We start from the raw sequence: 117622 nt of genomic DNA, 5'->3' as shown, positions 1-117622 counted from the left end.
GTACTAATGAAACTTAAGCCTAGCTTAGTTGGTACCCAATAAAAATTTAAGTCCAATTTCGTTGGCACCCAATAAAGTTTTAAGCTCTGTCTAGTTGGCACCTAGTAAAATTTGAGTCCAGTTTAGCTAGCACTCAATGAAAATTTAAATTCAGTCTAATTGGCACCCAATGAAATTTAAACCCAATTTAGTTGGCACCAATGAAGTTTTAAGTTAGTTTAGTTGGCACTTAATGAAAATTTAAACCCAGTTTAGCTGGCACCAAGGAAAAATTAAGCCAAATTTAGCGGCGTGTAAACCCTAATTAACAGTCACCTCATTTGACTTGCGATTCAAGTCTGGTCACCTCATTCGACCTGCGATTCAAGCCTAATCACCTCTTTTGACCTGCAGTTCAATCCTGATCATACTTATCTTTTGAATTACGATTTAATTCTGGTCATCTTAAAAAAAAAAAAGAAAAAAAGATAAAATAACAAAAACAAAAAGTGAAAACAAAAAAAATAAAAACAAAAACAAAAAAACAAACACAAAAAATAAAAACAAAAACAACAAAAAATTCACATTATGAAATAATATCTGAATAAATTTAATGTTTATGTCTTTGTATTATTCTTAATCCTTAGAAATATGCAAAGAATAATAGTTATAGATACCTAATTTTATATAAAATATTTTATTACTTTAATCTGAACTCAATTTTGCAATTAGGCCTGACCTTTATTTTTCAAGTCTAATATGCGACTCACTTTTAAATATTTCATACAAGACTCAATATGAGTCCCATAATGAGGCCCATTGCATTATCTTGAATAAATGTCCAAAATGACCTAATAAAGGCCCGTTCTTAAAGCTCATTTATGATCCATTGTTGTCCATTAAATAAATAATAAATAATAAAATAATAAAGCTTGAAAAGCCCAAATGAAATTATAAACTAGGCAAATAAAAGAGGCCCATATAAAATTCAAGAGAAAAACACATTGGGCTCTTGTTGAAGACCCATGACATGGCCTCAAATGGAAAGGCCCGTGTGGCCTTATTGGATGTTTTTGCATGAAACCAAGCCATGCATGCAGCACGTGAGAAAGAGAAGAAACTGTTGAAAACAAAACTGAAGAGTATGGCACGGAAGTGGGACACTACGGCAAACTGCAGAGGTAATGGAGGCCAATGTGGAAAGCAAAGGAAAAAAGATGAAAAAGAAAAAATGGGGAACATGAAAGGGAGGAAAGAGGCGAGTAGAAAAAGGGGCAAGGGAAAAAAATAAAGGAAGAGAAAGGAGCCAGGCGGAAGAACGTGGAATGGCATGAACTGGCAGCAAAGGAGGGGGGCAAGGGAAAAAAATAAAGGAAGAGAAAGGAGCCAGGCGGAAGAACGTGGAATGGCATGAACTGGCAGCAAAGGAGGGGGGCTGCGGCAAAAAAATAAAAAATAAAAAACTGCAGCAGAAGGTGGCAACAGTAGTAAGCAGGGAACTAGCCTTGGAGAAGCCAGTAGACACAAAACAGAGGCAGGAGAACATGAAACCAAAAAAAAAAACTGAAACCCCAGCAAAAAAAAAACAAAAAAACAAAAAAAAAGAAAAAGGCGTGAAGGAAGAAGGAAGAGAAGAGCAGCAGAAAAAAAAACTACAAAAGAAGGAAGAGGCGCGCAAGGAAGAGGCAACCAATAGTTGGAACCAAAATCAAAAAAGCAGAGAGGCAGCACACCCAAAAAAACCAAAACAAAAAAAAAAAAACAGAAAGGAAACGTGAAAAAGCAGTAGCACAGGAAGCAGACAGATTAAAGCAGGAAATGGAGGGGGCGTGAAAGGAAAAGGAAAGAGCAGGAAAGAACCTGGTAGCATGGAAGTGAAAGGAAAACTGAAAGCTTGATACGAAAGAGAAAAAAACACGAAAAGGTATGTGTGAAAGTTTGGAAAACATGTAGTTTTTTAAGCTCTCTTATGTTTACAACTTTGCTTGGAGTCGTCTGCTCATTTTTTTTCCTGCTTTTATTGCACGGAGAGCTATGGGTTCCATTTCATTTGATTAAATGATAACTAGGGTTGCGCATAGGGGTGTAGTCAATTGAGTTCGAACTGATATAATATTAAGCTTGAGCTTAAGCTCGATTCAAAATTTGAGCCTCAAAAAATTCGATCGAGTTTTATTTTTTTAGTTTGAGCTCGACTTGAGATAAAAATTAAACTATTTGAGCTCGCTCGATTAACATGTAAAATAAGTTCAATTCTTATATTCAATAAAAGCTCGATTATTTGTGTTCGAGTTCGAAATATTTTATTAATTAAAATAATAAAAATATATTTAAATATAAAAATTCGATTAAACTCGTGAGCTACTCAAGTAAGGTATAAGAATGCTCGAATTTGGCTTGATCAATGAGTTGAGCTAGTCGAGCTCGAGTTAAATAATAATAGAGCTAAATTCGAATTTTATTTGAATCGAATCCAAGTAATTTGTAAGTACTAATGTATCATTTACATTCCTAATTACACATATAGGGAACCAAAAGCATTTTAGAAATGAAAACAAGTAATTGCTTTAATGGATCTAGAGTAAAAAAAAAGTTCCAGTTTTTTTTTTTTTTTTTCATTTGATTTCATTGTAGTTTTTCATTCTTTTCACGTTTCTAGATTGGCATAAGAAGAGAGGGACTTTTTTTTTTTTTTTCATAAGAAAGCAAATAGCTTTGCTAAGATTAAGTAAGGGGAAACAAAAGCGTAAGGTTTTATGCCTGTTTGCCGTTCTTGCGCATTATTTGTTTGTAAGAGCCAAAAGCTCTATCATTTTGGGATTTTTGAATCTTTGTATGAAAACACACCCATGACTTTTCCTTTGCATGATGTTTGTATATGGGGTTGGGGAAGCTATGCATGGTTTTTCTTACATGTTGGCCGACTATGGAAATAAGTTCAAGGCTTTTCCCTCTCGTTTTAGATTATGGGTTGATAAACGTGACTTATGGATGGTTCACCAAACTCTTTCTTTTTTTTTTTTTGTGCCCATGTATATTTCTTTTGTAAAATTAATTATAGTTAAAATTTTGGGTATTTTAATTTCTTTGTGGTTTAAATTTTTATGTGATTCAATTTTTTTTCATAATTTATTTTTAAAAAACGTGTTCTAAAAAAAAATAATAGTTCTGCCTAGATGTACGGAGAATTATTAAATAATAAAAATAAAATAATAAAAGATTAATAAATGTAGTAATAAAATTTTGAATGAAAAGGCAAATAAGTAAAAAATGTAAAAATTCAATTTTTTAAAGAAATTATAAAAATAAACTTGTTCTAAAAATATGCCTAGATGTTGGAGAATTTTTTTAGAAAGGTTTTTAAATTCTTAAAATCCTAAATTCTAAGTAAAAAATGAAACCTAAAACAAAACTTAAGATTCTAGGTGAAACCCTAACCTGAAACCTAAAGTGAGACTCTAAAATGAAACCTTAAATTAAAATCTAAAAACAAAACCCTAAATGAAACCTACATCATAGGTGAAACTCGAAACCCCAAATGAAACCCTAAACCTTAAGTGAAACCCGAAACCCCAAATAAAGTCCAAAACCCTAATCCGCTCAAAACCTTAAGACCACTCCAAAATTGAAAGATTTATGTGAAAATCTTTTGTGAAATAATTGGTTACCAATGCTGCCTAGATAATGTGGTATTTAAAAAAATTTATTTCATTAAGAATTTTCATATATTTTTGTAACTTAAAATAATAAAAATAATAAAATAAGATTTTAAATATAAATAGTCAGATCCAAACTTTACCTAGAGGTTGGAGAGTCCATATGATCTCTTTATATTTAAAAATTTGATTCTTAAAATTTTATCATCATTGTTATATATCTTATTTTTAGGTTAATGTTTTCACTCATTATGTATATATATATATATATATGTTTGTTTTAATTATTGATATTTAATATTAATTATATCATTCTTTGTTTTTACTACATAAAAAGTTCTTCAAAATTTTCATTTCAAAAATAAATAAATAAATTAAATTTAAAATAATATTTCAAGAAAAATAATTATTGGTACTCTACCTAAATATTAGCAAGTCACCAATAATTATTATTTTTAAAGAATATTATTTTTATTTTCAAGGAAATGTTGTGGTAAATCTTAGATAAAAAGGAGTATTTTTGAATTCTACCATTATGTCAGAGAATTTTAAGGTTCTTTTTTAATTTATAGATTTTTATAGCATTTCTAAATAAAGATTTTTAATTGATTTTATTTCTTAAAAAGAAAGGGAATTATTATTAAATCTTAAAATAAAACCATTTTTATCCAAAACCAATGATAGTATATGATTAATTGGTACTAATTTTATAGGAGCTGTGAGGTGCTAATTATTTTTCATGCGTAATTGACTTTCGAATCCAATATTATTTTCGTAGACCAAAATTTTCTTTTTAACAAATTTTAAACTTGTTTTATTGTTTTATTAAAAAAGTAAAATTTTTTGGGTGATCAATCACACTTTAAAAAGATTGGTGGTGACTTCCTATGTTTTTAAGATTTTAATTTTTTATGTCTAGTGATCGAATCTCTGGATTGATACGCTAAGACAGTTACAAGAGTGAGATCCTTTGAAATTGGGTAATCATGGACCTAAATTACAACAACGGCATCTAGATGGTGCATGTTGGATTCACTTATTAACTACACCTATCATTTGATAAATAATATGATAGTGTCGACTTTTATTGAAATGTGGTAGATTGAGACTAACACCTTTCATCTACCATTTGGAAATATGACTATCTCATTGAATGATTGTAGACATCAATTTGTTCAGAAGTAATAAATACATGGTATAAATATAAATACGAAATACAAAAAAAAGATACAAAATAAAAAAAAATATGAAATACAAAAAAAAACAAAAAAATAGAACAGAACAAAAAAATCAAGGATGGCAGTGGTGCCATCCCCGGTACCATTGCCACCACCCGTGCCACCAGACCCACCAAACCCTACACTGCCACCACCCGTGATCGCCATACCCTACCCTCTACCCCTCTAATTAATCTTTTTGTTGACAAAACTGTCAGATATAGCCAAAATTAATAAAAGACGCATGGGGCTCATGTTTACACCCGTGTCAAGCCCCATGCCCTTTCCCTCAAACACACATGGGTGGAGCTCTATAAATAGAGCTCCTAGCGAAGCGAGAAAAAGAAGGAAAGGAAACGGAGGAGAAAAGGGAGAGACGCTGTAAAAAAAATTAAAAAAAAACATAAAAAAAATACACAGTCCTCCCCATAAGGAGCAACCCAGTGCCTAGAGCTTTCTGCACGAAGAAGAAAAAAAAGGGGTTAGTTTAAAAAAAATGGGTCAGGAAATAAAAAAAATAGTCTCATCGAAACTTCACCAGCACATCTGGGGATTTTGGGACTCTTTTTAGTGAAAAGGACCTCAGATATGAACTCAGGAGGCCGAAAGGAACATTTTCGTGTTTTAAGGATTTTTTCGACCACCGGTGACGGCGGACTGTGACCAGCGACAGGCGGTGGTGACGACAGAGGACCGACCGGCCGGCCTTCTATGTTTGGCCGAAAAGAAAAAAAAAAAAAAGAGAAAAGAAAGGGGCTTTTGTTTGAAAAACGGAAGAAATGAGTGGAAATTTGTTTTTTGACTTTTATATAAGTTGTTAATAGCCAAAACGATGTCGTTTCAATTAAACGCCTAAAATGACGTCGTTTTAACGCGTCAACCCACGAGCCGACTCGGGGTCTGCGCACCTGACCCGACGACCCGCTTCTCAATCAACCTCTGATCGATCTGACTGGACCAGAACTGAACCGGTACTGAACCACCCAGGTCGAGCCGAACAACGCATTAACCGGATCATTGACCAATCTGGTTCAGGTAAAAATTTTTTTTTTATTTTTTATATATTATTTTATTAATATTTATACATATTAAAATATTTATATTTGTTAGATTAAGTGATAAAATATGTGGTTGAATTTTTTGTAATTATGTTAATTTTTAAAATAAACTTTAAAAACAATAATATAAAAATAAACTTAATAATAATACTAAAGTAATAAAAAATGTAGGAAAAGAAAATTTTTATCCGACGATGAGATTCAAAGGTATTCCGAGTAGTGATGCCTACAAAATCTCTAGGTGAGAAGATTTTTTTAAAATACTACCAGTGTATTGGAGTATTTATAAAAAATTTTCAAAACAGTAAAGATTTTCTTTTTTTTAATAATAAATAAAATTTGATTAACATATTAAAAAAATAAGTAATAAAAATGAGAAGAAAAAAAATTTAATCCAATGATAAGATTCTAAAAGTATTCTGAGTAGAGATGCTTTAAAAAATCTCTAGGTAAGAAGATTTTTTGTAAAATATTACCAGCTTATTGGAATATTTATAGAAAATCTTCAATATAATTAAATTCTTTTTTCTTCAAAATTATTATTAATAAAATATTAATAAAATTTCTAACAAAAGAGAGTAAAATGTGTGCATCAACATGGTAACATTTTGCATTGCATGCATGACATTTTTTACGAAAAGTAAATTTGAGCCTTCGAGGATGAGATTCTAAGGTATTTCGAAAAGCGATGCCTAAGAAATCTCTAGGTGAGAAAAAGTTTTTCTAATGTTACCAACGTACTGGAACATTTTAAGAATTATTTCAATAAAAAGGTTTTAATTTATTTTTCTCGAGGATAAATTTTCTTTTTTCTAATAAATAAAAAATCAAGGAAATTATTTTTTTTGAACACCGAAAATTGGACTATTTTTATCAAAATCAAAGGATAACACGTTGTTAATTGGTACCGTTCTTTAAGGGCATTGTGGGGGTGCTAATCATTCCCCACACGTAATCGACTCTTGAACACAGACTGTTTCGCAGACCGTAAAATTATCTTTTTAATAAATTTTAATTAATTTTAAAACTTTATTAAAAGGATATGTTTTAATAGGTGGCCAATCGCACATAGCCAACAAAGATTGGTGGTGACTTCGTTTTTTTAATTTCATTTTCAAATTCGTCGGGCGGACACAAAACTGTTACGATAGCTTGGCGACTCAATTAGGAACGCCTTTTATTTTCGAGAGTTAGGCCAAAATTAACTACTTGTTATCCTCAATTTTTTATTTAAACAGTCTTAATCAATTTCTTAAATTCTTATTTTTCATTTTTAGTAAAAAAGGTAAAAACAAAAAAAACAAAACAAAACAAATCAAAAATAAAAAGTAAAAAAATTCACACATTTCTTTTACTATGCTTCTTATGTTTTATTTCTCTGTATATATTGCTCTCAATAAATTAGGATATATTTGCACAAAATGGCACGATGTATCTCATCATGAGCTCTATACTCGGGCTCCATCCTTTATAGGAGGAAGTAAAGTACCTATGTTCTCGTGAGGTGATAACCTCCGCAATGGCAAGCGAAATACTTTCACTCGAATTGAACCCTTTTTCGTTTGTAACCTGTAATGGGTGAGGATCGGGGTACCTTACTAGTCCAACATGGACGACAGTGAGGAATAATTTGGGAACCTTTAAACCCTGTCAATCCAAACCCAACATATAATAAGCCTAGGAAACCAGCCTTATGTAGAGCCCCATCCACCTTTTTGTAAAAAATATCTAAGAATAAAAGTTGTGTATAATACTTAACAAAATAAAAAAAAATCTCAAAACAAAAAAAAACTAAAAAAACAAAAAAAATGTTTTTTCTTAAACCACATCCTCACACTAACTCAATTGTGTTTCGTTTTCTTTTTTTTACATTAATCATATCATACAATTTTGCATCGAGATATTTGTTCTAGGACATTTCTCTCAAGAAGTTTTCATGGATCCCATAAAACTATAGATTTGCTCATCCTCAGTCAGTGTGCCATGTAAATCGTATAATGAAGCACATGTTTGATCAAAAGAAGCTCAACAAAAGAACGAAGATTGTTTGCCTAACAGTTATGTGACTGAGTTACCCGAGAAAGTGCATTTAGATCTCACACAGAATGATTTAAAAGAGTTAGCTGCTGTCTGGGGTCAGTTAAGTGAGGAAAGAAAAAAAAGCTTTTACAAAAAGTATGGGCAGATTGCATTTCTCATTTCAGTAGTGATCAATGAACAGCTGGTCAAAGTAGCTATACAGTTTTGGGATCCATCCTATAGATGTTTCACTTTTAATCAGGAAGATTTGGTGTCAACTATTGAGGAGTATTTGATTTTACTCGGGATAGAACTACAATGTCCAGATAAAGTATTTACCCGAAAGCCAAAATCAGGTTATCGTAAAAAGTTAGCCAAGCTTATGAGGGTTAAAGTAGAAACCATTAATTCTTTCGTGAAGTCTAAAGGTGAACATTTCGGCATTCGTTGGGACTTTCTCTGAAACTTCATTCAGGAGCATTTGGATAATGATCAAGGTATGGATGTGTTTGCTCTAGCATTGTATGGCATGGTAATCTTTTCGAAGACTTTGGGTTACATTGAGATAACTGTGGTAGACTTTTTCAAGCAAATTAAAACTCAAGCAATTAATCTCACTCTAGCAGTCCTATCCGAAACCATCAAGTCATTGAATTTTTATTGACAAAATGGGAAAAGACGATTCATAGGATGTGCATTTCTATTATACGTATGGGTCAAAAGTCATTTCAAATGTGAAAAGAGTGTATTTTCAAAACCATATCTTCGAAATAAGGCACCACTCGAAGAGTTTTGTAAAAGCCAATGGTCGACATTAAAAACTAAGGAAGAATGGGTCCTTTTCTTGCGAAGGCTTACTAAGGATGAAATCAAATGGATGGCGCCTTGGAAGCCTCATGTGCCTTTGTTGTATCGTGGAAGAAATGAGCCATGAATTCCGTTATTAGGGCTATGGGGCGTTGTAAGTTATGCTCCATTGATGGTACTTAGGTAATTTGGTGCAAAACAGTTTGTTCCTACTATTCATGGCCTGGTCCAAGTAGAATTCATTTATGGGGATTTGAATCCATCAAGAACCTCGGAGCAGTTGATCCAAGCATGGAAGAGAACACAAAGAATGAGGTTAAGGCCTCTCATGGATAAAGTCACTTCTGATTACCAGATTTGGAAAACAAGACGGCCTAAAGACATAGTACTCCCTTCTGATGATAGTTCATATCAATTGGTTAATCTTTCTGAAGAAGTGCAATTATCAAAAGTTAAGCTTGTCAAGAAAGAATTAGAAGCTGAAAAAAAAAATAAGAATAAAAAATTTAAGACTTCGCGAGAAAGTAAGGTAATTGAAATATGAAGCAGAGATACAAGGGAGCAGATTAGAAAAAGTCATAAAAGAGCGGGATACGGCTAATAGTGATTTGAAATATCTACATCAAGAAAATAAAAGGTTACAAGTTCAATTCAAAACTGGAAAAGTTACTAAGTCTTACCTTAGTCGACAACATGAAATGGATGAGCTCCGATAGGGAATAAACCAATGAAAGGGCAAAGCTCAAGAAAAGCAAGAGGAGACCATCAAAATTTTTCAAAAATGTTAGAATTGGAAGGGATTATACTCTACAACCTCAACAAGATTAGTGGAATGCCAAAACGAAAAGGAAAGGTTGAAAGTCATGCTCAAAAAGAGAGAAAAAAACACTTCGAAATACTGAATGAAAAAAAATCACTTCACCAGGTGATCCAAGGGTTAGAGATACAACTACAAGACCACAAGAGCCATATTTTAGTAATGATAGATGAGTGGCATAGAAAGGAAAAAGATTGGATCTTCACTTATGATTCAAAAAGGGATGCCTACATAAGATGGAAGACAGAAAGCTTAGGGATGCAATAGTACATAGAGCACTTGACTAATCAAGTTTACAAGGTAGTGAAAAAAGCATGGGAGATGGTTGAAAAGGTAGAAGCATTAAAAAGAGAAGTCAATCCCATAAGAGAATATAGACAGCGCCTAGTAAACTTTCTAGATGAGGTGAAAGACCATTATGAGCAAGTCAAATGCTTCTATGGATATAACTCTAGGATGGTAAATCCTATGTAATAAAAGTTGCATGGGATCAATAAAAATTTTTAATGTTGAAATTCGTCCAAGAACAAATATCTCTCACTTGCATTCATGCATCATATACATCATTTTTCATAAAATAAGTAAAAAATAAAATTCTAATTTTTTTTCTTTCTTCTTCAAAATAAAAACTTTTTGGTAATAAAGGTTCAAGAATAGCTCACCCGTCAAAAATTTTGACCCAATCTACTCGTCATTCATACAATACCAGAACATAGACAAGAATCATGAAACAAGAACAGGCTAGCCGATTTGAACGAATTGAGAGAGCTCAAGAAGAACTAAGAGGGGATCTCAGTACAATAATGGATATGCTCAAAAAACTTGACAAGAGAAAAACAGTGGAAGAAAATCTTAGCTTTCAAAAGCAATCACCAGATATGGTAGATCCTGTCTATCCTCCAAGATTTAAGCCACGATTGAATCAACTTTCACAAGAAACTAGAGTACCAATTTCTACTTCTGATGGATATCCTAATCCTTATCCAAGAATGACATCCACACTTGCTCCAAGATAATTTCAAAATTTTGTTAATCTCATTATGATGGAAAAATCACCTGAGCCAATCTTAGTTTTTGATTTGGATGATCCCAAGGAAAGAGAAAAGCTAGGGATGCAGACACCTAAAAAAGTAGAAGATACCAGTGCCTGAAAGAAGATAAAGTTATTGGAAGGGCTTAGGGCTATAGAGAGAATGAATTTTTATGGCTCCACAGATGCGGTTGACCTTTGTTTAGTTTCAGATGTAGTAATTCGCCTAAATTTAATGTCCTTGAATTTGAAAATTATGATGGCATAAAATGTCCAATGACTTACATCACCATATATTATCGAAAGATGGCAGCATATGCTCGAGATGAAAAGTTGTTAATGCATATATTTTAAGATAGTCTTACAGGTTCTGTAGCTAGATGGTATGTTCAATTAGATAGGACTCGTATTCGTTCTTGACAAGAGCTTACAAAGGCATTCCTTACATAATATCGATATGTCACGGATATGGTTCCAAATCGTCTATCTCTTCAAAGTATAGAAAAGAAAGCAATTGAAAACTTCAAAGAGTATGCACAAAGATGGAGAGACGTGGCTGCACAAGTTCAACCACCTCTCATTGAGAAAGAAACAACTGTTTTATTTATGAACACCTCAAAAGCACCGTATTATGAGAGATTGATAGGCAATGCAACCAAAAACTTTACAGATATGGTGATATCAGGTGAGATCATTGAAAATGTCATAAAAAATGGTAAGCTCAATGCAGGAGAGACAAGTGGAGCAAGAAAAGGTGGAGCTCTCAAAAAGAAAGAGAATAAAGCCCAAACAGTAAACTATGTAGGGCAACAGTTCAGAGGTTTCACACCCTACTCTGTACCAGTCTACCAAATCCATTACCCTTCTGTAAACCATGTTACATCCATCCCTCATTCATATCAACCATACCAACCACTACAACAACCAGCTTATCCACCCCGTTTTCAGCCATCCTTTCAGACATCCATCTACAATCGTCATGTTGCACTTATTAGACCAAGATGGAGACCTAATCCTAATAGTGGTTTGAGAGCCCCGAAAAATACCCAAGAAAAAATCACTTTTCATCCCATTCCTATGACATACATAGATTTGTATCCTCGACTTGTTGATAAACATCTGCTTGCTCCTGTTATCGTTGAACCTTTGAAACCTCTGTTTTCCAAATGGTATGACTTCAATGCACATTATGATTATCATTATGGGAATCCAGGTCATTCTACTGAAAATTGTACTGCTTTGAAGCATAAAATGTAAGGGTTAATCAATGAAGGAGTATTAAATTTTAATACCAGCCAACAAGAGACTCCAAATGTCAATAGGAATCCTCTACCAAATCATACCAGATCATCAATAATACCTTAATTGATAGGTAAAAAAGCCACGTGAGGGAGAAAATAAATGAAGTTAAGACTCCGATGGCTAAGGTGTTTGAAGTATTGGTCAAAGCTGACATGTTGAAACCAATAGAACCTCAAAATTGCTCTAAAGCAATTAGCTCAACTGAAAGCTGTAATTATCACGGAGGTGTTCTTGGGCATTCTATCGAATATTGTCACAATTTCATCAAAAGGTGCAAAAATTGATGGATGAGGGTCGAATAGAGTTTTACCAAGAAAGAAAAGAGTTGGTGAAAACTGAAGTGTCTACTATTGATTCCAAGAATAATTTTATACGTAGACCGATAACTATCTATTATGATGAAAAGCCAACATCAAAGCTAGAAAAGCCTATCTCTCGACTTGTGGTGACAATTAAAGTTCTTGGCCCTTTTTCATATCAAAATGATAAAGCAGTACCTTAGAAGTATGATTATGATGTCGTAGTCGACCCAGATACTGCCAACATAATGGGTGTAGGAGGCATAACTCGAAGTGATAGGTGCTATACCTTAGAGGCTTTAAAAAAAGTTAAAAAGGAGAAAGCCAAGGTAAGAGAAGAAAATGAAAGTCAGAGTGATCTTGACACAACTTCAGAAAAAAAATGTCAGAAACTAGTATCTGAGAGTGAAGCAGGTAAATTTTTGAAGTTAATAAAACATAACGAGTATAACGTGATAGAATAGCTTAACAAGATGCCAGCTAGAATTTTGCTATTGTCATTATTGCTCAGTTCAGAGTCACACCGTAATGCTTTGCTAAAGGTGCTAAATCAAGCATATATGTCTCACAATGCTTCTGTTGAATATGTGGAACACCTTGTTGGTAATCTGACGATTTCAAACTATATCTCCTTCAATGATGAAGAGATTCTTTCTGGAGGTAGAGAAAGTACTAAGGCTCTTCACATTACTGTGAAATGTAAAAGTCATATAATGGCTAAGGTTTTGATTGATAATGGCTTATCCATCAATGTTATGCCTAAGACTACTTTGGCAAAACTCTCTGTTGATGGATCTTATATAAAACATAGTCATATAATAGTGAGAGCTTTTGATAAAACCAGAAGAAATGTGCTAATAGATATAGAAGTGCCATTACAGATTGGCCCATGCACTTTTAATGTGAAATTTAAAGTTATGAACATCTCTCCTTCATACAGTTGTTTATTGGGTAGATCGTGGATCCATATGACAGGTGCTGTCCCATCCTCATTACATCAGAAAGTTAAATTCATTGTTGAAGGAAAGCTAAAATGTGTGGCAGGAGAAAAAAATTTATTGGTAGCTTAACAGATAAATACTTCTTATATGGAATCGATAGATGAAGCTCTAGAATGCTCTTATAGATCTTTCAAGATTGCCAATGTAACATATATAGCTTGAGGATCTAAATTGTATTCACCACACTTGTCTACGACGACTAAAATGGTAGTCAAACAGCTTACCAAGATGGGATGGTGACTTGAAGTCAGACTTGAGAAGAACCTACAAGGAATCACGAAGCCATCAGCCATATATGAAAAGAAAGACAGATTTGGCTTGGGATATAAGCCAATGAGAGGGGACAGAACAAGAATGGCAAATGAGAAAAGAGATAAGAGGATAGCTAATCTCAAGAGATATGAACCAGAGTCAGAGCCCATAGTCATTCCATACCTCTATGATTCTTTTCACTCAAGAGGATACATTTATCCAGATTTACCGAGAGCCTCAAATGCAAGATTTGTGAAAAAATTTTCAGAGCTGGCCATTCAAATGGTGGATGATGGAGAAAAAAAGGGTCAAAGTGAAGAGCTGTTTGTGTACCCTTGTCTTTCATATTTTGAGCTGGATAATTGGAAAGTTACAAAGCTACCTGTTATTTTTAAAACTTTAAAAAAGTAATGTACGCTGAACTTTAAATCCCTAATTACTTTCTACGAGTATTAAGAGATCTTTTATGGTGTGTTTATGTTTGTCGTTCTAATAAAAGACTTAGAAGATGCATCCACATTTCTTTTATTATTTTTATCTTCATTTTACCTTTCATTCTTTTTTTTCTTACATTTTCTTGCCATTCCATTTTTGTGTGCCAATATTCTCTTCATCTTACCCTTTGCAGGGTCTCAAACAATGAACATGAAGATAATCATGATAATAATCTCAGATTTGATTTTGAAAACTTAATTCATGTTGATAAACTTGATAATAAGGAAGATTCAGATAACTATACACTACCTCTTGATTTGTTAAAATTAATGGAACATGAAGATAAGCCAATTAAACCCCACCAAAAAATTACTGAATCAGTAAATTTGAGAGATGGTGAGAATAAAAAAGAGGTTAAAATTGGTACATCTCTTTTACCAGCTGAAAGACAGAAACTAAAAGAACTACTCCGAGAATATGTAGATGTGTTCACGTGGACTTATCAGGATATGCCAGGACTCAGCATTAATATTGTAGAGCATAAGTTACCTTTAAAACCATGATGTAAGTCGATGCAGCAAAAACTAAGGCACATGAAACCAGAGATGCTGTTAAAAATTAAAAAGAAAGTGAAGAAACAATTTGATACTAGATTTTTAGAAGTGACAAAATATCTTGAATGGGTAGCTAACATAGTGCCAGTTCCTAAGAAGGATGGAAAAGTGAGAATGTGTGTCGATGATCGAGATTTGAATAGAGCAAGCCCCAAGGATAACTTTTCTTTACCTCACATCAATACTCTAGTGGATAATATTGCTAGGCATTTCACATTCTCCTTTATGGATAGTTTCTCAAGCTATAATCAGATTAAGATGGCTCGATATGATATGGAGAAAACTACATTTGTGATCATGTGGGGAATATTCTATTACAAAGTCATGTTTTTTAGGTTAAAAAATGCTGGTGCCATTTATCAAAGAGTAATGATGACTCTCTTTCATGATATGATACATAAAGAAATAGAGGTATATGTGGATGATATGATTGTAAAATCTCATGAAAGAGAAAATCATATAGTAAATCTCAAAAAGCTGTTTAACAGGTTGAGAAGATTTCAGCTGAAGTTAAATCTTGCTAAATGTACATTTGGTGTCAAGTCAGGAAAACTATTGGGCTTTGTGATCAGTGAAAGAGGAATCAAAGTAGACCCGGATAAGATACAAGCCATCCAAAACTTATCTCCTCCTCGTACCCCAAAAAAAATACGAGGTTTCCTAGGGAGACTGAACTATATTGCTCATTTCATCTCTCAACTCACCTATAAGTGTGATCTTGTTTTCAAGCTTCTCAGAAAATATGATCCAGGAGAATGGAATGATGAATGCCAAAAAGCTTTTGATAAGATCAAAGAATACTTGTCAAATCCATCTGTGTTGGTGCCTCCAATCCTAAAAAAACCTTTGATCTTGTACTTAACAGTGCATGAAAATTCCATGAGATGTGTGCTGGGATAAAAAGATGAAACTGACAGGAAAGAACGAGTAATATACTACTTGAGCAAAAAATTCACTGATTATGAGTCCAAGTATTCACCATTGGAGAAGATATGTTGTGTATTAGCCTGAACAACTCGAAGGCTTAGACAATATATGCTTTATCACACTACTTGGCTCATAGCAAAGCTGAATCCTATTAAGTATATCTTTGAAAAGCCCTCATTGACAGGAAGAATAGCACAGTGGCAAGTTATGCTTTCAGAATATGATATCATTTATGTGACTAAAAAAGCTATAAAAGGAAGTGTCGTAGCCGAGTTTCTTACTGATCGTGCTATCAAAAATTATGAACCAATGAACTTGGAGTTCCCTGATGAAGATGTGATGGCCATTGAAGAAAATGAACCTGTTGAAGAGTCTTTGAGGATGTATTTTGATGGAGCTACTAATACTTTGGGTCATGGTATTGGGACAATTTTAATATCTTCTGATGGGCACTATTATCCCATTACAGCCAGGTTAAATTTTAATTGCACAAATAATGTGACTGAATATGAGGCTTGTGTTATGGGTCTACAACCAGCAATTGAAAAGAAAATCAAAGTATTAGATGTGTTTAGAGATTTAGCTCTAGTCATCTATCAGTTACGAGGAGAATGAAAAACCAGAGATTCTAAGTTGATACAGTACCATAAGTACATTTCTCAGTTGGTTAAACAATTCGAAAAAGTTCAATTCGAGCATTTGCCTAAAGAGGAAAACCAAATTGCTGATGCACTGGTTACTCTAGCTGTGATGATTAAAATAGATGTAAATACTGAAATTCAACCCATCAAGCTGGATGTGAAAGATAAACCAGCACATTGTTCAGGTGTTGAAAAAAAAGTTGATGGAAAACCATGGTATCATGATATCATGCAATACATTAAAAGCCAGTAATACCCAGAACATGTAACAGAAAATGATAAGAGAACTATCAGAAGGTTGGCTATGAGTTTTTTTCTTGATGGAGACATCCTCTATAAAAGGGGTCGAGATCAAGTACTCTTAAGGTGTGTAAATGCAACTGAAGCGAAGAAGATTATTGAAGAAATGCATGATGGAGTTTGTGGGGCACATGTAAATGGTCATATGATGGCCAGACAAATTATGAGGGCTGGATACTATTGGTTGACAATGAAGAGTGACTGTATTGATTATACCAAAAAATGCCATAAATGTTAGATCTATGCTGACAAGATCTACACTTCTCTAATAACGTTGCATGTTTTGGCTCCTCCATGGTCATTCTCTATGTGAGGTATGGATGTCATTGGTCCCATCACTCTAAAAACTTTAAATGGACATAGATTCATCTTTATGATGATTGATTACTTCACAAAATGGGTAAAAGTCGTATCATACACTAGTGTGACCCGATCTGTGGTATGCAAATTTATAAAAAAAGAGATAATATACAGATATGGGCTTCCAGAGATAATTATTTCTGATAATACCAAAAATTTAAACAGTAAGATGATGAATGAAGTTTGTACTCAGTTCAAGGTTCGTCACCGTAATTCGACACCATATCATCCAAAGATGAATGGGGTAGTAAAAGCTGTAAATAAGAATATCAAAAGAATCCTGGAAAAAATGACTGATACTTATAAAGATTGGCATGAGAAGTTACCCTTGACTTTGTATGCTTATAAAACATCAGTCCGAACATCTATCGGGGCCACTCTATTTTTTTTGGTATATAAAATGGAAGCTGTGCTACCGATCGAAGTGAAAATTTTCTCGCTGAGAGTCTTGATGGAGGTAGAATTAGAGGAAGTAGAATGGGTTCAAAATCGCTATGAGCAGTTAAACCTCATTGAGGATAAAAGACTTACAGCATTTTGTCATGGTCAATTATATCAAAAAAAGATGATGAGAGCACATGACAAGAAAATTCATCCCCGTTGCTTTAGAAAAGGAGATTTAGTGCTGAAAAAGATCCTTCCAAATCAACATGATAATCGAAAAAAAAGAACACCAAATTGGGAAGGCCTGTATATGGTGAAAAAGGCCTTTTTTGGTGGGGTATTAATTTTGGCAGAAATGGACGGAAGTGATTTACCTGCTCCGATAAATTCAGATGCTGTGAAAAAATATTTTGCTTTAAAAAAAAGTAAAAAAATAAAAAAATGATGACTCATCCGAAGTTGAAAACCTGAAAAAGACGGCTTGGATGCGAAGAAGAAGCATCATTCCACAATACAGGGGCAAGTGTAGTTTGATGAACTCTGAAAGATCAATGAAGTTATCTAATTTAGTTTTAAAAAAAGAATCTGAAAATATTCTATTCATGATTATCTTATGATCATCATTTGGGCACTTTTGTTTCAACTCAAATACTTTACCATGTACTTGTTACCAGTCTAGTAAAATATGATTTTTTTCTTTTGAAAATAACACCTATCCATTCTTTTATTCTCATTTTTGTCCACCATATGAATAGAAGAAATGTGTGATTGCATTTTATTGGTCTTAGACTTAAAATGATGAAAAGAAAAACAAACATGAAAGATCTTAGCATTACTTTTTAAAAGTTGACAAAGGTAAATGAAAAAAGATGAGAAAAGTATGATAGGACATTGATGTTACAGACTTCTGAAGAAGGAAAATATTATGGTCAGATGTTAAGAACAGATTGGTCGTACAAAAATTCTGACAAAAGAAGCCAAAAGTGAGAGATTTTGAAAACCTTTTTACTACAATGAATAATTTTGATTGTATTACATGCATTACATTTAAAGCACTCAGTACATGCATCCATAAACAGTTTTAATAAGGACAGAGACTTTCCATTTCCTGATCAAATAAAAGATTTCAAAAGAGAAGAATTTACTTGTTAAAAGAAAAGAACTTAGTTTTAAAAGAAGATGAGATTTTAAAGTTGTTGAGCCTCTGCTGAGAAAAGCCTTTTCTAAGATGAGATTTTTAAAGTTGTTGAGCTTTTACTGAGAGAAGCTTTTTCAAATGAGATTTTAAAGTTGTTAAACCTCTGCTGAGATGAGCCTTTTTCAAGATGAAAATTTTAAAGTTGTTGAGCTTCTGCTGAGAGGAGCTTTTTCCAAGATGAGATTTTTAAAGTTGTTGAGCCTCCGCTGAAAGGAGCTTTTTCAAATGAGATTTTAAAGTTGTTGAGCCTCTGCTGAAATGAGCTTTTTTAAATCAGATTTTAAAGTTATTGAGCCTCTGCTGAGATGAGCCTTTTTCAAGATGAAATTTTAAAGTTGTTGAGCCTCTATTGAGAGGAGCCTTTTTCAAAATGAGATTTTAAAGTTGTTGAGCCTCTGCTGAGAGGAGCCTTTTTCCAAATGAGATTTTAAAGTTGTTAAGCATCTGCTGAGAGGAGCTTTTTTCAAATGAGATTTTAAAGTTGTTGAGCCTCTACTGAGAGGAGCCTTTTCTAAATGAGATTTTTAAAGTTGTTGAGCCTCTGCTGAGAGGAGCTTTTTTCAAATGAGATTTCAAAGTTGTTAAGCCTCTGCTGAGAGGAGCCCTTTTTCAAATGAAATTTTAAAGTTGTTGAGCCTCTGCTAAGAGGAGCTTTTTCAAATCAGATTTTAAAGTTATTGAGCCTCTGCTGAGATGAGCCTTTTTCAAAATGAAATTTTAAAGTTGTTGAGCCTCTGTTGAGAGGAGCCCTTTTCCAAATGAGATTTTAAAGTTGTTGAGCCTCTGCTGAGATGAGCTTTTTCAAATGAGATTTTAAAGTTATTGAGCCTCTACTGAGATGAGCTTTTTCAAATGAGATTTTAAAGTTATTGAGCCTTTGCTAAGATGAGCCCTTTTTCAAATGAGATTTTAAAGTTGTTGAGCCTTTACTTAGAGGAGCGCTTTTTCAAGATAAGATCTTAAAGTTATTAAGCCTCTGCTGAGAGGAGCTTTTTTAGATTTTAAATTTTTAAAAGTTATCGAGCCTCAAGGGAGAGGAGCATTTTTGAAAAAAAAATCATTTGGATTCCGAACAAAATTATTGTCTTTGTCTTTGCCCTATTACTGATTACCAGCAATATGTAAAGAGAGACAGCTGTAGACATCAATTTATCCAAAAGTAATAAATACATGGTATAAGTATAAATACGAAATACAATAAAAAGATACAAAATATAAAAAAATATGAAATATAAAAAAATACAAAAAAAATAAAACAGAACAAAAAAATCAAGGACGGCAGTGGTGCCATCCCCGGCACCACTGCCACCACCTGTGCCACCAGACCCTACCCTCTACCCCTCTAATTAATCTTTCCGTTGACAAAACTGCCAGATATGGCCAAGATTAATAAAAGACGCATGGGGCTTGTGTTTACACCCGTACCGAGCCCCATGCCCTTCCCCTCAAACACACATGGCTGAAGCTTTATAAATAGAGCTCCTAGCGAAGCGAAAAAAAGAGAAAAAGGAAACGAAAGAGAAAAAGGAGAGACGCTGTAAAAAAATTGAAAAAAACACAAAAAAATATACACAGTCCTCCCCGTAGGGAGGAACCCAGCGCCTAGAGCTTCTTGCACGAAAAAGAAAAAAAAAAGGGTTAGTTTAAAAAAAAGGGTCAGAATATAAAAAAAAATAGTCTCATCAAAACTTCACCAGCAGATCTGGAGATTTTGGGACTCTTTTTGGTGAAAAAGACCTCGGATCTGAACTTAGGAGGCCGAAAGGAACATTTTGGTGTTTTAAAAATTTTTTCGACCACCGACGACGGCGGCCTGTGACCGGCGACAAGCGACGGCGACGACGGAGGACCGATCGATCGACCTTCTGTGTTTGGTCGAAAAAAAAAGAGAGAAAAGAAAGGGGTTTTTATTTGGAAAACAGAAGAAATGAGTGAAAAAAATTTTTTTTGACTTTTATATAAGCTGTTAATAGCCAAAATGACGTCGTTTCAATTAAACGCCCAAAACGACGTCGTTTTAAGCCCAGGATCTGCGCGTCAACCCATACCCGACCCGGGGTCCGCGCACCTGACCCGATGACCCACTTCTCAATCAATCTCTGATCGATCTGACTGGATTGAAACCGAACCGATACTGAATCGCCCAGGCCGAGCCAAACCGCCAGATCGAACCGTCGACCCCAACCGCACGTTGACCGGACCGTTGACCAGTCCGGTTCAGGTAAAAAAAAATTTTTTTTATATATTATTTTATTAATATTTATGCATATTAAAATATTTATATTTGTTAGATTACGTGATGAAATATATGGTTGAATTTTTTGTAATTATGTTAATTTTTAAAATAAACTTTAAAAACAATAATATAAAAATAAACTTAATAATAATACTAAAGTAATAAAAAATGTAGGAAAAGAAAATTTTTATCCGACAATGAGATTCAAAGGTATTCCGAGTAGTGATGCCTACGAAATCTCTAGGTGAGAAGATTTTTTTAAAATACTACCAGTGTATTAGAGTATTTATAAAAAATTTTCAATATAGTAAAGATTTTCTTTTTTTTAATAATAAATAAAAATTGATTAACATATTAAAAAAATAAGTAATAAAAATGAGAAGAAAAGAAATTTAATCAAATGATGGGATTCTAAAAGTATTCCGAGTAGAGATGCTTTAAGAAATCTCTAGGTAAGAAGATTTTTTGTAAAATATTACCAGCGTATTGAAATATTTATAGAAAATCTTCAATATAATTAAATTTCTTTTTCTTCAAAATTATTATTAACAAAATATTAATAAAATTTCTAACAAAGGTGAGTAAAATGTGTGCATCAATATGGTAACATTTTGCATTGCATGCATGACATTTTTTACGAAAAGTAAATTTGAGCCTCCGAAGATGAGATTCTAAGGTATTCCAAGAAGCAATGCCTAAGAAATCACTAGGTGAGAAAAAGTTCTTCTAATGTTACCAACGTACTGAAACATTTTAAGAATTATTTCAATAAAAAAGTTTTAATTTATTTTTCTCGATGATAAATTTTTTTTTCTAATAAATAAAAAATCAAGGAAATTATTTTTTTTCGAACACCGAAAATTGGACTATTTTTATCAAAACCAAAGGATAACACGTTGTTAATTGGTACCGTTTTTTAATGGGCGTTGTAGGGGTGCTAATCCTTCTCCACACGTAATCGACTCCCGAACCTAGATTGTTTCGCAGATCGTAAAATTATCTTTTTAATAAATTTTAATTAATTTTAAAACTTTATTAAAAGGATATGTTTTAATAGGTGGCCAATCGCACCTAGCTAAAAAAGATTGGTGGCGACTCCGTTTTTTTAATTTCGTTTCCAAATTCGTCGGACGGATACAAAACCGTTACGACAATGATGTGTTTGAGATTTTACATATATCGATCACATTAAATGATGTGTTCACAATTATCCAAGTCAATGTAGTCGAGTCAAGGTTGGATTCAGTTATTGACTAGACCTATCTTTTAATAAATAATACAATAGTGTCATTTTTTGTTAAAAGGTAGCAGCTTGAGACTAACACCTTTCATCTACCATTTGGAGGGATGACTATCACATTGAATAAAATGTTTGTGATTTTACACATATCAATCACCGGAACCATGACTTTAGTTAATTATATGATGATAAATGATCATATTACTTGGAGTTTTTATGATTGAGGCTACAATATAGACTAATAAGGTTCACAGACCCGTTGTTCAACTGTAGTGGTTATAGGATACTTTTAAAAATGTAATAGATACATCAGATGACGAGGTGATAAAGTATGCATCCTGGGCTTTTTTACTTCATCTGTTAGGGTGTATGTTATTCATTGACAAGAGTGCAACAAAAGTGTTGGTAATGTATTTAACCTTATTGAGCAACTTTAATGCCGCTAGTAGATATGCTTAAGAGATAACTTGCTTAACATATTTATATAAGCAGCTTGGCTTTACGAGTAAGGAAAATATGGGTCAGATCACTAGTTATACAACACTTATATAGGTATGTATTTATGATTAATCAAAATATATTATAGTTATTTGATTTATTTATTATTACTCATGTATTTCATATATGAGTAGATTTACAAGCACTTTCTATCATTGAGTCCAGTAGGTATATTGACATACATAGATGATCAATTATGTGCTCAATGATGGAAAGCTCGTATTGGATGTGCTGATACATTATAAGCCTTACATAAGTGATTGGATGTGCTGATGGCATCTAATATGTGCTAAGAACTGTATGTCGATTGATGAAAAGAACATCTATTGCATGATGTTGTATTTTTTACAGTATGTATCAAGTACAATGCCATCATAAAGCTATATCACTCGGATAGAGTTCGACGATAGTTTGAATTTGTACAGATCATTCCTCTGACCCCTTTGGCTTGTCTTGAGCTGAGCGAGATTCATCATCCAACACATACGATGTTGTATATAGCTTTTTAAACTAGTATTAGGAGAGATGGGATATGTATGTTGTGCTGACTTAATGTTTAGGCTAAAGATGTTAGAGATTGAGTACGTGTTTATTAGATTATGATGCTTGGTTTGCATCAATTTCATATTGTCAAATTCAAAATCTAGAATGTAAGTCCGAATTTCAATCTCAGGAGATCGATAGTGCACCTATTAGTGATACTATAAGTCATAAACTATATGATTTATGGTTATTGATTGCTTGGTTAATTTTAATTATATGTTATCAATAGTGATTACCTTATTAATATTTTATAGTGGAGCTCAATCGCTTTGTCTGTTCTTAAGCATGTTTTATCCGATGAATTATAGTAGTGTCAATGTTTGGAGAGACGTAATTATCAAAGCACATGTTATATTGTCTAAGTCATCAACTGTACTAAGCAATAATAATTAGTCAAGATCGACAGTATTGCATTAGACATCAACTCTTATACCATCATTTTAGGCATTCAAATCACCTTTGCCCATTTAATCTAAACCATCAGATTGATACATGTACTGTCCAAGTCACTCATGCCCATTTCATCCCTAATCCCATCATTGACACCTTCGATACCTACACTACCCAGGCCATTCGTGCCTTTTTGTCCCCACTCTCAATAGTGAAGACTACATCTGCTTTGCCCACAAACTTTCCCCTATTATGTCGATAATAATACCAACCTTGCTAGAGAGTTCCACATTGACTGCATCAACAATAATAGAGCCCGCTCGTCCATGATGTGTCTATTTTTTGTTCAAAAAGCTAAAGAAAAGGGAGTAGGGGATTTATACTATAGAGTAGGGTAGTGATTTTGTAGTTTTATTATTTTTATTTAGTAAAGTATGATTATAAAATAGCCATTATATTATGTTGTATTTATAAAACATCCTTTAGATTACCTATTCAATATAACACATCCATTAGATAACATGTTCAATATATGTACAATATTAATAAAAACTGTTAACATATACATTAATATGCTAAATAAGTGTTATAAATAATCAATTAATGTGTATTATTTCTTGAGTGACCATATCAAAATTTATACTAAACAATAACTTTAAATCCTTTATGCGAGATATATATGAAATCTTTTACCTTCGAGCATAATTATAATAAATATAATATCATTTTCAATAATATAAACAATAAATATCAACATTAATTAGCAATACCTACATAAAATGACAATTATTAACAAATCCAATTATAATGACTTTATACTCCAATAGTGTAGGTGGTATAGATTTAACAAGAAGATATGTTACGTACTATTTAAAATTGATGTTGATTAGCACGATATTATATCATGAGGCAATCAAATGACTTATACCAAGTAAGGTCATCCATTTATCGTATAAGATAAAAGTGTCAAAACACAATAAAGTTTTTAACAATTTCTTAACACACTCTATAGATTCATACAAGTCACATATTTGCCTCAAAATCGATTAAGCTTTTCAATTAAATCTTGTTGCACTTGTACTTAACCATCTAATCTCACTTTAAGCAACATAGCATAGAACAAAAACCACAATATCTGTCTACCCTAACATCAATGGTCTTTTGTATATATGGATGTAACTCAACTGGTAAACTATTCAAATATTGCATTTTTCGTAAACTATAGGGATGCTGAATATGAAGTTTAGCAATTTATGTCATCGTTTGCACTGAATTTGTAGTAATTAGTGGTGATGTACTATTTTAAGCAAATAACATAATCTTATAATGTGATGGGTTCGCCGTGTAAAGGTATCTGCTTTTATACCTCTCTGACCATTTGTCTTAGCCATCTCTAATGGTGGAATCAAGACAGTTGTTGATAGATCATCAAGTTCTCGTAACTTTTTTTTTTCATGACTAATTTATCCCATTCATTCATTTGTTGATGCATTTTATGCTTCAATCAACCTCTCATACAATGGTCAACTCTTTAGAGATATCATTAACTTGACTCTTCATTAAATCCAACATTTTTCAACGAAGATGCATTTTAAATAAAGAAATTGAATTTATCATCGTTATATGTTATGCAATTTCATGAGTACAAGGCAATCTATGCATGCTTCTAACCACGCAACTAAAAGCATTTTTGTCAATCTTAACATGATTAGCTTACTTAGCCTTTATCAATATCATATTGAGTGTGCTCTTGATACCAAATTTTGTAACTCTTTAAATAATGACGTCTTGTAATTATACTTGACAACTGTAAGATTTTTCTTAAATGAAACCTTGATCTTTGTCAGTTTAAGCTCAATAAATGAGTTAATTATCTTCCATGATGATTTAAAATCCTGTTGAGATGATCCAAGGTGTTTTTTTAATTTTACATGTGCATTCTCAACCTTAAATAAATTAATAAAGGTATATTAATATTTTGTTATGAAACCTTAAACCATAAATAATCTTTAAAATGCAACATAAATCATACATATTTGTTATGATATTACTAAAGTGCATTATTCTATTTGTCTAAAGAACAATAAATATGTCATTATATTTTGTTAACCACTACTCTTTTACATACTTGATTGCACCCAAATAAGTTTCGTAATCAATTTTCTATGAACTTAAATGCCTTTTGTACTCAGCATCAGTAAAAAAAAAAAAACCCAAGCACACTATAACCTAACACGAATGCCTCACATTTATCCTTTTACTTAAAAACTTCTTACAATTTGCAAGTACATTTCTTGATATATGCAATTTGCACAGAAGATTTACCATGCTGAGAAACACAATCTCTTTTGCATTCATCAATGCCAAATCTTAATAAGCAACAATGCAATAGAAAATATAATAATAGGCATTAAATTTTATTTATTTATCCAGTGCCCAACTATAGTTCTCAAAACACTCAGCCTCTATGCACACAAATGTAACGAAAAGGTCATCTCAGTGGAAGTCACACCAACAATTTCAAGAAATGACAGACAATATCTATTTCTTTTTATAGGTGGAATCCATGATCAGGATATTTAGAAAGGCCTGCAATAAATCTACACCAGTATGATGAATGCAGAATAAGTCTTTCACACAATCATTCGACTCATTAGTCTCATGTCATTCTAGATATTTACAATCAATCAACTTCTTTTAGAGTTGTTGCATTTGTGATCTACCAGTTTTTTTAACATATCTATATCTTTAACATTCCTTATACATTGTCTTCATAGTGCTGACATTCTTCTCATTATGTTATTTTATTGTCAACAGTATGTTTTTGGGTCTAATTATACTGTTTGACGTATCAGCAACTATTCTTTTTTCTTTTTCAGATAATCGACCTATAAATGAATATCCCTCTAATTGTTTTGTTAGTAGATGATTGTGAAATTTACAAACTACTTTCATACCCCACTAATAATCTATTGCCAAGTTAATCACATATAACTAAAATGGGCAACCATACTTTTTTATACATTCCTTTTACATTGCCCTTATTCTTTTACTACCTAAACTTTCCACTTCATTCGCATGCCAATCTTATTCTAGGTTTTCCCGGGACTCCCAATTCAGAGTTTTTAATCACAATCATAAAACTATTATCTTTTTTAACTTACCTAACCCATGAAATCAAAGCTTTTTTATTACTAAATACTTGCACAACATATTTAGCTTATTACGTCTATATAAACTAACATTTTATGCATTCCATAACAAATTACCTCAAAAACATAATTTTAACTCTTTCATAGTAAATGAATTCATGCAATCATATTTGACATCTAAATTTTCTAGTGATTGATTCCATTATATCAATACAATTCCTAAATTGATCTACATATTACAAGATGTTAAAAAATTATAATAATACCATTAGGAAGCAAAAATAATAATGCCATTACTTAGCAATTTTAATGTTTATGAAAATAGATATTTGGTAATGCAAAATGATTTTCAAATGTGTACTTCCGATAACAGTGTTGCATTGCCAAAAATGGATTTATTTCAATTTTGTTTCTCATTTGGCTATCTATTTTTACAGAATTTAATAAATGTTACAAAATTTTATGGTTTGTTTCTAAGATTTAAAGTTTTTTTTTTTTTTTATCTCGGGAAGAAGGAATAAAGAAGAAGAAAAGAAAGGAAATGTAAATAGGTGTATAACGTTAAAATTGTAATTTACTAAAAGATATATAAGATATTTTATATATGAGTATTTTTGACAGAAAAATATTGAAGTGTGAAGAGAATTTTAAAAGGTGTAAACAGAATATCCTTAAACTTAGTTACGTGCTTAGGTGTCAACTAGTTGGGACATACCAGGCTTTAAAATTTTCTTGTCGCTTCCGCAACATTTATTTAGGGCATTCTTCTCGTGCTATTAGTAAACAAGCGTGGGATAAGATTCTTCAAATTTATGATATTTCTAAAGTCAATGGAGGTTGGTTTACAAGGTAGCAGTTAAGGTGTGATACATTATTTTTTATCATTTTCATAATTTGTCGGGGTGCTTATATTTAAATGATTTGGATGAAAAGAAATGGCAGATTGAATGAAAAAGAAAAAAAATATATATATATATATATAATAGTAAATTTTCACTCTCAAAAAATACCACGCACTAGAGCTGTAGGTAGTATAAAAATATATGGAGAATATCGGCGAAACAAAAACTCTTGTTTGGATATCCATCATTTATGCGAATATCCGCTTTAATGGTATATACAATATGGAAGCCAAATACATCTTAATTATTTTTTTAGATAAATGAAAATATTACTCAAAACCCAATAAATCTTACGGACAAGAGAAACGTTGGAGATAATATGCAGGAAGGAATAAGGATTGGGTTGTAACTGATTCAAAGAGAGGAGCAAAATAAATGAGAGTTCTCTTTCCCTATCTCAATCTCATGGCGGATAAAACGGGAGCCCACTTTCATTTCTTGAACCTTCTCACTTGAACATTCTTCTTTGGTTTTGCTGCTTCTTTTGTTCATCCCCTACTCTCTTCTCTTCCTTTTCCCTTATTTTCCATAACTATAGCAGCTAGATAGCTAGCTCTATTCTTTTATTCTAATGGCTGTGGCTGTGGCTATGGCTTCTGCTGCTAATTGTGTAGTATACTTTAGCAGCAAAACTAACAACATTCCTGTCTTTGAACTCAAAAACCATTCTTGGCCTGCTGCCTTTGTCAACAAACCACCTAACATTTTTGAGAAAAGAAGGTACCTTTCTGTAATCTAATTCACTGTTAAATTTTGTTTTTTCTTTATTGGGTGCTGAAATTGTTGATTTGGAAACTCTTTAGGATGATCTTTTATGCTGCTTGAAGCAAAAAATTTAATGCAATTGTAAATCCATTGGATAATCTCATTCAATCATGTAGTTAATTTCAACTGAATTGAATAAATAAATTTACAAACATATATGATTAGCTCCTTATTCTAGATTTTGTGCATCTTAACGGTGTCTGTCTCCAAGTTGAACAAATGAGTGATTTTGTTAGGAGTTGAATCAGATATGGCAATTTAAGGCACGCCAGACTCTTTAATTAGCTGAGACTAGTTTAAATTGGCTTGTCTATTTCATCTGTGCCAACTGATTAAAGCACACTGCAGTTTGTCTAGCTTTGGCTGCAATTTTATTGTAAAAATCACTCTATCTAAAGGTTTCTTCAATTTACTACTGTTACTCTTCAACTGGATTTGCACTTGCTAACATTGTTTAATGGTTTTATAGTATCTTGATGCCTAATCTCTTACTAAACTACGTCTTCACTCTTAATCATAACAGTGTCAGAATGTCATCTTCAATGACGAGATTCATTCAACGAGCAACACCATCAGGCACAGCTGTGGAGGTGTGGAAGAGCAATAATATATTTGGTTGATTTTTTTAATGAAAATTAATTTTTAATTATGTTTAACTGGCTAAAGTACCATTTCTTATGGTTATATGTTTGAAGAATGATGGAAGTTTCCACGACACTGATACGGTTCCAACCCCCAAAGTTATAATTGACCAAGACTCTGATCCAGACGCCACTGTAGTGGAAATAACCTTTGGCAATCGCCTTGGAGCTCTTCTGGATACCGTATAAATCCATTTACTTACTGCTTTAGAACATCTATATTTTGCTTTCTATATGAAATTTTGAATTGTCACCTTTGTATGATAAGACTTTTTTTGTATCATATAACTATTCGTGAACAAGTTGCAGATGAATGCACTTAAAAATCTTGGGTTGAATGTTACAAAGGCAAATGTCTACCTGGATTCATCTGGGAAGCATAATAAGTTTGCCATCACTAAGGCGTAAGTTGTATGCCTTTCTAGCAGTTGATATTTTCTGTAACATTTAGCTATCTGTGCAGTTAATGAGTGTAATTTTTTTTCTTGTTTGTGGTTAATACTCGTCTAATCCAGCATAAGTCCGTTGTCAAGTAATTTTTTTTTTTTTTTTACAAAAATGATAATTAGTTATAATTGTTGGCTAGGATTATTTTTAAGTGACATTGAAAATACCTGATATACCTCTAGAAACATCAGAAGTGATTAAAGCTGTAATTGTACATACTGTAAATAACTCAAATGTGACAATGGTATGATAAGCATAACAGATTACATCTTTCAAGGAGAGCAAGCAGGTGTAATTATGCCTTTTAATAGGTTTTGAATCTTCAAAAGTTTAGATCACCATTTTGCTAGAATTATTGGGCAGAAGTATAGAACTTCGTTTCCCTTGAACTAAAATCTTGTTATTGTGGCAAACCAATTATAATCTCTTTATCTGATTCATGAAGTACATACACTCAGATGGGGTAAGTCCAAGTTTGGATTTTTTTCTTTTGGCCCGTCAAAAAAACTTTGGAAATTCAATGCAGTTAATAAAACACACTCAGATGAAAATTGAATGTTATGTATCAGTTGTTGTAAGTTGTAACAGCTATTTTAAATGCAATTTTACTTACATAGTGGTGGTGCTTTCCTGTAGTAATACTGGAAGGAAAGTTGAAGACCCGGAACTGCTTGAGGCAATACGATTGACGATTATAAACAACTTGCTTGAGTATCATCCAGTAATCGCCTCTTCTCTTCCCTATTCTTGATGAGGAATCTCTTTGTAAAAGCCTATTGACATGTTAATTTGGGGTCCAGGAATCAAGTTCCAAGTTAGCAATGGGTGCAACCTTCGGTGTTGAGCCACCAAAAGAAAAGGTATTCCTCTTGCAAAGTTTATCTTTTCTTCTCACCAGGTGAGTTCAGGCATTTTCCCATGTTGAATGTTTGTTGAAACAAGCTTTCTGCAGTGACAAGAACACTGTATATTGACATTTGTTGCAATTTCAGTTGGATACTTTTCATGCTTGCTACTGAGACTGTTGCAACTAGTCATAAATGTTACAAATTGTTTATCAATTATTGAGCTGAGCATGATATCTTACATCAGTCTTGACTCAAATTTTGCTTTGCTGGAATTCTCAAGGTTGATGTGGATATTGCAACCCACATACGAGTTGATGATGATGGTCCAGACCGTAGGTAATGGATGCTGTGGTCTCTCTCTAAATGCCGGGGCTTATAGTGTTATACAATACAATTCCTGCCCCCATGTAATTTTGATAGTTTAAGACTAAAGTCTTGGCCCGGTGTTGAAAATTTTGCTAGTTGCCTCCCATGCGTGATGATTTTGGTTTGTTGAATGTAAATGAAAGGGATGATATGTTTTGGCTTTTAGTTGTTTTAATTTTCCATATAATTTATTTTATAAATAAATTTGGTTCAGCTTGCTATATGTGGAGACAGCTGATCGCCCAGGGTTGTTGGTGGATCTTGTAAAAATTATTACCGACATCAGCATTGCTGTTGAGTCTGGGGAGTTTGACACTGAGGTAATCGTTTATTCCTTTTGTTTTTTGTTTTTTAGTTTTTTGTCATCTAGGACATGGTGATTATATTCACATTTCTTTTTCGTTTTTTTTTTTTTTGAAGAATTGCCAATAGCCCAATGGTATTAATTTTCTCTCTACTTTTTACCTTTGCAACCTAGGGATTGTTGGCAAAGGCAAAGTTTCATGTCAGCTACAAGGGTAAAGCGATTATCAAGCCTCTGCAGCAGGTAAAGAGCAATAGAAAAAAAAATTTAGCCCCTGTGAAACGAGTTCCAGTCTGACCTAAAACTTCAATGAGTCATAGTCCACATGCTAACCCAAATTCCACATGCTAGACAGAAATGTCGGTTTTCTGAAGAACATCAAAGTAGAGTTTGTATAGTATTAATCATTTAGGTGGTGCATTTATCCTAATTGCTTTCTTTGGGCATCTTTTTTAAAGACATGATAAGCTGTTGCCAACTTTGTGATCATGAAGTTTTGCTATATGAAATCTGGCAGGTTCTTGCTAATAGTTTACGGTATTTCTTGAGGCGTCCAACTACTGAGGAGGCGAGTTTTTGAGCCACAATGTAAGCCTAGCCAAGTTTAGAGCATATACATCAATGGATTTTAGAACTATCCCCAATTGACCAAGGGGGTGAATTTTAGAATGTTCTTCGCAATTATCTCTTGCAGGAATTCTATAAACTGTAATGATGTTGTACAACTAATTTATTTATGTGGTCATGACTTCATAAATCATACAAAATAAAAAGGCAACTTTATAATGGTGGATATTTAGTACCCACTGTGCCCCGCATGCTTGTACAAATTGAAAGCTCCCCTAGTTGTACCCTTGATTCAGGCACAGTTGTCTTTGGAACTGTCAACTTAAATTAAAAAAATTAATCCCACCGTTGTAGATGCAGAAGATTTGACAGCAGTAAAAAAACAGCACCATTGCTGCACCGCTAATAACAACCGAGACATGGTTGACTGATGTTCGTCCCTATTTTTCCTAGCAATCCCATACTTTGTTTGTATCCTTCCTTGCGGTACTTTTATCATACTATTTTGTTTTAGAACTTCCATGCTTTAAAAAATAGGCCTTACCAAGAGCATAATCCGCGAATGAGTGATTGTCGTAGGAAATAGGACAGGGTTTACCTTTGAATATGTAAATCACAGTCGCATCGGATTACGTCACAGCAGAAAAACATATAGCTTCCAGGTAATTGGAGTATTATTAGGAAGACAGATGGGGAGGCGAAAAACGGGAAATCAAAGTCTTCAACTTCTCAACATTTGAGTATAACCACGACTAGACAAAATAAAGAAAATATGTTTGAAATGCGAAAAAAAATATCATTTGATTTTCTTTTTCCCTTTCAATCCCCACATTGAGTTCATTTACATTAGCTAATCCATAGAGTCTCTTCTTCAGCCACCATAAGATAGCCATGAACAAGTAAAACAAATGTTATTCAAATAATCATTTTAACGGCATCAAGAAATGAGCACATGGAGAAGAAGAAATATCAGGAACTTCAGTGGAAATTTCAAGCTGGAGAACCAGATAACGGACTAGAGCAGACGATTATATTTTCTGAAGCGTCAGGATGAACAACACCCACCCTTTTTTGCCTCCATATCAGATTCTTGGTTGTCATCCCCTTGTAAAACCACAGTCTTCCCATTCAATGAAGCATCCTGCTTCTTGAGCTCATGAGATATCATAACTTTCCGGCTCAATATGTTGTAGATCTCTTTAACGACTGTCTGAAAAGCAGCTGCTACATTCGAGGAATCAAGGGCAGAAGTCTCCATGAAAAACAAACCCTGTGCCTCTGCCAAGGCCTTTCCTTCAGCAGTGGATACTTCCCTGGCATCCCTGAGATCTGACTTGTTGCCTACTAAAATGGTGACTACATTCATGTCAGAGTGAGCTGTTCAAAATGACAAAGCACAAAGTCAATCTTTAGCCATCAAGGGTCAAAAAATCCATAATATTTGCAAGAAAGGCTTGGAAAGGAAGCACCAATCTAGTTACTAAAATTTGCCATAATATGGCTAACAGTCACTTTGGAAACAAGATAAAATTAACCTATCTTGGACTCGTGAAGTTGGATAAATCATACAAAAGAGATTCTCATCGAGAAAGTTTCCACATGAATCATCAGTGTAATAAAGAAAAGACAAGTTCATCATCGTTTCATCAGTGTAATAAAGAAAAGACAAGATCATCTTCATTCTTACTGTGAAGTTCATTTAGCCATCTGCCAATGCTATCAAAAGTCTGTCGTCTGCTGATATCATACACAAGGAGAGCTCCAACTGCACCTCGGTAATATGCAGATGTAACAGCCCTGAAGCGCTCCTGACCAGCAGTATCCCAAATCTGTGCCTTAATCTCCTTCCCATTTATATCCATCTTCTGGGTTTGAAACTCTACTCCTATGGTGGACTTTGAATTAGGGTAGAACTCATCCCTAGCAAATCTTGCAAGTAAATTTGATTTCCCAACAGCTGAATCACCAATCAGTACAATCTTGAAAAGGTAATCCTCAGTTTTCTCTTCTTCTGAAACATAAGCCATTTTCCAACCTTCCAAGGATAGTCACTCTATAAAACCATATCAACAATGAATAAAAATCAGCATTCAGTTTCTTTTCTAAGACTAGAATTATCACCTAAGAAACACCAACCTTATCCTATTCAAGAACAGAAACAGGTTTAGAGAAGAAAAGAACAAAGGCAGCTGGAAAAGGAAACTTGAAAGGCAGGGAAGGCATAAAAAGTACAAAGGTGCCACTTCACAATTGCTTATATGCAGAATCTGAGAAAATACCTATCTTGTGAAGCAAATATTGGGTCAATTGAATAAAAAAGGAACAACTTCTACTCCATTCTCTGCATCCTGCAACGTAGGCGAATCTACCCTGAGTGCTTTATGACCCCTTCCAAATGAATATGTTAAGTTCCCTGCAGTGACAACACAAAATAGAGAGATAAACCACTAGCATATGCTGCAACTGGGTCCAACAACTAGTAAGAAGAGAAGGATCCTCAAGTATAATCAATCAGCATAAATAAAAATAAAAATTGCCATGGTTTAGAGTAAAATAACAGTGTACAGCTAAAATATTCATGATAAGTAAATTTTTTATCTGAATTTAAAGTGTAAAATAGTTAACTGATTAAGTGCAACATGTGATAATATATTAATATAATCCTTAGAAGGCAAGGAACAGTACCTTGATCCCTCCTTAGAACTTCCTGCCACCTTGCCTGGATCATGAATATCTCACTTAAGTTCCATCTACCACTTAGATCTTTGAAGCTCAAAACAAGAACATATGATAAAAGTCAGATCATTAGTGCAAAATACATTTTCATGACAAGTTACTTTAGAAGATACAGAAAACCTCATAAATGCCAAATTAGCAGTCTCAAACAAGACCGAATAAAATATGCAAATAATGGATTGGAACTAAAAACACATCTCACACAACAAGCCAACGAATTTATTCCAAATAATAATGCACTTAAGATTCCTATGTTCCATTTTGCCTCTTAACCAGTAAAACATCATATTGACTTTTGTATGAACTTTAAAAATTGCAGATATAAGCAACATTAAATAAAAAAAAAAAAAAAGAAAAAGATAGAGGCCAGAATTGGAAGGTTAAGAACTGATAAAATTCTTTGAACAAAATTTCTATAGCTAAGAAGACCTTCAAGAAATCAATGATGTAACAGATCATCTCCAACTACAAATATAAGATGCTTGATAGTATCGCAATATGCATGAACTATGCACTAGACTTTACAAGATAACAGATAATCGTTCAATAGGATTGCTTTTGAACATTACCTCTGGACCACCATGCAGAAAAAATATAGAACTTCACATATAAACAAAGCCTCGTACTTTCAGTTTTAACTGTGGCGTGCTGTTAATAAGGTTTTTTTGTCTTTTTCTTTGTCTTAATTATGAAAGATGCTGAAAACTCAGTCTTTAAAAGGGTTTCTTTCTTTTTCTCTTTCTATTTATTTCTTTATAGGTGAGTCTTTTAAAGAGTTAAAATTACAGATTCAAAAATTTTACCCCACATACTTCACTGAAATTGGAAAAACTAGTAAACCCTGACCACGAGATAAACTATAAATCCAGGTAAATCAATTCCAACAATCAAAGAGTAAGAAATTAAGATATGCTCTTCACCACAAAGTACAGTATCTGCATCGTGAAAAAGAGAGATCAAATTATGACATGCAAGGTTCAGTTTCCCATCAAAGAGATGCCATTAGAAACTTAAATCAACAAGCGAACTACCATCAAATTTTATATAATTCGAAGTTGACACAAATACCACCAGAACAAGTGACTCAACCAAGTTCACATATTGAACCGCTTTTTAACTATGGACATTAAAAAAAAAACCCAAAGCCCAAAACCATTCTAATCAAGATATACAGATATAAAATTCGATTTCCATATTATCGAACTTGTAAATGTCAGTTAAAAACACTACTTCAAGCATTATTGGGCGAAATGATAATATAATTAATCACGTATAGAATCACTAGCATCTAAGTTATTAACGAAATAAATATTAGCAATATCATACAAAATAAATTGTTTATATATATTATATAAAACAAAAAACAAAAATGTGATTGAGAAATCGGCATTGACGAATTATCCAGAAACAAGTAAAATAGAAACCCAATTCGTAAATCAAATTCATAAACACATCAAATAAACAAAATTAAGGGTCTAAAAATTCAAAGAAAGAAATCGTGTTTCATTGCACTCACCAGCTATAAGAAGAAGAATTCAGAGGGTCCCTGCACCCTTCGTTCTCTCTCAGAATTACAATCAAATTAAAGGGTTAAGAATGGATCTGATACAAAAAGAATGCAATGATTTGCTAATGTTAATGCCTTAGAGAACAAAAATCAAAGGATTAAACGGTTGTTCTTTGTGTGAGAAATAATGAGGCTTAGGCTTTTCCAAGTAGACGACGGAGCGCAGAGACAATCCCAGATTCGCATTTACTCTTCCTACCAGACCAGTTTAGCCTCCCATTAAGTTCCTGGGCTCATTTTTGGGCTTATTTTTCCTTCCTTGGACTATGGACCCAGACTTTTCCAAACCATATAAAAATTTAGTACTGCTTTATTTCTATTTTCGCTTTCTTAATGGAAAAAGATGCTTCAAAAACAGAGAGGATAGAAGTGAAAGATACTAATCCATGTGGCAAGTTACATCTTGTCATAAAAATTGTGTCTGGTAACAATTGTACCCAAATTATTGTACGAATTGAAATCGTACATGTCAACTTAATAAAAAAATAAATCAAGTAGTTTGATTTGTTTAATAGAATATGAACCATTTAAATTCTGACAACTCAAAGAGATAAGAAATGTCAAGGACATTGAGAGGAATATCTACTAGTCCGGCGCTTTGAATGATTTTGCATAAAAAATTGCTTTCCAATGTTCTAGTTGTGGGAGAACCATATGCAAAAACTATAGTTGAAATGAAACAAGGGATGTTTGAGTCCACGGCCTAAGCTAAGGGATATCCATCAAGTCCAAGTGATAATGGAGGAATATATGTTCTTTTTTATTTGAACTTTTCACATAAAACAGATTATGTTACGGCCTATATTGCTGACATGTTTTTAAATGATACGGGCCACAGAAGGCTAGAGTAAAGCTATATTCAGCCAACATTTATCATCTTGCAGTGCCTTGTCTACACCAAAACTAAGCTTGTGGGTTGTGGCATGATGCAGTCGCCAACCTTCTTGAAATTAATCGAATGCAGCGGATGGATTCGGCGGCCTTGCAGTTAGGTGCTGCAGCCACAGAGAAGCAGGACCCACACCCCATACTGTGTCGCTGCCATTGCCACTTTTATTTGCCTAGATGCACGAACTTCAGCTGCTGCTTCTGCTGAAGCAGCTAGCTAATTGGCCACTTCCACGTGGTTAAATGCAATCTTTAGCTCTCCAAAAATAGCAGGACCACCATTCGTAGTTTTGACGTTTTGAACACGAAAATCAGTACGAAAGATTTCTTTTATCTGTTGCATTCATTGTAGTTAAACCATCAAGAACAGAGATAGGATCTATATATGTGATTATATAAATTTTAAACTTTGTGCTGACAACATTAGACTGTTTGATACGGAGAAAATGTCAGAGTAAATAATTGAAAAGGAAGGGGCATGATCAAAAGTTCAGGGCGTGCATGGTAATCAACTTAGTAAAATAGGTTGCCGACGGTTTGATGAGATATTGGAATACCAATAGTTTAGGTGTCGGGAGCTACACCATTCTGTCAATCATGGTGCTGCATTTGGGATTTTCTTATTGTAGGATGTGTTTGAATTGGGCCTTGTCTAATGAAAAATGAAAAATCTGTATTTCTCCAGCTCCAGGCAAACTCTGAAATCAATAATTCTGCCTACTGCTACTGGCCTTTTGATCTCGTAATTCTACGTGGCATTTAGGCCTTCCATTTTACTCTGCTGCTCGCTTCTGTTATGTTGGCAGATGAGCAGGATCTGTTCCTACTATTCCAAAACATAAAATCTTGCTAGATTATTGGTTAGTTATTGGGTGAATTTATATGATGAACACTGAGGGATATTGGTAGTCATGAAATCAGGAATGACTTTGTTCTTTACTATTCTAAAGTACAATCAAACAACAAAAATGATAACTTTTTGTTGTATGCATAATTTAACAAAAAAAAAAACTAACAAACAATTTTTTTAATCGTAAGTTACAGTTTCTACAAATTCGATTGCTCAATATATGCATTTTCTTTTTGTGTTTAAAAATAGATCATGCAATATGCAATATTTAAAAGCCTTTTACTTATTATCAGATTCGCTGCTATACTGTTCAGTGAATACAGAACTTCACAGCTTAACAGATTCTTTTTGGTGAAAGTAGGGAATAATTATTATTAAACCAAGACAATTAATAGACGCAGAAGTAGTTTGTTTTAGGAGTTTATCAGATTTTCCGATCAAAGTATGTAACTTAATTTGTTAGAAATGCTGATTCGCATCAAAATCTTTGAGAAGAGCTCAAAAAAGCAATGACTTTAGCATATGTGATCTCAAAAAAAAAAAAAAAAAACCACTTTACAAAGACTGCTATATTTATCATAACTTAAACTGGATGACCAATGGAGAAAAACGTGTTGAACCTCAAAAGAACTACTCTTACTACTCTAAATATAGTAATAAAGAGTTAAATTGAGACAATGGAACAGTAGAAAAAGATGGTGGGGATCGCTTTCCACATCGGTTTATCTTCCAAATCGTTCCAGCAGTCTGTCAATATCTGCTACATAAAGAAAGAAAACAATTTGGAGTCATTTAGTAGAGAATTAAGAAACCTCAAACTCAAAGACTAAGGAGATTAATCTTTCTGCAAGTACAAATCTTCATTGAATTATCAGCTTCTGTAGAGTCAGATCTGTGACACATTCATTTGGTAACCTTCTACCTATACTTTTATGGACTGTGTTACTTGTATATCCAAACACTTTTAGATGGCAATGTATGGCATTAACACACATTCATACATGAAAATAGTATAATCTGTTTGCTGGTTTCCATTTTCTACAATCAATATGATTAGAAATGAAAGTTGATATTTGGTACAATATTGAGGATTAAGGAGTAACTATTTTAAAGGTTGTCCTAGTGGACTCTTAATAAATGAATACGTTTCCTAAAAAACAAAAGTATTAGAACTCGGAAACGTTCAAGCTTTAAGTAACTAAATAGCGTTCATCTATCTATACAGATGTAAAATTCATTAAAAGCTCATGAACATGAAGTTTTCTATTAAAATTAAATTTTAAAAATTAATAATTCGAACATATCTCATGTATTTTACTATTATTTCCTTTATCCAAAAACATGCAAATCTTCAAAAAATTTTCCCTCAAAGCTATCTTATCGTGCCCAAACATTTCGGAGCAATGGATTAATATTGTAAATCGCGGCCCAACGTGCCACTTAACATAAAATCCTACTGAAGAGTCCGAAGAATCAGTTTCCTTATACGGCTTGGTCAAAGAAGAAGGTCGCGACACCCATATTTGAACTAATTGCGGATTAATCCTGATTAGCTGTTTGGTTTATCCCATTTCTTTGGATAATGCCACATAATAGTTTTATTTTTGAATAATTGAATTTTATCATCATCCAAACGATTACGATTTGCATGAATAAGAATGGTTAACCTGACGATTTGTTGTGGCTTATCTTTTGAGTATCTTAACTTTCGCTGCTTCAAAGTTTTTGTTATGGAAATAGCAACACGTTCAAAGCTTAATTAATTACATGGTACTAAGTTAATTTTATTAAAACTTGATCTGGAAATAAGAAAGATAGTCAATTTCAATGTTGTTGCTTCTCTTTTTTATATAATTTTGATGCCATCTCTGAATTCAATTCACAGGAAAAATGTCGCTGGAATATCCATATGTATAGTTCTAAATGGGATTTGGCAATCAATCAGAAAGGATTTCTATTCCAACTCTGAACTCTTTCTGTCCCTATTTCTCTGTGGTTTGTTTGAATTTGAATGCTTCTTTGGATAGATAATTCATAACTTTCAACAAAAGAAATTTCAGTTTGCCTGTAATGACAAAATGGTGGAAGGTGGCATCTCGAAAACAGATAAGACACAGTTTGCTGAATGCTGGAAGACAACATGGAAGACTCCTTACATTATGAGGCTTGCACTGTCAGCGGGGATTGGAGGGTTCCTATTTGGTTATGACACAGGTACCAGTATGTGTGTTAATCTACAACATAAATGATGTTAGTCACTCAAGGAAACATGTCTTATTTTACTAATATATGATCATTGTTGAAGTACAGGAGTAATTTCTGGTGCCCTACTTTATATTCGTGAGGACTTTCCAGAAGTTGACAGGAAAACATGGCTACAGGTTAGATAGTCGTTACCATCTCCTTTCATGTTTACGGAAATGAAATCAGGAGGGACAAAGAAAAGAATGTTCATATTTCGGATTTCCTTATCGTTCCAATGTTTTAACATGTTGATTTGCAGGAAACCATTGTGAGTATGGCTGTAGCAGGTGCTATTATTGGAGCTGCATTTGGAGGATGGATAAATGACAGATTCGGAAGAAAACTATCAATTTTGGTTGCTGATGTTCTTTTCTTTGTGGGTGCCATAGTTATGGCTCTCTCTCCAGCTCCGTGGATGATTATTGTTGGAAGAATTTTTGTTGGTTTTGGAGTCGGAATGGCTTCAATGACAGCACCTCTTTATATTTCAGAAGCTTCCCCTGCTAGAATCCGAGGTGCACTTGTTAGCACCAATGGTTTGCTAATTACAGGAGGGCAGTTTCTGTCTTATCTAATCAATCTGGCCTTCACTCATGTAAGAGATAATAATGGCTACAATTGAAAATTTATCTTCTCTTATTCTCTTAAGTTTAAGTGTAAATATAGGAATGTTTGATGGGACTCCTCCGTATCTCTCCAATGACAAACAAAAATTTTCACAATCAATATTATTATTGTGTTTCAGGCCCCTGGAACCTGGCGTTGGATGCTTGGAGTGGCTGGACTCCCTGCCGTGGTTCAATTTTTCTTGATGCTGTCACTTCCTGAGTCTCCTAGATGGCTTTACAGACAGGTTAAATCTTGACCCTATTGATGCAATCAGAAAATTTTTGTTGAAGGAATTCTTGCTAGATTTTTGCAATAATAATATTAAGCATGTATTGTTGTTGATGTTTAGAATAAGGTAGAAGAGTCCAGGTCCATCCTACAAAAAATTTATCCTGCTGACCAAGTATAATAACAATAAACCATATATTGTTGTTGACCTTTAGAATAAGCTAGAAAGTCTAAGTCCATCCTAGAAAAAAATTATGCTGCTGACCAAGTATAATAATAATAACCATATATTGTTGTTGATGTTTAGAATAAGGTAGAAGAGTCCAGGTCCATCCTAGAGAAAATTTATCCTGCTGACGAAGTTGAAGATGAGTTGACTGCCTTGAGAATCTCTGTGGAAACTGAAAAGGCTGATGAGCATGCAATTGGGGATAATCTGATACAAAAGGTGAAGGGTGCTTTGAGCAATGTTGTAGTTCGAAGGGGACTCTATGCTGGTGTGACTGTTCAGGTGGCTCAGCAATTTTCAGGCATCAATACTGTAATGTATTATAGCCCAACCATAGTTCAGTTCGCTGGATTTGCATCAAACAAGACAGCAATGGCCCTTTCTCTAATAACTTCTGGTCTTAATGCTATTGGCTCTATTGCCAGCATGACTTTTGTTGACAGATATGGCAGGAGAAGGATGATGATTATTTCTATGATAGGAATCATCACTTGCCTTGCAGCGTTATCGATCGTGTTCTCTCAGGCTGCCAGCCATTCTCCAAAAGTTGACCAGTTCGAATCCATGCACTTTGCTTCAAATGCTACATGTCCTAGTTTTGTCTCAGCTGTTAATCCAGCATCATGGAACTGTTTGTCTTGCTTGAAAGCTGAGTGTGGTTTCTGTGCTAATGGGGTAAATGAAGTAAGTATATTTTCCTTTTTCACTCATTAATCAATCCAATATTGTCTCACTTCCAACCTCACTATTGGTTGCAGGTATAAAAAGAATCCTAAATTACTATTAGCAGACATTTGATAACTCCATAATTACGTTAAGTAATAAATAAATCCATAGCAGCAATGACCTTTGAGTTTGATTGTTGTTAAACTTTAAACCAATTAAATTTGATTGATTTATATATTCTTTTCTTTGTTCAGTATTCTCCCGGAGCATGCTTGGCATTGACCACAGATCTAAAGAATTCGTGTCGTGGACAACATCGTACTTGGTTCAAGGATGGTTGCCCAAGCAGAATCGGATTTCTGGCAGTCGTTCTCCTAGGATTGTATATCATTTCGTACTCCCCTGGAATGGGAACTGTCCCATGGATTGTGAACTCTGAGATTTACCCACTTAGGTACAGAGGTATTGGCGGAGGAATGGCTGCAGTTTCTAACTGGGTCTCCAATCTCATTGTCAGCGAGACATTTTTAACCTTGACAAAAGCTCTGGGTTCCTCTGGCACATTCCTCCTGTTTGCTGCAGTTTGCGTGATTGGACTTATTTGCATCTACTGGTTTGTACCTGAAACCAAAGGACTGCAGTTCGAAGAGGTTGAGCGGATGCTGAAAACTGGTTTCAAGCCGAAAGCATTCAGGAAAATGTCAAAGGGTGAGTCCGAACCTGCCTAGGCGGAAGTATATTTTTGTTGAAGGCCCTCCCTGTGGCTGTTTGTTTTACTTTCATTGATAACCTTGCAATTCAGTTGCAATCGTATTAATGATGAAATAAATACGGCAGCGACAATTTCTATAGCATTTACGTCTACAGAGATTTCTTGGTTTATTATATACGCGCGTTATATTTTATTGTGTGGTTTATGATGTGCATAGTAGTAAATAGGTAACGAGGAATTAAAACGAAAACCTATTCTTCACAATTTAGAGGAGCCTTCCGAACAGGGATACTTATTTTTGTGCCATAAATATTTAACTAGTTACCATTGGAAATACGAAGGCAACATGCTGCAATTGCGGATTATTACCGGTCAGTACATTTCGTTAATATCGGTCATTAAATTTTATTTAAAATTAGATAAATTTCTTAGGTATATCTTATAAAACTAAAATAAAAGTGCCCCTAATGTTTAAACGTAAAATTTAGATATTTTATGATTTATTTTATTTTTTTTTATCCAAAACTATTTTTTTTTCATTTTTTATTTTTTTCATATGAATTCATTCTCTCTCTTAAAATCCATTCCCTCCCTCAAATCAAATCAATTATCTTTTAAACCTAAACCAACTGATTAACAACATCCTTCAAACCACTAAAAAACTCTTACAACATCGAAAATTCTTCACATTCCCTCTCTTTACTTCCGAACCTTAAACAAAAAAAAATTAACCACCCAGAAATTGGATTCCTTCTCTTTAAACTTTCAAACTTTGAATACAAAAAATTAACAATCCAAAAATTGGAGTTGATCTACGGCTCACCTCCTGCTGTCCACCCACCGTGCGCTATTCAGTAGTTTTCGAAAGCCTCAAACAAATCCTCTTCTTCTCTTTTCTTCTTCTTCTTTTAGAATTTTCCAAGTCTCCAGCACAAACCTAGGTCAAAACACTAAATAAAAATTGCTACCACTTTTTAAATTTCTCAACTACTTTCAAACTCTTAAGAACTACACCAAATCAGAACCAAAAAACCCAAAAATTGCTAACATCCCATTACCTCAGCCAGTGTCTGTTACCTTGCCAAGACCACTGAGGACTTCTTCTTCTTCTACTCCTTTTATACCAGTAATGCTTCTTCCCTCTGTTTATAAGAATAAATCTTAAGAGATCGAACCCTAAATCTCATAACTTTGTTGTAATTTTCTGTTTTATTGCTTGGGTGGTAATTTTTTGTTTCTGTGACTGAATTTCTGATAGTGGATTTTTCTTTAAGATTGTTTGCTAGAATTCTGATTTGTTTCTGAGTTGTTCTGGTGAGGTTTTGTTTGTGAATTTTTTACTGCTTGCTTTGTGAATTTTGGCTTTCTAGATTGAGTCGATTCCTGACAGCTTCCTGTTTGTTGGCAATAAAATAAATATTTTTTTATGGCTTGAAAATTACTGTTTGTGAATTGATATGGGTTTAAAAGGAGAATTAATTTGATTTTAGAAAGAGGAAAAAGTAGTTTTTAGAGAGAATATAAATTTTTAAGAAGAGAGTATGAATTCAGATAAAAAAATAAAAACAGTAACGATTTTAGATAAAAACAATAAAAAATATTAAATAGTTAAGTATTATATTTTAAATCTTAAAAAATATTTTATTTTGATTGTAATCATAAAATGTATTTTTGAAATTTATCCTTCAAAATTTTATTTAAATATTAATTTATCCTAATACAATAACTAAACTTTATTAATTATATTAAATGTTATCATCATTTCATCCAAAATTAATAAAAAAAATCTTATCATTCTAATAAATTTCATTTAAAAATAAAAAATTTATAGAACAATGTTACTGCAAAATAAGTAATCACTCAATGCGGCAAAAAATTGTGGTGGCTATAATTGTTTTGATGATATTAAAGTAAAAACTAAGATATATTAAAGTAAAAACAATGATAAGCAAAAGATCTTTTAGTGAAATTTCTTTTAATTTTTTGTCTAAAATTGCTAATGTGAAAAGCATAAAAAAAAAATATTGATGTGATAGTTAATGTGAGAACTAAAATAGTCAACTTGTATTTTTTTCATTAATTTTTTTTTGACTAAAATCTATTAAAATAATTAAATTTGATACAATTTACAAAGTTCAATGACTTTATTAAAACAAATTAAAATTTAATTAACCTAAATGAAAATTTGATGAAAATTTAGTGATCAATGATAAAATTTACTCATGAAAGGCTTTACAGACTTTAATACTTCTTGCCTCCAGTATTACTCCTCTTCTTCAGTTCCTCTTCTCTCTTTAAAGCAGCTCCTTTTTGCTGGGAATGGAGTTTGTCCTTTCCCAGTTCCCACCATACCCAAGAACAACCTGTATGGTGGCGTTAGCACTTGAAGCTCAGCATGTCAATAAAATGATGTATATGGAGGGCCGCAGCCCATCTCTGTTCCATGAAGAAATATATCATGTCATGGAATTTTTGCCATTGGACTCGGTAGAAACTGACAACGCTTGAGCAATCCAAGACAAACATCTTAACCAACGGATGCCGACACTTGGTCTCATAATTACTTGAATTCATAAATTTGACTACGGAATGACAATCCTTCACACAGTGGGACAAAACACACCTGCTCTGCCAGCTAATGCATGTTTAATAACGACAAAGAATGAAAAAGAAAGTTTTGCTCTCATACAAATTTCAATATATGTATCTGTGGTGGGGTTGAACCGGTTGGTGGCCATTGCTAGATGTATGCAAGTAGGACAGACAAATGGTGATGGTAGCACCCAGCAGATTAACTACTTTACACCAAATAGGAGCAGATCAAGGGCCCTACCATGCCACAACATGCATCCACCTAAAGCTATATTCAATCCCTCGACAATAATCATAATTCCCATTGGCAGCTGGGAAATTTGTGGGAAAGGAAAGAAATCCAGATACTGAACCATACCTCCTGCATTATGTATGAAGCAGATGTTGCATAAACATGCTATGGGCATTTACCGAACAACAAAGAACTTAAGGAAAAATATCTATTAGACAGAGCAGTTTACTTCTGCATCTGCAGCAGCAAAGAGATGATCAAGAAAAGTACACGAACAAAAAGGTTTATGATATGTGACATTTAGATAACTTTTTGCAAATCTAACACAATTGTTTCCTTTACATAAAGCTCAAGCTACAAAGATGCGATGAGAAAAATTTTAAAAGAAAAAAAAACATGCTCAGAGGCAGAGCATATCAACATACTCTTCGTCTTCACCATGCAGAAAACAGGTAATCAGTACTCAGTAGACCTATGCAATAGAATTTGGGTTACCTAAACAAAACATAAGGAAAATAACCCAAATCTAATCAGCCCAAAACCCACAAGCCAAACAATTATTCCCCCCATCAAAATATAAGTCAATAAGAGGGAAAATATAACATAGCCAAAATCATACATCTAAATGTCAGTCTCTTGCAAACTAGCCTCCCCTAATTTTTCATTTTTACTTGCACAATCATTCTGCCAAATTTCTCGACCACACTGTACAAACCATCTAGACACTCCCTATATACAAAAATAATAATAACCTAGTATAATTACCTCTATGAGTAATTAAACTTCTCTTCTCTAAGGACTGGATGATGAAGCCTCTTGTCTTGGTTCTCTCAGATACCCGAGAAGCGTTTCAGCCTGCAAAATTAACATTAAAAAAACCTCAATTCTCAATATGAAGAAAAAATTACTTAATGTTGAATATATAAATGCATGGATACAACTGATGCAAACTCAGCATTCTACGTGAGATATATGTTAAAATTTATGGCGAAGATAACAACAACTCAGCAACTCTGGACAACGCTCAGTTCTGTTAATCCATGTGCAACGTCTTAATAATTAAGGATGTTTAATCAATCAATTAATTCAATCAACTATCTACTTAATAACCGTGTAGGGATTAGAAACACGCTATCTACCATGTAGTGATTATCAAGCATTCAACTTTATCCTCCGGCAAACAATCGAAGAAATAAGGTACATCCAGAAACGTATTTCAATATCTTCATTCAAACACAAGACAATCAACATCAACTAAAATTACCTTATGCTTAGCCCTAACACTCCCGATCTGAGAAAGCGCCACAAGAGGAGGGATCCCACCTTCCCTTACAAGCAAACCACGATTCCTAATGCTATCAGCACACAACTGCAACAGTGTCAGCACTGCGAACTCCTTCCCCTTGACAGATCCATCCTCAATCGCCTCCACCAATGCCGCAATCCCACCTTCCTCCACAATAGCTTCCCTTCCTTCCTTAATTCCTGCCAAGCTACTAAGAACAACCATCGCTTTCTCTGACATCCCGGTCCCTTGCTCTCCCACCATCCCCACTAAAGGCCTAACTGCACTGGCACTGACCGCCCTTTCTTTGTTCTGCCTGGCCGAACACAGCTTATAAAGGGTTGTCAGTGCATCTTTCTTCCCTCTGTTGGATCCATTCATCAGAAGAGATACCAGTGGCGGGATTGCCCCGCATGCTCCAATGGAAGTCTTGTTTTCTTCAATCAAAGCTAAGCTCAGAAGTGCACAAGCCGCGTTTTGCTTGGAGGTTTCGGTTCCTGTCTTGAGAACATACACTAATGACTTTATAGCTCCAGCATTTATAATTAGGACTTTGTTCGGTTCGAAAAGTGACAAATTTAGTAACGCAGTCACTGCATGCTCTTGAGTCCAAGGATCGCTGTTTCGTAGGAGTGGAATCAGAGCAGGGATCGCACCGGATTCTCCGATTAACGCACGGTTATCCACGCGGTTCTTCGCTAGCAGCCTGAGCTTTGCCGCAGCCGATCGTTTCACCGCAACGGACGGTGATTGGAGACCGTCGATGCAGATCTTCACTGTGGGTTGAAGATCCTCTGGCGAAATACTCTCAATAATTTCTGTCGAGAAATCCTCTCTCTGTAGAAAGCCGTGACACGGCTCTGGCTCCGGCTCAGACTCGGCTCGATTGCTGCTCTCATTTATCAACGCGTTTTCAGTTGAGGGCAAGCTCGCTAGGCGCTGCAACTCACCAGAGATATCGCTGCTACAAGCGGAGAAATCACTGAAGGCTTGAGAAATGTCCAAAAAGTCCTCGTTTTCTGACTCGGACTTAATCGATTTGGTGTTGCTTTTGGAAGCTAGTTCCCCGAGACGCATGTCGATAACGGATTCGGTGAGATTTTCGGAGACAAATCCAGACCTTTCAGGAACGGAGCTGGTGAAGGAGCAGCTGCTGTTATCGTTTTGGTAGAGATTGGAGCGTATCGTACGCATGGAACGGCCCGTGTGTCGGTGGATTTTGGTGGTCGAAGCTGAACCTGGCGTGTAGAAGTTTCGACCCAACGAGAACCGGTTTGAATTGGAGTGAGAATCTTCCAGCGAAACCATTTTTAGAAACAACAAATGATTTTAACTAGTAGTACTAGCAGTTAATGCAATTTCGTAACTATTTTTTGGTTTTGCTTTTAAGAGAATTTCATTTCTTTTGAATACTTCATGTTGGAAGCGAAGAGAGAGCTGAAAAGAGCCAGGGGTGGGAAGCTAGATTTTATGGCCTGGCCTGGATCTGCTTTGTCGGGTGGTCTTGGTATCAAGGTAAAACTATCGTCACAGCCCGTGAAAAACAAACCATTGACAGACTAGATAAAATAACACGTGGTCAGTTCTGGTCTCGTCAGGTCCTTCTAGTAGGGTCAACATATGACTTTGATCTTTTTAAGAATCTACGGTGGTGAGAAAGTGCTGATATGACGGTAGTCACACCCAAGTGGTTTCATCGCTTTTCAAAACCCTTTTTCTAAAAAATAAAAAATTTGAATTCAAGCTAGGCCTGGCTATGAATTTCGCCCAAATGCACTTGGAAAACTGCTGGGGCTCACCCAGGTGAAACTTTACTTTTCACTCTTGTCAGCCACGCTTTAAAAACAGTAAATTGAATCGATCGGCATTCAACTGACCATTAATTGTCTCCGAAATCCGAAATATTTCCATTTTGGGTCAGTAGTTTCAATTTCTACTAAATGAGTCGCCAGTTTTTAGTAATCTTAATTTGGCCATGTTGTCAACTCACATTAATTAATTTAAAGTTTGCAACATGTTAACCAAATCAGGACCCATGTTCAAGACAATCGTTCATATTACCACAAGCTCGAGATATTTTAATTGTAATTAAGCTTAATCTTTATTTGATCATCATTTTTATTTTCTACTAATTAACTACATATGATCCAAATAAAGTTTTCCTCCAAAATACAGTCACTAATATATATTTTTTTATAAAATATCAATATAATTCCTATATCTCCATCACTTTAACCCATTGAATCTAAGTTAGATGAAGTTTTTTAAGTAAAGTTTGTAAATTTTTTTTATTAAAATGATTTAACAAAAATTTTAATAAAAAATTTATATTAATAAATTGATAGAGTTTAATAGGAAGATTAATACTATGAGGAGATTAATACTATGTAAAAGAATTATTAAAAATATCATTTATAATAGAAATTTATTCAATATTTATTTAATAGTAAAAATTCTATCAATATTTTTATTAAGAATATTTATCTAAAAAATATATCAAAATTTATTAAAATATTTTCAAAATTTACAAACTTAATCTATATAACAAGAGCTTTCAATCTATCAGTTTTGATTTTTAATTTTATTATTTATTTCATTATTTCTAGTAGACCTAATAATTTATGTATTCATATCATGTAAAATATTAAAATTTATGTATTCATATTGTATTTTATATGAAAATTATATGTCATAAATTATGTCTATACGAAAATATAAAATACATTTTTTGTTTATTTAAGTCGTATATAATTATTGCTAAAATTTTAAATCGTATCATGTTTTATTTTTTTTATATTGCATTCATATTCTTAAATTATCAAATCTAATTTCTAATAAAAAAAATTCTAAAACTTCACCTAAAAAATTTTATCTAAGTTTTTTCTTACAAGATACCATCCATTACAATACTTAGTTAATAAGTAGGTAAAATGAAGAAAGCAATAATGACTTTTAACATTGAAGCTTAGAATATACGTATAACTAAGCTCCAAAGAAAAAAAATAAAGAAAATAAACAGGTAAAATAAAGAAAGCAATAATGACTTTTAACATTAAAGCTTAGAATATCTATACACACTTATATAAAAAGGGTTTCATGAGGTTTCTTAAGAGGACACATGTTTTTTTTTTATTAGTCTCGTGTCATTTTAGAAAAAGGAAAAAAATGTATAGGGATTTATGGCTTTCGTAAGATTGAGCATAAGTTTTTTTTGTTTCTTACACTTGTTTTGTTTTTCTTTTTATAGGTGTCTTTTGTATTTATTTTTCTTTGACAACTGTTTTTGACTCAAAAAGTTTTATTGTTTAAAGTTGAATTTGGAAGCTTTTTTGTATATGTTTTCATTGTTGTTCTAAAGCTTTTAAGAAAGTGTGGTGTGTGAAAAAAATTTTTTTTCTCTTGAAATTTTTTGTTGATTTTTTCTGCTAGAATTTGTTGTTCTTTTTTTTTTGTTTAATTGAGCCTATATATATATATATATATATATATTAGTTTTCTTTAGGTGTTTTTGTTGTGCATGTTGTTTTTAATATGTTTTTTTTTATTATTTTTATTTGCATGTTTTGATCTTTGACGAAAATTAAGTTTTTTTTTTTATTTTTGGGTTTTCATTGGTGTTCCAGATTTTCTTTTCATATTTTTTGGTCAAGTTTGTTATTCTTTTTTTTCTTCTTTAATTGAATGTGTTTATTTTTTGTTTTGGGTTTTGTTGACCTGGTTTTCCTATTGTATGTTCTTATATTGAATAAGGTTTAGGTTTTTTAATTCTTAACATAAAAGTTTAAGACACAAATTTGTCTTTTGGGTTTGTTACTGTTCATCCTCTGTTATTAAAGAAATTACACAAAATTATTTTTTATGTTTCGTACAATCTATTTCTACTATTAAAGTTTTCTTTTAGAGAAAAATTTGGTTTACAAGATTTTTATTGCCAATGCTTTGCTATCAAAGTTTTCCTATTGCATAATTTTTGTTTTTTTTATTAGCTTTTTGTTTTACATTTTGTTTGTATAAAGTTGTCAATTTGTTTTTTATTCATTTTTTCATTTTTGTTTGCCTCGGAGTTTTGTCAAATTTCGTGGATATTAAATTTTGAGATTAGTGTATTTTTGTTTTTTTATAGTAATTTCTCCATTGATTAATGTATTGATAAAAAATATATATGAGAAATTTATTAAAAGAGGTGAGAAAGATTTTTAGGGTTTTGTAATTAGTTTTGAAAAATAAAAGAAAGTTTATGTTTATATACAGGTTTTAGGTTTTCAAATGTTACTATTATAATAATGTTTTAGGTGAGGGCTAAACACAAGCAATTCATTGTTCTAAGGAAACTACCATGATTAGCAGGAAAAAATGTGGATTTCATGTTCATGATAAAAATTAACTTTGATTGTAATCAATAGTTTATTACTAGATGATCATATCAGTGCATAAAGAATGTGTAGAAATCCTATACTTGGATGTCTTTGTCTTTTATAACTAATTATTTAAAGTATTAGCTTATCATAATGTAAAATAAAAGAGGTATCTTTTAATTGAAAGAGTTTCTTCAAAAGATGAAAGGATAATTTTTGATATTTTGTTATTACATCATATATTTTGGCTTTGGTTGGCATATTAGTAGATTGCTATAATATGTCAAATTTATCAGAATAGTATAGGTTATAAAATGTTCATGTTTCATTTATACAAAATAAGTTTTCAAATTTTAGTATAGATATTGTTCCAATGCCCTCAACTCTCACATTCATGTTTAGGGAAAGAAATTAACAACACCAATTAAAGTATGTTTGTTAGCTACTTCACCTGTTACATTTAAACATTGTTGACAATATTTAATTGCATTAGATGATTAGTTTATGCTTGGAAGATGTTCATTTAGATACATAATTATATATATCCATTTCACATTTTCTTTTACGGATTTAGTATGAGATTTTGCTATTTCTATAGTTAAGAGTTAAGAGGTTTTTTTATTTTGGTTTAGGTAAAGTACTTGACTTTACATATGTTCAGAATTTATTTTCTCATTTATTGTTATGTTGTTTTCTCCATTTTTTTCATTCATGGTAAGTTTAACAGTATATTTTTCCTCCATCAATAACCATTAAATTATGTAGGTTATGGCTGTTAGTAGAGTTTGTTGTTTAGGTTCTTTACGTACAAGGTAACTTTTAAGTTTAGATTTTGTTTCTCAACTTGCCTTATTTTATCTTATTTTATTTTTTTTCTTTTCTTTTCTTTGTTAGTATTTATTTGTTTCATTTATGCCTTACGTTATTTTATTTGTGTTATTGGATTACAAAAATAGTCTAACACTATGTTTTGCTATTTTTTTAATATCTTTTTTTTATTTATGGTTTTATTAGTTAATTATATTGTATGCATATATTTGTTGTTAATTATTTACAGTAAGTTATTATCTTTACTTATTGATTCTATTAGTAGCACTAGAAACATTTATTATCATAAGATCATATCAATGTATAAAAATGTGTAGAAGTCTTGTACTTAGATGTCTCTGTCTTTAATAACTAATTATTTAAAGTGTTAATTTATCATACTGTAAAATAAAAGATGTATCTTTTAGTTGAAAAAGTTTATTCAAAACATGAAAGGGTATTTTTTTATGTTTTATTATTAGATCATGTATTTTGGCTTTGGTTCAATCATTATAAACTGCTATAATATGTCAAATTTATCATAATAGGATAGTTTATAAAATATTCATGTTTCATGTATACAAAATAAATTTTCAAATTTTAGTAGAGATATTATTCCAATGCCTTCATGTTTCATATTCATTTTTAGAGAAAAAAGCTAACAACACCAATTAAACTATGTTAATTAGTTACTTTGCCTACTACATTTGAACATTGTTTACAATATTTAATTTCATTAGTTGATTTATTTATACTTGAAAGATGTTCATTTAGATATATGATTGTATGTATATCCATTTTACATTTTTTTTTACGAATTTAGCATGAGATTTTGCTATTTCTATAGTTAAAAGTTAAAAAAAAATTTGATCTTGATTTTACTAAAGTACTTGACTTTATATAGGTTTCGAATTTGTTCCATTATTTACTATTTTGTTTTTTTTTTCTCATTCGTAATAAGTTTAACAATACCTATTTTTTTCTTTTTTCCATCAATAACTATTAAATTATGTTGTTGATTAATTACTCAATTTATTTATTTATGTGTAGGTTATGGTTATTAGTAGAGCTTATTGTTTTCGTTTTTTATGTACAAGGTAACTTTTAAGTTTGGATTTTGCTTCTTAACTTTCCTTATTTTCTCTTATTTTACTTTTTTCTTTTTTTTTTGTTACTATTTATCTGTTTCATTTATGCCTTATGTTGTTTTATTTGTGTTATTATATTACAAATATAGTAAAACATTATGTTTTGTTATTTTTTTAATGACATTTTTTTGGTTTGTGGTTTTATTAGTTAATTGTGTTGTATACATATATTTGTTGTTTATGGTTTATTTTATTTATGGATTATGTTACTAGCACTAGAGTCGTTTATTATTATAGGATCATATCAGTACATAAAAAAAGTGTAGAAGTCATGTACTTGGATGTTTCTGTCTTTTATAACTAATTATTTAAAGTATTAGTTTATCGTAATGTAAAATAAAAAAGGTATCTACTAGTTGGAAGAATTTTTTCAAAAGATAGACGGGTATTTTTTTATGTTTTGTTATTAGATCATGTATTTTGGTTTTGGTTGGAGCATTAATAGACTGCTATAATTTATTAAATCTGTCATAATATAATAGTTTATAAAATTTTATGTTTCATGTATACAAAATAGATTTTAAATTTTAGTACAGATATTATTCTAATGGCCTCAGGTTTCACATTCATTTTTAGGGAAAGAAACTGACAACACCAATTAAACTATGTTAGTTAGTTACTTTGCCTACTACATGTAAACATTGTTGACAATATTTAATTGCATTAGTTTATTTGTTTATACTTGAAAGATGTTTATTTAGATACACGGTTGTATGTATATCCATTTTACGTATTTTTTTATAGATTTAGTATGAAATTTTGCTATTTCTATAGTTAAGAGTTAAAAGGTTTTTCGATCTTAATTTAGGTAAAGTTCCTAACTTTACATATATTTAGAATTTGTTTTCTCATTTATTGCAGTGTTTTTTTTTCTCTTTATTTTATTCGTTGTAAGTTTAACGGTACATGTTTTTTTACTTTTTCCCATCAATAACTGTTAAATCATGTTTTTGATTAATTATTCATTTTATCTATTGTGTATCGATTATAGCTGTTAGTAAAGACTATTTTTTATATTCTTTATGTACGAAGTAACTTTTAAGTTTGGATTTTGCTTCTCAACTTTCGTTTATCTTTTATGTTACTTTTTTTTTACTAGTTATTTGTTTCATTTGTGCCTAATATTGTTTTATTTGTGTAATTAGATTACAAATATAATATAATATTATGTTTCAGTGTTTTTTTTATGCCATTCTTTCTTTAGTTTGTGGTTTTATTAGTTAATTGTATTATATGCATATATTTGTTGTTAATTGTTTGTAATAAATTGTTGTTTTTAATTATGGACTTCGCTATTTGCAGTAGAGAGGATAGAAGTGAAGAATAGAAAGATTACTGTATGCAAATTAAAAAGAGAGCAAGCTATTTGTATAGGTAATTCATCTTCATCTAGAGTCAATGGATCTGAATATAGTAGACATTTTTCTTCAGTTAAAAGAATAAGATATTCAAGTTTAGTTGATAATACAATGCAACATTCCAATATTGTAAGAAAGTTTGACAATATTAGTTTAATTAATAGCAATGTAAATGGAGATGTTATATTTGTTGGTGATGTTAGAAAAAGACTTTTACCTTCACGTTCTGACTTAACATGTTTCATAACATATGTGTCTCAACGTGTTTTGGTTTCTAATAGTGGAGGAGGTACCCATCAATCTCATGTATTTTTGCATTCTTCTATTAATGGTAATGGGGAATTACAAACCATTGTAAGTCAAAACATGCAAATTTATTATTGTAAAAGATTCAGTTGTTCATATGTCAAAAAAAGAAAGCTTTCATTGAACTTTGACTCTTTTGCAAGTTTTTCTCACTGTGTTAAGGATTCAAATTTAGCTGTATGAAATTTTTTTGGCATCTTATAGCTATTTCCTTAGAACAAGGGAGCAACCAATTGTGTTTCACAAGGTGATATGCCAAATTGACCATTTAAGTAAGTTTTACTATATTTTGCATACTATTTTTTATTGTTCTTTAGTTGTTATGTTTCTCATTTGTTTGATATTCATATCTTTTCTTTTGTCCTTTTAAGGAACATTTTCAAATCTTTTAATTTTAGTGGTCCAAAATGTATGTCATTTTTATGATATAGTTATGTGGTATAAAGAAAGAGTTAACATGTCAAAAAAAATATGAAATCTTATATTTACACTTTATTGTCAAGAAGGGATTATCATGTTACCTCATTTTAGAAAAACTTCATAATATTTAGATCAATTGCTCAATTATAATGAAGGGTGTAGAAATATCGATTTAAGAGAAAATATTCGGGTCTATAATTTGATGTTTCAATTTAGTTCAATAGGAGGTAGGATTGATGGTAGTGTTTATAATAGACCAGGTCCATATATTGTTAAGACTTTTGGATAGAATCATCATAGAATTGGGTCTTTGCTTCTTTTTCTTGATTAAAATCCTAAATTTACTTAGATGTACATATATGATACTGAAAATAAGATTTCAAATAGGATGTCTATCTTTGAAAATTCTTCCAAGGCATCAAAAATTGATCCAAATAATGTTGATGATTTGGTTTCAATGTTAGATGCAAATAACAAAATTGTTAGTCTTTAGAACAGTCAAAGATAGATTTAGTGATTTTGATTATATTCTTATGAGATTAAGATTGATTGGTGCAAGAAAAGATAGAGACATAACTTATATTCCTCCAACTGGAAGTGAGGTTGCTGCATTAATTGTTGAAGTTATTGTATGAATATGATAGATGTCGAGATATAATTATTAAATATTGATCTGATGGTTTAAAGAGGATCTGTGACTCCACGTTCTTTTATGGCTTTGCTATATCTTTTATTATTTCCCTTATGGTGAGGAAATTACCATTTTAACATTAAATATGTTAAATTTGTAAAAAAAAAGCGAGACACATGAAAAAAGTTGGCAATGCATGATTATTACACATTTATTCTCCATAATAAAATGGATTTTAGTAATACTTTATTACCAGGTAGGTGATTGTTCTAACAATTTATTGTTGATACTTATACAAGTGTTGAAAAAATGTAATTGCAATTTGTAAAAGATAATCATTATTTTTAAGAAAAGAAAATTTCAAGCATTTAAATCTTTTAACTTTGCATTTGCATCGTTAGCTTATCCATCATTGATATGAATGTATGCATAGGCATTTTTGTAAAAGACATTTACATTTCATTTGCATCATCATTTTAAAAGAGAACATTTGTATTGTAGTGGTGTTTGCCAAATTTGGAAAGATTAAAGAAGAAAAAAGAAAAGAAATGTGTAAAAACATATTCAAAAGATCAATAAATTTTAGAAATTTCAATGAGATGGCATAAGATAAAGGCTTTAAGCCCAATCTAACTGTCATGGAAACTATCAATCTAGTGAAATCGGTATTGATCAAGAAAAATGTTGTGATAAATTATTTTCAAGGTATTCGATGGTGATATCTAAGTATTAAAATATGAATTTCATTTTATCGATAGTGATATTTGAGTTTCTTTCAATAGTGATATCTAAGTGTTAAAGTTAGAATTACATTTTTTCAGTAATGATATCTGAGTGTTAAAGCTAGAATTATATTTTCTTGGTGGTGATATGCAAGTGTTAAAGCTTGAATTTTATTTTTTTGGTGGTGATATCCAAAACATTTTTAAAATCACTCGATGATGATATTGGAGTTTAAAGTTTGAATATGCATTTTTTCTCTACATTTGTATTTTTTTCAATGGTGATATTTGAATTTTCTTCGGTGGCGATATCAAAACTCATTGGCATTTTTTCAATGGTAATATTCGAGTTTTCTTAAATGATGATATATAAACTCACTTGCATTTTCTTGATAGTAATATTTGAGTTTTCCTTCGGTGGTGATATTCGAAGTTATTTTTTCAACAGTGATACCTATGCTTTAGTTTCAATTTATTTTTTTTAAAGCTTTTAATGAGAAGAGCTTTTAAATTTGATTTTTTAAAAAATTCATTATATACTTGTCTGAACAAAATTGTTGTCTTTTAGTCTTTACCTTATTTTTTATTCTTAGTAATATGCAAAGAAGGATAGCTGTAGCACTTAATTTTGTTTAGAATGATAGATGATAAATGACAATAATTTTCCATGTTTTAATAAAGTAATGTTAACCAAAAAATTTCATGTGTATGAGTTTTGAAATAATGGATATGGTGAGTAGCTGTCATGCATAAAAAGTCTCAATATAAGAGCTTTAAATGGAGATAACTAGAAGCAAATCGTACATTGAGTATGGGAACAAATTTTTTGTATACTTGAGCCAATGTGAAGCAAGATTACAACATGTGCTACTATTAGAAAAATTCACGCAAAATTTCAAAGTAAAATAACAAAAAGTCATGGTTTGACAAATGAAAGATAAGAACACATGTTACTTTACTTTTCACACAATGCTACTTCATTTTATAGCCGAACCGCATTAGAAAAGAAATATTTTTACCATTGTCAAAGTAGGAATTTATTAGATTATATGAGAGATGGTTACACATGGCATGAAAGAAAATGAAATTCATCTATTGACAAAAGCGCACAGTCTGTTGCAGAGGCCTGTTAAAGTGTTAAAATTTTTATTGTGTCAGATGACTTTGTGCATTTTTTTCACCAAATTTAAGCTTGCCAACTTCATGATCTAACTTTGCAAATGGAGATTTTAAAGCTACCATCACATTTTTCTTCTATAATCCCTTCAAATCCAGGATTGGTTAGAAAATTTTTATTATAAATATAGAATCAATTTACAGATTAAAAGAGGAACATAAAAAAAAAAAAACACAAAGAGACATAGAAAAAAAGAAACAAAACTCAACTGCACCAACTACTCACCACCCCGTACTGCCCTAACATAACCCCGCACATACCAACTCCTAATAAAAAACCTCATTAGACTTTTTCTCTGCCCAACACTAATACTACCAACTCCATCCATGCCACCACTTAAATCGTAATTGCTTTCACCATTGCCTAAAACCACTTATAAACTGAGAAGCACCACTGCCTTAAGCCAACCCTTATTGTTATTGCCAACACCAACACTACCTAAATCACTAACATTACTTAAACCATAACAGATTCAACCAAAACTGTAATATATTCAATTACAAACCACAAAGCCACCAAGCTCTTCCATAGCTTACAACCACCATTCAACCAACATTAACTGAGCCTAGTTCACTACTGTCACACTGCCATACCATAACCAAAACACCCTATTGAAGCAAAAAATTTTTTTCTCATTTCCCATAGGGAAACCACAACAAAAACATAATTTTTTTTATTTTTCTTTAAAAATCACTAAAAAAAATTTCATAAAATAAGAGGAGTATTCATTGGCTCTTCGATTTGGAGCTCTGAAAGAGTTGTAAGATTCAAAATTTGGTGGAGATCTAGGGAGCGAGAACAACATAGTGAAAGTGTAGGTAGTTTCGACAGTGAAGGATAGCAAAACAAAAAAGGAAAGCCACAGATTGTGTACCTTGATCTAGCAATGGGAAAACCACTTAGATAGGAAAAAAATAAAAGTTAAAAGGAGAAAATAGGCTAAATTTTGATAAAAAAAGGTCACCCACGATGGCCAACACTGGTGGCTGGCTGGTTTTTAGATATTGACCAGCTGGAAAAATTGAGAGAAAAGGATAGTATTTTTTTTTTTAAGAAAAGATTAAAATGATTTGAAAAAAAAAAAGAGTTAGCTTTTATTTAAAAAAAAAAAACAACATTGTTTTGGGAAGGTACAATCCGTAAACCTAAACTGGTCACTAAGCTATTCTACTGAACCAATTTGAACTGGTATAAATCGTATTGGACCGTTCCAAAACCACATCGAACCAGATGGAACCCTTAATGAATCGGCCCGAACCATTCTATACCCTAAGTCACCTAAGTCAAGACGATTTTTGCATCGAGTCAATCTGTTTGAGCCGTTTTATCTTACAAGCAATGAAGCTGAGTTGTTAACCGAATCGAGTCATCATTGACTACATTAATCAAAGGTATATTAGGTATTTTTATCATAATTTTTTTTTTGCTCAATTTTTTGTATATTTCTATTATTAAATTTGTAATTGTTATGGTATTTTTATTTTATTTTTGTATAAACTTTTAACAGAAAAATAAAATAAATGATAGAAAATAGAAAATATTTTTAATTAAAATTAATTTAAAATAATTGCTAAAAAATAACCCTAGGAAAATTTGGAATTTTAATTTTCTCTTAAATAATTAAAAAAATAATAATAAAAATAAAAATTTTAGTGAACAAGAATAAAGAAAATATAAAAAAACCCAATAATTATAAATAATAAAATAACAATAAAGTCACAAGTGATGATTTTATTAAAAATATTCACACAAAAAAATTTTTTAAAATATTCTAAAAGTGTTAAAAATATTTTAAAAATTTTCAAGCATAAAAAAATAATATTAATAAATATAACATCATAAGTGGTGATTTTATTGAAAATATTCATACAAAGGAATTTTCTAAAATATTTTAAAAATACTGAGAATATTTTAGAATTTTTTAAACATAAAAATAAAAACAATAAGCAAGAATTAAATAAATACATTAAAAATAATAAAAATAATAATAAAATCACAAGTGGTCATTCATAAAAAGTATTTTTCAAAATTTTGCAAAAAGTGTTGATAAGATTCTTGAAAATCTTTTCAATAAAAATTAGTAAAATATAAAATGCTTAAATTGTCAAAGTAAATAAAATTTTACAAGAATAAAAGTCACAAGTGGTGATTTTATCAAAATTCATAAAGCAAGACAATTTTTCCTTAAAATAATCTGAAAGTGTTGAAAATATTTTGAAAATTTAACCAATAAAAATTTTTATCTTAATAATAAAATAAACAATAAATAAATATTATAAAATAAATTAAAATTTTTGTCAATGATAAAATTAAGAGGAAGTACAAGCGGTGACTTTCCTCTAATTTTATCATAAGTGTATGATCTACTTTGTTTTAAAAAAAATATTAAAGTAAATATGATAATAGACTCTTTTCAAGAAAATAAGTGATTTTTTTTTAATACTCTTGAGGTAAGAAAATTTTTTAAGTTATATCGAAAGTGTCAAAATAATTCAAAAAATTCTCAATATTCAAATAATAAAATTAAAAATTAAAAATGAGAAAGTAATCAATAAAAGACTATTCAAACGAGACCAATTTAGGATTATATAAGATTAATTGGTATTATTTTTGGATGGATGTTGTGGGAGTGCTATAATGTTTTTCACTCGTAATTGTACTCCCAAACCCAACCTCAAATTTATAGACCAAAAGATAGGATTGGTGGTCAATTACACCTTAACAAAAAAGATTAGTGACAACTCTTGATATTTAACGTCTAGCGATCGTTTTTCCAAATCGATACGTTATAACAATATTCAAAAATAAAAACTAAAATTCAACAATTTGGCTTAGATGGGTTCGGGCCCAATTGGTTTGGGCCTTATACTAAATATGGTATCTATAGCCAGCTCAATTGGTTCTTTTTTTTTTCTTTCCTTAGGTCGGCCACCACCTCGATCACAGCTAGCTTAGTAATGGCCAGCTTGGTATAAGTAATTTACTTTGTTGAGGATAGGTATGGCCTATTTTCTTTTCTTTTCTTTTTTTTTTTTTTTATGCTAAGGAACTAGCATCATTATCATGTTTTATGATGGTTTTCTAGGCTTATCAGAGTGTAAAAGGGAGGTTTTTCAATAATAGAAGTGGCGTTAAGCTGTTTTAGAGTAACTCATTTAGGTTTTAGAGCTTATGAGTTAAAGCATCGAACCTTTCCGTTGTTGGTGAAAGTTGTGATTAAGTTTCACTAGATTGGTTTGTGAGGTATTTGACCACGATGGTTGGATCTCCTTCATCCACAACTTTCTTTCTAAGCATCATTCTAGAATAGGTGATGACTTCTACTTGATTCACAAAATGTTTGTGTCAAATTTCGGAATAACTTAAATCCTTGAAAACAAAAACAACGATAATATGCAAAAGCTAAATGTGCTTTCGACTTTTGTACTTCGACACTTAAATCAAAGAGTAAATGTAGAAAAAAGGAAGGAAAGTATAGAAAATGGGAACAAATGAGGAGAATGAATGACCTAATGTTACTTGTGAGAGAAAAGGCATATTTATACTTAAGCTAACATAACAGGTGACATCTAATGTGGAATAGTTTTGGTTGATATGGTCGAAGGCGAATCAATTCCTAAATAACATGTCAACATAGTTAGATGAGGTGCTCATCCACATTAGCAATCATAAAAGGTGCTCATATAAGGTCGGTCAAACATTAAAAATATCAAATCTATAAAAAAAAATACCTTTAAATGTAAAAAAATATTACAAATTGGTAAAATAATGTTTTGCCCTAAAATTCATATCGTCCACATTAACTATGATGATGGAGTTGGTTTACGTGCAGCATGCATCTGGCATATGAGAAGCTCAACAGTCCACATCAGCCGCACGTGCGGAGAACATTTCAAGCACATGTGTCTTGCAGGGAAAGGCCTAGCCAACTTAGCTTGAGCGGTTGGTTGGAGCCTGAGGCTGAAAGGGAAAACAATTGAATTTCCCAAGTGCCATTAATTCACGGGACAGAGATTAACGGGGGTTTGATTTGGTTTCTATTTAGCTGCCGTCTGCAGAAGTGAATTTTAATATTGAAAACAATTCCTATCCAAAAATCCTTTGATTTCTGGTCTCCCGAGCCCTGCCTATGTCTCAAAATTCTTGCATTTTTGTAAAGCATGCAAACACACAAATACGATCATAATACAAAATTTTTAATGTATTAAAATTTTAAAATACAAATATAATTTTTATTTTAAATATTACATGTGATATAATATAATTAATATATTTAAATTTTATACAACATAGCACGGTTAAATATGATTAATACAAATTACATAAAAAAACACAATTATTAATTTATTTATGCTGAAAATTAATATTGATTAATCATAACTCCATTTGAGATAAAGCCTAAAACAAACTTAATAAAAATAATAATATCCATAATTTATAATATATTTAAAATTAAAATCTTCAAACATTATGAACAATTCAACATAACCGTAATAAAATCATCATAATAAATCCAAATCATCTTCCATCAAAGAATTGGATTATTGATAAATTTATATAAATAAAAAAATTAATTATTAATAAATTATTATAATAATATTTTATAAAAAGATGTAAGAATATTCCAATGACCACCTTAATCTTCAGCAAAACTTGCATGATTAGGTAGCCGCCCAAGCTTGAAAAGTGCCCATATATATTTTTTTCTCCAACTGAAATATCTTAAACGCACATTATTTTTGGGTTTTGAATATAAAATTTTCCCTTAATGCATACTCTGATTTAATATTTGTAGATATTGTACTAAGCTAGTAGTACAAATCTTTTTTATATGTGCTGCCAACAAAGAAAAGTGCAGTAAGTACCCCAGAAAAAAGAAAAAAAGGGAGTGATGTAAGAATATTAGCGAGAGACTGATATTTTTTTATTATTTTCTTTTTAATCTTTGCTTTGTCGCTTAATTATGCAACATGCCGAGTTGTTTAGCACCCAAAGACTCTTGTTAATATAATTATTAAGATTGAAAAGATGGTATTCGTTCCTACGTATACATATAGCAGATAATTAGCATTTAACAAGCATTTGGAAAGTACATTAGGTTTATATGAGAAGAGCAGCCCCATCCCCCAATTCCAAACAATCAATTATTATAATTAATTTAAGGGGAAAAAAAAAAAAGAGTGATTGAAGTTTTATTAATTTTTTTTTTTAAAGTAATTTCTGATATCTTGTCTCGTTTCCAGGTAGGCCCTATCCATAAATAATTCATGTATGAAAACAATTCACATAGTTAAATTTGCTTATTCGACGATCACACAATTGTTTGAAGTTCATAGGTTAAGTTAAACATTGTGAGCCGCTTATGAGTTATTGAAATCTCATTTAAGAATTTAAAATTTTATACTTAAATCATAAATTTCTAATTTATGGTTTCAATGGTGCAAATGAATAAAAAAAAATATTTTAATAAAGACTACTAGTATCATGATAATTATCAATATATATTATATTTTCCTATGGATATTAATCGTACGACGAATTTTAATTTTTAGATGGAAAACTATAAACAAATTCTATTATATAAAATTACTCTTTTTATTTCATTTTTTTAATTAAAAAGTTTTTTTGAATGTCTCAAAATTATGTCTTATTTTTTTAATATTTAAAATTTTTATCTTTTTATATTTTAAAATTATTTTTATGATTTTTTTTGCTTCTTAACATTAAAAATTATGAAACTTTAATTTTATAAAAAAATTTAAAATTTAATATTAAATATATTAAAATTAAAATTATTTTAAACTCTGTAAAAATCAATATATGATAAATATAATATTATTTAATTATAATTGATCATAATATGGAAAAAATTTGACAATCTCTCATTAATGAAATGCAATATAATTAAAATCATTAAAATTGTTTTAATATGATAGCCTAATGTCACGTGTAATATGATAAATAAAAGTAATAATTATATGGCAAGTTGATATGATTATTTGTGGTGGTAAGCAAGGTCGGTGATTTTAGTTGAACTAAACTATAGTTGGATCCATGATTACGCGTATTTGACAAAAGAAATTGCACTGGTCAGTTGTTTAAGAGAAGCAAATTCAAAATATGAGGTCAGTTTGGAGCATCGACAATGGTCAATATTGGATAATGGTGGGCGGACACCTTTTAAATTATTCAACAAAGTGGTTAAAGATAAACAACACTAATCCATGTCCAGTATTTAATCTCTTCAATCCTTCAGTAATTCTTTTCTTTTTTTTTTTTTTTTTTTTGCTTTTTGATATTCATGATGAATACGCATGCAGACTTGTAAATCGCTTTCTTAAGATGTGGTCGTCAACGTGATGACCAGTTCTTTTGAGGAGACTTTAATAACCTTTTTTTTGTTTCCCTTTTTTAGCTCAAATAAAATGTGGTCAAATTTCTCCCACCAAATAATTTGTCAAAGTGGGGTTTTGAAACTTTCAAAACCTTGTATATGTAATTATGAACCGTCCATTAAGCAACTTTTGTTGAGAGCAAAAGTAAATTGCAAACTACTGGAAGACATTACCTTCAGTTTTTTTTTTTTTTTTTTTTTTTGAAAAATATTTGATGATTATTGATGTTTATAAGTTAATTATATTTTTTATACTTGAATTTTAAAAAATATATAAATTAGTATTTAAAGAATTAAAATATATAATTTACATGATGAACTTTTGAATAATATATAATTTATAACATTAATTTTTCAATACGTATCATATTAACCTATACTCTAATCTCTCTAATCATATTAGTTTATATATGTAATTTTTGAAATTATTTGTTAACCACACATATTATCAATTTTTTTAATATAAATTAAAATTATATTTTTAATTTCTTTAAACCGTAAAAATATTTAGAATTGATTAATTATTTTTGTATAAGATGATATCCACATGAAAGTTTTTATAAAATATTTAAGATTTTTTTAATAAATAATATACATATAATAAAATTATACTTATTAAATATCATTTAAGTGAGTGAAATTAGTAATATTAGAATTCAGATTAAAATAATATGTTATTTAAAAATTAATGATATAAATTGTAGATTTTATTTTTTTTAATTACTAATTTATACATTTTTTTAAAAATTCAACTATAGAAAATATAATTAATATATTCACAAAATATATATATATCCTTGGAAGGACAGATTTCTTCAATTAATTAACACTTGCATGCGTCTAATTTTTGCTTAGTTGCTTGATGAGTTGTTGTTTTCAATTGGAGTTGTGGTGCATGACGCGCTGTTCACTCTTCATTAATAACACGTTGAATTCGTGTAAGCATTAAGCAGTCTTCATATTTCGGCCCCAAAGCTTATTAATGGTTATTAACTTGAATGCGGACTTCAAACTTGAAAACTGCGATGCCCACTTGCAAATTAATGAATGGCACACACATTCTACTCTATCGAGTTCATGCCAGCAAATCTCTCTCCTTTTTCTTGCTTTATTATTCTATAGTAATTTAACATATCCCCTACGGCCTATCACTAATTTTACTTGTTGCCAATTGCTTATTTTTCAAAGAAAATAATAAATAACTCGATTTTTTTAAAATAAAATTTTAATTTTAAATTTTATGAATGAATAAAATAAATTTAAAAAATTTAATTTTTTTTTAAATATGATTTTATTCAATTCTAAATTAATTAAAATTTAAAATACCTTTTGAATATCAAAAAATTTCAGAAAAAAAAAAAAAGGAATGTCAGGCGCTTCATTTTGTCACTAAAAAGTGAGGAAGCCGATAGGCAATTCGGCATGTTGGGGGTTCGGCAAGGATAAGGCGAGTAACAATCTCTTAAATATTCTACATACATAACACGTAGCGTCGGAGGAAACATAGAGCTTTGAATGCATTTCCCTCTTTAAGTCATGTCTATCTGTCTCTATTTTGTTTTTAATACACAGAGACAGACACAGCCAAATATTTGGTCATAATCACCAGCTTTAAATGTAATCCATTCATATTGTCAAACCAAAATGCCACTTAATAAATCTACTTTATAACTTTACTAGTGCTGCGCAGTATATCACATTTCGACTGTTGTTTCCATGTTAACATTACCATCCAAGTGAAAATCGAATTTGAAATTTGAATCTGGTCACAGTCACATCAATAACTAGTAGTAAGTTGTTTTACCCATATTATGTACCTCCACAACTCCACTTTGTTTTACTTGTTGTAACCGTTGCTAATAGATTTGGTCTTCAATTGCTTTCATTTAAAAAAAAATCACTGCATTTTAAGAACACAGTTAATTGATGTTTGATTTATTAATAACATATTTTATTTTTAATTTTAATGTCTGAAATTCAATCATTGATAGTTTTAAGTACTAATTTAAAAAAAAAAAACAATGAATTAATTATAATTTTTGTCATAAATAAAAAATTTAAGATGATATTTAAAGAAAAAAAAACAATGGCATCTTAAACTTGAGTTTGATAAAAGTAATGCATTAACTGCAAAAAAATTTTAAAATAATAATTAAATAATTTGTCTATAGGAAAAGACTCATAAATATCATCTTAACAAGTGTCACCCACTAGACACTGGTAACACTTTCTATAAATAAATAGGGAAATATTAGGACACTGTGGAAGTTAGAACACCTGCTCTGATTAGTGAATAAATTGTGTAAACGAATAGGTACATATCAAAATTTCAGTTAAAAGTTAGTATCCTATTCCTGGGAGAGAAACTACAGTGACGATTAACATGCAAGTAACTTGCACCTTGAATTCATTCGTGATGTAAAACAGCTTGGTTTGTTAGGATCGAGTGTTAGATAGCAACATCCAAACCACTAGGTCAAACATGGTAGATTTAATATTGTAGTACAAAGTGGATTAGTTTTGTTAGATTGCCATTTTACCAAATCTGATTTTTTGTCGGCAGCAGGGACTCCACTTATAATTTATCTCAAAAAACCAAATCTTGCTACATGATTCTTACTCTATGGTCGGTTTTGGCTGAAATGTAAATAAATTCAAAGATGAAAGTGATGGCGAACTCAGCTGCTTTGTTTACTATTCTCATTGAAAAACAGCTTGTATCTATTCTGGGAGGAAGATTCTTAAATATCCGAAAGCAAATTGCGAAATGATTAAGAATAGGTACAATATATGGGCATCATCCTGAGTTGTGGGATTTCTGATGGATAATTTTGAAAAAGCAATTGTCCTTCAAAGAAAAGAAAAATAAAACGAGAATATGTGGTAGTATTAGATGTGGCAAGCTGATATGGGGTATTGGACAATGAGTTTTGCCAGGGGAGGACAACATCTAAACCATGGACGTAGACTTGGATGAGCCTATTTTTAGGCCGAATAGGCGGTGAACAACGCACCCGTTTCATGCATCTGCGGCCCCCTTGGCTTAGCACTGAACTCCAACCTTCCTTCTGGTTTTTACCATGCGCCAAATAAAAAGCAATGTCCGATATCAATTTTTTCTTTGATATTCCTTGAACTTCGGCTGAGCCCAATAATTCTAGGATGTCATGGGTCCGCCAGGCTCATGTTGTCTACGTCAGACCGCTATTTGTCAGGGCATCAGGCGAAGTGATCTCTTGGACAGGTCGGGCTCCATATGGTTCAAAAGGTTTCAATGAATTGGGCCGGAACCTAAGGGCTATGGAATGGTCCAATATGTTTCTGTTGATTATATCTGGTTCTGTAAAGACCACTAACTCCCTTAGTGGTCCGTAGCCACAGTGTACCTGTGGCCTCTGCGGCAACGTCCTCCATTACCTAACTAGCGTGTACTTTAGATTTGAGACATTAGAGGGTAGTCCATAATCATTTGTAGATTTCTCTTGCTTTCTTGGTTTTTTTTTTTTTTTTTGTAAATTTGAGAAAGGAGATATTAACTTAATTAACTGAATAGAGAAATGCATATATTTATCATTAAATTAAATACTGATAAGTGCTCTAGATATGAATTTTTGTAAAATAAAGTCATCAAGTGATAAAAACAAAGGACACATATTAGCCTAATCCAGTTTGGAATGAGTTTTTGAGTGGACAAGAAATTAATGTTGAATAAGTTGCCATGAATGAATATTGGACTAATAGCTGTAGCATTCAGGGGATGCAAGGGAAAAAAAAGGCCAGCCCAAGCTTCAAGGCTTGCCAAAGGGATAATGAGAAACATTTTGCCCGCTAGGGAGAAAAACAATCCAAATGTGATTATACATACATTCACGTTAAAATAAGGCTATGAAACATTGATCATAGAAAAAGAAAAACAGAAATGAAAAGATATGATATTCTTAGGTTTCTTGAAAGATTGGAGAAGTCATCATGATACAAGGAAAAGAGAGACATTAGATAAATCAAAAAATAAAAGTGGTAGTTGAAGGAATTAGAATATTTGGGCGTTGGATTATTGGAGAATTGTTAGTGTAAGACATTAAAAGAAATTTGATATACAGTGACGCTTAAAAAAACGTCGGTAAAACGTTAAAATCTATCAGTATAGCATTATAAATTCTATATTGACAGTCAAAATATATTTTTTGATAAAGTTTTAACCATCAGTATATCTTTTATCGGTATAGACCTATATTGACAATTTTTAATGTGTCGAAATAGCTTATAGAGATATACCTATGATTTAAGACCGTTAGTAAATATATATATATCTATTAGTATAGCATCTATTGTGTGTTCCACTATTATACATTTTACTTATGGTTAACACCCATCAATTTAGACTTGTACGTTTTAATTTTTCTTGCCTATATCGATGATTAATGCTCGTCAATATAAACTCGAATGTTTTAAAGCATTGTTATAAATTTTAAGGCATCGGTAAAAAAAAAATTTTGGATTACATTTTTAATTATTAATATTAATTTATTTATAATCATAATATGATATGGTTTCAGATAATGTAAAAATACACAAAAAAGTAAAAATATTTAATAACATTTGAAATAAAAGAACAACCAAATTGTTTTATAATTTACAAATTTAAAATAAGTCCAGAACTAACATTATTGTACCAAATCCAAAAAAAAAAAAGAACATTAATATCTATGATTGAATGTCTACAAGCATAGTGTTCGAAGTTTGCATCAAAGAATCATCTTAGTGCTATTACTAATGGTTGAACCTCAAATCCTCTAAATATATTCTGATCAATATTTTGAAGATTGTTCACATCAAATGCATATTGATCTGCTGCAACTCTTATTCCAATGCTAGAGCCACACAATTCATTTCCTGATCAGCCAGATTGTTATTTATGAAATTCCTGTAAAAGTGAAGCAAGCATTAAAATTTCAGAAAGAATGATTTTTTTCTATGATATTTTTATTCGAAAAGCCTAAGGATAAGCTGCTTACTAAATTAAGAAGAGAAGCTCTTCCCTAACTACATGTTCCATAGTCACATTTATCAAGAGGCCACCAATCTATAGTAGAACAGATGAAGTTTTCATCTATTTTTCCTATTAAAGTTGTTCCATTAACAAAAACAGTGCTGCTAATAACATTTCTAGCCCTCCTCTACTTTTTAAGGTGACAAAGACTAACCTTAGATTCATCAAATACAGCAAAAAATACAAAAAAAAGGCATGCTCGATGACACAAAATTGAAATGCAAAAAATAAAAAATACTTTTGAGAAATGACAAGAGTTTTAATGCTTCAACTTTGATTCAGCTTTAAAACAAAATGGGTGCCGATAGGCTTAAGTTTATAGAGTCAATGAGAGGTGAAGAGAGTTAGTGGGAGGTGAAAATTAAGTATGTAGAGTCAATGAAAGGTGGAGGTAAAGAAAATTATTTAAATTCGTAAGCCTGTCATTTTTTTTATTATTTAAGGTATTTTTTTTGTCAAAAACGCCTTAAATAATGCCTTACAAAATATTTAATAGAGTTATTCAAGGCATTTCTGATCAAAAATATCTTGAATAATTCTTTTAATAAATTTTTATGAGGGATTATTGAAGGCATTTTTTGAAAAAAAAATCTTCAATAATCCCATCAACAAAATTTAAAAGGGATTATTGAATGTATTTTTCATCAAAACACCTTCAATAATCCCCTGAAAAAATTTGAAATGGATTATTAAAGGCATTTTGGTCAAAAACGCATTCAATAATCTCCTCAATAAATTTTTATGAGGGATTGTTAAAGGTATTTTTGGTCAAAAACGTCTTTAATAATCTTTTTTAAATTTTGTTAAAGAGATTATTGAAGGTATTTTTTGCCAAAAATGCTTTTAATAATCCCTTCAATAAATTTTTATAAGAGATTATTGAAAGTGTTTTCGACCAAAAATCTCTTCAATAATCCCTTCATCAAAATTTTTTGTTTAGATTATTAAAGACGTTTTTGACAAAAACACTTTCAATAATTTCCTACAAAATTTTTTGTATGAATTATTGAAGGCATTTTTTTGCCGAAAACGGCTTTAATAATCTTTTTTCAAAATTTTTTGAATGGATTATTGAAGGCATTTTTGACAAAAAATCGCCTTCAATAATCTCATTCAATTTTTTTTAAGCCAATAGTTTTTTTATTTTGAGTCTATACTGACAGTTATTATACTAATGGTTATGTTAATAACCGTCAGTATATAACATATTTATATTGACGGATAGTCATATACTATAAAAAAATTTATTTATACTAACGGTTAAATAAAATATTGGTATAAGTATTATATATTCTAACGGTATTTAAAAATCATAAGTAAAAGTCTCTTTTACTGACGGAATTTAACCATCAATAAATAATCCATACAAAAAATATTTTGTATGGATTATTGAAGGTATTTTTAACCGAAAACACCTTCAATAATCCATTTTCAAATTTTTTTGAACGGATTATTGAATAAGTTTTTGGTTAAAAACGCTTTCAATAATCTCATTCAATTTTTTGTAAGCCAATAGTTTTTTTGTTTTGTACCTATACTAACGGATACATTAACAATCGTCAATATATAACATATTTATATTAACAGATAGTCATACATCGTCAAAAAAAGTTTATTTATACTAACGTTTAAACAAATTGTTGGTCTAAATATAGTATATTCTAACGATATTAAAAATTCTTTAGTAAAAATCTCTTTTAGTGACAGAATTTGATCGTCAATATAATCAAATATCAGTATATGAAAAATATTTTGTAGTAAGATTTACACAAAAGACTGTTCTTTTAACGTCTTTATTTTGGTCAAAACATAAAAACCCACTACCAATACAATGAATTGCCAAATTTTAGTTCTGGTTATAAATAATCATTTTTTCGACTATTAAGAAATGGACAATTATACTTAATATCGTTTACCAACCTCCGATCAGTAAAGATGGCAGGCTTCAATAGTCAACACATGAAAGTTTAATTTCTTTTGTTTCATCAGATACGCAAGCTTTCACGCTATACTATGTTTTTACATTACATTTGATTATTTGATATGAAAACCCCAGCCTTCCATGTCTCTAAATTTAATCATTATAGCCTATCATATTGTTTGTTTAGTTTTTTTTTTTTTAACAAAATACAGTTTTTTAAAAAGTTAATGAATTTCTTCACTTTTGAAAATTAAGCCACACATAACTTCTATTCACAGACACACTCCACTAATATAGCAATATACATACTATCACATTACCTATCTTTTCGTTTCTTTAGGTCAAGTATTAATTGTTTTCTCATACTCCATATATGTCTATGAAGCTTGGTTTTTTGCTCAAGTCCTATGTTTTCAGTTGATTATTTCCAACTTCATAAACCTAATTAACGGACGAAGGATCAATTGAAAAAGTGAAAAAAGGAAGCAAGGAAATTGAGGGCTAAAGCCTAAATGACTAATTTTGGTGATAAGAAAAGACATTAATAAATTATTTATGTTCACATGCAAAAACAGATGGATTGTGTCCAATTAGTGTGTATATATATATATATATATATATATATATATATATATAATGAAAACTAGCACGTTAAGGGATTAATATAGAAAAGCCAAGCAAATCTTGTGGAACCAAGGATTTGTTGTTAAAACACATTGCACATGCAGTCATTTTTCAAAAGCAAGGGATATTTTTTTTATAATATTTGGATCGTATTTCAAAACGCGTACGTTCACACATATTAGGACATAGCCATGCTGAATCTGTTATTGCTCGGACTTTTTTTTTTCTTTCATAAACGTTATATGAAATTAAGCAGCTTTTCTCTAATCATGATGTAGGCTTTAACCAAATTATATAGAAAGACTTGTTTTTGGCAATCATGCTTACATTTTTAGAATTTCAGTTCAATTAAAGCTTTCTAGGATATTTTTTACAACTATATCATACTTATCATGCATTTTATTGTTAAAGAAAAAGAAAAAAAATTTTAAATGAAGTAAGAAGAAGACACATTGCAAGATAATGAAATTGTCTCTAATCTTTGTTATAACATATAAATTTGTAAACTTATCACTAGATATTGACTTAAGAGTCATCACCAATTTTTTTTTTAAGTGCGATTGGCCACACTCTCATCATGTCCATTTAAAAGATTATACCAATTTGATTTTATATTATCCAAACCTTAAAAATCCTATCAAGTAATTAATTATTGAAAATTATTTTTAAATTATTCCAATATGTTGGCAATAATTTAAGAACATTTATCACCTCAGAAGTATTCAAAGAGATTATTTATTATGTTTTGAAAAGATTCTATTGTCGGATTCATTTGATTTTCTAAAAACTTTTACTTAGCTTCGAATGGGATTTAAAACCTTAATATCAAAAATTTTTATCTAAATTCTCCACTTTAAAAAAGATTTCTCACATAGAAATTTATCTAAAAATTACTATTTGCAGCACTTTTAGTAATTCCATCATTAGAGATTCAAAATAAAAAAAAAAATTCATTTTTCAAAAATATCTTTCAATATGTTAGATAATATTTTTTGTCAAAAATCATCCTCTAATATTTTAGTAAGATTTTACGAAACCTATTTCTTTCCTTTATTTCTTTTTTAAAACTTAATTTTTATTAAAAATCATAAGATTATATGTTTGGTAAAATCTTATTTTTCTAAAAATAAAATCATAAGCCCTTCAATATGTTAGTAAGGTTTTTTTGAAAACTATATATATTTCGTTTTTCTTGAAATTTAATTTTTGTTAAAAATCTATAAGATTTATCACTATGTTGGTAAAATTTTATTTTGAAAAATAAGTTTACAAGCCCTCTAACATGTTAGTAAGATTTATTTTATTTTATTAAACAATTTATTTTTTTTAAAATGAACCTTTAAATATGTTAATAATCTTTATTCAAAATTTCATTTTTTAAAAACTTGATCCATTTAATATGTTGGTAAGATTCTTTTTCATTTGCAAATTTATTTTTATTTTTAAAAAGTTTACAAATAAATGAATAAACCAAATAAACAAATAAATACAAACAAATAAACACATAAAAAAACATATAAATAAATGAAGAAATAATCAAACAAAATAAATAAATAAAAAATAACCTAAATGTAGCTTGTTTTAGTGGTTTGAAAATGGCTCAACTGCAGGCACAAAAGCAGCTCAGGAGAGTGCGACTCAAGGCTTGACTTAATAGCTTACCCGACTCAATAGAAAACTAACTTTAAAAAGCCTAGGTTGAGTGTGCTACGACTTGGATCAATGCGTTGATCGTAGATCCTTCTTGGATCAACGCACAAATCTTGAATTTTCTTTGCCCAAAATGACACTGTTTTAAAAAACTATAAAAACCTTTAATTTTTGTTTTTTCCTCAAAAGTTGCTTCAACTCTCTCTTTTCCCTTTTTTTTCTCTATTTTCTTTCTCTGAAAGGATGAAATTGGTGGCTGAAAACTAGGTTTTCTCATCGGATTTTTGATTTTTTGTCGGAACCTTATCAAAAAATTAAATGATTTTCTAGATTTTTCAAAAAAAATTTCACAAAATTCACAAAAAATACCAAATTAATGTTCTAGACCCCTGGAATCTTCCAAAAACACTAATCAAACCAAATCAAATTCTCACCACTCCCAAATTTTCAAAAAAACCCGTTTCTGTCAGAAACTCCCCATTGTTTTTTTTCCTTAAAAACATTTTTTTATTGCTCTATATGCGATATTTCTGCATTTGTTCATGTTGCTCTTCTTGCATGTGAATTAGAGGTCAATTTATAAGGAAAAATCAACAGAGTTTCATATGAAATATGATTCCACTTTAAAAGATCTTTCATATTATGATAAAAAAAATTAATATTTATCTTCAACAATTTAAATCCAAATCAATTTATGATAAACCAACCTTATCACCAAGCTTCATCGCATACCCTTCTTCCCAGATGAATTCGGTCATTTAAATTTTTTCCTTTTTTAAAAAAATTGATCAAGTAAAATAAAATAGAATAATATTTAAATTAAAGATAAACCAACAATAAAAAGAACAATAAATAAATAAAAAAAATAATTATGTACATAGAAAATACAATAGAAGTAAAAATATAAATAAATAAAAATAAAAATAAAATAAAATTTAAACCCTAACGAAATAAGATGTCTACACTCATTTAATAATTTTTAAAAATGATATATGTATTTTTACAATGACATTCAAAATACAAATGATCTGTATGATGAAGTTATCAAGATTTGAGAATTGAAGAAAAAGCTTGAATTTTTCCATCCAAAAAAATGTATCATAACTAAAACTTACGGAAACGAAGAAAGAAAAGCACCATGACGGAGAGTAATTCAGACTCTTTTTGACTAGTGTTTGATTGGGATCTTCAATTTACTAAGCTTTCAGATTTATACTTTTAATGTTGGTTTACATGTTTTTGTGAGCATTGGGACTGTGATTATGGATTTCTCACGTCATATTGATATATCGACATTTAAGCTTCTGTACTTTCTGTGCTCTATTATATTCTTATTTTGGGTTGAATATTTGTAATTATTTCGATACTTTTAATAAAATCTTACTTTGCCTTAGTAAAAAAAAAAAAAAATGGTATAAGATTTTGCTTTGGATCTCATTTAAATTATGCACTTCTCTGGCGTTTATTAGATTAAAGTTCTAAGACAACAAACTAAACATATTATTTTTTGTCTAAACAATTGATCACACGTCGTAATGACGTTATTCTAATAGCACAAGTAGTATTTTTCATGGTTTTGTCCAACTATTAACATAACCAATAGAAAATATAGTATTATACTCCTACCTTATATATTAGATCCTTACTAAAATGATTTATAAAAGAAAACAAATATGCTTGAAATGAGGAAATGCGCAGTTTTGTGTCCAACAATTTGAGGCAAATACTGGCATTTTCTTCTAATTACAAGCACAATACGCTGAGCTTTAAATAATTGTAGAAACATTTAGGAAGCACGACAAATAGAAGTACTCAAAAATTACGGGATTTGCCAAAGAACTAAGCATCATTATATGCTCAGCAATCAGCACAGAGAGTCTAATTTTGTCGTTTAAAGTAGTTGGCTTGACAAAGGAGATAATCAAATAAAGTAAGTTGTGGTATGTTAAACTAATTTAGCATTGACTTTCTAATACGAGAGAAGTGGCTAACAGAGAAATGAGAAGAGCAAATCAGGACAACTGCTAATGCTGGTGGTGGAGTGGGTGCCCTATTCAGCAGCTATGGTCAAGGCGGCTGGAAGACAAATGAAATGGCGTATGGTTCCACGAGGCCGCTAACTGGTGAGGATTGGTTGGAGTCGTTTGACCTGTGAAAAGCATCTCTCCAACCTTATACCTAACCCCAACAAATCCTCTATTTTTGGGGGGATGGTCAGGTCTTTGAACCGCGCGTTTTCTAGGGTCACCATTTGATTCGTTTCGGATGGTGTCCCACAATGCATCAAAAGACCTGGCCTTAAACCATTAATTAAGCTCTCATGCAGCTAGTTTGACAATTGGGTTTTACTTTGAACTATAAATTATAAAATTTTCAAGCATTCAAAACTTGAGAATGAAATATATTAGTACTTCATGTAGGAGGAAATGTCTCAGGCTAATACTATGGTTTTAATACATTCAGATATACCTTGAATATGCAAACTTAACTACATTTTTAAATATTACTTAAGTAGATCGAATAGTTGACTATTTGTTCCAATCTATAAATTGTTGACCTTTTTTTTCCTGTGCAATTTGTAGTCTTTACCCAGATCACGCCATATATATGTACATCCATTACTATTCCCCGACTTCCTTGCGAGTTGGAAGCTATTGAAAGACACATTGAAATCTATATTTTTTCTACGTTTAGTCATTTGTTGTTGAAGTTGTGTAAGAGATGTGTGAAAGAGTCATTTCGAGGAAATAAGAAGAATACATGTGTTACCAGTAGTAAATTATTAGTAGTAAATCTAGTTCTCTATTTTTTAAATATATATATATATATATATATATATATATAGACTACCATATGAACTTGATTTCTCAAACTTGTGGTTGTCCAAACCCAACGTATGATAAAAATTTCTCGTTCATATTCATCAACCGACCGACCAACCACCTAATGTCATTTCCCTCTTATATTAACCCTTTCTCTTCTTCCCCAGGAAGTATCTTCTTATCATTTCCATCTTTATATGCCGTTGTCCTTCAGATACCCTTAAAGAAACGTTTTCCATCATCTGTCAGGGAAACATTTGAAGTCCCTTGCAGTTTAAGGGAACTGGTCTCACCACGGCAAGAATGTTAAAACTTGCTTTATATCTCTCTCTTTTTATGTGTTTGATTTTATCATCCTATGCACAAACTTGTGCCAAGTTTGCCTTCTCTAGCAACCGCGTCTTTAAGTCATGCTCTGATCTTCCTGTCTTGAACTCCTTTCTTCATTATAACCATGACTCGTCAGGGAAGCTCGAGATTGCCTATAGGCACACTGGGATAACTTCCTCCAGATGGGTTGCATGGGCCATAAATCCAACCTCAACAGGCATGGTTGGATCACAGGCACTTGTTGCCTACCAACAGACTGATGGAAGCATGAAAGTCTACACATCACCCATCACTCAATACCAAACCCAGCTGAGAGAGGGTAGCCTTAGTTTTGATGTCTCGGACTTATCTGCAACGTATGCAAACAATGAGATTATCATATTTGCTACCTTGGGACTCTCCAATAATGGCACTACTCTAAACCAAGTTTGGCAAGAAGGTGCCCTCTCTGGGAACAACCCACAGATGCATCCAACTTCTGGTGCTAACATTCAGTCCGTGGGGACCTTGAATCTGCTTTCTGGTGAGGCTGGAACAACTGGAGGAGGAAGCTCAAGACTTAGAAAGCGAAACGTAAGTGAATGGCATCTATCTCTTACTTGAATTATGATTCAATTTGGATTGGTTTTGCTAAGTTATCACGAGATTATCTCTTTTATAATGGATCTCTTCTGTTTCTAGGCTGCTTTGTTAATCAATTTCATTGAATTCCTTAAGCGTATAGCATTATTTGTTGTTGACAAGAAAGTTTGATGCAGGGGAGAAGGAAGTTTCTAGTGCTAGACTTCTGGATTTGATTTAGAAATGAATAGATTACAGTCCAAGGAATATTTGCTTTAAGTTTTCTTTTCTTATAACATATAAGAAAATTACCCCCCCCCCCCCTCGTTCTTGCTTTTATATTTTGAGATAAAAGTTTCATTTCTTTTCTGTTTTATTTGTCTAAAGCTTTATCCTGTTCAGATGTAAAATTAATTGTTAAACAAAGCAAAATTATAAATTGTTATTTTTAGCAATCAAGTTTAACCAACCTGAATACTTTCATATTCCCTCCAATAAAAATTTCAGATTCATGGGGTGCTAAACACAGTCAGTTGGGGGGTCTTGATGCCTATTGGTGTTATAATAGCGAGGTACTTGAAGGTATTAAAATCTGCTGATCCTGCATGGTTTTATCTGCATGCTTCTTGTCAATTCTCAGCCTACGTTGTTGGCGTTGCCGGATGGGGTACGGGTCTCAAACTCGGCAGCGAATCTCCTGGTGTTCAATATGATGCTCACAGAACCATTGGGATCATCCTTTTCTGTCTTGCAACACTTCAGGTAGTCAAAACACGCACAAAAGAAATACCAGATATATAATCTATTCTCATATAAATCTTGCTAGATGATTAATTTACAATATTTTTCGATTTTGGTAAATGTAGTGTACTGACAGTTTTGATTTGGATGTAGGTATTTGCTTTGCTGCTAAGGCCAAAACCAGATCATAAATACAGATTCTACTGGAATATCTATCATCATTTGGTGGGATACACTGTCATAATCCTTGGTGTCATCAACATATTCAAAGGATTCGACATCCTGAAACCCGAAAAGAAGTGGAAGAATGCTTACATTGGTGTCATTGTTGCTTTGGCCGTCAATGCTGTCATGTTGGAAGCCTACACATGGTTTGTTGTAATAAGGAGGAAAAGGTCAGAAAATGCAGGAAAGATACCGTATGGCGTCAATGGTGCAAATGGAAGTGGGTTTAACGGCCATGGTGCTAGGCCACAGCAAGCTTAGAAACTTTGCTCCATGTATCCTCTGGCCTTTTTGGGTTTACTCTTTTACTTTTCTTTTTTTTTTTTAGTTTATTTCTTACTCAGACAGGCATACGTTGGACCCTCGGTTATATTTATGTATGCCATTTTCTGAGGGAATTCAGGATTAGAAGTTATTCTTTCATACTTCATAGTCCCTACATGCTACTGGGGGGATGCATATATCTGTTTCTTTTATACATTTTTGTATACACTTTTTTCTTCCATACTTATTAGTTTTTCCTACAAGTGAATTATCTATAATATGTGATTGATGTCAATAATTACAATGATAAAATAAAGTTTGTGAAGCATAATTTGATTAATCTTCAATTAATTAACATTTAAATTACAAAGACATTGTACATATGTAAATAAAAAATGGATCCATTCCGTAGATTAAAATTCACTGATATACGGATGAATAGTATTGTCTATGGGTGAGCCACGTGGCATGTTGGCTTTTCTTTTCTTTTTTCTTTTTTCTTTTTTTGTTTTTGCTTTTTAGCTTTTTAGCTTTATTTTTTTCCTTTATTTTTTTTGCTATTTTTTGTATTAAATAAATATTAAAAATTTTAATTTTTTTAAAGATGGGGGAGTAACTTTTTAACAAAATTTTTTTCTTCTTTCCTTTTTTAAGATTTTATATTTTTTTATGACTCACTTGGTACTAAGAGTTTGTCACACATTTGTTTTTTCTATTATCTTTTATTTTTATATATTTGATTTTTTAAAAACTTAAATTTCTTGTGTCTCGCCGACTTGATATTAAAGATATATCACATGTCAAATTATTTTTTATTATTTTTTTAAATCCTTATAAATATTTAAAATATTTAAACTTTTTTAATGTTATACTTATTTAATATTATTGATTAAAAAATTATTGTTTTATTTTTTTAATTTGATAAATTTTAAGAAATGATATTGGGGAAAGCTCGCATTTCTTATGTCACATGGCAACTCGATTTTCTTCCACCTTTTTTTTTTTTTGCTTTTTTTCTTTTCTTTTTAATTTTTGTTATTTCTTCTTTTTTTTTAATTAGTTGATTTTATTGAGAAAAAAAGACCATCGGGTGTGTATACGTGACACTCTAATTTGTTTTTTTGCCTTTTTTTATGTCAATGGAAGTATGGATAATAAAATAACCTATATCTAATAAGTTTTGACTTATTTAGATTTGATAGGTGCATTTTTCATTTAAGATCAAGACAAATTTTTTTTTCAAAAATTAAGGTCAAGCAAATATGGGTTTATGATGTTTTGTTTTATCTTGACTATATATATTAAATTATATTTTTAATTATTTATTTTAATTTTAGATTTATATATATTATTTAATAAAAATATTATTTAATGTTTTAATTTAATATAAATATTATATTTATCTATAATTAAAATATAATCCATCCATCTATTATATAAATTTGACTTATTTTGATATTTGTTTGACCTTTGTTAAAGACCTTAACATGTTACCTTCTTTTTTTTATTGTAATTTAAATAAATTTTGTAAAAGAAAGAAAACCTATGTAGGTGTCTACATGGCATCTCAATTTACTTTTTATCATTTCATTTTTTAATTAAATAAATTTTGTAATGAAGAGCCGATGAATAAAATGACAAAATAATTCTTATCTCATAAATTCCACTTAATTGAGATATATTCACGTAGTAGCCCAATGAATTTTTTTTCTTATTTTTTTATTTTTTTCATTTTCATTTTTTTTAATTTTTTATTAAAGTAATTTTATGAGAAAAAAATAATAAGGGTATTGATGTCGCGCTCAATTTTGATTTTTTTTTTTACACCTTCATTTTTATTTTTTAATTAGATAAATTTCGTAATTAAATATGTCAATTGATAAAGATGCAAAAATAATATATATCAAACGAGTTTCAATCCATCTCAATGTGATAAGAGAAAAAAATTTTTAAATCGGGATTGACTTGAAAGAGTCAAGTTTTTTCAAAGAAAAAAGGAGCTTAGGTTGGAAGCGTAGTTTAGATGTTTTGTCCTAACCTATTTTGAGGTATATGTAATAGTATATATTTTATTATTTATTTAATTTTATACATATATATTATATTAATAAAAATTTTTTACCTTAATTTCAAAAATTAATATTTTAAACTCAATTTGGAGTGTTAATATAACACCATCTGTGAAATTTTTATTTCTTTTTTTTTTTTTTCAGTTTATGCTTTTTTCATTTTTTTTCATTTTCACCTTTTCCAATTTTCTATTTTTTTTGTTTTTGATTTTTTTATTGGATAAATTAATTAAAAAGGCAATTAAGGTTTTCATATGTCATTTTCATTTTTTGTTTTACTTTTTTTTCTTCTTTCCTATTTTTTGCTAAATTTTTTTATATCTAATAAATAATTTTGAAAGATTTTATTTTTTTAAAGGTGGGCTTCAATTTATACCACTCTTTTTTTTTTTTTTGTTCTTTCTTTTTATCTTTTTTAAAGACTTTAAATTTATTTTTTTATAAAATTGACTTGATAATAAGGATATGTCACGTGTTTTTTTATTATTTTTTATTTTTATATATTTAATAAATATTTTTGGATTTTAAATTCTTTTTTGTCTCGCCAATTTGATATTAAAGGTATGTCACATGTCAAGTTATTTTCTTTATTTTATCTTTATTTTATCATTTTTCTATCTACTTTTTCTTTTTTTAAAATATTTATATATTTTAACTTTTTTAATGTGGGGCTCATTTAATATTATTGATTAAAAAATTTATCTTTTAATTTGATAATTTTTAAAGAAAAAAAAATAGAAAAAGCTAATTATTGCTAATGTTGCATAACAACTCAACTTTCATGTTTTTATTTTTATTTTTTTATTTTTGTTATTTATTTCTTTTTTTTTTTTTTGCTTTTTTTTGTTTTTATTTTTTTATTAAATAACACGAAAATCAAAATATAAATTTTTTTAAAAAAATTTCAATAGAGGTATGAATAACGAAACAATTTGTATCTGGTAGGTTTCATTCATCCAAATCGGATAGGTGCATTTTTTTATTTGAGATCAAATTGAGATTTTTTTCCTTTAAATTCAAAGTCGAATATGAGATAGGTTTATGATGTTCCATCTTACCTTAACTATATATATTAAATTATATTTTAAATTATTTTATTTGATTTTATATTTATATATTTATTATATTAATAAAATATTATTTAATATCTTAATTTAATAAAATGCTTTACTTATCCATAATTAAGATATAATATATCCATCTATTATATAAATTTGACCTTTTTAAACTTTTGTTTGACTTTTATATAAGGTGTTAACGTGGTAATATGTTTTTTTAACCTTGTTGTTTTTATTTTTAATTTAAATAAATTTTGCTAAAAAACCCATGTCTGTGTTCATGTGGCATTCCAATTTACTTTTTTCTTTCCCTTTATTTTTTTTTTTGTTATTAAATACATTTTGCAACAAAATAAGTTGATATATAATAATGATAAAATAATTTGTATCCAATAGATCCTTACTCAATTGAGATGTCCTTTTAGTATCCAATGAGTTTTTTTTTTTTTCCTTTTTTTAGTCATTTTTATTAAAGTAATTTTATCAAAAAATCAATAAAAGGTGTCGACGTGATGCCTCATTTGTGTTTTTTTTTTTCTTTTGTTTTTTATATTATTTTAATTAAATAAGTTTTGTAATGAAAATATGCCAATTGATAAAGATGCTAAAAAATAATTTGTATTTAAAGAGTTTCAATTCATTTAAATCTCATAAGTGATGATTTTTTAAAACCGGAATTGACATGAGATAACTCAACTTTTTTAAAGAGAAAAGAGCTCAAGTTAGAAGCATATTTAGGATGTTCTACCCTAACCTATTTTGAAATATATATATATATATATATATATAACAGTATATAAATTTTATTATTTATTTAATTTTATACATATATATGTATTATTATTAATAAAGTTATTTAACTTTAATTTAAGAAATTAATAGTTTAAACTCAATGTGAGCATCCTTTGTGAACTCTTAATTTTATTTTTCCCTTTTTTTTTTGTTTTTGACTTTTTTGTATTTATTTTTTATTAAGTAAATTTTATGAAAAAAAAAAACCAATTAAGATATATACATGTCATTTTTTTTTTCTGCTTTCGTTTTTATATTTTAATTATATAAATATTTTTAAAAAAATCCAATGAATAGAGATAACAAAATAAAAAAATTTGATCCGCAATAATGTACGGGCCTCTATCTATTTTTTATATAAATTACTAAAACAAAATTTCTCTTATAGAAGACAACATCTAAAGATTTACTGTGCGCATTTGGTTTTTGTATTTAAATCTTTTTGTAAAACAACTTAGGCTATAAATAATGCTTGAACGATAATTCTCAGCAGATATTGGAAAAGATGCAAAAATAGTTTCTGGGATTGCATGTTAAAAAGCCCAACAAAAAGTAACTACTGTTACTACGTTACCTAAAACAATTCAACAAAAGCAAATTTAGATTGCCAATCTTGCGAGTTGTAATCTCAATTGGATTGTACAAAATAATCTGGCACCGCTCAGTGCCACTTCAATTCTAAGAATAATGTTTTCAACAATCTCCCAAAAAGAGTCTTTAACAAAACACAAGAAGATGGTGAGAACGAGAACAAACTAATATCTTATCAAGTATAGACAATTTGTGGCTTTCATAGAATATCACCGTTGCCTCATTCCGACTGCTGCAAAGCCTCAACAAATGCATCTTTCAGGAGTGGATTTGAAGCAGCAACTTTTGGAACTGTAATGTCAAAATCTTTACCAAACCTGATGCAAAACAAAAACCATCAGTGGATACATAAGTATAAACCTCCAGGCTTCAACTGATTTTGCATGTAGGTCCAAACATCAGATAAGTGAAAAAAAAATCAACATCATTTAATGACATTTCTGATTTTTTAAAAGTTCATGCCACAATTTCTAACACAAAGATTCATAAAATTAACATTGTATGTTGTGGAAGGCTGCTACTTGCTATTAACTTCTCATCTTACGCTATTAGATTTGGAAGAAAATAGAATGTGCATATTGCATAGTCAACTATATATGTTAGCTACTTACGGATCATACACAAGGCCTCCGGCTTCTTTAACAATTAAAACACCAGCTGCCACATCCCTGATCATAGAGCAGACAGTGTCAATCATGTACCAAATACCAAACTTCATCAAAAATTGAAATGATTAAAGGCATACCATGGACCTCCATATCCAAGTTCGTAAAACAGGTCAAGCCTTCCACATGCAATTCCGCAAAGGTTCAATGCACAAGAACCGCTCATCCGAAGTGATCTCACCTGTTAACCAGAAGAAGTGGGTATTGATTTCGGCACATAGTAACAAAAGAATGAATCCATGCAACGTTTTTCTTTTACCTTGAAAAGTAAGCTATTGATTCTATTTGTAGTAACATCCACAGTTAGCTCATCTCGTTTTGTTCCAACCTGCTCAAAAGGACAAGATTTAATCAACTTTTTACATGCTTGTGCAGAGGGACAACTTTATTGTGCCAATTAGTCTAACACTATTTGCTAACCACCTGCTAGCAATACCATGATAATATTTTGTAAAATCAAATTGGAAGTTGGAGGCAAAATTTTTAAGTTCAGTTTCACCCAACAAAGGAAACAATAATTAAGTTTGAAATAATTAACCTCTGTTGCAAGGAGAGACTTCACAAGTTCAGTTTGAGATGACACTGCAAAATTTCAGAACACAATAACACAGCTTTTAGAGATTCAGTTAAAAGTTGAAAGGAAATTTGAAACCTTTATCAAGAGCATTTGATTCACCTCTTATAGGGGCTCTATTGAGAAAAGCACCTTTTCCAAGTACACCAGTAAAGAGCTGCATGTCAAAAACCCAGCAATAATTATTTAACACTTGATAAAAAAATAAAGGCATAACTCGAGATTCCAGAACCTTCAATGACTTAAATAGCAATTCTCACCTCATCCATTATTGGATTGTAAACAACACCAACTGTAGGAACCTTTCCTATTGTAAGACCAATGGAGACGCATACCAAGGGGAACCTACAGGATTGCCACAATAGACACGAAAATGACTGAGCATATGAGATGAAACACAGGACAAGGAAAAGCTATTACCCATGCACAAAATTAGTTGTTCCATCAAGAGGATCAACTATCCAGGTAGGCTCGTCAGTCAGCTCTGATGTACCACATGCGGCAGTAGTTTCTTCACCAATGAACTAAAATACAGCAATTACACTTATCAGAAAAAGTGATTCACTACTGACAAACCTAGATTGTATTCATAAGTTCAATTCTTGAATTTTGATAGATGCATGGTAGATAATTAGATAAAAAGTGCTAACCTTGTGAGAGGGGAAATGCTGCTTGAGATAATCAAACACAAGATCTTCACAAGCCTTATCAGTCTCTGTGATCAAATCCACCTGAATTTAGATAAAATAGAAAATTGTAAGTAGTCGTTTTCAATTCTAAATAGGAAAGTAACAGTTAAAAGATGAACCACAACCAATTTGAAAATGTACTGAGAAATCAAATAAACCCAAACAGCTTCTACAAATATTAGATAATACAGTTTCATCTGCGACTCTGGTATCGACCAATGAAATCATTGGTTGAACCCCAGTAATCCATCAACATTGATGACTTTAACACCCTTATCATCATACATGGATTTCATGGCAAGCTAACTAGAAATGGAAAAAAATTGAAACTCAAAATGTGGTCTAATCAGCATTAAAGAGAGAGAGAGAGAGAGAGAGAGAGAATAGAAAGACCTGGCCTTTATGCTCTACATTCTTGGTCTGGTAAAACCCTTTACGGATTATCTACAAATTCATCAAAGAAAAAAGAAAAACAAAACACGGTAAGAGAATTTAAAATGAACAAATCGATGAAGTAAATTATAAACGAAGAAAGAAGACAAGAAAAAGAAGGAATTTTGAATGAACCTCGCCAGCTTTCTTAGCAGCACCGACTGCAGTGGTCAAGAACTCTTCAAAAGAACCTGAAATCCACAGAATTTACAAAACAAATAAAAGAAACAAGAAATCAAAACCCCGCACGGGAAATGAACCACAGCAACCAAAAAAAATCTAAAGAATAATAATAATAATAATAATAATAATAGTAATAATAATAATAATAAAGTAAAGAAAAATAGAGACAAAGATTAATGGGGGGAGGGGGGTCCTACTCCTACCGTTGTCAGCCATGTTAAATAAGTTGGAAAGCGTAAGAAATATTTATTGGCGATGGATTTTGGTGGTTGGGTAAATTGGCTGAAGAGCTTTTCACGTATCACGTGAAGAAGAAGCAAAGCAACAAAGAAAGAGAGGCCCTTGTGTAGAGCTTATATACACAATTTTACGGGAAATAAATGCCTCTGAATTTCCTCATATTCTCTTTTCTTTCTTTTTATTTTTTATTTTTCCATAACTCGTCCCCGTTACAAATGCCGTCCACTTAAACATTCCTTTCTAATTTTGGGGGATTTACAAAGCACAAAAATTTGCAGTTGAGATCTGATCTGTTTTGTTTCTGTCTCAGCGGTGACGTTTTGGTGTTATTTTAGTGTTTTTTTTTAATTACTAGTAATATAGGAGTATATTTTTAGTAAAAAAAAAAGTATGGCATATTCACTTACCATATTAATTACAAGAATGGTTTTTTTTTTTTTTTTTGTTTTATAGTTCTTTAGGAATAGAAAGAATTACGTAGATAGTGCTAATCTGCTTAGGTGGGATGGGTACATGGAGAAAGTAAAGCACAAAGGATTCTCCTCATTTTGCTTAAAAAGCTACCCCAAAATGTGCAAATTGGCAACATAACTATGCATTTCAAGATAAGAAGTGGCCTAGAGTTTTCTAATAAATAGATTCCAAGGGAATTAGTGAATGCAATTGGAAAGGCATCTGGTGTAGCAATTTTGAATAATGGAGCTTATTCTAGTCTTTTCATAAGGAGATCCATGGAATATGCCAATGTGCCAATCACCCAATGCACGGGCTGCCGTAACTCACTTGATCTCCCTCTCCTCCTCTGTTCTGGCTCGTGTCCGGATGCCAAAGTTTCACATCAGAATTTCACATGACATGATTGTGAAAGCCCAAATCCATGACAGAATTAGTCTCCTCCACCCACCAACGCAAAATGAGCTTTTAATAATTCTTCTCTTCTAGGACGTAAATGAATTTGTCCATCTTGCGAAGCTTCCTAGGACCTCTGTTCCCTTTGCTGCCTGCCTCATTCTCAAGCTTGCCAAAGAGTGACCAAAAGGGCCAAAGGTTTCCAAGGCTCACCTCCAATATCTCTCTTTCTTCTTCAACCAATAACCAAAAGTTGCAATTGCATTCCTTTACAGTAGATCTTGCTAATAATTGATAAACAAGTTTGTTTTGATTTAGGTAAACATATATAGGGTTTCCACAAGAATGGAAAATAATGCAACTCACAGACTTACCACCTCTAACACCAATGAACCACGTAGCCTCTAAATAATAGGATCAACATAGAGATGGAAATTTATTTAGTGAAAAATAATATACTACCTCGGTTTTGAAAGAACAGTCCTTACATTCAGAAAATTTCATTCGACACTTCAAAGAAAAATGTTGAACATGCGTAAACCTCTTTACACTTGCATTAAAGTATAAACATTAAATAACACAATGCTGTAACCTTTAATTATTAATTACCGGGAAGTACCGTCAAATTCAGAAGACGTAACAGCTAGAAACCACAAATATGTTGGAACAAAAAGTTTGAAAAACTGAAATTTCTACTTCTTATAAATCTGATATTTTTGGAATTTTAATAAAATGTCCTAAAACGTGTAACAGTAATTTCTTCTACAGTATTATTTATTTAATAAGTGTACAAAAGAATTATAAATAATAAATCTTGATAATATAATGAAACCCAATAATTAATTATTTTTTGTACTAATGAAATCAATCCATTAAGTATTACCGACATGTTACAAAATCATCACATTTCTATAAAAAATTTTTCAGCAAAATTTTATAAAAGGAAATTTGAAGTTTATTGAATAAAAAATGAAAAAGTTCAAAAAATCATTTTCTATGTTCTTCCCAAAAATCAGAAAAGTTTATATAAACAATTAAGTATTCCTTTATACTACAAACATAATTGTCTGCCTGCCTTTTTAGAAATCATAAGTATCAATTTAAACATACTTATTTATCTATTTTATGCAAATTTAACTATCTATTTTTATCTATTTGTTTGTTTTTAAAGAGACTTAATTGATTAAATATTTAATTAAACTTTAAATTAAATTAGAATAAAATAATATTTTATTTATTAAACTTTAAACAAATATATTTTATTTATTACAAGTACCAAGTATGAAGTGCTAAGTGTCATTAATTAAATATTAATATATATTAATTATTTAACTAATGCCTAACCAACCAAGTTTGATAATCCAAGCTCATGATCATTAGCCACTTAAAGTCCAACTGTAACGAAATTCTATTCCTCTTAATTTAAATAATTGTCTTATTTGTTCTTTTTTCAATATAAGATTATTTTTCATACATTATTTTAAAATTTTCTAACAAACTGTAAAGAGTTGAATCAAATATCTCAACAAATTCATACCAGAGAATTATTATATCTTCACCGTACCTGACCCTCAGCCAGAAAACCAGACCCGTCTTTTCTGCCCACAGACGTTTATGCTGGAATTCATCCCAAACATTGGATATTACATATAACCATAAACTAAGATTCTAAGGAAGAACAGAAAAGATTATCCTTTTTCCATATTACAAAGGACTACGACAACGCTATATGATTCACGTTCAATTTGTGTTAATAACATTAAAAAAAATAAAATAAAACGAGATTACAGTACACTAGAGCTCACTATGGCCGGTCTCTAGGCTCAAGGGCAACTATTTCTTTCACAACTTGAGCCTTGTCTGCCTCAAACTGTTCGTCCTCTGCAAGACATGAAAGCAGGAAACTATAAATAAAGTGCCAAGCCTAGAAACTTACAAGGAAAAATTGTTACATGTGTTTCTCTTTTCTACCTCTATCAGTCTTGAAATCTGCAAACAAACGTAGAAGCTTGCTTTTATTTGCAATGAGTATACTAACAATGTCAGGAGGCTTATTCTGGTTCGCAGCAAACAACTGTAGAAACATATACAAAATGTAAATAACCAAAGAAAATGACGAGCAATTTAATGTTTCAAATTACAAACTAAAGTGTTCCCAAGGGAAGAATAAATTAACATGACACCTTGAAAACATGAAAAGCTTCTATTTGGATGCTCTTGCTTGATTCCTGCAAATAAAGGAATTCACAATTTAGCACTTGGAAGTTTATTCCATATAATAACACCAAATTTAAAGAGATTGTAGTTCGTCTTTAGTACTTAAACATAGAAAATCTCAGTAGTTGCAGCTACTGGCATGATCATAGCTATAGGCCAGTATTATACTTAACATTTAACACCATAAACTAAACAAAGAATACTATTTGCTAACTTACGCCTGAAGATTTTTATGGTAGTCGGTAGCGAACCATTTTGAGAGCTATTTCATGTTTAAATCTTCATGTAAGATATGCAATACACTAAGTTGGATAGAGTGTGTTGTTAGAATAAAATAACACCAAGACATCAAACTCCTAGAAAATTTGATCATTCAAAAATAATGTGGGATTACCAAAACATGAAATCAAGAAATTTGGGGAAGTGTCATACCCTTAGAAGATTCATAAGAATCCTTAAATTATCCCTTGAGCTCACATATCTGGTCATGACAGCTGAGTTTGAGCGGTCCAACAAAATATCCCCCAATAACTATAACATTAAGAAGAGAAAAGATTAAAAATAAAAAAGGTCTCCTTAGCAATGAAAACTAGAACTGCAATTGCGTCTGCCGCATCTTATTTAAAAACTTTAAAATAAACCAGCCATCATGCTGCTGTGATTTTGACAGTTTAAAGAAGGAACTTCAATTGGATTGTGTTGTCAAATCTTAAGCAGCACTATTGAACATCCCAGAATGGTAATACAATCTTTCCACTCATCATACTTCTCAAAACTCCTATTTTCAGTTTGAAATCAGCAACCGAAAAGTAAAAATACTGATGTGAAGTCAAGCATGTTTAAAAGCACCAAGCTTGTGTTTTTATTGAAAAAGAATCACTACAATACTTGCTGTTTCTTTTGTAAGGGTCATACCTTGACAGCTTGCCTTCTGGTAATGTAGTTGCTAGATTCCAGCAACTTTGAGTTATATTCTGCAAAAAACTGAAACAGCAGACATGGTTAAGTTCATTGAGCTCTAATTAATGAAAACTTTCAACACAAAAAAAGTATGAAGAAGAAATGCAGAGACTATTAATGTAGTTATTTGTAGCATCATTACAATTTACAACTGTGTGATAAAAATATCTAGTCAAATATAAAAGAGCAAATAAAATGATCCTAATGGAAACAATTTACAGGCTGACAGTAACGGGGGAGAGAGAGAGAGAGAGAGAGAGAGAGAGAGAGACATTAATAATTATGAGCTGACATGATTATTTAAGCACCCTGATCATATTTAACATAAAAACTTCCCAATTTAAAGGATGACAGTAATGGAGAAGCAAGACTTACCCAGTCATAGTTCTTGGAAAGAAATTCAGCTACAGTGGACTTATGCCTTGTCAAGAGCTCCTGTAAGAAAACAAGATATTACATGACATCAGCAGTCAGGCACATAACTCAAAACCCTTAACGAAAGAAGGGAGGCAGATGAGGAAGTTCATGAGATGATGACTCAACATAAAACAACTTTGTTTGATTTGCTGAAATTGAAGAGTAACTTTATTTTGACAACATAAAATTGAAAAGCAAATCAAGTCCCTACTTCAAAAATACAGCAAACAACAGGTTGTTCTGAAACTAGATTCCAATGACAAATGCAGATTCAGCAGTGCAACAGTAAGAGACAAAGTAAACAAGAGCAAAAAAAGAAAAAGATCATTTTAACATAGATAGATCAGCAGTAGTCAACCTTAAAAGTTGCAGCAGCATCAGCAGCAACGTCGAAATTTGGAAGTTGTATATAGTCAAAAAATTTCTTCATGTGCTGTGACTCCAAAACATACCTGTAAATCAAACAAAACATGACATATAGTCAATAATAGATCAGAAAATCTTTAATTATTTTAAAAGTTTTCTATTAAAAATTTTAGGAGATACGTCTCTTTCAAATAAAAAATTGTCTTATAAAAAGAAAAGATTTCAAAGGTAAATAATGGACAAGATTGCATCTTGAGTGCAAATATGACAGAAACACTAGCTGACTAGATAGATGAATTAAAAATGATTTCGGGTATTCATTTTTATTCTCTAAAAGGATGAGAACCCAAGTCATGAAGGTATAAATTAAATAGATCGACTATGCTCACCTTGCAACAGTCTGATGTCGTATGCATTCTCTCAACATTGCACCATAATGTAAAGCCATGTCTGTGTTCTCATAACTGCATAAACAACATTTAAGAATCAGAAGATGGTGATAAAATGCTGGATACAAAATAAAGCTCAATTTGACAGTCTAACCAGAAGATTGCATGAATCAGATATCATCCATAAATTAGGATTATAGCTCCATTATAAAGGCAAATGTTTGGCGAACATGCGATTTGATCAATTAGTAGAATCCAGTAACAGAAATGCCTCCACATTCTTTTTTGCTTAATTGAAAGAATAAAACAGAATACTGAAAACTATCAGTAACTTATCATCTTAGCTCTAGCATTAAGTTGTCCAAACTAGACAACAGAGAGACAAAGATCCAAGGAGCTAATAGAGTCACATGGAAAATCAACCTACCAATCATTATATATCTTAAACATCCAACAAGAAAAATAAAAAACAGTAATCATAACTTCTGATATACCTTTTCCGATTGCAACTTACCCTGCTATTAAAATATCCATAAGATCTACATTCGCCTCCAAGTAATCAGAAGCAATCAACCGCGACTGCACTTGTTGCCTTTGCAAATTTGCAACAACTTGAGTTGCATCTTTCCTCGCCTGCAAAGGAAGATACTTGTCAAATTATCGTAGAAGCAACAATTGTATAAACTTACAGTGCTGCCACAACAATAACACATGCTAAGGAAAATTTGCATATATGAACATTGTCTAGTAAGTTAAGCCATCTGAAATTATAGTCAATTGGATACCTCTAAGTTCAATTTAGGAAGACAAGTGATCATGAGCCGTAGTGTGTTCTCCCTGAAGAATTCCTGAGTCAGTTGTGCACAAGCTTCTGAGACTGGCTCAGATTCACTATTTCCATAAAGAATAACCTTTAACTCCCTTATATTCTTACATAACTCTGCCGTCTGTATCAAAATTACGATCAAATATATGGATTAGACACTGAACATATACTCCTTTCAATAAATCAAATAGCAGCTCAAGCTCTATAAAATCAATACCAAACATTAGCCACTTGAAAAAAATTGCTACTAAATATTTAATTCCCCATAATAATTAAAATCCCATGCTCTCGTCAATTGAATCCTTATCGGAGCCAAAATTCCAAAGAAGTTAGATTCCAAAAAAAAAAACCGGAAAAAAATCCAGATCAACAAAGAAAAAAAATCCATATAATTAATGTCATGTGTCATGTTTTTAATAAGCGGACCTTCTCTTCCCGCTTGGATTCACGACTATCGGTGCAGTTATCGGCGTAGATGAGGAGATTACGCGTTTGCCGTACAATATCAACGGGAGTTCGCGGCTTGGATTTGAAAAGTCCCTTCATCTTCGTAGATGATGTGTGATTTGTAGACGATGATTTGTGGTGTAGGTTTGCTGTGGTTGTGGGATCAGATACAGCAGTTGCGACAGCCTCCGTGCGACGGTTCTACTCGCCGCACCGCTTGGCTTCTTTATACAAAGTCCTATTCTTTCAAAAAAAAAAAAATCCCCTTCCAATTTCTCACAGCTTTCTTAGAGTTTTACCTTTTAGGTTTCACCGGCGTTAATTGTTTTCAGAAGGATGAGCTTTGGTGTTTGGCATTTTTTACGCGCAGGTTTATATAAAGTACGGCTCTGCTCAACTTTAGGTACTCAACTGTTGGTGGTTACTGTTCTTTATCCTACATGCTGGGTTTCGAGTTCGTCTTAGTTTTGTTCTCCTGCGAGTTGACATATATTAGACGACGTCAGAGATCATGTAGGACTAATAACATATCGACACGTAGGCTAATTGAGTTAAATTTGGGGGTATTCGGTGATTTAGCTTAAGGTCTTGTACTTCTAGGTGGAAAGGTTTTTTCTGTGGAAAGACTCGATTGAAATTCCAAACAAAATTAATTTGTATTTCACAGCAAAAGATAATTGGATAAGGATTTTGTTGTTCCGGATAGGTCATCAAATCAGCTATTTAATTTTCTATTAAAAAATTGGTGGAAAAATAAAAGTAATCTACAATTTTGACAAACATAAAAGATTGGAATTATACAAAATAATTAATTTCTCCCAATAATTTTATTAAAAAATACAGATTATTATCATTTTATTTATATATAAAGTCAATCCTTAAGTTAAACAATAAACTTTAAGTTTTATCTCATCATCAAGTTTCTTTCAAAGATAATGATGTTGGTCATGCTTAATAATATTTTATTGCTGATTCCAAACATTTCACCATTATTCCTTGAATTTTTAGTGTTTTATATCATTAAATTTTAATTTATTCTATAACATTAAAGAATTTTATTACCTTTTTTTCTTCCAATGTTAACTATATCAAAGTATAATCACTTTAGCAAATTTTATCCAAAAAAATTAATAAAAAATGACATAATTACCATGTAAATTGCCCCAACATCTACTGTTAAATTTTTGGATGAAATTGATTGAAGTTATCAGATTTAGGTCCCATATACTTCGTAGAAATTAACTTTTTAAAAATGTTTTTTAAAAAATATTTATAGGTTTTGAAAAAGTAAAATTTTTTTATTATTTGAATAAGCTAATGAAAAACATTTTTTATTATTTGGTTATTTTTTGAAGAATAGGTTATTTTTTTTCAAATAATATTAATATAACTATTAAAAAATTAAAAAATATTTATTATTAAATTATATTGAAATTATTATTATTAAAATTATTAATCTTTAAAATAATTATATTTTGACAATAATATTTAATATTAAAATATTATATTAATATAAAAAATACTTAAAATAAAACTATTTATTATTCTTTATATTAATATTTTAAAATATTTAAAATAGTATTATTATTCTTAAAATATTATTTTTATTAATATTAAAATAGTACTATTTATTATTAAAATATTTATACTATTAAAATAGTTATATTTTACATTGAATGTATCTATTATTAAATCATAACAAAAATCTTTTTTATTTATATTTATTGTTAAAATAGTAATATAAATACCTTAATAAATGAAAATATAAAATTATATATTTTAAACTAAAAAATAATAACAAACTATCAAAAATATTCATATTAAGAAAATAATACTATTATATTGTTTAACATTAATTATTAAAATAATAATATTATTATATATGTTATTATTTGTTATTAAACAATAATATAATACTATATTATTGAAATATGTTTAATAATATACAAAATTAAAAATAATTGAAATTGAAATATCAAAAGACTTTAAATGTTATTATTTTAATTTTTAATTAAAATTAAATAAAATGTTTTTATTAATATAATAATATTTTAAGTCGAATCAAATCAAATTCAAGTTTAAAATATTATGTTTAAAGTCTTATTTGAGTGAAATTATAAAAATATTAAATATTAAAATATTAAAAAACTTTTAATATTAATATTTTAATTTTTTAAGTAAAACTAAATAAAAATATTATTTATTAATATAATAATATTTTACGTTGAGTTAAATTAAATTTGAGTTTTAAAAAATCATGTATAAAGTCCAATTTCAATACAATTATACTTGAATACATTAATAAGGAGTTTTACTCATAAACAATTCTTTTTTGAAAAAAATTTTTTTTTTTTTAAAAAGGGAAGACAATTTAAGAAAAACTGTCTCATTTTCAGTTGATCAATAAGTTATTTTTTGTTGACCAGTTAATTTTCTGTCAAACAAACATTTGAAAATGCAAAAAAAAAATTTTCAAAAATAATTTTTTATGAAATAAATGGAGCATTAATATAATTAATAAAATTCAAAGGTTTTATTAATACAAATTAAAATTTAATTACTCAAATGAGATTTTGAAATTTAAAGACCAATGATAAAATTTACTAACATTTTTCTAATGGTTAAGTTGATTTTTCAAGAACTATATATCAAAATATGTTTTACATGTGAATAAATTTTTTTCTCTTGATTAATTGAATTTATCTAAATTTGGAATTTAACTCAAAGTTCATCCACCTCTAATTGAATTCCATTAAGATTAGGTTTGATCTCCAACGTTTATAAATTTTCTTTTCTCATTTGGCCTCACTTGTACCAAAAGCAGTGTTTCAATCCAATTAATCATACTTAATTATCAAACAAATATATACTTAATTTTTTTTAATTAATCAAAATCATGTCTTCCTCAAAATTAGAAAAGAAAAAAAAATGAAAGCAGCAACCTTAGGATGATTGATAAGGCAACAAACTTTACATTTGGATGGACTGTGCTTTCCACCTTGCAATTGCAATCCTGCAGTCCGCACGCAGAGAAGAAAACCTTTCCTTTCCACCTTCATATTCACATGCATTCCCTACTCATTCAATGCTGCCGTGCCCCTGCCACAACCCCCAACATCTTCTGCATGCTTCTTTTTTCTCTTTTAATCCATTAAAAAAGGAAAAAAAAAACACCCATTTCTTGCAAAAGAGCCTCTTAACTGTCTTCAAGTTCTGGTTTTAACATGAAACCTGCACTTCAATTTTTATTTACAGTTTATATTTGATGTATTGACAGTATATTCATACACTATTAATCAACTAAATGTTACTACTTTATTAATGAAAAATTTTAAAAATTTAAAAGCCCTCAAAAATAAATATTTAAAATAAATATTTATAGATTTTAATTGTTTAGTTAGGAAAAAGTAATTTAATTTTTTTACTTTTTGTAAAAACTTAATCATAACTTAAAATTTTTAAATTAATTTGACTCAAATCTATTTATGAACTTCAATGAACTTTTAAACGAGAATTCAAACTTTGTAAAAGTAAATATTATTGTTGAATAAAAATAATATTCAATTATAATTACAATTAAAAATAATAGATAAAGAGAAAACCGGAGGCGTTCATGGGTTGAGCCGAGCTCATACTTGTTATTAATTGCTTATATACTTGTTCAGGCCTAGGCCAACCCAAAATTTCAAGTTTCAAAAATTTTTCAAATTTTACACAAATTAAAAAAAAATAAATCCCAAATCCACCCATTAAACTTAATTTATATAATAAAAAATAAAAACAAGTGATTAAATTAAGTTTAATAAGATTATATTCAATTCACATATACATAAAAATTAAAAATAATTTTATTTTTAATTTTTACATATATAACTTTTATGTTTGATTTTTATATATATGTGAATTAATTTATATATAATTCACATATATATATAAATATATATATATGTGAATTCAGGTCGGGTTAGGTTGAGCTGGGGTTTTAAATTTTTTGTCTAAGGCTCGATTCAAAATTCAAATGAGCTTAAAAATTATGTTCGAAACTGTTCAACAGGCTTTAATTTTTTGTCCAACCTTTACTAAAATTTGGACAGACCTTTGGATTTGAACGAGTAGCTCAGCCTTGAATAGGTCTAGGAAACCTAACTTTGATTTAAACAATTTAATCTAAAAAACCCTAACTATCATAGTGATTCATGTCAACCGCAAATAGCCACCACTTCGACAATTACATTTGACCTTCAACAACCTTGGATGAAAAACCATTACGTTCTACCTTTGATAATCATTAATGTAGGAACAAAAGCACTAAACCTTTGTTGTACCTTACCTAAAAAGCAAGCATCAAAGATTATCAAATTCCTAAATGTAAATTTTCACAACTAGCCAACAATGCAAGAAATCTCTTCAATCCTGATCTCAAGCTAGCCATCTCATCATCTCTTTTATCTCTCAATTTATTCCATATCTTTCTCATTTATTTTTGTTTAACTTTTGCTGCATATTCCTCCCTTGTAAACAAAAAGAATGAATTCCATATTATGTCGCTTTTTTTTTTTTGTTCATCAAATCACAACAATAAATGATATAAGTTAATTAACTTTTCTTTCAATAAAATTTAGAGATATTTATCTTTGAGGGCTTCTAAATCTTTAAAATTTTTCATTAATAAGGTGGTAGTATTTAGTTGATTAATAGTGTATAGAATATATACACTATCAATGCATCAAATATAAATCATTCTATTTATCATATATTGATGGCAAGTGCATAGCGTTGAGTGTTGACACATTTCCAAACTCGAGAATAAGCACACGTAGCTCATTGTTGACATTTTCAAACTTCAGTGATTTTTAGTAACTATTCATTCACATGTTCATGTCTTATAAAATATTATACATTAAAGCTATTTTTAGTGCACAAAATTATAATAAGATAGGATAATATAATATTATATATAAAATTAGATTAAATTATATCATTCTATTTTATGTATGATGTGTGCAAAGATTAAAAACAAGATAGAATATTATTTAACCATTTATCATGTCTGTTATGTGTAAAATTAAGATTAAAATAGGATGATATTTTTCATTGGTCAAAATTACACTTTATATACTAGTTTGATTTTTATGTAGTCACAGGTGATGTAATTTTTCAATAATTTTTTTACAAATCATCTATCAATTAATTAAAAGTTGCCAAAATACCTTTCTAATTGATAAATTCCTTCAATAATTTTGACTTAAAAAAAATACTCATAATAAACAAATAGATACATCAAATAAATAATAAATAAATATAAATTCAAATAAAATTATATATTATTTTATATTACAAATTATTAAAAAATTTATAACTTATAGTTTAAAAAATATCAAAGTTTGAATAAGTTTAACTTACAAATTACTTGCTTGGCTCCTTGTTGCCAATAATAATAATAATATATATTTTTGATAAATAACATACAAAAAACTAGAAATAATAAATTTACCAATAGAATCAAAATCAATTTCCTAAAACAAATGCAACATTAATAGTAACAATCCCAAAAATATAAGTTTTCTAGTAGAATCATGATCAATTTTTCGAAACAAATGCAACATCAATAGTGACAATCCAAAAAAAATAAATAAATTTGTTAGTAGAATCATGGATGAAAATAATACCAACAGAACTTATGTTTATAACTTATGGATGAAAATAAATCTTCACTTTACAAGTATACATTGAAAAATGCTACTTTCGCATTTTTTAAACCCCCCAAATAGATGAACATTTTGGGGTTTTTCCATTATTAGCATGGCGACTTCAATCATGTTCTCAGTACTTAAACCCATTTTCCCAATCGCTTCAGGAATATTTCTTTGATCATCATAAATTTGCTTTCCATGTCTAACCCTCTTAGCAATGCAATCAAGTTTCTCACTAGACTTAGCGAAATAGGAGCTAAAGATTTGAATTGCCTTTACCAAGCCATCAACTAATGCTTCACCAATTTTGGAATGCTTTTTACAAGAGCTTTCGACATTCTTTTCAATATAAATATTTTGATTCATAGAATTTTTTGTTTGGTCTCTACCATCACTTTCATAATTTCTTTCACCATTTTCTTCACAATCAAGCTCTTTTACAACATCTACCATTGCTTCTGCTTCTTTTTCAGTAGTTGTAGCGAGATCCCTTTTTTTTTAAAAAAAAAAAAAAAACCTAACCTTTCAAAGTAGATGAACTCTTTATTTACTTATTCATTGCTCTCTTATGACTTTATAATAAATAAAGACAATCAAAATAAAAAACTAATGAAATTGAACATGAAACTAAACAATCAACACAACATAAAACTAAATTAAGGTGGTAGCTTATTTTCTATAATCCTAGTCCTAAAATGAAGGCTAATGAAACAGAATATATTTCATTTTTATTAAACATAATATATAACTTCACAAAAATACTATCAAGGACAAAGATGGCCTAATACTTTAGTGCCTAATGAAATCAATTATCAAATTCAATATCATTTTTCATAAAAGTTCTTTTATCAGTTTCTACACACTTAAAGAATAAAAAATAATGATTTCCTTCAAGTAAGCACTCAAAACTGCTATATCAGCCTTATTACACACTTCCATGCACCTTTTATCTTCATTCCATCCAAAACCACTTTGATTCAACATGTCAAACACAATTAGTTTTTCCCTCCAAAATTTTAATTTTGAAACAATGTGTGGTTTCACTTTAAGGCCATTTTCTTAAATTTTTTAGCCAAATCTTTCTTCATATTAAACAATATCCATAATCTAACCTTGTTCATTTTGTGACACATTCCTCTAGTATTTTAAGAAAATCATTATCTTTTTCTATAGTCCATGTACGTTGATATTTTTTTTCTCTTTTCGAAATCTTTTTCAAACTCCATCTATAGACAAGGTAAAAAAGTTCAAATATCAATAAGATTATTAGACATTACAACTATTAAAATAAGACATTATTGCATTAATGGTTGAACCTATCATTATTCATGAAGTTTTATGATTTACTACATAGTCTCAACCATGAACCAAATATGAGAAAAAATAGAAGCAACAATGGATTGGAACAGTGGAAAACCTTGGAAGGACGAATGTCATAACGTCTAGATCCAGGGATCTATCGTTAGATATTGACTTGAAGGAGTCACCACCAATCTTTTTTATTTAGGTGCAATTGGTCACCTAAGAAATCTATCCTTACAAGGAACACCTAAGTTTAAGGGTCCTTACAAGAATAGATTCAAGTCTACTAACCAGAACAGGGATCGAAAGTTCGGTTACATGTGAAGAAGGTTATAACACTCTCATAACGCCTATCAAAAGATGGTACCAACTTAATTTTGTATTATCCAATAAGCCTTAAAAATTTACCAAATAATTAGTTGTTGGAAATTATTCTCAATTGACTCTAATACTTTTAGCAAAAAATTGAGAAAATCCCTTCACCTCAAGAGTATGCAAGAAAACTATTGTTTCACTTGCAGAGGCTCCATCGTCGGATTATTTAAAAAGAAAATGAAAAGGAAAAAAATGATTGCTTTTGTGCAGAGAAAATTGATACTTCAACTTTTCCCTAAATATTTTTTAGAAATTTTAATTTCGAGAAAAATTGATACTTTCAACTTTTCCTCAAAACAAACCTTTTTTGAAAATTTAATTTTAAGGAAAATTGATACTTTCAACTTTTTTCCAAAAATATTTTTCTGGAAACTTTAATTTCGAGAAAAATTTATACTTTCAACTTTTCTCTGAAAATATTTTTTGGAAAGCTTATTTTCAAGGAAAATTGATACTTTCAACTTTTCTCCAAAAATAGTTTTTTTGGATTTTATTTAAAGAAAATAAAATAATAAAATAAAATAAAATAAAAGTGAAAATAAAAATAAAGAAAAGTAAAATAAAAATAAAAATAAAACAAAGATAAAAATAAAAGAATATTAAACAAATTTAATCTAATAATAATAATAATAATAAATAACGAAAAAATAAAACCTAGGAACGGCTCAGCTCGACTTGAGGAAAAAAAACAGTCAGAGACTCAGCTTGGGATTCTAACACACAAAAACTATTTTTTAACTTATATTTTTTTTTCTATGTCTGCCTTTTTTCTGTGTCTTTTCTTCTGTTCTTTCAGCACCTATTTATAGGGATTGATCATAAGAGTTTCTGATCAATTTCAACTTTTTTGAATCCAATCCCAACTTTGTCAATTCTCAAATCACAGCCAAATTCATTCTAGTTTTTTTTATCTTAATCTTAACCGAAAATTAATCAAAATAAAAAGATAAATATATTAATAGATAACAAAAAAAATAATTAGATAAATAAAAGAAATAGATAAATAATAGTAAAAAATAAAAATAGATAAATAATAAAAATATTAATAGATAAAAAGAAAAAAGAAAAAATATATATATTAATTAATGAAAATAAAAATAAAAACACATTGGGGCCAGCTAATTGGATCCTAAATCGGATCCAATGGGCTTAGACCCAAATCCTATTGGATCAGGCCCAATGGGCTTGGGTTCAGACTAAATAGGGTGTTTACAGTTACCCCTCTTTACACATTTTCTGTGAAGCAAGAATTGTACAAAGACGTAGACACCCATTCAAGACTTAACTTGACACTTTTTTGTTTTTATTTTTTTTTGTTTTGTTTTGTTTTTTTTTTTTTTTTTGCTTGTTAAAATTTTGATCAAAACTCCTCTAAGTAGAGGCTCAACGACTTTGAGAAACATAAACAAAGCTCTTCTAATCAGAGGCTCAACAACTTTTGAAAAATAAACAAGGCTCCTCTAATCAGAGGCTCAACGATTTTGGAAAAATAAATAGCTTCTGTAATCAGAGGTTCAACGATTTTGAAAAAATGAATGGCTCCTCTAATTAGAGGCTCAACAACTTTGAAAAGTAAATGGCTTCTCTAATCAGAGGCTCAACGACTTTTAAAATAACTAAAGCTTCTCTAATCAGAGGCTCAACAACTTTTGGAAAATAAATGGCTCCTCTAATCAGAGGCTCAACAACTTTTGAAAAGTAAATGGCTCTCCTAATCAGAGGCTTAACTTTTGAAAAGTAAATTGCTCCTCTAAATAGAGGCACCATAACTTTGAAATGTAAAGTGCTCCTCTAAACAGAGGCACTTCAACTTTTGAAAAGTAAATTGCTGCTCTAAACAGAGGCACCTCAACTTTTGGAAAGTAAATTGCTCCTTTAAATAGAGGTACCACAACTTTAAAAAATAAATTGCTCATTAACAATCATGTCCAAAGGAGTTATAAATCGTGATTGAAAAAATTTTGTAATGGAAACTCAAAGATTCATAATTTGAGTTTAACATTCATAGGTTCAGATTCGCAAGAACCTTCCAACTTCGTAAGAATTTACTGAAATTTGATTATCAAAATTTCAGTTTCGTTCAAATTTGCAAGATCTCAAGATTTACATTTGCAACTTGCAAGACTCGCATCAAAGATCCTCATTGGAATTTTGAAGGCTCACATCCAAAAGTTCAAGGCTTTTCAAAGGTTCTCATTTGGCAAACTTGGAATTCATATCCAAAAATCTAAAGCTTTTCATTTGAATTTGGAAAATTCATATCCAAAATTTCAAAGCTTTTCATTTGAGTTCAAAGGCTCACATGTAATAAAACTTAGAGTTTCACATCTAAGTTCAAAGGTTCTCATTTAAAACATTAGAAATTCATATCCAAAAGGTTGAAGCTTTGTATTTTGGAGATTCACATCCAAAAGTTTAAAACTTTTCACTTGTTCGAAGATTCACATTTAACGAACTTTAGGGTTTCACTCCTCAAAAATTTTCATTTTGAAACTCAAAGATTCTCATTTGAGTTCTCAAAAATTTCCATCAAAATATTCACAATTTCTTTTTCAAATGACTCAAAATTTTGCATGAATGAATGTTATGACCAAAGATGCAAATGCCTTCTTAATGATGCAAATGCGGCAACCTATATTCTCATAGTGCCAGGCATGTTTAAATAAAGTTTAATTCATCAAATTATGTGCATGTACTATTCAAACGACGATGTCACCATGATGCATGTAATGCAGATGTCTATGTAACAAAATTTTAAATAATTGTGGTGATATGGCTCTCAAAACTCCACCATTCCTCATGTCTTCCTTGTTTAGTTTCTCAATACTTCGAAACAAGTTTCATCAATCGATCATCACTTGACCACCATTCATGGACTTCTCAGCACTAATAGATTTCAGAACAAGTTTCATCCACCATCACTGGATCATTACTAATAGGTGTATTAACCATTCCAAAATAAACTTTGTCCACTGATTATTTTCATCATTCAATCATATCTTGCAAGTCATATCGATCAATTCATCCTTGTAAACTCATCACTTGGTAATAAGCTTCTCAGCACCAGTTTCATCTATTGCTCCATATCATTTTCATCACTTAACCATAACCAATACATCCTCATATTCATCACTTGATTATACCACTTTTCAAGATTTATCCCATCTTTATTTTATTGTCCAATCCATCGTCATATTCTTCATTTGGTCACATCGTATGTCCTTTTAAATCATCTCTTTTAGGTTTCTACCATTTTTTCATTTTGTTACCACCATCATCTTAGATTTTTTTTCAAATGAATACAAGACTCTTTTAAGCACATATTCATTCATTCATTATTATTTTAATTCTTGACAAATATAATGCACTCATATATTTTTTTGATTTATTCTAAGGATGTAACAATAAGAAAACATAAGGTGAATTATGGTAAAAATAATCAATGAAGATTTATTTTGGTACAAACAAATGGGAAAGAAAATAAATTGGATACATGTCATTGGGATTAATGGTATGTCCAAACGATGAATATCCAAACAATTCTCAACATTAATCTAAGATTCTTTTTCAAAAATTCATTCCATTTACTGTTGAAGTCATTTTGAGCTTGGCGAACTTTGCCCCAGTCTTTGAGGAATCTTCAGATGTCTTTGATCTTCCACCCATGTGAACCGTTTGAGTTAGGCCTTTTTCTACCCAAATCACCTTTTTAGATTCTCAATTTGAATTTTTTTTTTCATTTTTTTATTTTTTCATTTTTTTTCTCATTTTTCACCCATTGTTGATATCTTTCCACACATCAAACTTAGAGCAATGTAGCATGATTCTATTATTTCATCATGAGCATACCTTCGCCCAACATATGATCATTCAAGTTGAGCATTTACACTTGATCCAAATGGACTTTTCAATATTGTAATGTAGGTCAAGGTGAAGGGTCATAAAAGAAATGGATATAATAGGCTCAAAACATGTATTAAAAAGGTTCAAGACCAAAGGATCATTTTATGTAACTTGACATTTTACCTCCACATCATTTCATTACTTTTTCTCTTTCCTCACATAAAAGATTCTCATTATTTTATCCCAAATCATGTGTGACATTTATTTTATCTTTTACTTTTCTTTCTCTTTCCATCTTTGAAACCTTTTATATATTTTAAAAAAATTACCCCCAATGTAGAGGATGATCCTTGGTTGGGGTTTTTCAGAAAAAAAATCATAATAGGCTTAAATGGGTAACAATAAATAATTTTTCGAATGGTAAAAGAAAGATGATCATTTTTTATCTCAATTGTGAATACTTTTCTTGAACATCATCTATTGAATAAAGCTCATGAACCTGTATAAAAGATTGCACATCTTCAAGACATATCTATTTCACCTCTGGTAACAGCTTATTTTTTTGCTTAAATCATCTCCTCATATTATCGTGGATGAGTTCTCAAAATTAAATCTCAGAATTATTGTTATCATTGTTTAAATATTCATCATCTAAAATTTGAGAATGAGAATGTAAATTTATGAAAGGTAATAGAGCATGGAGTAATGGTCGAATGAAAGAGAAAATGTAATGAAATGCATTAACTTGCTTTTATTAAAATGATAACAAGTGAAGTCATATTGTAAAAAAAAATCTAACATTACTCGAAAAGAAATCTTAAAATGATAAAAAAAAATCTTCAACCAGCCTTATCTCCATTCTTCAAAATTGTCTCCCTATATGATTAGGTGAAGAATCTCTATTGACATCTTATCCCTCAATTCATTGTGACTCTCCGGACCCTTTCTGACTAATGTGTTCTTGATTGTCACTCACAGCACTAACATCAGGTATTATTGCTTTTCCTTGATCAAAACTTACCATTTTATCATTGATCAACCGTTGCATCTTATGCTTTAAAGTAGTATAATTTTTAGTAGAATGGCCAGTAATTTCATAGTGGTAGTCGCAGTGAGCTGTAGGATTATACCACTTAGGATAGGGTGGCTTAAGTGGCTCCACATGGCTGGGGGCAATCAAATGACTATTATAGAGTTCTCGATATAGCTCCGTATAAGTCATGAAGATCGGATCAAATACATATTTTTCTCGAGTAATATGTTGTTCTCGTGAACCACTTGCTGGGTTAGTAGGATGAATTTGGGTTCTTGCAGGAGCTTGAATGTTAAGGCTATATGTAAGATCTTTACGGCTAAAAATTGATCGATGTGTGGATGAATAAGGTGGTTGTGAAGCTAGTTGGTATAGGTAAGATGAGGCATTATTCACAGTAAGATAATACGGAGAGTAACCTTAGAGTGAATAGGGTTGGTAACCCCTGAATTGTTGTCTATCAAAGTTTACAGCTTAAGCTTCAATTTTTTTTCTGATGCCTTCTTGGTTTCTCATCCTTTTAACTTGTCATTTTTTATGGCACTTTCAATAATTTTTTCAGAGATCACCATATTGGTGAAATTCTTTGTTGCATCTCCTATCATCTTTTCATAATAAGAAGACTTCAAAGTGCTGACAAATAACACTGTAATTTTTTTCTCAGTTAGAGGAGGCTGTACTTGAAAAGTAATATCGCTCCACTTCTGGGCATACTCTTTAAAAGTTTTATTGGCTTTTTTTTTTAGATTTTGTAAAGACAAACGATCAGGGGCTAAATATATGATATATCGATATTGACTGATAAAATCAAGGGCCATGTCACTCCAAGAACGGATGCGAGTTCTGTCTAACTGGATATACCACCTAACAGCAGAACCGATAAAACTATCTTAGAAAATATACATTAATAGCTTTTCATCATGAGCATGGGCTGCCATCTTTCGACAATATATGATAATATGAGTTTTTGGGCACTTTGTGCCATCATATTTTTTAAATTTTGGTACTTTGAACTTAAGAGGAATAACCACATCAGGGACTAAGCAAAGCCCAGCAGCATCAATTGAACCATAGAAACCAATTCTTTTCAAAGCCCGTAGCCTTTGTTCTAGCATACTAATTTTAGAGTTTTTCTGAGCTTCCACTTTTATCTTTCCCTTGTCTTTTCCTTTCAGTTCATTCAGATCAGGGATTTGAATTGGTTCAACTATCTTTTTAGTAAAGATAAAATTTACATAGCTATAATAATGCCTTGAGTTAGAGGCTGATAGCATCCCAGGATATGTAGGATATGTAAAGTGTGATGGTAGAACCTTTTGTGTAGACGGGGCTTGAGGTGAACCAAAATCTGAAGGGTACAAAGGGTCAGCCATTTTTTGTAATGGAGAAACTTGTTGGTTTGTATTCTCTTCAACTCTTTTACCTTTATTTAATTTATCGAGAGCATCCAAAATTTTACTTAACTCATTCTCAATCTTTTCTTGAGCTTTTTCTAGTTTTTCAAATCGGTGAGAATTTTTTTGCTCCATTTGTCTGGTTTTGGATCTTGTGTTGTATCGATGGACAGGGTTCTCGCTAGATGGAGCTATCTTTGAACCTTTAGCACCATAATTATGATTAGAAATGCTATGCTATGCTGTATGATACGTTGATGCATGAATGAAATGTATATTTTCATGGATGAAATCTCATATGAAATGGATACAAATGATTGTGTTAAAACATGATCATAAAAATAATACAGATGCATAAAATCTGACAAACAACATAGTTAGTTTCACAGATGAACTGAAAGTGATGTCGATGCATAATGTTACATATGATAATAAAGATGCACAAAGTCAAACAATGAAAATGATTAGATAAACACATTTTTTGTGTCCTAGTTTCAGGGTATACCTATCATTGGGTAGAAAAGACTCTATCTTAGGTTTAGGCACTTTTAAGGTTCACTATATGTGGTTAAAAGTTAAAGTCTAAAGGTTTTCAAATTGCTCCTTACATCATTGTCCATCGCAGACTAGTAAGGCACCCTAATCCTCACTCATTACAGGTTACAAGCGAAAAATGTTCAATTTGAATGAGAGTATTTCGCTAGCCACTGGGGAGGCGTTAAACCTCACGAAAGCAATAGGTACTTTACTCCCTCCTAGAGAGACGAAGCTCGGGTATAGAGCTCATGTTATGCATATATATATGAATGACATAATTAATAAAGTAAATAAACAAGAATGAACAAAAAATCTATACAAAAGGTTCAATTTTATTAGGCTTTTGGATAACACAAATTTATTTGCTGGCTTAACTCTCAGAGTCCCCAATAGAGTCGCCAAGCTGTCATAACGTCTAGATCCGGAGATCTATCGCTATAATTGACTTGAAAGAGTCACCACCAATCTTTTTTATCTAGGTGTGATTGGTCACCTAAGGAATCTATCCTTACAGGGAACACCTAAGTTTAAAGGTCCCTACAAGACTAGGTTCGAGTCTACTAACCATAACAGGGTTCGAGAGTTTGGTTACATGTGAGGAAGGTTATAGCATCCTCACAATGCCCATCGAAAGATGGTATCAGCTTAATTTTGTGTTATCCAATAAGCCTTAAAAATTTACCAAGTAATTACTTGTTGGCAATTATTCTCAATTGACTCTAATACTTTTAGCAGAAAATTGAAAAAATCCCCTCACCTCAAGAGTATGCAAGAAAACTACTGTTTCACTTGCAGAGGCTCTATCGTTGGATTATTTAAAAAGAAAATGAAAAGGAAGAAGAAAAAAAAATGACTACTTTTGTGCAAGAAAAATTCATACTTTAAACTTTTTCTCAAAAATATTTTTCTGAAAACTTTAATTTCGAGAAAAATTAATATTTTCAACTTTTTTCTGAAAATAATTTTTGGAAAGCTTATTTTCAAGGAAAATTGATACTTTTAACTTTTCTCCAAAAATATTTTTTTTGGATTTTATTTAAAGAAAATAAAATAATAAAATAAAATAAAAGTAAAAATAAAAATAAAGAAAAGTAAAATAAAAATAAAAATAAAAATAAAATAAAGATAAAAATAAAAGAATATTAAACAAATCTAATCTAATAATAATAATAAAAATAAATAAATAAATAACGAAGAAAAAAAAACCTGAAAACGGTTCGGTTTAACGGCTCGGCTCGACTCGACTTGAGGAAGAAAAACAGCTCGGAGACTCGACTCGGGGTTCTAACACTCCGAAACCCTTTTTTAACTTCTGTTTTTTCTCTGTGTTTGCCTTTTTTTATGTCTTTTCTTCTGTTCTTTCAGCACCTATTTATAGGGATTGATCAGAAGAGTTTTTGATCAATCTCAACTCTTTATGGGATTTGAATTTAATCTTTCAATCCAATCCAAACTCTGCCAATTCTCAAATCACAGCCAAATTCATTACAGTTTTTTTTATCCTAATCTTAACCGAAAATTAATCAAAATAAAAAGATAAATATATTAATAGATAACAAAAAAAATAATTAGATAAATAAAAGAAATAGATAAATAATAATAAAAAATAAAAGCAGATAAATAATAAAAATATTAATAGATAAAAAGAAAAAATAAAAATATATATATTAATTAATGAAAATAAAAATAAAAGCACATTGGGGCCGGCTAATTGGATCCTAAACCGAATCCAATGGGCTTAGACCCAAATCCTATTGGACCAGGCCCAATGGGCTTGGGTCCGGACTAAATAGGGTGTCTACAACAAAGACTTGGTTTGGTTAAAAAAATAAGAGAAGAATAGTTATAGTACTCTTTTCTCTTCATGAGAATATATGAATAGAAAAAACTTTCTTTTGGTGAAGAAGCTTTTTATTTTGTCTCAAATCTTTTTCAAATGTTAGATTCGCATTGGCAAAAATTTAGAATTGGAGTTAGTTAGTCTTTTTTGTTCTAATGGCATTCAGATAAACAAACTCTACTGATTGATTAACCTACAATGATTTAATGCAATGACTATTCATATGAATATATATATATATATATATGTTTGATAGGTTACTATGTTGCAAGTAATTCATCATAATCTAGAATGCAATATAATTAAAAGAATATGGTGATGGATATCAAAATATTTGATATAAAAAATATAGGAGGATATGAAGCTGATAAATCCAAAATATTATTAACGTAATTTCTTAAGATTACTATGACTAGAAGAAATCTATCAATTATAATGTTGTATTGTTTTTAGGGTATAACATAAGAACATTAAGGAAACAATTGTTCAATTAATCTTGGTTTATTTAATTTACCTACATAGCAAGTGTTGACACTTTAAATCATTCTTAATAGGATCTTGAGATGATAGCAAAATAGGTTAAATTACTTTAACAACAAATTGTAATTACACTATAATATTTTTTCCATTAAATAACAAAGTTTGACTAAAATTATACTAATATAATCTCTAAAACTAGTTAAATAAGCAAATTCAAGACTTTGTTTTTATCTTTTTAAAGCTTTTAACTTATGTAAATTTCTTTTATTTGATGTATGAATTAATTAGCCTTGCTATTATATTACCTTATTAATGGCCTTATTTATGGTTAGATATTTTTATTCAATTATTATCAAACTTGCTTGACATTTTCATTGAATGACTTATCTTCTTTGAAAATACAAAATTAAACAAAAAAAAAATTATCATCATATATTTAATATTGGATCCTCATGGCAAGGCAGGCAAGGACGAATCTAGGATGGGGGCAGTTGCCCCCGTTGGAATCCTAAAAATTAATTTTAACTATTAGTAAGTTATCCAAAATTTTAATGATTCTTGTATTTTACCCCACTAAAATATTTAAAAAGTAAGTAGAATTATTAGAAATAAGTTTAAATTTTTTTTTTTGTTTTAAAGCTCATTAATTGTAAAATAAATATTTAAATATGAGTCTTTTATAATATTGAAAGGTATATAAATGTATTAAAAAAATTTAATAAAAAATTGAGTAAACTAATTGTTCACAATATAAATATAAAATTATTATACTTATATTATTGGTAGTTAATATAATATATTTGCCTCCACTGAGTATAAATCCTAAATCTGTTCATGAAGGTAAGAGTTTTCATTCTAGTTTTTATATTTTAAGTGTGTAGAGCCTTTTTAGAGTGTCATGTGTCAAGCCTTTTTTTTGTTCCTTTTCCTTTTTCTTTTCTATTTGTTTTTTCTTTTTTATATTTTAAAATTTTCTTTAGTGTGACTCATTTCATATTTTTTGTCATGCCCTTTGTTTTTTTTTTCACTTTCTTTTTTCTTCTTTTTTTTATTTTTTTCTATTTATTTTTTTTCTTTTTCACTTTTTATATCTAATAAATTTGTTTTTTTTTTCTTTTAAGGGATCCATTTGATATTGTTGACTAAAAAATATACTTTTTCATACTTTTCTCCTTTTTTTTAATTAGATAATTTTGTAAGAAAAGAATACTAATGTAAGTGTTTACGTGGTATCTAGATTTAATTGTTTTGCTCTTTTTTTGTTTTTTTTTTAATTCATGAGATAAATTTTGTAAAAATAGCTCATCATTGCTAATGTCGCTTTGTAACTCAATTTTTTCCTTTTTATCTTTTTGTTGTTTGTCTTTCTTTCTTTTTTTTTTTATTAGATTAATTTTTTGAAAAAAAAACTAATAGATGTGTCTACATGGCATCCAATTTTGTTTTTTTGCCATTTATTCATTTGCTTTTTTTTTTTAATTAGATAAATATTGTAATAAAAGAAATCGATAAATAAATTTTTTTAAGATAAAGTTAATTGAGATATAGATGATAAAACAACTTGTATCCGATAAGTTTTGATTTATCTGAATCTAAATCTTTTTTTTTTAAAATAGGATCAGATTAAGTTTTTTCCAAAAAAATCAAAGTCAGATCAAATGTGAGTTTAAAATGTTTTGCCCTATTAGGATATATATAAATATATATATTATTTATTTAATTTTATATTTATAAATGTTATATTAATAAAATTATTATTTAATACCTTAATTTAATAAATTCGTGTGGCATCTCCATTTTTACTTCTTTTTTAAAAAATCATTTTCTTTATTATTTTATAAAAATTTTGACTTTTTTAATTGGATAAATTTTGTAACAAAAAGTCAATGGATGTATGGCTCATAAAACATCCTTTGGGTTTTTATTTGCCACAATCTAATACATGTGAGTTTTTAAAAAATTTGAGAGCAAATCTAGTTTTTTTTTCTAAACTAGGGTCGAGTTAGACATGAATTTATAGCATTTTGTCTTGCTCTAAATATATATATATATATATAATATTATATTTTTAATTAATTAATTAATTTTATATTTATATATATTATATTAATTAAATTATTATTTAATATTTTAATTTAATAAAAATATTATATTTATACATTATTAAGATGTAATCTATCTATTAATTATATAAATTTTATTATACATCATATTCACAGGGATTGTGATGGTACCTAGATTAATTATTGAAATCCTGCATTTTAAGTTATTTTCATCATACCCCAACCATGGCAAATCCATCCAAACAGCCCCAAACAACCCATAACAGTAGCTAAAACAGTTTTAGAAATCAAGTAGACAAAGAAAATTTTGCATGGAAAACAAAAAGTTTAAAACTTGTAGAGACTAGTTCAGCATTTGGCTATGTAGTAAGGTTATTAAGGAATAAAATTGTGGTGGAAAACGTGAAAAACAGTAGCTAAAAACACAAGAAAACAAAAACTAAAAACTGCCCAAAAAATTTAAAACAAACAGAAAAAAAAAAGAGTATTTGCTTAAAATGAACTTTAAAGAGCTTCAAAATGCAGAAGAGCTTTTACTATAAGGAAGTTAAGAAGGTAACTTTAAAGAGCTAAAATGCTTGAATAAAACTTCAAGATTACATGGAAAACTTAAAGAAAAATATCTAGTAAACTAGACAGCTATAGGCTGCCAGCATTAGTTGCGTTACAAGAGGAATTTTGCAAGAAAGGAAATGGTGGCTAGAGGGGTGGAATTGGGTCCTTAAATAGACGAGTTTTAGATCTTGAATCTCCAATCAAAAGCCTTCAAAAAGCCAAGTCCTCATTCCTCTTCCATGGCCCTCATTGGTGCGGTGTTTCTTTCTTGGATCATGGGGCAACAGCCAGTTGTTTTGTCTTCATGTGCAGTTGTCCTCTCTTGGCCTTTTGTGTGTCATGCAATCTACGTGAAGCGAAGAGATTGGCCTTGTCTTACATGGCAACCTTGGGCGGCTAGATGCAATCTTGCTTGGGTGAAATTTTTGATTGGATGAACATGACATTATCCTATTTGGCCGCATCACTTCACCTTAATTTTTATTTACCTATACATAAGACAAAATGAATAATTAGGTAGATAATTGATCTACCAAGGAATAAACAAAATTAAACAAATTAATATCATAATTAATTTAAATAAGTATAACGATAATTCTATAAAATAAAATTATTGTCGATGTAATAATTAATGTTTTTTTATACTTTTTTTTTTCAAATTTTTGGTTTTTTAATTTTTTTGGTTTTTAATTTTGAAAAATTTTATAAAAAAAATCCAATTGAAGTATCCATGTGCCATCTTAATTTGATTTTTTCCTTTCGTTTATTTTTTTATCTTTTTAATTAGATAAATTTTACAATAAAAGAAGACATTGGATAGGGATAAAAAAATAATTAGTATTTGGTGGATTTTAATCCAACTTATTTGACAAGAGGTATTTTTTTATTGTGATCGAGTTGAGGTAATTTTTTAAAGAAAAATAAAGTTGGGTTACAAGATGTGTTAATGGTACTTTACCTTAATCCACTTCGAAATATATGTTAAAAGTGTATATTTTATTATACATAATATTAATTTTGCATATTTTGCCATTTACATGTCGCCCCTTCAATTCACTTTTTTCCTTTTGTTTTCTATTTTTGTTTCATTTTCTTCTCTATTTTCATATTTTCATATTTTTTCTTTTTTTTTTTTGCTCTTTATATTTAATAAATAATATTTTTTAAAATTTGTGGTTGGACTCATTTGATATTATTGATTAAAAATTATTTTTTATCATTGTTTTTGTTTCTTTTTTCCTTTGCTTTTTTTAATCAAAAAAATTCTATGAGAAATTAATGTTGGTGTTCACGCGATGCCCCTATTTGTTTTTTTCTTTTCATATTTTTTATTATATAAATTTTATAATAAAATGTGACATTGATAGGGATGTCAAAACAATTTGTATGTAATGGGTTTTGATCCATCTCAATTCAATTTGAACATTTTTATTAAAAAACTAATACTAAATCAAGTCATGTCTCTTTTTTAAAAAAGCAGGGACGAGTTAAGAATAAATTTAACATGTTTCGTCTTAAACCACCCATTGATGTATATATTATTAATTTAATTTTATATTTATATATGCATTATATTAATATAATTATTATTAATACTTTTAAAAATTATTATTTTAAGCTCAATAAAGGTCTTCATATGGACCATCAATAAACTTTTTATTCATTTTTTTTGTTTTGTATATTTTGTTTTTGTTTTTTTTTTTTTAGTAGACAAATTTTGTAAGAAAATGAGGCCAACTAAAATATCCATACGTGACTTTCATTTGTTTCCTTTAGCTTTTAACTCTTTTTTTTTTAATTAGATAAAATTTTTAACAAAAAATTTAATGATGTAAAAATCATTTTTAATTTAATTTTATTAAAATTTATATCAAAATAATATCAATTAAAATAATTATAAATTATTTTAAATAATTTAAATATATTTATTTTATTCAATAAAAAATTAAATCTACTATCTCTCGTGGTCTCATTCATAGTCCTTTATATAAATATTACATGTCTTTGGTGAATCTATCATTTTTTTCCTTTTTTTTTTTTTGGCTTTTTTATGTTTTCATTTTTTACATTTTATTATATTTAATTTGATAAATATTTTTGAAATTATTAATATATATATATATATATCTTTAAGATTTTTTTTGTAACATCCACTTGTACCAAATGATTTTTCTTTTATTTTTTTCTTTTTTAAAATGTATTTAATAAATATTTCTTAGGTTTTAAATTTTTTTTATGGGACTCACTTGCTACAAACAATATACCACATCTTTTCTTTTTTTACTTTTTACCTTTTTTTATCTCGAATTTCTTAAATATTTAATTTTTTAGATTTTATTTTATTTTTTTTAAGACTCACTTTATACTAATGGTATACAACATATCAAGCCTTTTGATTCTTTTTTTCACTTTTTCTTTCTTATTTTTTCTATTTATTTTTTTATTTACTTTTTTTTATTTAATAAATATTTTTAAAAATTTTAATATAAGGCCCATTTGATATTATTATTAAAAATAAATTTTTTTTACTTTTTTATTATCTTTAAATTTGATAATTTTTTAAAAAATAATATTAACGGAGGTGTTGACCTCATATTCAGATTTTATTTTTATTTTATTTTTATCTTTTTTTTCTTTTTTAGTTTTGTTTTTTTTTTTAAATCCAAGACATAAAATTTTTAATAAAAACTCATTAATGCTAATGTCGCATGGTAACTCAACTTTCTTTCTTTTTTCCTTCTTTTAATCTTTGTTTTCTTTTTTCAAATTTTTTCCTTTCTTTTTTTTTTGTTATCTAAATTAGATCTTTTTTTTTTTATAAAAAGCCAACGAACATGTATACTTGATACCTTGTTTTATTATTTTTTTACTTTTTATCTTTTTTATTTTTAATTAGAAAAATTTTGCATAAAAATTTGGTAAATAAATTTTTGAAGAAAAATATCAATGGAGGTATGTTTGATAAAACACTTGTATTCGATGAGTTTTTATTTATTTGGATCCAATAGGTGTATTTTTTTGAATTTGGGATCAAATCGAGTTTTTTTTTTTTAATAATTGAAGTCAAGTTAGATATAAGTTTATGGAGTTTCTTTTCACCCAAGTATATATAAATATATGTTCTATTATTTATTTAATTATATATATTATTTAAACAAAATTATTATTTAATACCTTAATTTAATAAAATCATGTGCTACCCTATTAGGCTTCTTTTTCTTTTTTTTTTTTCCAATTCTTTTGTTTTTTAAAATTAGATAAATTTTACAAAAAACAAAAAAAATCAATAGATGTAGGGATAACATAAAAAATTCATATCCCATGGGTTTATATTTGGCTTGATCCAATGTGCATGATTTAAAAAAATCAGGATCAAATTGATTTTTTTTCTTTATTTTAAATTGGGATTGAGTCGAATGAAGGTTTAGGATCTTTCATCTTATCTCGAGTATATATATCAAATTATATTTTTAATTATTTATTTATTTTATATTTATATATTATTATATTAATAAAGTTATTTTTTATTATCTAAATTTAATAAAAATATTATATTTATACAAAATTAACATTTAATTCATCTATCCATCCATCCATTCATCTATCCATTATATAAATTTTGCTTATTTTGCTTATTGTTTGGCTTTCATTTACTGTGCTGATATGACACCTTATGATTTCTTCTTTTTTTTTTTTACCTTTTTTTTTGTAAATTTTTTGAAAAAAACTTTTGAATTTAATGTAGATAAATTTGTTAAAAAAACAATGGAGATGTCCACTAGCCACTGCAACTTGGTCTTTTTCCTTTCTTTTTTTTTTTTGTCTTTTTAATTATATAAATTTGGCAATAAAAGGAGTTATGAATAAGGATGACAAAACAATTTATATTCGATGGGTTTTAATTCGATTCGATTTGATAGTGGATAAATTTTTTCTTTTTATATATATATATATATATATATATTTTAGTTTATTATTTTTATTAGATAAAATTTATAAGAAAATAATGTCAATGAAAATGTCTACATAATACCCCATTTATTTATTTCCTTTCATTTTTTAGGTTTTTGTTTTTGTGCCTTTATTATATCAATTTCACAACAAAATGATTCGATTAATAAAGATGACAAAATAATTAATATTCGATAGATTATTATCCGTCTCAATTTAATATAAGCATTTTTTGAAAAAAAAAAATTGCTATTGAGTCAAGTAGGGTCGATTTATTTTTAGCAAGTATATATAGGTTAAAAACAAATTTAGGGTGCTCTACCCTAAACCACATTGTGGTATATATAAAAGTATATGTTTTATTATCAATTTAATTTTATATTTATATATATATTATATTAATAAAGTTATCATTTCATACTTTAATTTAAGATATTAATATTTTAAACTCAATTTTAATATTATATGACATATCAATAATCTCTTTTTTTTTCTTATTTGTTATTTGTTATTTTTATTGTTTATTTTTTTTATTTTTTATTAATCAAGTTATTATTTGATAACTTAATTTTAAAAATAATATTTTAAACTCAATTGTTATGTCCACATAATACCTCAAATGATACTTTTTTTTTCTTTTTTTATTTTTTTTATGTTTTTTTATTAAATTAATTTTGTTGAAAAAATGAAGCCAATGGAAATGTCCATGTGATACCTTATTTGACTTTTTTATTAAATAAATTTTGTAATAAAATATGTTGACTAACAAATATGGCAAAACAATCTATATTCAACATATTACAATCCTTCTCGATTTGATAGGAGATGATAGAATATATCAAGTTATTTTTTGTAAGATACAAGATTAGGACAGAAGTGTATTTATGGTGCTTTATCTTGATTGATTTCAGGATATATATATATATATATATATAAATGTATATATTTTATTATTAATTTAATTATATATGTATTATATTAATAAAATTATTATTTATACTTTAATTTTTTAAACTCAATATTAGTTATAAACTTTTTTTCCCAATTTTTTACTTTTAATTTTTTAATTTTTTAATTTTTATGAGATTTTTGTTTTAGATTTTTGTTTTTTTATTAGATATATTTATGAAAATAAGAGGTCAATTTAAATATTTACATGTCATCTCCTTTTGATTTTTTTTCCTTTCATCTTTTTTTTTTATTTAAATAAATTTTATAAAAAAATAGATAAATAAAAATAAAAAAATTTAAATTGAGGATCTTTCTAATAAAGCCGAATTCATCAATCATAACTTGTGTTTGTCACCTATGAATGCAATTAGAAAATAAGGGTGAATAGTCGATTGATTCAGTTTGAAAAAATCGATAATCAACTTAATCGTTCTTCATTTTGCAACAATTGAATTGATAAATTTTTTTTAAATAATTGAATATAATTGAACCGATTTAAGTTAGTGTGGTTCAATCAATTTAATCAAATATTCAAGAAAAAACAAAAATGATACAAAGTAAATAAAAACTTAAATAATCCAACATCATTAATCCAAACCCCCCCCCCCCCAAAAAAAAAAAAAAAAGAGCATATTTCTAGTTGATTTCATGATTATTAAGTTACTATATTTTGTCTTTTACTTTATCATCTCCCTATGTTTCCAGAATTGCAATAACCAAATTGAACTATACAAAACCTTGAAAATTAGCTTTTTCTATTAATCATAGACACAAACAAAATAGAATCAAGTAAACCTAGGATCACCAACAATGAAGAACAACAAAAAAGGATGGGTTAAAAGACAAGTTAAAGATAGCTCACGGCGCTTGGAGGATGGGCGAAGGTGGTTGGGTTGGTACTCACGGTGCTGACTTTCAGTGGTACTACCCATGATCTAACTGGGGTTTAGCAGGAAAGTCTTATCCTTGATCTTTTTGATCTTATGCAAATCAATTAACGATTAAATCTTGATTTGGGATCATGTTTTTGTTTTAGGGGCATCTTGAGGGGATTAGCAGCAGAGTAGCAGATTAGTAGTATAACAAAAAGAACAAAAAAAAAAGAACAAGACAAAGAGAGCCAAAACTCATAAGAAGAGATGGGAGAAGCAAAGCAATTTCCGTTTTGGGAGCGTGGGTTTTAGGGGATTAGGAGAAGACTTGGCCTTTTTTAGATGGAAAATAACATGTTTACCTTTCAGTAATTAATCATTGAAAAGATCGATTATTTCAGTCGATTTGGTAATCAATTCGGAAATAAAAAATCAATCGATTTAATTAATTTAATAAAAAAATTGAATAAAATTGAAACTGATTTAACTAAAATTGAATTAACCAATTTCAATCGGTTTCAATCGATTAAATCTGTTCAAACTAATTTCTACTCACCCATATTCGGAGACTCCTCTTTTTTAATCAAATTCATATCTTCAATATATAAAAATGTAGTAGTATAAATTTTGACTTTAATTGGAGGAGAAAATACACCTTCTTTGCTCATAGACAGGACATGACTGCATTTCCTTTGAATTACATTTTGGATTTGGCTTCAAAAAATCGATAAACTACTCTTTTACATTATATTTGATACCGTCCTTTTCTCATTGAAATGATTCGGGATGGGAGTCTCATTAGGGTTTCTCTTTTCAAGATTTCTCTATAAGAGGAATTCTTGAGTTTTTTAGTTTATAGTTTTATTGTCGGTGAGTTGTTTGATAGTGGAGTGAGTGTCAGAAGGGTTTGAATGGCGCAACACCTAGAGGATGTCTGGAATAGTCTTTCGTTGACAGTGGAGGAAGAAAACAGAGTGAAAATTGCAGTTGATAATGTGCATCTGGCAGAGGAGGGAAAGTGGCTGATGGGGAAACTTCTAACCAGTACCCATTTTAATAAGGATACAATGCTAAGCACTCTCAAAATTTTTTAGAAACTGGCGAAAGAACTTCATATTAGCACATTAGATACAAATCTATTTTTGGTTAAGATTGGATCTGCAAAAGACAAAGTAAGAGTGCTAGACGGGGCTCCATGATCCTTCAACAAACACCTTTTATTGTTCTGTGAATATGATGGAAACCTAAGGCAGTCTAAATACGAGTTAAATGCAGTGACATTCTGGATCTGTGTATACGATCTGCAAATGAAGTGGTTGAACCAGGAGATAACCAAGTATATTGGCCAGAAGATTGGTTCGCTGAAAGACAAGACATAAACAAGGATTATTCGGGCTGGGGGAATTTCCTTAGAATTAAAGTGGAGATTG

The 117622-nt window shown here is 30.1% G+C and overlaps 7 protein-coding genes and 1 long non-coding RNA gene across 13 annotated transcripts; 3 read left to right on the top strand and 5 right to left on the bottom strand.

The window, feature by feature from the left end:
* The first annotated feature begins 27504 nt into the window (after positions 1-27504).
* On the top strand, positions 27505-31419 carry LOC111275268 (ACT domain-containing protein ACR11-like). The gene is made up of 10 exons (XM_022860484.2): positions 27505-27977; positions 28546-28612; positions 28718-28846; positions 28973-29067; positions 29747-29831; positions 29911-29970; positions 30239-30294; positions 30539-30644; positions 30803-30871; positions 31146-31419. The coding sequence occupies exons 1-10, from the start codon at positions 27829-27831 to the stop codon at positions 31206-31208; spliced, it is 879 nt and encodes a 292-aa protein (XP_022716219.1). The 5' UTR covers positions 27505-27828; the 3' UTR covers positions 31209-31419.
* A 558-nt stretch (positions 31420-31977) lies between these two features.
* On the bottom strand, positions 31978-35683 carry LOC111275269 (ras-related protein RABA5a). Of its 2 annotated transcripts, none has more exons than XM_022860487.2 (5): positions 35448-35683; positions 33881-33958; positions 33475-33608; positions 32883-33248; positions 31978-32572 (listed from the first exon to the last, which is right to left on the bottom strand). In XM_022860487.2, the coding sequence occupies exons 4-5, from the start codon at positions 33220-33222 to the stop codon at positions 32241-32243; spliced, it is 672 nt and encodes a 223-aa protein (XP_022716222.1). In that variant the 5' UTR covers positions 33223-33248; positions 33475-33608; positions 33881-33958; positions 35448-35683; the 3' UTR covers positions 31978-32240. The 2 variants fall into 2 exon arrangements, with proteins under 2 accessions (XP_022716222.1, XP_022716223.1); XM_022860488.2 differs by having other exon boundaries at positions 33881-33966; positions 35448-35653.
* Positions 35684-35748: 65 nt separating this feature from the next.
* On the top strand, positions 35749-41998 carry LOC111274056 (inositol transporter 4-like). Its single transcript, XM_022858712.2, has 7 exons — positions 35749-35867; positions 39354-39450; positions 39547-39617; positions 39740-40075; positions 40226-40333; positions 40625-41230; positions 41467-41998. The coding sequence occupies exons 1-7, from the start codon at positions 35832-35834 to the stop codon at positions 41938-41940; spliced, it is 1728 nt and encodes a 575-aa protein (XP_022714447.2). The 5' UTR covers positions 35749-35831; the 3' UTR covers positions 41941-41998.
* LOC149511363 (uncharacterized) lies at positions 41710-43508 on the bottom strand. Its single transcript, XR_016333961.1, has 4 exons — positions 42983-43508; positions 42748-42861; positions 41933-42002; positions 41710-41847 (listed from the first exon to the last, which is right to left on the bottom strand). It is a non-coding gene; the product is annotated as an uncharacterized LOC149511363 (long non-coding RNA).
* A 559-nt stretch (positions 43509-44067) lies between these two features.
* Positions 44068-47473, bottom strand: LOC111275267 (uncharacterized). Of its 4 annotated transcripts, none has more exons than XM_022860480.2 (3): positions 46013-47473; positions 45514-45603; positions 44068-44877 (listed from the first exon to the last, which is right to left on the bottom strand). In XM_022860480.2, exons 1-2 carry the CDS (start codon positions 47339-47341, stop codon positions 45541-45543), a joined length of 1392 nt encoding a protein of 463 aa, XP_022716215.2. In that variant the 5' UTR covers positions 47342-47473; the 3' UTR covers positions 44068-44877; positions 45514-45540. The 4 variants fall into 4 exon arrangements, with proteins under 4 accessions (XP_022716215.2, XP_022716216.2, XP_022716217.2 ...); XM_022860481.2 differs by having other exon boundaries at positions 44068-44360; XM_022860482.2 differs by having other exon boundaries at positions 44068-44287.
* A 28143-nt stretch (positions 47474-75616) lies between these two features.
* On the top strand, positions 75617-77841 carry LOC111274055 (cytochrome b561 and DOMON domain-containing protein At5g47530-like). The gene is made up of 3 exons (XM_022858711.2): positions 75617-76321; positions 76817-77071; positions 77204-77841. The coding sequence occupies exons 1-3, from the start codon at positions 75722-75724 to the stop codon at positions 77534-77536; spliced, it is 1188 nt and encodes a 395-aa protein (XP_022714446.2). The 5' UTR covers positions 75617-75721; the 3' UTR covers positions 77537-77841.
* A 4200-nt stretch (positions 77842-82041) lies between these two features.
* LOC111274054 (inositol monophosphatase 3-like) lies at positions 82042-84943 on the bottom strand. The gene is made up of 12 exons (XM_022858710.2): positions 84796-84943; positions 84545-84600; positions 84371-84421; positions 83939-84019; positions 83709-83812; positions 83549-83633; positions 83391-83445; positions 83253-83296; positions 82974-83042; positions 82795-82895; positions 82661-82717; positions 82042-82366 (listed from the first exon to the last, which is right to left on the bottom strand). Exons 1-12 carry the CDS (start codon positions 84806-84808, stop codon positions 82270-82272), a joined length of 813 nt encoding a protein of 270 aa, XP_022714445.1. The 5' UTR covers positions 84809-84943; the 3' UTR covers positions 82042-82269.
* Positions 84944-87189: 2246 nt separating this feature from the next.
* Positions 87190-91651, bottom strand: LOC111275266 (putative MO25-like protein At5g47540). Of its 2 annotated transcripts, XM_022860477.2 has the most exons (11): positions 91283-91651; positions 90816-90977; positions 90545-90663; positions 90031-90105; positions 89634-89727; positions 89234-89293; positions 88814-88882; positions 88331-88429; positions 87865-87909; positions 87653-87755; positions 87190-87562 (listed from the first exon to the last, which is right to left on the bottom strand). In XM_022860477.2, the coding sequence occupies exons 1-11, from the start codon at positions 91400-91402 to the stop codon at positions 87486-87488; spliced, it is 1023 nt and encodes a 340-aa protein (XP_022716212.1). In that variant the 5' UTR covers positions 91403-91651; the 3' UTR covers positions 87190-87485. The 2 variants fall into 2 exon arrangements, with proteins under 2 accessions (XP_022716212.1, XP_022716213.1); XM_022860478.2 differs by lacking the exon at positions 90816-90977.
* Between the last annotated feature and the right edge of the window lie 25971 nt (positions 91652-117622).

The sequence above is a fragment of the Durio zibethinus genome, chromosome 26 (assembly GCF_047325235.1).
Source record: "Durio zibethinus cultivar Kanyao isolate XHJ-2024 chromosome 26, ASM4732523v1, whole genome shotgun sequence".
Classification (NCBI taxonomy): domain Eukaryota; kingdom Viridiplantae; phylum Streptophyta; class Magnoliopsida; order Malvales; family Malvaceae; genus Durio; species Durio zibethinus.
The sequence above is the reverse complement of the archived record's forward strand: the minus strand, read 5'-3'. Positions and strand labels throughout refer to the sequence as shown.

Bases quoted from the DNA above. Each gene is read 5' to 3' on its own strand.
- LOC111275268 (XM_022860484.2), top strand. From the start codon at position 27,829: ATGGCTGTGGCTGTGGCTATGGCTTCTGCTGCTAATTGTGTAGTATAC. The intron at 30,295-30,538 runs GTAATGGATGCT...AATTTGGTTCAG, and splicing joins GATGATGGTCCAGACCGTAG to CTTGCTATATGTGGAGACAG. The intron at 30,872-31,145 runs GTAAAGAGCAAT...GAAATCTGGCAG, and splicing joins TTATCAAGCCTCTGCAGCAG to GTTCTTGCTAATAGTTTACG.
- LOC111275269 (XM_022860487.2), bottom strand. From the start codon at position 33,222: ATGGCTTATGTTTCAGAAGAAGAGAAAACTGAGGATTACCTTTTCAAG. The intron at 32,573-32,882 runs GTAAGAATGAAG...CATTTTGAACAG, and splicing joins ATGGCTAAATGAACTTCACA to CTCACTCTGACATGAATGTA.
- LOC111274055 (XM_022858711.2), top strand. From the start codon at position 75,722: ATGTTAAAACTTGCTTTATATCTCTCTCTTTTTATGTGTTTGATTTTA. The intron at 76,322-76,816 runs GTAAGTGAATGG...TAAAAATTTCAG, and splicing joins CAAGACTTAGAAAGCGAAAC to ATTCATGGGGTGCTAAACAC. The intron at 77,072-77,203 runs GTAGTCAAAACA...ATTTGGATGTAG, and splicing joins TCTGTCTTGCAACACTTCAG to GTATTTGCTTTGCTGCTAAG.
- LOC111274056 (XM_022858712.2), top strand. From the start codon at position 35,832: ATGGAAAAAGATGCTTCAAAAACAGAGAGGATAGAA. The intron at 39,451-39,546 runs GTACCAGTATGT...GTTGAAGTACAG, and splicing joins CCTATTTGGTTATGACACAG to GAGTAATTTCTGGTGCCCTA. The intron at 39,618-39,739 runs GTTAGATAGTCG...GTTGATTTGCAG, and splicing joins ACAGGAAAACATGGCTACAG to GAAACCATTGTGAGTATGGC.
- LOC111274054 (XM_022858710.2), bottom strand. The intron at 83,297-83,390 runs GTGAATCAAATG...GAAATTTTGCAG, and splicing joins CAATAGAGCCCCTATAAGAG to TGTCATCTCAAACTGAACTT. The intron at 82,718-82,794 runs GTATGCCTTTAA...CTCTATGATCAG, and splicing joins CTTGGATATGGAGGTCCATG to GGATGTGGCAGCTGGTGTTT.
- LOC111275266 (XM_022860477.2), bottom strand. From the start codon at position 91,402: ATGAAGGGACTTTTCAAATCCAAGCCGCGAACTCCCGTTGATATTGTA. The intron at 89,728-90,030 runs GTGAGCATAGTC...TTTGATTTACAG, and splicing joins CGACATCAGACTGTTGCAAG to GTATGTTTTGGAGTCACAGC. The intron at 89,294-89,633 runs GTTGACTACTGC...GTTTTCTTACAG, and splicing joins ATGCTGCTGCAACTTTTAAG to GAGCTCTTGACAAGGCATAA.
- LOC111275267 (XM_022860480.2), bottom strand. From the start codon at position 47,341: ATGGTTTCGCTGGAAGATTCTCACTCCAATTCAAACCGGTTCTCGTTG. The intron at 45,604-46,012 runs GTAATTTTAGTT...TTAATTTTGCAG, and splicing joins GTGTTAGGGCTAAGCATAAG to GCTGAAACGCTTCTCGGGTA.